The 144,179-nt window shown below is 44.4% G+C and overlaps 1 protein-coding gene across 2 annotated transcripts; it reads right to left on the reverse strand.

Annotated features, from left to right (window-relative positions):
• Positions 1-20,492: 20,492 nt before the first annotated feature.
• Positions 20,493-114,029, reverse strand: LOC147701889 (uncharacterized). Of its 2 annotated transcripts, none has more exons than XM_086930516.1 (7): positions 113,834-114,029; positions 104,399-104,558; positions 103,867-103,993; positions 59,181-59,282; positions 46,952-47,065; positions 28,450-28,569; positions 20,493-22,576 (listed from the first exon to the last, which is right to left on the reverse strand). In XM_086930516.1, exons 2-7 carry the CDS (start codon positions 104,426-104,428, stop codon positions 21,513-21,515), a joined length of 1,557 nt encoding a protein of 518 aa, XP_086786642.1. In that variant the 5' UTR covers positions 104,429-104,558; positions 113,834-114,029; the 3' UTR covers positions 20,493-21,512. The 2 variants fall into 2 exon arrangements, with proteins under 2 accessions (XP_086786642.1, XP_086786641.1); XM_086930515.1 differs by having other exon boundaries at positions 113,877-114,020.
• Between the last annotated feature and the right edge of the window lie 30,150 nt (positions 114,030-144,179).

The raw sequence follows: 144,179 nt of genomic DNA on the forward strand, positions 1-144,179 counted from the left end.
TACAACTGACCGCACAGTGCAAGCATTTCATCCTTACAATAACATTGGGCTTGCCAGGAGCAGAGCGTGTATTTCTATGTTGCTCAACAACAATACTGAGAATTAAAATCACACATACTCTTCGAGAGATGTTCATCAAAGTAAAGTTATTTCAAACATCCAGCAATCTGTGAAAGTCTCACACTTTCTGGCAATAGTTTTGGAAGGTTGCTTTGGCGTTACAAGTGTTAAAAATGATGCATTGATTGATTAAGGATAATTCTAGGAGTTAAGACTTAGCGAGGATTTTTAGGGCACCGAGTACAAATATATGTTTCCCTTTGATCGCTCTGAGCTCAATTTACTTGAGGTTTTATTGTATTTAAAGTCCATTGTCTAGTCTTGAAATGTAAAAACCACAGTTGATGGACAGAATGCAGAACAATGTCATGCATTCACCCCAGTACAGAGATCTGGGCCTAAATCCATTGTTTTTTTGCAATCCACACCACCCCAGTTCAGACATGGCCATATGCAAATCAGTCTGACCCTGTGCCTCATGGGAACAGTCCAGCCCGAACTGCCAAGCCATGCCTTCCCTGGACCGGAAACAAGCTTCCAAGGACCGGTTTCTGGCATTCCAGCCGTCTTCAGCCCGGCTTGCTTGAATCCAGTGGTGTGGAGAGCATGGGACTCACGTCTGAGCATACCCATCCCACTTGGGGTGACAAATGCAAAAACCACAGTCGATGGACAGAATGCAGAACAATGTCATACATTCACCTCAGTACAGAGATCTGGGCCTAAATCCATCGTTTTTTTGCACTCCACACCACCCCAGTTCAGACATGGCCATATGCAAATCAGTCTGACTCTGTGCCTCATGGGAACAGTCCAGCCCGAACTGCCAAGCCATGCCTTCCCTGGACCGGAAACAAGCTTCCGAGGACCGGTTTCTGGCATTCCAGCCGTCTTCAGCCCAGCTTGCTTGAAACCAGTGGTGTGGAGAGCATGGGACTCACGTCTGAGCATACCCATCCCACTCGTAGTGACAAATGCAAAAACCACAGTTTATGGACAGAATGCAGAACAATGTCATACATTCACCCCAGTACAGAGATCTGGTCCTAAATCCATCGTATTTTTGCACTCCACACCACCCCAGTTCAGACATGGCCATATGCAAATCAGTCTGACCCTGTGCCTCATGGGAACAGTCCAGCCCGAACTGCCAAGCCATGCCTTCCCTGGACCGGAAACAAGCTTCCGAGGACCGGTTTCTGGCATTCCAGCCGTCTTCAGCCCAGCTTGCTTGAAACCAGTGGTGTGGAGAGCATGGGGCTCACGTCTGAGCATACCCATCCCACTCGGGGTGACAAATGCAAAAACCACAGTTTATGGACAGAATGCAGAACAATGTCATACATTCACCCCAGTACAGAGATCTGGTCCTAAATCCATCGTATTTTTGCACTCCACACCACCCCAGTTCAGACATGGCAATATGCAAATCAGTCTGACCCTGAGCCTCATGGGAACAGTCCAGCCCGAACTGCCAAGCCATGCCTTCCCTGGACCGGAAACAAGCTTCCGAGGACCGGTTTCTGGCATTTCAGCCGTCTTCAGGCCGGCTTGCTTGAATCCAGTGGTGTGGAGAGCATGGGACTCACGTCTGAGCATACCCATCCCACTCGGGATGACAAATGCAAAAACCACAGTTGATGGACAGAATGCAGAACAATGTCATACATTCACCCCAGTATAGAGATCTGGGCCTAAATCCATCGTTTTTTTGCACTCCACACCACCCCAGTTCAGACATGGCCATATGCAAATCAGTCTGACCCTGTGCCTCATGGGAACAGTCCAGTCCATCACCACCCCCTTTTGTACCACTTTTGGCCGCCATAAGTGTGGCAGGGTATGCTCAGACGTGAGTCCCTTGCTCACTTTGCCACTGGATTCAAGCAAGCCGGGCTGAAGACGGCTGGAATGCCAGAAACCGGTCCTCGGAAGATTGTTTCCGGTCCAGGGAAGACATGGTTTGGCAGTTCGGGCTGGACTGTTCCCATGAGGCACAGGGTCAGACTGATTTGCATATAGACATGTCTGAACTGGGGTGGCAGAGTGGGCTAAAGAACGGTGATGGATTAAACCCGGATCTTTTGACTGGGTGTGAGTGTTTGATTGATTCAGATGCTCCGTCCACCACCACCCCCTTTTGTACCACTAGTCTTTGAATGTGGCGTCGCCTACTGGTGTCTTGTAGTATCACTTCGCCTTGTAGGATGGATGGCTGCCCTGAGGCAGTCATACAGCTTATTGCAGACGTGAAAGACCCACTCGTGAGGAATGTAATTTTGATGTTGGGAGCAGCGCTTTGCTATTTGGCGCTATAGTGATCGTGAGGCGCCTCGTTGGATAATATTGTATCTTAGACTAAAGGCATGGTCCGGCAGCAGGGGGCGCTGTAGGGCTGCCAGCAGCAAGCCTGATATCACAGGAGTGAATCTCAACGACTCGGCAGTGCTGTCCTGAGACCAGCCACACTTCTCAGAGTATGGGGTACAAGCAGCGGGGCCGGGACAGACCCGGCACAGACCGAGGGAGCCGCAGAAGTCTGCTCACAGGAGTCACTGTGCAGAATAATCCGTTTCTGCTCCGATTTTTTAAGTATGCGCCTAATTAGTGGGATTAGTCTTGCAGGGTTGTGGTCAAGCTCGCGTTTACATAGTATTAGAGTATTACGGAGAATTAGTTTATCAGAAAGCATTAAGTGGGTTAAGGGCAGGTCCTCGGATGCCCGCTGCTTGGAGCCTGGGACGCTGAGGCGAGCCCCTTTAGAGCACTGTTTGCTATACCGGGATGTAGCAGTGTTGCATTTAGTGGTGTGTGTATATGTGTGAATATATAAAAGCCAGGAGCGTGTGCATCCCGAAACCGGAGGTTCGGGAGCCTCACGCCTTTCGTAGGGCGGGACTTCAGTCTTCCGCGAAGACAGCACCCACGGAGTGGATGGCCCAGGAGTAGTCGTGACGCACAGCAGAAGTCAGGAGTGGCGGCTGAGGCCGCTGACGCGGTCAGTGGGGCGGGATGGGGGGCGGCGGCGGTATGTGTGTCTGTGTGCGTGTGTGTGTATGCAGTGTGTGCGTATGCCTGCGTGTGTGCTTGCGTGTGTGTGGGTTTGCCTGCGTGTGTGTGTGCGTGTTTGTGTATGTGTGTGTGTGTGCATGCGTGAGTGTGGCTGTGTGTGCGCGCGTGATTGAGAGAGGCGAGAGGCTGACTTGCGGTGAATGTGGGACAGGGAATGTGCAGTGCACGGCGCCGGGCGTGCGTGCCCACAAGGTGAAATCGGTGCGGGAAAGCGCGTGCACATCCCCTGTCCGACATTCCCGGCAAGCCGGCAACATTAGGTCTTTCGTTGACGCGAGACCTAAAAAACGAAAATAAGATCACAGGAGGAAAGGGTATTTAAGAGAAGAATATGTGGACAGGTATTGATTATCCTCAGTATCATCATTTATGTTGGCTGCGAGAGGACGAGAATAAATGGCTATTATAAATAGTCCTGAGAAGAATGAGTTGGTATTAAGTTTTCGCACCAAATTCATAAGGTTATTTTGGAGCAGTCTTTTGGTAAATCCCAGATCTGAAAACTCTGCGGTTTAATTAATAGCCAAAGAACCCCAAAAATGTTAAAGTTCTAGCAATATTGAGTGTTTCCTAAATCAATCAATCAGGGACGTATTAAGTGTGACTACTCACCTGTGAGGGTCTAAAGGTGCGGCAGGCTGGGTCTGTGGTTTAGTCGAAGAGCTATGTCTTCAGGTCCTTCCTGAATTTCGGCAGTGATGGGGATTGCCTGAGGCGCAGGTGCAGGGGGTTCCAGGTCTTGCAGCGAGGTAGGAGAAGGATCTTTTTCCAGCTGTGGTCTGGCGAATCTGTGAGACGGTGGCCAGGGCCAGTTGGGCAGAGCAATGTTATCTGGTGGAGGTGAGATATGCAAGTCCGGCCTTGTGGAGGGCTTGGTAGGCATGCATGAGAATCTTGAAGGTGAATCTCTTGTTGACAGATAGCCAGTGAACTTCTCTCAGGTGGCCGTTGATGTAGTTGTGCTGTGAGATGTTCAGGAGAAGTCTAGCGGAGGCGTTCTGCTGTTTCTTTTGAAGTTTTTGGGATGTGCCAACGTAGTGTGTTGCCGTATTCTAGTCTGCTGCTGACGAGCGCATGGGTGACGTTTTCCTGGACTAGATGGAGGTTAACTGTAAGTTCCTGTAATTTCTTGATTCCTTCGAGCCTCTGGGCGTTGATCTGGATGTAAACATGAGTGTCCAAGGAATACTGTGAAGCAGTGGACAAGAGGTGTGAAAGTCACTTCCAAAGTGTAAGTGCGTCCTTTTTGGCTACAAGAGGCTTAGCCTGTCTCCCAAGGACAAAGTCCACCCTTCAGGGTCAGCTCATAGCTGCGGCGATTGTCCTCCGTTTTAGGATATTCGATGATCATGCCTTTTGAATACTGACTGACACTGACAATCTTTGTTCTGACAGATGCAAGACTTGGGCATCGTTTCAACAATGCCTGCATATAATTGTGTTTTGTTCAGAATGACACAACAGTGTCCTTCTGACATTTTGCATTCAAAATGAATGAATTCATAGCAGTCTTACGTTGTTTCCTCATGAAAATGCACAAGGTTGAAAATAATCAGAGACAGTAGCACACATAGTGACCAAAGAAAAAAACACTGATAAAACCACAGACAAAAAAAAAACCTTTTTCTGTGGGCAAAAAGTGAGCTCAGATGTGAGAAATTTTTAGTGGGGTCACTATGGAGAGAACACTTAAAATAAGGATTTAAAGATGGCCATAATTTGTGTCACTGCACAGTGGTAAAGAAAATGTAAATAGGAGAGTGTTCCCCTGAAATGGCTCCTTTTGACAAAGGAGTCTCTTAGAAAGGATGGTGGTGTGGGGGGGGGGGGGGTCATTGAGCAGGAAAGGTAGGTTCCACCATGCCTCAGCAGCAAGGCAAAGCTATTGCCACTCTTGTTAAAGCAGGATTCTGTTTTGGAGAAAAAAAAGATATCCCTCACTCAATGAGAGCTTTTGCCAGCAGAAAGGAAAAAGTTTTGACTTTTCCTGTCAGGTCTGTTTGAGCCTGCCAAGGTTGACAAGGTAATCCCAGAAAGAATAGATGTCAGCAGGAATGCTGTACACAGTGTTATAAATTTGGCAGGTAATCTTGCAAAAATACAGTTTCTGCTCTACCCTAGATCAGGCTTTTGGTTTATATAGACTGAAGTTTAGGTTCAAATCTACCACCTCTGGACATCGCACCAACTTCTTCATTTTCGCTGCCACCTTTCCTCTTCTCCCCCTCCCTCTCCCACTTTCTCTTAGCCAATTCAAATTTCTCCTTCTCCAAGGCAATCGACTCTAATTGAGCCTGAAGCGGTCACTCTGCAATGGACAGTAGTGGTACATGAGTAAGAGACCCTTCCCCACTCCCACCACCACCTTGATTCACTTGGCTAACACTAGTCACAATGGAAGAGGTCTCATCCTCACCTCCCTCTTGGGTGAAGTTGGGTGGAACACTTCCCACCACATGGGTTCTCCTCAGCTAACCCGGCCCAGGCCTTTAGGGACTCCTTCCTGACAACAGGAAGCCACCTAAGCCTACACTGTTCCCCAAGCTCAGAAAGCTTGAACTGGGACAGTTTAGCCAGGTCCAGCTCCATGGTTCCCTAGTTTTGGGTCACAAAAAACTAGGAACTACAGACTTAGAACAAGTTCGAAAAATAAAAAAATGGATTAAAAACAGTTTAGCCCAAATTCCAAAAATCAAACTCAAAAGTTTTGTTCTAAGGCAATTTTGAGGATTTTTATAATCTTAAATTATTCACTGAAAGGTGTACTTTTTAAACACAAGTCCTCATCCCACCGCTGCCACCAAATGTTGGAAAGTGGGTTATTGGTAGGGGCAAATGTAGGTCTGCCACTGGCAATAAGGCCACTAACACATGATAGGACTCAGCATAGATCTTAGAAATGTATTCCTATGCTCAACCCTAGGTAATGTGGCTGCGAGCAGAGAGGGTGAACGTCAAAGACAGGTATGTAAAGCATTTAAAAACACCATTTCAGTAAATAATCAAGACACAACACAATAAAAATCCAACACCAATTTATAAAAATAGGGAATATTTGCATGTTTAAAATGACACCAAAACGAAAAAAATCCAATGTAGGGAACAGGAAGGTTTCATAAAATATAGCACTTAGAAGATTATAGCACCATATTGTGATACCTGCTCTTGATAGACCGGGGCAAAGTCAAAGTTTCAGACGGGGGGCGATGGAGCCCTGAGCGGCTACAGCTCGCGGCAGGTCATGGTCTCAGTTTCTACCTTCACACTTAGAAACTTTCTGGAGCTTTTCTTCTCAAGGCGCCTCAAAGCTCGCAGCCAGTTCGGATTCGGTGAGGGGTTGCCAGCTTGACTTGTGACGAGGTCCCGGTCAACTTCCCTGGAGCGGACGTAAAATATTTCTCAAGATCACTTCAGCGGGGCAACCCAGGATTCCCGGCCAGCATTCGATGGAAGGCAGGCGGTTTGGCTTTCGTGGTTGCTCCCGGTCACGTTTTCTACAAGCTGACTTAGAAACTTTTCTAGAGCTTTTTTTATCGCAGGGTCGCTCGATGCTCCTCATGTAGTCTGATCAGGTGAGGGTTCGCCGGCTTCAGATTTTCTCTAGTCCCGGTCATTCTCTGGAAGTTGGAGCAATGGAACTTTTAGCAGGACGAACCTGGTTGGCTTGGACGGCTCAGGGTTGAAGGCAGGCAGCCTGGCTGGCCAGGTTGAGTCAGTCCCTCTATGGAGTTTATTTCAAAGTTGGTTCAAAGTTCTTTAAACTTCTTGAACTTCTTCCTGAAGTTCCTCATGGGGTCCCAAAGTGTCTCAAACTCAATCCAATGGTCTGGAAGCTCCAAGATGGTCCTAGAAAGTTGAAGACTTCAGTTCCCACAATACACTGGTACAAAACCCTTACAAATCCACTGACAGTTCTCCACGGTGTAGATTTAGTTGGTGATGTTCCAGATTAGCTCTTTTAACCAGTAGCTTTCAGGGAGTCCACTCTTTAGTCCTTTTTCAGCAAGATAATCCACAGGGCTGTAGTTTCAGATGATGCAGTCTTCAGAGGTTAGGGATTAGAAATCTTTGCACAGCAAAACCTCTCAACAGGGAATTTCTTGCTTCAGTAAGTTTCAAGCTGCAGATCTGAGAGACTCTGCCCCTCTCAGATACTTATTCCAAGTTCTCTGGGTCATGAAGGAGGTCACTTCTGACCAATGGAAGCAGGGTAACTCCTCAAAATTTATGACCACATCCTGTAGTGTGGCATTATTTTGCCACAGAGTGCATCACATCTTCCAAACCCATAACAGCTGTTTTTCCAGCAAGGAGGTAAGAGCTGGCTAAACACACACCTAGGATGGCTAATTCACTTAGACTCTCCCCCCATCATCTGCTCATACCTTCCTTAATCCTACCATCTGCCTAAAGTGGGAAGTTAAGAGCTGTAAATAACAATGGTCTATATTCTCCTCTTTGAAGAACATAGTTTACGACTCCTCCCACTGCCCTGGCATTTCTATGGAACAGCACACCCTGCCAGCAAAGTTGGTTAACCCCAGGGGCTCTTCATCGCCTCTTCAAGGCAGCCTGGCTAATCCACTCAACTCTGACTGTTAGAATTTGGGGTCTCTACTTGGCACAGGTAAGCACCTGTGACAAATAGGGACCCTCTCCTCTAGTCAGGATAAGGGGATTACACTCCTAAAATAAACCCTGCTCAACACCTTGGTAGCTTGTCATGAGCAGCAAGGCTTTATCTCAGAGGCGTTGTAAGTTAAGCATTTGTGACCACACACAGAAGCCCAGTGACAACACTACAAATGGACACCACACAAGGTTTTTATATCAAAAATAAGTATATTTTATATAGAGTTACCACATGACCAATAACACAAATATTTCACAGTACTAGTAGAATTCAAGAGTTCTGGTTGAAAAGGGGTGGAGTATGTCTTGGTTTAATATAATCCATGTCAAGATCGAATTCACCTTCCTTTGATGGCGACCGTTATATTATTTAGTTTTTCCGTACTTAGATAATCTCCAAATCAGTCCGCTTTCTGCACTTCGATGTTACCACTTCAAATACACACAATTCTACCTTCGATATCAGTTTTTATACACTTTAAGATGGCGCCGACGGCGAAAGGTAGAAATACATGATTTTTTAATCAACCGCGGTGTTAGGCACGGATTCACCTCTTTAAGATGATGACCGTCCTAGGACTGGGCAATACTTGAGTAGATAAACTTATATGACCTAAACATTGTCTTGCTAGAAAACCCAATCTTACACTGGTATTTCGTAGTTACTACTTAAATACACATAAATACTGCCTTGAATATCAGTTGCTAGACACTCCAAGATGGCGCAGACGGTGAAACGTACAAACATGAGTTTCAACCAACCGCGGTGCGAGACGCGGAGAGAGGTGGTACCGAGAGACTTGCCGGGATATTTAAACCGGGTAAGAACGATGGCTCGGTTTGTGACTAACTCATTTGCTACAGTTCGAGCTACCCGGTAAGTTTGAAAGAGGGGGAGTGGGGGTACTTCCGGGAACATCGTATGGCTCTCGGTACCAAGTGATACACATTACGTCGTCTGTCACGGGTCCATCGATAGGTAACGTGCACTCTTACCCGACACTCTTGGTTTTTAGTGGGACCATGGGGGGATCTATAACCGTTATGGTTCAATGCTATATTACTCTATCTTGCCTTGATCACTGCTAGTCCTCCGTTTAACAGACTAAGACTTGATTTTCTTATGTACTGAATGTATCATTAAGGTATGTAAGTATTTCTATGGCCATATGGGCTTGAATATACGATTGTCTATGTGTTTCCTGTAGCATTGACTTTATATGCTCACATATACTATTTTAATTATGGTTATTTATTCTGTAGATTAGACCCATTTTTGGCCCGTTGACTTATGTTGCGTCTATCTTTTCCTCCGTTATGACAGAACTGGCGGCCGAGATTTAGGTCAGACCCTCCCAATGTTATCATACCGCGGGGACTTAATCGGCTACTTAATTTAGGTAAGATCCTCCCTTTTCTAGTGTAGGGCACACTATGGATCTTAAGTACCTCTATGTCAATATGGTACTTATATCAGTTTTTGTTTATTCACAGAACGGACGACCACTACTTTGTTTGTCCAGCGGCCAACTATCTTATTGGCCCCTTGCGGAATTATCGTGTGTCACACTTTCATTACATCCTAGCGATGGGTTAAACTCTACGGGATACTTCCTTCGCCTGATAGGTGAGGAGTTTGTTTAAAATAAGGGACGGCTGGGTGGGGATCTGGTGATGATGATATTCTCCCACTCCCATGCTGGACTGGAGATGGAGATGTAATACAATCTTATTACTATTCGGACGCATATTATTAACTAAACTATAAAGGTATTGGGTGTGATTCGTTCTTTTTTCTTTTCTCTTTTTTTCTGTTTTTCTTTTGCATTTCTATTCTGCTTTTTCTTGCATTCTCTTTTTTTCTTAGGCTTGCTTTTTTTCTTTCTGTTTCTTGTTGCCATTGCTCATTATGGATTATTATAGATGTGGAACTAGTTTACATAGACTGGATGAACAGATTGTGATTTAATTTTCGTTGTTGTTAATAATTTGTTTACACATTTGTCTCTAATTATGAATTATGAAACTGACACACTTTATGAGTATATGTGATGTTATGTTACTTTGAGTATATGAAGGAATTGAATAGATCCATTTTTTTTGACATGTGTTGTTCCCTTTCTTTTCCCTTCCAAGCTATAAACTATAAATATACTATACTAATGATGTACATAAGAAACAGTTGTTTTTAACATTGGTATTTATTGTGAGTTGGTGTTTTTTTTGGGCTTTTCATGTTTTGTATTGATTGTGTAATTTTGAATTGTTTCAGCCCTAATGAAGTTCATTGTGAACAAAACGCGTTGGCTGAGGAGTTTTTTTTTTATTGGAATTGAATAAAAGAATTTTGAAATAAGAATTGGTGCTTTCGAGCACTCCCTTTGGTGCATCGTCCTTTTATATATGAACTTTGGGATCTGCTTCGGAGGAGAGTATTGGTGCGGCATACTCTGGACGTATTGTGCACAACATATGGACTTACGTATCATACTCTGAAATACTTTGTGCATAACCTTGGTCAGCCGCTTTTTCCTTTCTAATTAAATCAAGGTTCTAAGCGAGTCGGTAGCCTGGTCTGGCTACAGCGTCGTTGAAATAACACAGAGTCTAACAGATCCAGCGGACCGAGTCAGTACGGGCCCACTCAAATGTCGACAGACTCAGTCACAGTACCTTTTACTTGAGGCAGCCGGCACGGATGTGCGAGCCGTTTCCGGTGTTCATTGTGGTGCAAAAAAGAAAGCGTTGCAAGACGCGTTGTCCCTCGATGCAGTGCAGGCAGCAGCCCGTTGACAGAGTCGGTGGATCCAAGGCGTGCGTTGCAGGGCGAGACGGTGCTTCGATGCGGTGCTTGCAGCTTGCGGTGCAGCTACAGAGCCGGAGTTCAGGAGCTGGCGTCGATCAGTCCAGACAGCGGTACGAGTCAGGCGGTGCGTCGTGAAGCATGCGAGGCGGTGCCCAACTCCGGTGCGTTCACAGGACTCGAAGACAGCAGCAGTGACCGCGTCAGTCAGACCAGTACGAGTCGGTGTAGCGAGGCGTTGAACGTCGCGGTGCAGGCAACGGCTCGGTGACGGCGTCAGGACGGAGTCGGTGAGCTCAGAGCTTGTGTTGTTCGAGGTGGACGTTGCTTGATGCGGTGCCTACAGGACACCAGGTCGGTCTGGAGAGTCAGTCACAGCTCCCTGCCTCTGTAGCCACTGAAACAGCGTTTCCAGCAGCAATTCACAGGTGAGGTATACTGGTCCTGAGACTTCAGTCAGTGGGCAAGCTCTCTTCCATGCCCTTGGAGATCTTGTCACAAGTTGAAAGTAAAATACACAAAGTTCTTTCTCCTTCCTTTGGCAGTCAGGCAACCACTGCAGGCCAATCCCCCAAACAGCACTTCAGCTTGGGAATAGTCTCTCCTCAGTTTCTTCAGGTTCCTCTCCTCAGCAAAGGTTTCTTCTTGTAGTCTAAAAGTGATCTAATTTCTTGGGATCAGAGTCCCAATACTTATACCCCAAAATCCTTTGTTCTCTGAGGGGAGAGGGGCCTCTGCCCAGTCAAAACCAGTTCGGAAGCACTCTGTTTACCAGACTTCTCCTTTCCTTTCACAGCGCAGGGCAGGCACATCAGACGCCCCACAGGAGGTGAAGCCAGCATTGTGGAAGGCAAGTACAGTCCTGGAGCACTTTGTTGACAGTCTTCCTTCTCTTCTTTCAGTGTGCAGGGCAGAAACATAACACGCACCACAGGGGGTGGAGCCGGCATTGTAGAGGGAAGGCCCAGCTCTATTTAGGTCCCAGGTGCAACTCCTCCCTCCCATCTAGATGCAGATCTCCCTATTCACCACCGGGCTGCCCCAGCCTCTCTCTTGGAATCCCCCAGCCCCGTCACCCACAAACCAGACAAAGAAATACACAACTTCGCAGAGGCAGGCTTAAATGGTTAGGAAAGCAAATACCTAATTTCTAAAAGTGGTATTTGGAAACACAGAATATTAAAAAAAACTTCACTAAAAGATATATTTTATTATTCCGAGTCCAGGCATACTAAACTCGAATTTCTACCATGTTCTCTGAGTCTGTTAGGATTATAAACATGTAATAATCTAGCAGCCTATTCTGGCCTATGGAGAACAGGTAGCCTTGCAATAGTGAAAAAACGAAAATGGCTGCAATTCACTCTTAGGACATGCCACACACATCAGTGCTTGTCCTACCTTATACTTACACTGCGCCCTGCCCTTGTGCCTACCATAGGGTTGACTAATATAAAGACAAGGTAAGGTTTAGGGACTGGCAAGTGGGTGCACTAGCCCAGTCAGCATGACCGTACCAGACTGCACACAGGCTCTGCAATGGCAGAACTTAGACACGTTTTACAAGGCAATTCTGTGGGTGGCACAACCAGTGCTGCAAGCCCACTAGCAGCATTTGGATTTACACGCCCAGGGCACACTGTGCACTGTACTAGGATCTGACAAGTAAACCAAATAGTCAATCATGGAATCACTAATCAATACATTCATTTACAGTAGGGAGCACTCACACTGTGGCCCTGGACAGGAGTGGCACAGTGCCCAAAGCCTTTAACACCAGCAAAAACACATGAGGCAACAGCAAAAAATGGAAGGGAAACCCACGCCAATGGTGCCAGGTCTAACACTGACCAATCAGGGCAGACCACTGGAAGGTTGAATTTGGACTTACAAACAAGAAAGTCTTATAACTTCTTATATGTACACTTTAGGAGAAATTCAACAATATGATATTGCTGGATTTCTGAATACCATTCTGAGAAGTCTTTGAATGGCGTTTCTATCCCTCTCCTATCAAGAGTTAGTCATCAATAACTTCCTACCATGTTAACCTATGTAACAGGGGATGTTTTATGGGAAAAATGACTTGGGCAATTTTTACAGGACCATGACTTTATAAGTACATGCCTTATATCTACAGGAACCCCACGTGCAACTAGGGGTTCTGAATTTGTAGAAATATTGCAGATTTTCCCTCCACAGTGCTCCTAGCATCAGTCGAATTTGAGCAGCACTTTACCACAATGTGGAGAGTAAAATGTGAAATTTCACTTTACGCAGGCATATCAAAACTCATTTTATAAGGGTGTACCTTATAAATACCGGACCCCTCCCACCCCTGGGATACCTAGGGGAGACCCTGGGAGTCCCTAATATGCCAAAACATCATAGGTTATCTATTTTAAGTGCCCCAAAAACCAAAGTCGAATTTCAGCACAATTTACTTTTTAAAAGCAGTCCTGGCACCAAGGGCTTTTTTAAAACTGACCTCAGGCTTCAGCAGTCCACAAATGCAAAAGTAGAAATAGGCTGCTGGCATCTAAACTGCCATGCCTCAGAGTACTAGGGGCTTCTAGGTAGTTTCAATCCCCCTGCCCTCTAATATACTAGGGGCCTATAGGGGAGGTCATGCCACTCACAGGGGTTCCCCACCATACCATTGTGTACTCTAGTATATAGGTTTTTTAACTGTATTCTAATGTTTCTCTTTCAGGATAGCAGTGGCCCTGGGCCTGGTTAGGCAGCGCCCAGGGTTAGTCAAAATCAGTTACCACCAGTATCAGTCAGCAAAAAGTTGGGGGGGTGCCGAGGGCACAGGATGATTTCGCACAGATTTTCAGAAAGGTTCCCATCATTGTTCTTTTTATTATGAAAAGAAATTTGGTTTCCGCTCTCAAATGAGTTGCAAGTGGAGCGGGGATGAACCTCTAGGAGCTCAAACCTGCACGGCCATAGTCACGGCCGCCATCTTGCCTTGTGCAGGCTTGAACTCCTGAAGGTTCCTTCACCTGCTCCACTCACTATGATCTGTGGGCAGTTTTGGCCAGGTCAGGTTATCTTGTATTGACCCCAAGGTGAAGTGCTGGCTGAGCGGGCATGCTGTAGATCGCTTGTGGCGCTCCCCGCTTGGTTGTCCTTCGGCTGCTAGCTCTGACGAGACATGCTTCCTGGTGTGCGCGTGCCGCCCCGACTACGGAGCAGACTACAGAGCGTATGGTGCCGGTGAAAAGACGGCTCAATGCGGAATTGAACGCTAACCACAACGGCGTTATAATGCCCCCAAAGACTGGGTGCGGTAGAGTGCGCAACCCCGCCGATATGCCTGACAGCGAGGAGGGCAAGAAACTGACTCCAAACATGGGTTAGGACGCTGCAAGCATAGAGGGCGGTAAGAAGGCTGTCCCTGCATTTTTTCAGACTGTGAAACCAAGAAAAAACATTTCTGCAATGTCAGTCACTCTTGAACCTGAATCTAATACAGAGGTTCGGGCGGGGGATTGCCCGATAGACTCGATGGTTAATGAGGGTGGAGCTATGAGCGGCACCCACCAAAGCTCAGTTGGAAGTGGGGAGAACGGTGATAAAGACACTGGTAAAATTGCAGTAAGGGCCGCAGTGGGGGCACCCCTCGAGGGTCAGTTAAGAAGGTACAGATGGGGGAAAGTAATGTAAAGCCTGGCCTAGGTAGTTCAGATATGGCAATAAGGAAGCTAAGGGACCAACAGGATTTAAGGATAGAGAACGACTCTGGAGACCCCCCCTTTTATTTAATGGCGGATCCCTCGGATACTTCCGGGGAGAAATCCAATTCGGATAAACGCAAGGGTATCGACAGCCCAAAAACAGTACGCCAGCAGGAAGACTTAGGTTGGGCGCAGGCTATCACTCGGCCGGGAGTGTTGATTCCTTTCAATGGGACTATTCGTACATGGCTGAGACTGAGACAGCCAGCGGGATGCAGCCCAACTTTGAAACTGTTGAGAAACCCGAAGATATCTCCCTGGTGGTCATCTACCAGAGCAATATGGCCCACATGGAGGAGACATGGGTAGAGAGCCAGCGCACACAAGGGGCTTGTGGTAAACTTTAGAATGCAGCGAATTGCTAAGTCTTGCTCAGAGTTTGCTGACAGGTTCAATGAGGCTGAGACCCACATATCAAACTTGGATGATGAACTTGCTATACAGAAAACAACTAGAGACATTACGCTCCACTAATGACACTATCTGAAAATTCACTGATTTCGTAAATCGTCTGTGACGGAACAATCTTCGAATATTGGATATTCCTGAGGGGGCCGAGGGGCAAGACCCTCGAAAATTTATCAGTGAACTTTTCTCTGAAGCCTTTCCCGGGTTAACCCAATGGGATTAGAGCCGGGAGATTCAGAGGGCACACAGATTTCCATTTGTGCAACGCATAAGGTCGGGCCTGAGCTCTCCTAGACCATGGGCAATTTTAATTTCAGTCAATAAATCTCTAGCGAGTGAAGCAGTATAGGACCTGGCGTGTCCAGACAGAAAGAAAACTGGAAAGGGGGTTGAGTTCTTTGTGCGCCCTGATTACTGCCCTCTCACAGTTGAGAAAAGATCGCAACTTCGCCAACTCATTACACCATTCCGTGATAAAGGGGCACAAGCCTTTTTGCTGAATCCAGCTAAACCTAAAATCATACACAATGAACATGTGTGGTTTTTTACAGCGGAATCAGCTGCTAAAGAGTATTTACAATCTTTATGAAGGTAGGGGAAAATAAAAGGAAGGGCTAAAGATATTCTCTAATATTAATTGATATTATTTTGAACCCCTTTCGCTACTTAGGCATTGATTATATTATTTTGTTTCAACATATTGGTTCTTTAGCCAGGATGGCAGTATGGATATGAGATAAGATGATGAGTGGTGAATATTTTTTGTAATCAAACATGGACGGGGCAGGGGGATCCGGGGTTTGGGAAGCTCGATCCATCTTGCAGACCATATGTCTCTAAGCCTCTAGTTTGGGGATTGGTGGGGTTGGGACACGACGCCGGCTGGAACCGTGTGTAGTTGAGGTGGGGGGTCGTCGTTGGGGGTTGGTGGGGGGTGGGAGTCAGGGGTGAGGGGGTTCAGCAGTAAAAATAATGGATGATTGTTTGATGAAGAGAAACATGAAATCCAATGGTTTTAATCACACAGTATATGAGCAGAAAGATACAGGTTTATAGATGGGGGATAGTGATATAATGGGTGGTATCCGGTTCTGCTCTCTGAATGTCAGCGGTTTGAACAATTATAATTAAAGGCAACGTGTCGCCAATGAGCTGCGGGTGCTGCAGACTGACCTGATATGTATACAGGAGACCCAAAAGGCCAAAAGGAAACTATTGGAGGAATTAGGCCTGACACTAAGTTTGTACTGAGCAATCCACCACTACACGGGGGTAGTAATTCTGGCGAAGAGTCATATACAAGGGACAGGAAGGGCATTGGCAGACAAACAAGGGAGGTGGGCTATAGTGGAATGTAGGATAGGAGGCCAGATATATACGATATGCTCTATATATGGCTCTAATTTTGATGAGCCCTTATAATTGAAGGGCTAAATGTGGAACTGGCGTTATGGCCCACCCCACTATTTGTATATGGTGATCTAAATATAGATCTTGAGCCTGATGCGTTACAAGATGATAGTAAACCTCACAAAGGAAGGAAACCAAGGGTTGGCAGATCACAGACTGGTGGACGCATGGGCTACGCGGAGAGGTATGGATGCAGGGTATACTTTTTACTCCTATACGCACACGAAATTAGTAAGACTTGATTATGTTTTTGTATCGGGTCTTCAGCTGCCGGGAGCCAAAATAAAAGTGTACCCACGGGCGTCTTCTGACCATGACCCTTAGTGTTGAACCTTTGTATGGCTAGGACTGGAATCAAACCGCAATCTTTTTCATTCGATAGGAAGTTAATACTGGATGAAAGTTACGTTGCACATATGCAGATATGGGATGAGCAATTTTTAGTCAAACCACAATTCAGCAGGGACTGGGTGTGTATGGGATGCTTTTAAAGCGGGTTTTAGAGGGGGTGGGGGGGGGAGAACCTTAGCTTTGGCATTTATAAGCAAAAACAAATTCGAGTGGTATTACAGGAATTATACGCTTGTCTTACGGTAGCAGAAGAGAAACTTATGCAGGGTATACATTTGGGCCAGGAGATTACAGCCCTGCAAACGTTAGTAGCTCGAGGTAAAGCCAAAATTAATCAGTTTTGGAGCAAAGAGATAGCTAAGAAGCATTCTATTAACAGGAATTTAAATTATGAATATGGGGAGGCAACTGGACGCTGCTTGGCCCAGAGATTAGGATCTAAAGAAGTGGCTCAGAGGATTAGCTCAATAGTAGACTCCAGGGGCAATATAGTAAAAACCGATTTGAGGATTTTAAAGGTGTTTCATGATTTGTACGAGGCACTTTATACAGGGGAGGGTTATGATTCACATGTTGGGGAACCTCTGTTACAGAACTGCTGTAATAACCTGGACACGCAAGATGCAGAACTGCTAGAAGCCCCTATCACTATGGAGGAGCTGGAAAGAGCTATTAATAGCTTGGCTTTGGGCAAAGCGACATGGCCCGACAAACTCCCATTGGAATTCTATAAAAAAAAATTGGAGTATTAAAGACCGATATGCTAATCACCTTTCAACAGGCCCAAGCAGGAGCTGCCCCCTTAACTTGGGATGATGCTAGCATTATTGTTTTTAAAAAAAAAAAGATAAACCGGCTGATCAACCTGGCTCATACCGGCCTATATCGCTTTTAAACTCAGATGGTAATATCTATGCAAAGATTCTAGCGACCCGGTTGGCTGAAGTAATAACCCCGTTGGTGTAATTGCGACAACATGGGTTCATCTCAGAGAGGGGGACAACCAATCACAACAACAGGGTTGTAACCCTGCTAGATATAGCTAACACCACGGGAGTGAATTTAGCTTGATACTATTAGACGACAAAAAGGCATTTGATCAAGTTGCCTGGGAATTTTTATGGGATCGATTGCGGCATAGGTTTTAAACAGAACTTTATCACTGCTATACAAGTTTTATATTGTCGTCCGTCAGCTAAAGTCTGCATTATTGGCCTGGAATTAAGCCCAGTGCATATCTTGCGGGGAACAAGGCAGGGATGTCCCTGCTCCCCCTTGTTGTTCTCATTGTATATAGAGCAGTTTTTAAAAAATGCTAGAACAAAGTGCAGGGATAGAGTCGGTAATGTGAAGGCAGGAGCACTTTCAGGTGTTTGCGTATGCAGGTGATGTGGCAGTGGTAACAACGAATCCTATCACTGCTATGCCAGAAATAGCGCAGTTGGTGGTGGAGTTTGGGGCTGCCTCAGGATACAAACTCAATGTGGCAAAGACACAAATCTTATGTTCTAACATTGCTACATTTGATGACCAGAGGTTTTGAACGAGGTAACATATTTGGCGGTCAAGTTGAGGACATGCTTAAAATCATTGGTGGGGTTAGTTGGTGTAATATTTTAAATGAAGTGCGGAAGCAATTGGACCGGTGTGAGTGTTTACATCTTTCACTTGTGGGACGCTGTAATGTCCTCAAACTGTTTACTCTACCAAAAATGTTATACTTTTTTAGATATGTACCATTTAAAATTCCCCGTCCCCAACTTGTAGTATTACAGTCAATTTGTGCTAGGTTCCTATAGGCCCAGGGGAAACCTCGCAGAGCTATACCCTATATGACCCTCCCTCATGAGAGAGGAGGTTGGGCTGTTCCTGATTTTACCTTATATCACTATGCATGTATTTTGCAACACATGAATATTTTATTAACAGGTGGAAAACCAGCTAGCGCTGCCAAAGCCCCCTCGATTTATCAAATGCTATTTGGCAGTGATGTGAAAAATCGACTGTTTATTAATGTGGAGCCAAGTTACTACAAGAAAACCAGGTTTAAGGTTTTAAATACCACCTATAAGGTGTGGAAATCGGTGCGAAAGTATTATGGATTAGAGAGGATATCTCAGTATACCCCTCTCACAGCTACGACACTCCTTCCACCGATATTTTGGGATAGGATCATAGATAGATGGCGGACCAAAGGGATTCATTTAATTGGAGATCTATATGCCAAGGGGGGATTAATGTCTTTTGAAATGCTAACAGACAAATTTCACCTGAATAGGTTCGAATTTTTTTAATATCTACAGGTGCGTGGCTATTTAGGAAAACATTGGTGGAGTATAGCAGGAAACCCTGTTATGGAAGTTGTGAGGAAGAATACACGCTTTGGGACGCTGTACAATTTATTGTTTGATACGAAGGGTGACGATCCAGAGAACCATAATACAAAATGGGACAATAGGCTGGGCTGCGTTGGTACACGGGTAGAAACCTCCATTGATTCGGCAGGGAGATTATTAATATCTGCCAACCTCTGAGCACAACATCATAAGACCGTGTTTAATCTCTACTATACCCCAGCCAAATTGTCTAAATGGGGAGGTATAAATGATGGGAAATGTTTTCGATGTGGAACACAAGAGGCCGATATTGTACATATCTTTTTCACATGTAGGCACCTAATGAACCTGTTTGGGCACATAGAGAAACTCTTAGCGGAAATCTTAGGGGGGCCCAGTTAATTTGTCATCTACTCAGGTACTGTTGGGGGCAGCTGAGAGAAATAGATTGGATCAACTGGCCTATAAATATAGGTCCCTGATTTTTCTTGCTACAGCTGTGGGTAGGCTATGTATTGCCTCAATGTGACTTCAGACAGAGGCGCCAACCTTTGAATTATGGAGGGCTCGATTTCTTTCCATGTTTAACAGAGAATATAGTTTATATGATTTTAAAGTTATTCGGAAAAATAAATTAGGCATGGAGTTTTGGGGGCCGGTGGTGTCTTTTATGGATGAATGAGGTGACTTTTACGGTCCTATGCACTTGCACTTTAATCAACTTTATGTATTTAGTCCTGTAATTATTTGTATCTATTCGAAAATGCTTTTTAAGGCTTCCTACTGCTTTTTTTCCCCTTGTATTTTAAACCATTGTGTTAATGCATTGTAATGTATTGTAACTATCATGGATTAATTAAAAAAAAAAAAAAAGTTGCAAGTGGTTTGTGAACTGAGACCACCATCTGGTAGACTGTCATGGGCAGGTGGTAGTGTCGGTAGGAAAATTAGGATTTATGGGCAGATGGCATGTCAGAGATTTGTGGTGGATATAGACTGAGTTGTACTTTGAAAATCACGGCAACTGGAATGGAAGAACATTAATATAATGGTTCCAGACCTCACCATTTGAGACAGTGCAGACATTAGAGGAGATCATACTAAACATGAAAAGTGTCATATTTAGCTGCAACTGCTGCAATATAATACTCTACATGAATGAAATAAATTAAATTGAGACATCGCTTTGAAATTGATTGGCTCCATCGTAGATCTCCGAATTATATTTCGGTGGTGGTTTTACAGACACCACAGAGCTGCTCAGCAACACAGCACTGGGAAAAATGTGCAATTATGCATCGTGACAACGCAAAAGAAACTACAATACTGCTAATGATCAACAAGAGTAAACTAACACGCCTGTGGTAATAATGGGCTGGGGTAATTTGTCTAATGAGCAGTAAACACACACTAAGTAATAGGAAGGTGATGTGGATCATAAGTTACTGTGCAGCAAGGAGGGGACAAAACGAAGAAAGAAGGCAAATACGGCTACTGAGCACGAAAATGCAAACCAGAAAGAAAAAAAAAATGAGCTCTGGTAATACTGGTACTACAGTATGAGGCAATGGTACCACCAAGAATAGGTACTTGGTGGAGCACAAGGAGGATTTTCTAAAAGGATGAACAGACACAAAAAGTATGATTTTGTAGATCATTGGAGAAGTAATGCAGAAGTAATGATAAGAAACTCTCTTTATTGTTGATTTGAGAGTAGTTCATTCTTGAATATCCACCTTAAGGTGTTTTCCCTAGCTTCCTTTTGCTCTGCAACCTAGATCCCATACACGAAAATACCTCTGTTAAAAAGCAGTGAGAAAGGTATGAAGAACCACAGCTTCCATTTTTTTTTTACAATGTGAATCATTTTCCCAGCAACCCTAAGGATTGACAAAGACACATGCTTAAATCTCCAGCTTCTCTCTTCAATTGAACATAACATTACTAAGTCTAGAAACCGATACATATGACACAAACCCCCAACAGAGTAAGTCAAATTCACCCTTTTGTTAAGGGTATTTGACCTCCGTGTAACACAAATAACAAACCAAGACTCAGTAGGTTTGAGAAGTATTTGTGATCTTCCTGATGCAGGGACCAGATCTACAGGTAAGCACTAAAGTGTTAAGTGCTACGAACATTAAAAAGGACAAACACTGGGACAAACACCTCAATACTGAGAGCAGAGGAGGGATTGGATGCAGTTTAATTCTTGTGGTGTTTGATTCTGCCTGGAAAAACATGGTGTAGTGCCATCTCCATAACCCATTTTCCTGCTACAATCTTACAAGCCTAAAACAAAATTGCCCCATTATCATGAATACCACAATACTCCATGTGTACAGTTTGACGCACACAAGGCCCGAAGAGGTGTTCTGCAGGCTCCTGCCTAATAATGCCAGCCCTCTCTGACACGGATCATGCTTTGATTGGCCATGAGGAAAAACTGTGCTGAAGGTAGTTTAGATGCATTCAAAAATAACTTTGAAAATCTTGCATTTTTTGTCTTCTCAAGACTATCTATATTCCATAGACAGCAGATCACGTTTCCTCTCCCGTAATACCAGTTAAAAAATAGTCCAGTTCTGTTTATCTTCACAGTTTACAATCTTTATCCTGGGATGTCAGAAACCCTCAAGCAATTTAATAATAGTTATCTATGTAAATGCGTATTTGGTGCATGCCTTAGATCAGGCCCTAGGTGACAACAACTTGGATTATGGAACCGGTCATTCCTCGATGGGTCTTCTTGTGCTGGCTCAGGGCTGATGTGTGGTGGTAGCTCTTGTCACACACTGTGCACTTATATGGCCTCTCACCAGTATGGGTCCTAACGTGCTGAGTGAGATCTGAGCTCTGACAGAAGCTCTTTCCACAGGCCAAGCATTTGTAGGGCTTGAGGCCTGTATGGGTTCGCTGGTGTCGAATCAGATTGGAGCTACTGCTGAATCCCTTACCGCACTGCTTGCAACGGTAGGGCCTCTCGCCTGTGTGTGTTCTGTGGTGTAGCTTCAGGCTTGGTTTATCACTGAAACTCTTTTCACATTCTGTGCACTTATAAGGCCTCTCCCCAGTGTGAGTCCGTTGGTGAATCACCAGACGTGAGTTATTGATGAAACTTTTCTGGCAAATTTTACACTGGTACAACCTTTCTACTGTGTGGGTCTTGAGGTGCAGAGTGAGGTGTGTGTAAGTGGTGAAGGTTTTGTTGCAAGCTGTGCACTGGTATGGCCGTTCCCCAGAGTGGTTCCGGAGGTGAATCTTCAGCTTGGAGCTGTTCATAAAGCTCTTCTCACACTCTGTACACTTGAAAGGGCGTGCCAACCTGTGCGTTTTTTGGTGGCGAGTGAGGTTGGCACTGTCACCAAAGCTTCTGTCGCATTCATCGCAGGGGTAGGATTTCTCACCACTGTGTGTCCGCAGATGAATTACCAGCAAGGCACTTTTTGTGAAGCTCTTGTCACAAGCGTTGCATTTAAAACGCCTTTCTATTGGGTGCTGCTTGGATGGTAGAGCAAGGTTCATGGGTCGGCTGAAAAACCGTGCATACTCATGTGATTGCTCTAGTTGTGATTTGTCTAGATGGTATTTTGTCAGATTAATTGGCTGTTGTATTGGTTTGTTATTCTTCTCAGAGATCTTTTCTTCAATGTAACACTTAGGTTTATTTTCTTTGGTTTTCCCAGAGGCTTGCCTCAGGTGCAGTTTCTCAGAGGTTTTCTTTGAGTCTTGGTCTCCATTCTTGCCCAGTCGCCAATCTCCTAATGAACAAAGTGGAGAGACAGTTTGATTATTATATTTATATATTATTTTTTTATAAAAATGGCTATTCTGAATGTATTGAAACAATACTGAGATGGCCAAAGCCCCAATTATATGCAGCAGGTATCCCATCTGACAATTGATTACTTTGTCCCCATATGTTTTGCCACATTTTAAAGTTTTGGTTAGGTATGAGGTACCCGAGACAAAGGACATCCTAAACGTGTCTCCCCACAGTAATGTTTCAAAGTGGTCTCCCCATTTTTTAATTTAAGGTTGGTAGCAGCGTAACTAGTATTGAGGAATAGTAGTTGCATTTGCTCCTTGCGCACTAGAATTAGTGGTCCCTGGTGACAGTGACCCATTTGATTATTGTATACATTTTTAGTGACAGTCACAATATCTGGAATATAACCTCTGCATTGATCATCATCATCATCATCATCATCGAAAGGCAAATATGTGAAAATATTCTCATCTGTAGTATAAGCATATCTGATCATAGACATCTTTGTGTAAACATAGATGCAAGACGGGTGCTGTTCAGCCAAACAATTAAGATCTGACCCTGTACAGTGCTTCATTACCTTTTTGCCTGGGTATGTGCTATACAAATGCCACATACATATACGAAGGGGTTGGTTAGACGAGACAGAGCAATTTCTCTATATGAGGAAACATAGCTAGGAGTGCTGCAGTACATGCTGGGAGCAGATCATTGAAGACTCTCACTTCAACTAACCATGCATGAACCCTAAATGGGTGTTTTTATGAATGCAGGCCTTATGGCTATTTTATAGCTGAATAAAGATAACTTGATTATGATGAATGCAGACTGGGGGATGCCCATTTCCTCTAGGCTAAGACTAAGTCAGACACGTTGCTGAAGGTCTGTTGGACTGCCCGGTTTGCTGTTGTGGAACCTCTTGGCCAGACCAAGTAGTCCAGAAACACTGTGTCCGAGGACCACACTCCCTTGTGCAAAAACAGGCCAGCTTAGTATTTGTGGTCGCCCGCCCTGACACTTTACACTTCCCAGCACCCACTACGTTTCCTCCAACATTGCATTATCTATTGCCCAGTTATCAGCTATACTGGCTTATGTGTCTGAAGAAGTGTCCTCTAACTGATTTTGCAGAAGCGCAGTAACTAGTGGCTTTCCAGATTCGCCAGATCCAGAGCTTCAAGAATGTTCAGACTGATCCTTGTGTGTTCCTTTTCCCTTGTGGGAACACATCTGCCACCACCTTCAGGTCTCAGAGTGGTCCGATCCAACCATCTGAACTTAAGTCTCCCCCACCACCCCAGACTTGCTACTGAGATTACTAGCCAAAACCAATGTTGACTTTGTTACCTTTATAGGTACTGTGGAACTCTAACCTTAACCTGGGAGACAAAAACAGCTTCCTGGACGAAAACTAAGGGTCCTGACATTAACATGCTAATGTCAACTTCAACATCTTTACTGATTGCTTTCACTCTATAGTATCTGGGTCGTAAAGTTACAAGTGATCATGAACAGTTGCAGATAGTGAATAACCTAGAAAGAGGTTTTAATAGGCAGACATTGCATTCAGATCCTTTTGCATCCTTTGAGAAAGGATGGCTATGCACCTATGTAGCACAACATTTAAAGCTCACTCAGTACGCAGTAGAAGCCAGTACAGTGGGAGTCCTAATTTGTGAGAGTAGAAATCAGTACCGTTAGGTCCTATTCAATAGTAGAACATTGTTTTTTGTTTCTTATTTCTTATGACCTTAAATAAGACCCTCACAGTAACACCCCTGGCAAGAGTGATGCGAAGGTATGGCTTCATCCCCGTATCATACGCAGATGATACGCAGCTCCTCTTCCCTTTTAAGACTCTCTCCGCTAATGTTAGAAACTCTTTTTCCTCAGGCATGAAAGCAGTGGCAAACTGGATGTCCTCCAATTGCCTTCAGTGTAACGTCAGCAAAACTGAGGTAATGTTGTTTGGAGAGGCTAAAATGTTATGGACTCCGGAGTGGTGGCCACAAGACCTAGGAGCAGTTCCTGAACCTAAACAGGTCGTGAAGAATCTGGGGATTCGATTCGACCAAGATCTGTCACTCAAACAACACACAAACTACATTTCAGGAATATGCTTCCATACCATCAGCCTATTACGTAAAGTCTTCCCTTTGCTACCTGACTGCTAGGAAAACCCTTGTTCAAGCACTAATCCTAAGTCGGATCGACTACTGTAATGGTCTGTTGCTTTCTGCCAACGAAGGGGTGTTGGCTAATCTGCAGGTCATTCAGAATACGGCAGGGCGCCTTGTTCTCAATGTCCCCCCGAGAACTGCCTCCAAACCTCTCCTTGAGCAGCTGCACTGGCTCTCAATCCGACAAAGAGCCAAATTCAAAATATGCTGTTTGATCCACAAATGTCTAAATGGACAGGGGCCCGCCTATCTCGAGCGGAAATTTGTCCCTTACATTCCAACTCGATCACTCAGGTCCAGTAACAATCTCCTCTTAGTGGTCCCCTGTGCCAAAAAAAACAGACACGGGCGTAAAGCTCTCTCTATTACCGGACCCATTCTATGGAACAAACTCCCTCTGTTTCTGAGACAATGTAAAGAACATCTTACATTCCGGAAACTCCTGAAAACTGCAATGTTCAGAAATGAGATCTAGTTTCCACTCACTCATTCACTATTTCTGTTATTACCGGTTCCAAAAGCGCAGAGATACTCCCAGCTGGAGTTGATTCAAGCGCTATACAAACCAGCAAATAAATAAATAAATAAATAAACTGTGGTCATGGTAATGATCAATAACCCATATTTTGATTTCGATCTGGATTGCATGTGTTGAAACTGTATTTATTTTGTTCGTATTTGTGTTGTGTTTTTACTGTTTGGGTTATGTTATATTGTGCAGGTTTTTCAATTTCCTTTAAAACAAAAGTAGCAACTTGGGTTCGACACTTCATCTTTTCTGATATTCCATCAACATTGGTATACTCTAATTAAACTCAACCTTCACAACACCTCCTTTGAGCATGGCCTTGAATCGTGACCCTCTTCTATTGTAGAGTCAAAGAAGCTATGGTAGGAAAAACTTCCATCTTCCAAGTGCCAAACATCATTGTAAGTAGGGAACTTATTCAATCTCACATTAGACATTGAAAGGTGGTTCCTATCACTTCAAAGATCTGGAAAAAAGCTTGACAACGACTGTTCAGTATTTCAAAATAATTATTCAATGTGAAAACAATAGTAAACTCTTGTAGTAACTGCTCTGCTCTTAGTCCTGGGCAACACCATATACAGGGAAGCTGTAAGTGAGGCTAAATATGCTCTGTTTGCCTTTCAAATTGGTCCTCACTGCTATGTCAGTATCCTTCTCATTGGGGGGGGACCTCTTCCATAAGCTGATTCTATGGTCTAAGGAACTGCACCAAAGACTAAGCGGTCTGCATCGTAATTAAAGTTAGAGGGGCCACTGGGTTTTCTGGCTTTCAACTTCACTCTGAGAGTCCACCTATCACCCAGATATCTGTCAACTTGTTCCATCCAGTTATAAAATAGAGGCAGCTCGTGAAGAAACTAGGAGGAGAGCATTTGTTTCCAGTGAGGGAGGGGTTGTCGTTCCTACAGGGGAATCGTAGAAGAGCTTTAACATCAGGGTTGCGGTCCTCTGGAAGGAAACCACAAGGGGTGCTGGTAGGGAACTGTTCTTGATTGCAAGAAGTGGAACACCAAGGGGTACGCAACCATCCTGAGGACCCAAACAAGGAAATGTGAGAGTCTGGGAATGAATATTAGAAGACAGACTTCTGGTAAAGGCATTGACCACTTAGAGACCAATAGTTGTGTCCTTGCTGGTGAGTGGAGGTGTCCCTTTTCTTTAGGATAGATTCCCTCTACTAGAGCGAAAGCCACTTACCCTTTTTTTGCTGTGAGCAAGAGACACTAAAACCACTTTGCCCATCAAAAGCTCCGCTCTGGAAGTGTGCAAAACACAAATGACAAGATTATTCATGTACTTTTCTAGGAGTGGGTCAGGTGAGAAAGGCAGCACATGGCCTTTATACAGCCTGCTCTGGCAGATAAATAGCGGATCCCTTGAGACAGTATTTGGAAATCCGGAGGACTCTGGATCGGCTCACCGCAAACACATCGCATGGAATTGAACAACCACCCTCACTCCTCCCCGCCCCCTCCTCCCCCCAACACTTGCCTTGAGAAGAACATACAAAGCACTGTGTGTGTCAAGGGTCTGAATCTTTCCTTCAAGTTTACCATCCAAAGCCAACCCAGGACTCTTACGGAGCCTGTATTAACCCCTTCCCCGGTCACAAAGGAGCCTTAAGGTCTTACCTTGACACCCAGAGTGGAGCTTAATTCCCTTTGCTGGAGGTGTTGATCTTAATTTCAGAACCACTGGAATCATCTCCCTGGCCTTTACGGGTAAAGAGACATATCTGTTTGTAATCATGGTTGATGCCTCATCCTAAGGTCCAGTTCCTAGTGGAAAATGGTGAAGCCTTTGGGACTAGTGGGTGCCAGAGTGCTACATGTGCCCTCTCAACTGGAATGTTTCTGAGGAAAGGCCTCAAACATAGGTTTCTCGAAGAGGAATTCATACTAGGTACTCGCCTACCGTTCAACTGGCAGCTTTGCTAACTAAAAACTTGTTGGGCCACTACCTGGGATACCTGAAATGTCTGATGTGAGACACCAATGGCTGGTTCTCTGGTTATCACTGACCGGGTCACCGAGATGCAGAAGCAGCCAAAGCCAATGAAACCGTCGGCAAGGCATACCAGGGCTAAGGTTGATACCTTATTTTAGTCTTGCCCTCCTCCCCAAATGGCTACAGCATCAAAGGGCAGTTTACAAACATAGTAAAAGATTCAATATGTCCAGAGGTTTCCTCGACCAATCCAAGCAGCCACAAAGCAGAACAGTGGCCACAAAGGCCCACCTGAAAGACAACACAAATGCACCATAAAACCGTTGAGCTGCTAGCTCCTTCTGGTTTTCCTGTGGGTCCGATCGTAGCTGCTCCTTCATGTAAGTACAAGAGCTTTATCTATGTATACTTTGGAGCTTGAGCACTATTTTCCGTGCCAGAGTTGTTTCCCCCATCAACTCATACAGTGAACCATCACTGTTTAACTTTCCTACCCTAGGAGACTCTCGTGCCAAGTGAGAATCCCTGGATTAGATCCTATCTATCATCAGTGGTAAATGCACTATCCACACGGTAGACTAAAAAGTATAGTCTCCTCCATATATTACAGCTTCCAAAGGAACGGCCCTTTTTAGAATGACCTTTTTGCCTTTGTTACAACGTGTCTGCCTAAATCAACTTGCACGTTTTCACTCTATTGAGGGTTTTAATCATTAATGAGGGAAGCTTTAGTGACACTTACTATAAACAGCTAATGTTGAAGCTGTAGACCAGTTTTTTTTATTTTTATAATTGACAATCTTATCTGGTCATTTGACCTGTTCTGCGGTCGCTCGCTTTTTGACTGGGTTGGTAAAACTGAGTCAAACTAAAGCCACAAACCTGTAAGTAACATTTTAACAATTCTAAATAAGCGAGTAACATTTTTAAGGTTTAAAAAAATGTGATGCTTTAGATAAAATGGATAGTGATTGCATTCTCGTATACTTTGGTTTTCAACCCATATAAACAAACTTAATTGACAATGACAAGAAGCCCCATTTAGGGAAGCTAAAAAAAAACTCACAGTAGCAACCTTCCTAATATTGACATATAAGAAGATTAAACAAAGACAAATTCATTATCGCACAGTAAGTCAGGAACAACGTTCAGGCTATTTCCCAAATTAACCCACCAATCTATCAAAATCTTAGTATCGCTACTCACTAGCTGTGAAACTGGACATGTGGTCCTTTGTCATAGGGTCATGGCAGCCACTGGAGGAATGCTCAGTTTCTTGCTTGATCCTCAATAAGCTCCCAGGTGCAACAATCTGGTAGGCAGCCCCTAGAGACAAAGTGCAAAATCAAGTCAGTTTAAGGCATGGGTGATTGAAAATATTTTGAGTTGAATATGAAACAAATGCTGCTATTTTCTTTCTTTTACATGCACATGTTTGGGGCAAGGATCCAAGTGTTTTTAGCTCTTTGAAAGCGATCTTAAAATGTAAGTCTAATTAGAAGCCACCTTTAAACACCGGTCAACAGCGCTGTAATTCACCAAACATGACTACTCGGTGGTGATAGCAAGTCTACTTTATGGAAGGAATAGGGAAAGTACAAAACATTTTGAGGAATGAGGCAAGGGTGCGTTCTTGCCCCCTTCCTTTTCTCATTACACACCAATAGAGTCAAATCTGCACTTACACTAAGATCCAAAGATACTCACTATGTAGGAACACGCCCCTCCCGATACTCCTTTATGCGAATGGCAGAGTTAGTTGCAAGAACTCGGAGGGCGCTGCAAGGGCTAATTGAGGATTACATCATCTTCATGAGAAAGCTAGATTTACAGGTTAATGAAAGCAAAACCTTTACTATGTCATGTGGGAGGCACTCCCAAAAAAAGCCAATGAACTACATTAACACATCCGGGTAGGAGAGGCAGTTTCTTTCTCCTATTTGGGAGTTATTGTGATAGCAAATTTTTATGGGAACTGATAGAATTGCCATGATGGAAAAGTCATTACTGTGGCTCTAGAGCAGGGGTCTTCAAACCGGTCCTGGAGGGCCGGATCCATGACAGATTTTTAAAATAACTACATGTATCTCAATGGGGATATCCAAAAAATCTGGCAAGGATCCGGCCCTCCAGGACCGGTTCGGAAACCCCTGCTCTAGAGTTTCTGTAAAAAATTGGGTTCCAAACCAGTAAAAGAGCTTTAGACCATCCATGCAGCAACGTCGGTTGCGACTGCGGCATATGGGGCAGGCATATAAGGCATGGCTGATACCTATAGTATACAACTTGTGGAAAAAGCCTTTTTAAAAAAACTTTTAGCAGTTCCTCGTAGCTGTCCGAATACTATTTGCCATGACGAGCTGGGTACTCCCTATATTGAGGATGAAATAAAATTAGCACAACTCCTGCTGCTACACCCCATCTGGTCCAGGGAAACTGCTCCACTAAATCGACTAGTCATAGAGGATAGCCAGAAACTGCATGCAGCCCTTGACATACCTTGGCTCGCTTATGGGAAAGCAACATTGGAGGAGATTGGGCGTACCGAGTTATATACCTGTCCAAAATCCTGCTCCAGTGAGAAGACCGAGCGGAAAGTTGTTTCTAGCGAAAGCCACGACAAACCGATCCCTGTCTGATTGACACAAAGTTGGAGTGTACTTTATACATTGGTGCGCTTGCAACAGGGGCTTCAAACCTACTTATCCTCAATCCAGGACAAGCAACACCATTATGTTTTAACTAGATTCCGTTTTAATTACTTATCCCTCATGGTAGGCTTTCCAGTGAATTGTTATTCCATGTCCGATTTAGATTCATGTCACAGTGTATCTATTCAATCTAATTTACATACTGTATTCTTCTGTACCTTTTATGGGGGCCCTAGAACAAATTTGATATTGACACTTTCTAAAAAGTATTACATTCCGATCGTGCAGATCAGAGCTGCTTTTTTTGGTATAACAACTGCATTGCACTGTGATCTGTTACTCTATGGTGCAGTTTATGTAACAGTTTTTAAAACTGAGGAGGAGAGTACCATTCTGTTAGGGGGCAGGATAACCCTACTATATTAGTGTATTACTACTGTGTGGCATTTTAATGCAATAATCTCTTGATCAGCGTTTTTGTTTACATACTAATTTTACTCCTCCTTGATCTGTTACCCTACTACGGTCTGATGGGTTTTTAAACCAATGGTAAAGTGCAATAATATGGTAATTATTTTCGGATAAGATTCCACATTTAAGTATTAATTCCAATCCTCTGAGATCTGTTATTTCATTATGTTTCAATATATTTTTTTTATAACGTATGATGATGTGCAATAAGCTGATAGGTGGCATCGGGGCACTATATTGCAAAAAAAATTGTATTGTACTGTATAGCACTGCACTTTAGGGAATGTTATTGATGTTCTTAACTGAAATAGTCTCCCTTTTTATTAGGTCGAGCCTAGCGGCAGCGCAAGTGACCTGCTCACTCTGCGAGGCATGCTGTATTGGGGTATGCACTGGAAGCCCAGCCCACTCTTCGCCCATATTTGTCATTGGCATGTGTCATTGTCCTTCATAAATGGTGCTTCAAATTCGTAAATAGGTTTGTTAGTCCCTCCTTGGTACCGCCTTGTCAGCATTTGTTACCTCCCACAACGACTGGACCTTTTACTTGCCTACTTACACAGTCTGCATTAAAAGTCAGTGAGCACTATTTTGTTTATGGACACTGATGAGGAACCATGGCGGCTACTTTTAATATTTGCTAGGCATACACACAGAACAATGATAAAAGCTTTTCTTATGGAGCGCTATGTCGCTCTAACTGGCCTGCTGACCGAGATGCCCGCTTTAGGGACACCGCGTTCAGTTTCTTTTTTTTCTTTTTTACTTTCATGCTGAGCGTGGCGCCCGCTTCACGGACCCGGGGTTCTGCAATATAATAGGATTCACTTTTACAAAAGTTTGAACTTTTGGTATTGTAAATGACAATGCTTTTAATATTATAAAATGCATTGACATATGCAATGCCAATAGCTCAAAATCTCGCAATTGCGAGACCTATTGCAGTGTAAATACTTATTAACTCATATCGTGGAGTATGAGCACTAGTTTGATTTGTGTTTTTATGCTACAGAAGTGCAGCGCATACATACATTTTCTGATTCTTCTGACTAACTGAAAGGGTTTATCCAATTGAAGAAGGCGATCTCTCATCAAAATGAAAGGATACCAACCTTCAAAAAAAATGTCAAAGTTGCAGGATCTTCTAACTCTCAAGATTCCCATATCATTCGGAAACTACATTTTAGAGATAGAATGGCGCTGTACAAGCCCAAAGTAACTCTTTTAAACATGTATTATCAATTGAGCTTGTTGCTTAGCCTCAGAAAACGAGTGGGAGGCTGAAACCAAATAGAATTACTAAATGACAAGGAATAGCCTCCACTAAGCAAGTGTAATCAATAACCATTTGCAAAACATTTACTTTGCCCATATAGCGCTCCATCACTGAATGCCATATTGTTTTTTTCATAAAGTTGGGTCAACAAAATAATACTTAATACTTTAATAAAATAATGAAAAATACTTTAATGAAATAAAACACACCATAAATCAAGGTTTACATATTGAATTAATATAGAACAATATTAGCTATAAAGTAGTGGAGCCCTGTTCAATGAAAGGTTTCACTAAGAAAGAAGACAAAGGGGAAGCCTCCCATACAGGCAAAATAAAGGTAGAAGTCTCCCCTCAAGGACATCATGAGAAGGGTAAGTATATCTTTATCTACACACTATGAGATTTTGCTTTACAAGCAATGTCTTCATTTGTTTCTAGAAGCAGAGGGTTAATAGCATCTGCCATATTGTGACTGAGATGGCATCTTAATGTCTTTTAACTACAACTTCTGATCCAGACTGCTGATGATTTTCCCGCCCGTCAGTAGTCTGAATTTTTGAAGAGTATCACTGTTAGGACGTTAGAAGCCCTTCCAGCCTTGGATACATTTTAGAAACTCCTTATAAGGAAAGTTACAGCGTTAAGAAAACAATTCACAGCGCACATGTTGGTATTACGCTGTGTTATAGCGCGATCTTGGCCTACGCCATTAGTGTTGTACTATGGAAAGGTATAAGAAACAAGCATTTGCAATGCAATAGGTCTCACATTGGTGAAAGTTCGAGCAATTGGTTTGTAATTGCAAGAGTTTTTTACTTATGTTTTTTGGTTTAGAGTTGGCAGAGCCTTTTTGTATTGATATGACCACAATTTGTCAAGAGGCTGCAGGCTGAGTCTGGAGGGCATGTAATGAGGTGCGGCCACAACAGAAAAGGGCCGGAAGTGGAACTTCTGCTTAATTTGGCTTTAAACCCGGACAAAAGGGCTCCAACTGACAGCATGTGAATGGATAAATGCAGCGCAGGAATGGGAATTTGGGGAATGTTGCCACATAAAATAAAATGTATGTGCTGATTAAATAAAAGGTGCATGTAGTGATTTACTAAATACCGCATTTGCTGGTGTGTGGGCAAGCTACTTAAAAGGTCTAGAAGGGGGAAGTATACTCCTAGCTCCTTCTGCTTGAATGCCAATTAGTTTAAACAGCTGCTAGGAGAGGAAATGGGGGATGGGAGGAGGATGGGCAGGGAGTGCGTAAGAGGCAGGCTGTCTGCAAAGTGTTTGGAGTGACTCTTGGGAGCGTCCTGGCACTGAGAACCATCCGAGCACACACATGGGAACAGTTTATTGTTCTTACCCCCAAAAAATTATGAAACACTTGCAAGTGCATTCTTTTTAAGCCATGTTCATTCCTAATATGCGGCGTGTGCAGCCTCCCCGGGATGATTAGTGTTCTTTGGTTGTGGTGAAAGGCGCAGCAGTTTTGAATCATTTGGTGCTTTAACTTAATCACGCTAGAGGCTGTACAGCCACAAGCATTGCCTGTGCATGGCCAGCAACAACAAGAGTGGACCTGCTCTCCCGTTACTGCGTTGCGCCTGTTTCATGCCGGGCCAGACTTTTTTTCTGCAATAGAACAGCAACGGGCAACAGTGTACCTGCCCTGGGTGTCTAATGCGCAAGCGTACTTATTGGATGGCGCTGATTTGCCAGGAGATAGGCATTTGCGTTAATGCATTTGCTTTGCTGGTGCCTTTATTATCTCCTAGACTTAACAGGCTGCCATCGAAGGTCGCTTCCAAAGTTTTAACATCAGCAACGGTACACGATACAGAAGGCTTTGGGGTTTTACAATATCATGCAGCGTGTGCACCCTGCCCGGGACGCGGGTGTCCTCTTGTTATGGTGAAGGGCACAGCACTTCAGAATTATTTAGTGCTGTGCCTAAACCAAAGCTCACGCTGGACACTGTAGAGCCACAAGCATTCAGTTGGGCAAACTGAGAGCAACAAAAGAAATTATGCAAATACGCCATTGTTAAAGATGAAGCGCAGCATGCCGCGCTGCAATAAAAACAAGCAAATGCCTAGCGCGATTGCCCCCCCCAAAAAAAGCAAGTGGCGCGCACGTCAAGCCTGTGTGGGCACAATCATAGCTCCTTCCACAGCCTATTGGTGTCTATTACGCGCTTGGTGCGCGTAATAGACACCAATAGGCCATGGGAGGAGCTATGCAGGTGCTTCGGGCCAATTGCGTGCAGTCTTTTACAATAAGACGCATGCAAAGGCCAATGGGGGAGCTGAAAAGGAAACGCACATGTACGAGCGTGTGTGATTCCTAGGTCAGCTCACAATCCCCGTTTTTTAACTACTATAGCTCACGCGAATTGCGTGAGCACTGCTACGCAGTACACCGCAGGTCGCGAGACCTAAAAATATCTTGCAAAAGACCAAAATATTATTTTATGTCGGAGCAATGCCAGTGTGTGACATTGATGTGAGACGACAAGCAAAATCTAGCATACATTATTAGTAAAGCATTGAGGAGGGTTAAAGTAAAATAAATACAACTTCAGGTAAAAGCAGTCAGGCAAGAGCAGAGTGGTCAGATCCGACCATTAGTGAGGTAAAGATAAAATTGGCTTGCAAATGGACTAGGGTTTACGGTTTCTTTTTGAATGTCAATAAACAAGACAGGAGGAGGCAAAGTCTTGTTGTGGTTCTAGATAAGTCTTGAGATATTGTTTTCTTCCCAACAGTGGCGGCTAGTGACATTTGAAAGTGGTGAGGCGTAAACTAATAGTTGGACTGTGTTTCGGCGAGCTTGCGTAGCGAGAGAGCCCTAACAACCTTTGGGGGGTTTTCTGGGAAATTTTTGAAAAAACAGTGGACAAATGGTGCTTCTTCAAGCAAATTTGAGAGAGCCGGGAGGTTAATAAAGCAATTGTTAATTGTCTTGCTATTTCCCTGCTAAGCAGCATCACACCCCTGTACATCTCCCTTCTATGTTCATTGACTTGCTATGTCCCTGTCAAACACCTGCACAACCATGTATGTCTCTCTTCTATGTTCAAGGCCTTGCTAGGTCCCTATTAAACAGAAGCAAGGTCCTGTATATCTCTCTCTGTTCTGTTCATTGCCTTGCTATTTCCCTGGCAAGCAGCAGCACAGCCCTGTACATCTCTCTTCTCTTCTATGTTCATCTACATGCCAACTTGTACATCTGTCTTCAATGTTTACTGTCACTGAGTTGTGCGTTCTACACCCTGAGCAGACTATTTGTTTCACAGGCAGAAAACAATCCATCTATGAGTATTAGGAAACACATGGAAGTTGTGTGGTGTCATTTAGTCCTATGGAATTGTACGTCTTTGAGGTCAATCCTGCTTGGAAATGTCTGTTATTGTGAAATGCTGCAGACAACAGAAAAATATTTTCTCTGGCTTCGCAACATGAGCCGCACAAACACATGAGAATGTGAGCACATACAGTTCCTGCAAACTAAAACACCAACATTAATAAAAGTCTAAATCCTAAGGCCCTAGTAGTACAGCATTTGTATTTTTACAGGACCTGTATATAAAACCCTGATTTCTTATCCTATAATACTCCAATCGCAGCACAGTAGGGAACGTTCAGGTCCCAGTCTGGGGCTTTCTTTGCATAAGATGCTTTCTATAAAGCCTTTAAAAACCTCGTAAAGTATTTTTCTGCAGTACATGTCAAAGTTGAACATTAATCAATTTAAGGATAGTAATCCTGATTAAAAATACACTAATGCGCTCTGTGATTTACATTTTACAACATTTTCTTTTACAAATGCCTTTGTACTCGACATCAATTGGAAACAATCTTTTTTTAACCCAGCCCATTTAAATCATCTTAGATAACTTCTAAGCAAGAACACTCACATGGTCAGCTGCTCCCAATCTCTTCCCATCCAAAAAAACACTCAATAATAGGTTCTTGAGAAATTTTACCCCACGCACACATGAGATATGCACTCTGGTAACTGCACTGCACAGAATTAAACTGGAAAATCTGGGCTCAACCCTGGCTACCCTGCTGGACCAAAGTATGTGATCCAAGGCAAACACTTTCTTTCACCGAGCCTCCTTTTTGTTCAATATCCCATATTAGAGCACTTTCGAAATGCATGTGTTTATGATAGGCAGACAGGAAGTGTCGAGGTCTGGAGGTGACAGGCCGAACACCGGCCTCCTGTAATAATTTGACTCGGCACAGGGCGGCAAATCACTTACTCTTTGTGGCCGGGAGGGCTAGAAATGGAGATTTATGAAGTGTGTCAAAGGATGTATACAATGACACTAATTTACATCAAAGAGCGAGGACCATTATGGGACAGAGCTGAGCCACCATGACTGCTCCTGCAGCGGCCTAGGTCCGGTAAGGTCGAATTCACGCCGCATTCTCATGAGGTAGCTACTGCAGGCACGATGATCTCGCGGGGGCAGCGGCATGATCAATGAAGTTTAGTTATATGTTTTACTGGCACCACGGCGCACAACACAAACAGAGTGAGAGCAACAGGACTTACGCTTGCTGCTGCCATAACTGGCGCCAACCCGGCCAGCCATGCTGCTCTGTGCTGACATTAGTGAGGAAATCTCACAAGCAGTACTCTACAGCATGCATGTTTCTATGAAAGTGAAACCTGCGCACTGCATCTCTTTACAGCATGTGACCTGCCGTCCGTGATGACCAGTGCTTAATTTGTAAAATATTAAGTGCAGGTGCTCACATTCTTTAAGGAGGCCACACCCACTTTACCGGCACTGCTCACTTCCTCGAGATGCTCCACACTCTTCCTTTATTGGTTCCACCCACATCCACAAGCCTCAACACACCATTGCCACCTCCTCACATCTTGAGTTTCGCAAGAAGCTGAAGACCTTGCTCTTCACATAAGCACATTGGGGACCTCACACCTACACACCTGCCCAAGTGCCTGGATACCCTCTTGGGTGGTTCGTTTTTCTACAAACAACAACTTGAAAGTGAACTCAAATTGGAGAATGTGTCTAAATCTCAAAATGCAGCTGCATGAACTGTCATTAGAGGACTTGGATGTAGCTTTGCAAATAAAGAGAATGTGCTTGTACTATGCTGTTTAAAAGAAAGGAAGGGGTGAAGGAAGAAATACAATAAAGAAGGCTGCAACAAATGCAGGCAGGAAGTGGAGTACTGGAGTGATAATATATATGAGCAATGGATGAAAGAAGGAGGGAATAACAAAATAATGTGAAAGGAGGAAATGAAGGAATAGAGGGAGAAAGGAAGTGAATGATGTGTGATGGATGAAAAGAAAGAAGAAAGAAAAGGAGCAAGATAAACATAAGGACTGGTTGACGATAAGAAAGAAAGAAAGTAAAGAAGAGGTGAAGGAAGGAGCAGGAATAAAAGTAAGGAAAGAATGGAGGAAGAAGGATTAAATGCACCCAGGGAGGAAATATGGGGAATGAATGAGGGTTTAAGGAAGCAAGAATGGAATAGGGTGTAAGGAAGCAAGAATGGAATGAGGGTGTAAGGAAGCAAGAAGCAAGAGGGGAAAGGAGGCATGGCTGGAGGTGCTGAGGAAGAGAAAATCGAAAAGAAGATAATGGGACCAAGGAAAGAAAGGAGGTCAGGGGAATGAATAAGAGTATGAATGGTACTGGGTCAAGGAGGGACATAGAGAATAATGTCTGTGTAATATTGCATAGAAATTTAAAAACAAAACATTGAAATACATTTGTGTCCTTAATATAGCATGTATGTTTGTAACGCACATATTCGCCTAAGGGGGCCTTAACACTGAATTTAAAATGTTATCAAGCTCACTGGCACACATTTTATCGACCTCAGAAATATGAAAGACTGAGTTGCCGCACCAAGATTTAAATTTAAGACCCTGAGAACAAACACGGATTCCTGGTTTGGATATAAAGAAATGTGCAAGACAGAAAAACATTAAAAGGGAGAGTGGGGAAGGAGTAGAGGTCTTAAGGCTAAGATAGATACGGGAGAAAACAAATTTGAAGAGAAGTGAGGAAAGCAGAGATAAGGAGTGCAAGACTGGAGTGGACCATGATGAGAATTAAAAAAGAAAAAAGGAAGAAGAGCATACAGCGGGGAGTGTGTGAAAAGAAAGTGGAAGGGAAAGATGAGAAGGAGAAAAATAAAAAACTATTAATATGGGGAGGGGGCGATTAAGAGGAAATGTGGACGTAGGGTAGAAAGTGAAAGAAGAATGGAGAGAAGAGAAGGAGTAAGGTGTGAAGGGGAGGAAGAAAAGCAGATACTGGAGAAGAGCAAGAAAAGAGTACACAACTGATTTATTAAATATTGAGTAATTAATTATGTACAGTTGAGTGGTGACAAGGCTGCATCATTCTTGGCCTGTCTCATCAATCTTCATCTGTGCTGTGAAAGACACACAATCGCGATGTAGGACATCATATCACTGAGTGGCAAGCTTGGGATCCTGCCATCGCTTTTACTATACCTCAGCTCTGCTTCACCGATTCCAGCTACAAGAGGATGACTGCTGTTGTAGGTAGAGCAGAGCAGGAGCTGACTTACTGCATTTGGCTTGGTACTGTGACCCTATTTGGGGATACTGGCAAAAGGTCCCGGAGGCCTCCAATTCGAGACACCCCACTCAAGGCGTTGTTGGGATACACAGAAAAGATAGACCCCCTCAGTCAGAAAATATGTCTCATTGGGCTTGTTGTTAGCCAAACGCAGAATAGCCTGTAGATGGGGAAGAGGGCGAGCCTCAAAACTTAAGAAGTGGATGCACGATCTAATATTCTGCCAAGAGCAATTACTCACATATGCGGAGATAATGCCTTTTGCCTCCCGGACACAAGATATATGAAACCCTTTGCGAACATACTTGATAGAACACCCAATTGCATGAATGTCCTATTTTTTTTACAATTATCTTGGTGTCTCCCAAGCTATGCCCCTCAGAAAGATTTACATAATCTCGCTAGATTGAATGCTGGAGGTGTGCCGATTGCCCTTTCCAATGTGTGATGATGGCGATGATTTAGTGATATACAATCGTAGATCCCCGAAACCTAATTCTAAGTCTCGGATGGGAGGAGAGGTAAAAAGGACTGGATGCTTCCTCCCTTTTACATTAATTTCCACAATAAGGAATCCTACACATTTAACTGATCTTTCTGTGGATATTGGACGATGGATCATGTACAATACATGGAGGGAGCTAGCCCCATTATGTTTGGACATAAGACTGTTAGGTAGATGATAATTTAGCGATGTAAAAAGCTACTTCATAAGAAACGTTATGTGTGCAGACTATACCCAATGCACCATTACAGGCAGTGCTGATATAAATGCAGCATGCTACACGCTTTTTTTATTTTCAGAAAGGCAGGGCAGCAAAATAAATCCATGAAGGGTTTCCTTTTCATGGAACGCTGATAAATGCTAGCAAACTGAAACTAAAATAAAGCTCAAGCAAAGTAGCCTCTCGCAACCATTTTCCTCCGGATTTTACAAGGCCCTAACTCTGAAGCACAGGCTCTCAGCACAGAGACAGGAGATTAAAAGAACATAAACAAGGGGAATCCTACTGGCAGTGTTTGAGAGAAGTGTTGCCCACAGTGGTGTGGGAGCACTTAGTGTTTTTTAAAATACCCCTCACACACCAAAAGGCCCCTTGGTGTCATGCTTCATCATGGGGTCTTCGCAACTCTCTAGCGGGATGCGGCGTGCTACGACCTACGACTACGCGGGAACACTTATAGTAATGACTATGTGTGGTGGGTGTGGTGCAAGTGATAGGGATACTTATGTGAGTGGTGGGATTTAGTGAAGAGTTAAAAAGATACCTGGCTCGTGGGTGTAATGGAAAAAACTTTATTCACAACCCCGGGCTGGTACTACTAAAAAAGAAGTGAAGTGCGAGGTTTGCTCGGTCGTGTTAATGGACAGTACCTCATGTGTTCGTCAACATGTTTCGAAGCATGTGCTCCTTCTTCAGGACGGGTGCACAACTTCCCCACCTTACTCACGTTTCACTAGTTTGTAACTAAAAAGTTTTAATGTAAATAACAAAAAAGTGAGAGAATTTTTTATGTGTTTAAAAATATATAGGCTATAATGTGCCTACAGCGGTTTTGCTCAAGTTCAATGCAATTCGGCGGAGCAGCGTGTGGGGTAAGACGGAGGACAACTCATCCCGAGTTTATTGCACAAATAGCAATCACCCCCCAGACGTTCTAGAGTGCTCATGAAGCAAGCAAGCTATACATACTAGGTCATGCGAATTGCAGATGTTGAGAGTTTCTGTTGTTTACTGTCAAATTGAAAGAAGTTATCCATACTTTGAATAATTTTAATGAATGGCGATACCTGTCTATATCCTAAAAATCAATAGTAAGAAGGATATTGCAGCAGAAGAAATTGATGGAAAACAATCTTCGCGCAGTAATAAAAGATAAACTTGTTGGTCGCCCACATGAGTCGGGGTTTTTGTGCATTGTTGATTGTTGAGTGGAGGGCAACCCTGTTTCTTTTCCCTCTTGGATCCTTTTGAAATATATATTTGGAATGTTGAAAGACAGGTAATCAGCTTGGTGCTGTGCTAGGATTTGCAAGCAACGGCCTGCAAAAATGGTGTACTTTCTGTACAGTCTCTCTGTCCAGCCTGTCTCTTTCTGTGCCGTGATTCTTGAGGCTGAAGCAAGGCACATACACTGTCTTTTACAAAGGGAAATCAAATTCTGAGCAGCAATCTTCCAGGTAGGTAATGAAAAGAAGGCAACTGAATTGAACGTGGGTGTTCTTTGATTGTTGTGTCTGGAATGTCAAGCTAAGACTCACATCGAGTCCTGACAAAAGCTTGAAAGATCTACAGTACTAAAACAGAAAGTACAGAAAATATTGTTTTCTGTATACAATGCATGACTGAGATTAAGGAGTAATTCTCATACCTTTTAGAACCATGGACCAATTTTTTTGAACGACAATCGTTCGTGACCCACCTAGCTTTAATGGACATGAGGTGGGTGATTCTTTCAATGTAAATAAAGCATTGTGTGGTGGTGCACAGCCATTTACCAGCAGCTAACTTTCCATTGAAAAGATCAATACATTAACAGGGATACAATTTTACGATTAAAATTATATTGCACACAAATGATAGTGTGTTGAAAATTGTGCTTCAGTGAATATGTATCATTTGCCCACCACCAAGGAAAGTGCCTTGATTGGTTTTTATCCTATTTAATTCATTGCTTCAATCACACTTCATCATTACAAACAATGTGCTTCATGTTTGCTTTCCTGACTGCAGAATATGTACAGTTCATTTACTGGTATTTACATTTTGTTGGGTGTTACAAAAAATCTCAAAAGAAAGGGGGTGGCAAGAGGGTAAAAAGACCGGAGGGCCCTATCCTCCTACATGTATACTTTCAAAAACAAAAGAGCAATCCGTGTTCAGGGTACTAACCCTCTACAGGACAGAGAAAACCCTTGGTTTTCTTATTTAACCATCACACACCATGGTTGCCCCTTTGTGGCATGCTACATCATAGGGTTCCTCCTATTCCACTGCGAAAGGTCGTGATGCGACCTGCGAACGTGGGAGCACTGAGTGGTATATTCCAAATTATAGTAGGAATAGGAGAGCGAGGAGTCATATGTGGGAGGTTAACAATACCTTCCAAGTAGGTAAGTGATATTTTAATCTGTCTTCTGGGAGGTACGGTCAGAAAAAGGGGAGAAAGTTTAAAGTGTAATGAACAATGTACCTGACCTCCTAATGGTCTAAATGTTTCAAGCCAATCCCCATAGCTTTTCTTCAGGACTAAGGATCTAACTTTCTGATTCAGAAAACAGCCGTAACAACGCAGGCAGAACCACATGTGCCGTTCCAACGCAAGCGCAACAATGCTTGCCTGAACCACGCATATGCCTGAACTACGCAGATGCGTGGTTAAGGCAGATAGCGGTCTAGTGTTCAGGATGGGTGGGGAAAAGGAGGGTTATCTAAGAAAACCAAAGGTATCCTGTGGAGAATTAGTATAGGGAACACTGACGGGATCTTTTGCTCCAAAACGACATCCTACAGACTTTCCTTTCACATTGCCTGAACCCCAGCAAGATTGCCAAATAGTTCACTTCTTGGACTGCAAAGGGAGAGGAGTCTGTAAACACCAATCCTCGAGTTAAAAAATAAGCAGCAATCTGTCAGAAGACAGCCTGACATTTGACCCCTATCTCTGAATAGCAGCAAATGCGACAAGATAAATAGACGTTAAAAGGATCTTTTTTCACGAACCATAGTTTGGGAAATAAAGAAATCAAACAATTGAAAGTGTACTCAATGATAATTGATTGTAATCTGAGATCTAAATCTTTCCCTCAAGCATTTAAACACACGCACATCACAGGAGACAAATGATTCACCAATCAGCATGAGGTGAGAAAGAAGCACTTAAAGTCCGTTCCGTGCATGTTTGGGGAATTGGTAACAGTAGGTGCTGCAAACAACTGCGCTGTCACTCTAGACCCCAGAATGTGCAGAATGTAAACACTGCTTATAAATATGGCAAGGCTTTTTCATAAATCTGTGCTCAAACTGTCGGTCATGGCTATTAACAAGGCCATGGATGCCAAGCGAATAAAATAAGTGACACCGAGTTGGCAGTAACACCCCTCCTCAACATTTCGGTCACAGATTTTAATAAAAAGGGAACAGACGACGAACACTTTCATCCTTGTGACAAGCAAGAGCAGAGTATAATTAAGCCAGTAATTAATAGCACTTCTTATTAACCTGTAGGTCAGGCGACTTTTAATGCAGACTAAGCATGCGGTTTCAGGAGATCGCACAAGAAAAACACAATGCTTAAAAATTAAAAAGAGAGAGAATGTCCTTTTAATAGAACACAAAAATAGAAAGAGGCAATGCGCTATCCAGGCTGCACCTCACTTATTTAATCACTCATAGTATAAAGGACCTGTGCATAATTCCTCCGGCACTAGTCGCTCTTAAGTATCACTGTTTGAGAGGTTCCTAAGTTGTTGTGAGCAGAGGTGCACCAGGAAAACAAATTCAGTCCTATACGTTTTGTAAAGAAATCATTTATTAGGTCTCGCCTGTCGATGCGCATGCGCATCGAGCAAGCGAGACTATAGGGGCTTATCCACTCTTTATCCACTGCAAGGAATCGTGGCGATTCTTTGCAGTGCCCGTGACTTTTAAGCTCAATGCGCATGCGCATTGAGCTTAAAAGCGCGTGCACGTCCGTCTTGTTTTACCCGCTCTGCCCCCTCCCCTTCCCGCCGTGTCGCATTTCTCCTCCCCCCTCCCCTCTCTTCCCTCCGTCTTGTTTTTTGTTTATTTTACCCGCTCCGCCCCCTCCCCTGCCCGCCGTGTCGCATTTTTTTTTAAATCCCCACTTCCCCCCTACCCCCCATCAATGCCAACACTGACGCCGTGCTAAAGCCCGCTCTCCCTGCTCCGCCCCCTGCTCCGGCCGAGACGCATTTCTCCTCCCTCCTCCCCCCTCCTGGGTCAGGTTACCCTGCTTTCTCTTTCGCTTTTTTTCAACCACATTCCACCATGGACTGGGACTTGGAGGAAAAAGAACTTCCACTACAGGCACATTCAGAAATATCTTGCCACGTTCTGACGTGTTCCCTATATTCAACAATTTGGAATAACATCTCCACCCAATTCAGAAGAACTCGCCTGAAGTTAAACACCTTTTGGTGGGTGAACTGCAATTGGGTATGCCCCTCCTCAGCAGCGCTTATCCCAAACTTTCTCCTAATCCGGTAAGCATTTTACAAAAGCGAGTGCGCCCGCCAGGCTCTGGAATGTTTTGTGTCCACCGTGCCCATGTTTACAGCCTGCGACCGCCATGATGCTTTTCCCCTTCCCACTGCCTTCTTCGCACTTTAGTGAATGAGCATTTTTCCAATCTCCCTCCTCGCCCCGTCGCTGTATCGCTCGTTACCCACGCTGCGTGGGGAGAAGGGGCAGGAGTTGCTTTTCGGAAACTCCCAGATCTCGCTACTTTTCTGTGGTCTTCGTTTCCGCTTGGGTTGGGAACTTACCTTGCTGGCATACACCTCTTGGGCCACGGATTTCTTTCACCCATACTCTGGGAACGGCCTGCCAGTAGTACTGCTCACCCCCTTCAGCAGGCATTTTCCTCCACGGCACACGCAGAGGTGCTGGCGCCGCTCCAGTCAGCCGCGGGCGGCATGCTTTGACTTTCTGCTCTGACCCCCACTGCAGCAAATTCTTTCAGTTCACTGCTGCGCGGGGTGAGGGTGTGCAGTAGGTGTCGCAGGGCACTGTGCGACGTAGCTTAGCCAGGTGATGAGTACATGGTATCATTGAGCGCCCTATCTACCAGTGAGGTAACCAGGCACCCTTCCCAGAGACACATCTATGAGATCATCATCACACTCACCCTCACTCACCCTCAACCCCTCACCCTCACTCACCCTCACCCACACTCACCCTCATCCTCACTCACCCTCAACCCCATCACCCTCACTCACCCTCAACCCCTCACCCTCACTCACCCTCAACCCCTCACCCTCAACCCTTCACCCTCAACCCCTCACTCACTCTCAATCTCACTCACCCTCACTCACCCTCACCCTCACTCACCCTCACCCACACTCACCCTCAACACCTCACCCTCACCCACACTCACCCTCACTCACCCTCAACACCTCACCGTCACCCACACTCACCCTCACTCACCCTCAACGCCTCACCCTCACTCAACACCTCATCCTCACTCACCCTCAACCCCTCACCCTCACCCACCCTCACCCTCACTCACCCTCAACCCCTCACTCACCCTCAACACCTCACAATGACTCACACTCACCCTCACACACCCTCACCCTCACACACCGTCACACACCCTCTGCATAACAACACCTCTCACACCCTCACTCACCCTCACACACACTCACACTCACGCAACGTCACACACCCGAAGCCTCACACCCCCTCACTCACACTCACCCTCACACCCCCTAACCCGCACACCGCCTAACGCTCACACCCCCTAACGCTCACACCCCCTAACAATCACCCCCTAACCCTCACCCCCTCACTCTCACCCCACACCCTCACCCCTCACCCTCACCCCCTCACCCTCACCCCCTCACCCTCCACCCTCACTCACCCTCAACCCCTCACCCTCACACCCTCAACCCTTCGCCCTCAACCTCTCACTCACCCTCACTCACCCTCAACACCTCAGCCTCACCCTCACTCACCCTCACTCACCCTCAACCCCTCACACTCACTCACCCTCACCCTCACTCACCCTCACCCTCACCCACACTCACCCTCCCTCAACCCCTCACCCTCACTCACCCTCAACCCCTCACCCTCAAACCTTCATCCTCAACCCCTCACTCACCCTCACTCTCACTCACCCTCACTCAGCCTCAACTACTCTCACTCACCCTCACCACCTCACCCTCAACCCCTCACCCTCACTCACCCTCACTCTCACTCACCCTCACTCACCCTCACTCACCCTCACTCACCCTCACCCACCCTCACCCTCAACACCTCACCCTCACCCACACTCACCCTCACTCACCCTCAACACCTCACCGTCACCCACACTCACCCTCACTCACCCTCAACGCCTCACCCTCACTCAACACCTCATCCTCACTCACCCTCAACCCCTCACCCTCACCCACCCTCACCCTCACTCACCCTCAACCCCTCACTCACCCTCAACACCTCACAATGACTCACACTCACCCTCACACACCCTCACCCTCACACACCGTCACACACCCTCTGCATAACAACACCTCTCACACCCTCACTCACCCTCACACACACTCACACTCACGCAACGTCACACACCCGAAGCCTCACACCCCCTCACTCACACTCACCCTCACACCCCCTAACCCGCACACCGCCTAACGCTCACACCCCCTAACGCTCACACCCCCTAACAATCACCCCCTAACCCTCACCCCCTCACCCTCACCCCACACCCTCACCCCTCACCCTCACCCCCTCACCCCCTCACCCTCACCCCCTCACCCTCCACCCTCACTCACCCTCAACCCCTCACCCTCACACCCTCAACCCTTCGCCCTCAACCTCTCACTCACCCTCACTCACCCTCAACACCTCAGCCTCACCCTCACTCACCCTCACTCACCCTCAACCCCTCACACTCACTCACCCTCACCCTCACTCACCCTCACCCTCACCCTCACCCACACTCACCCTCCCTCAACCCCTCACCCTCACTCACCCTCAACCCCTCACCCTCAAACCTTCATCCTCAACCCCTCACTCACCCTCACTCTCACTCACCCTCACTCAGCCTCAACTACTCTCACTCACCCTCACCACCTCACCCTCAACCCCTCACCCTCACTCACCCTCACCCTCACTCACCCTCACTCACCCTCACTCACCCTCAACCCCTCACCCTCAACCCCTCACCCTCAACCCCTCACCCTCCCTCACCCTCAACCCCTCACCCTCAACCCCTCACCCTCACTCACCCTCACCCACCCTCACCCTCACCCTCACCCTCACCCTCACCCTCACCCTCACCCTCACCCTCACCCTCACCCAGTGCAATAGGTCTCAGACCATTTCAGTTAGAGCTTTAAGAAATGTTTATGGCTTTTTTTATTTGTAATTCTTTAGCATTGGCTACAGGAAACAAAAATGCTAAACATTTACAAAAAAAACCCATAAACAATTCTAAAAGCACTAACTCTAATGGTGCGAGACCTATTGCATTTCCAATGCTGGTTTTATCAGTCTTCAAGATTCTTTTTGTAACCAATGCAATCCAGCTGTGTGTTGTTACAAAAAAACACTCCTGGAACTTAGTCAGGGCTTTATAATTAAATAGGCCAATATACTTCTGCGAATGACTGCGGTCTGAGTTTTGAACTAAGACCGCAGTCACACGAGAAGGCTCACTTATCATTGTGGCAATTATGGGGTTTGAGAATGCCCACACAGACTAATATACGTTGCTGGACTATTGGAGATACTAGAGGTGTATTGGCCCTGACGAAGTTCTAGGAGTATTTTTTGGAACAAAACGTGTTGGCTGGATTGCATGTTACAAAAATAATCTTGAAGAGTGAAATAAAGGATTTCTTTACAAAACTTATGGGACTGGATTTGTATTCCTGATGCACCTCCAAGCCTACAACACTAATGCCCTTTTAACATTGCACACTAGCTCTGTATTTGTCTTAACCAATCACAGATATTCTACAGGAGTTTCTAGTCACCTGTAGCCGGCTGCGCCACAGATTCGCTCACATCAGAGGGTTGGCAATCCTGAAATTTGAGGTCTTGCTCTTGCTTGATTCGGCATAGAATGTCCGGGCTGATGAAGGGGAGGCCTGTCAGGAAAGAAGGCAGCAGGTGAGAAATTATCACTGTTAAATTCAGGGGAATGCAGACTGCTTTGAGAGTGGTGTACATTGGAAGCATCAATAAGAAAAAAAATACACAACTATTAAAGTAACTTCACTCACCTCCAAACCAACGCAGTGCTTCTAAGCCTAGAATGCCTCATGTAGTAGAAAGTTGAATAGAAGGGGTCCTTCCATGTGCTTATCATATGATCATTTACTTTTTCGAAGTTAATCTCAAATGATTAATTTATGGATAAATATTTTCAGAGTCTTATATTTGAGCTTGTTGTTCTATCAACATCCGATTAATCAATTACACCCTTTTGGTGTGGTGTTATGGTATTTTGGCCTATTGATGGTAGGGTTGCTTCATCTAAAGGCATCTATTCTGCTTTAATTAAAACTATTCCTTTAATCAGCAGAGCCGTCTGCTAGTGTATTGTTACCAAATCTCTAAAATATACACGGTGGGAATTGACTTTTCCAAGAAGGACAAAATAGAAACTGCCTTGAACCCAAGTAGTTTAAGATTAATCAGCATCAACACTTTTCTAATCAATGAATCAGAGAATTAGTTAAGTAATTTAAGTGCACTACTCACCCTTGAGGGTCTCAAGGCGCTGGGGGAGAGGGGTGTCAGGAGGGGGAGGGGGGGGGAGGGGGTGGGGGGTATTGGTATTGCTCGGATAGCCAGGTCTTGAGGTTAGTAGGTCCTGGGTCTGTCGTAGGAGGATGGGGAGGGTGTTCCAGGTCTTGGCGGCGAGGTGGGAGAATTGTCTGCTGCCTGTGGTTGCTCTTCGGATGCGGGGGGCGGTGGCGAGGGGGAGTTCGGCGGAGCAGAGGTGGCGGTTTGGGGTGTAGAAGGTGAGTCGCCTGTTGAGGTATGCCGGTCCAGTGTTGTGGAGTGCAAAGAAACGATGGATTTGGGCCCAGATCTTTGGACTGGGGTGAGTGTGTGACATTGATCCACATTCGGTCCATCACCTGTTGTGTTTGCATATTCCGCCCTAAGTGCGCTGGGGATGCCCAGAAGTGGGTCCCAGGCACTCCACACCACTGGAGTCAAGCTAGCCGGGCTGCTGAGAGGTGTTACCTCAAAACCGGTCCGGTCCTCGGATGCTTGATTCCGTTCTGGGAAGGACATGGCTTTTGTAGTTTGGACTGGACTGTTCCCATGGGGCACAGGGTCAGAGCTGATTTGCATATCGCCATTGTCTAACCCAGGGTGGTGTGGAGTGCAAAAAAACGATGGATTTGGGCCCAGATCTTTGGACTGGGGCGAGTGTGTGACATTGATCCACATTCGGTCCATCACCTGTTGTGTTTGCATATTCCGCCCTAAGTGCGCTGGGGATGCCCAGACGTGGGTCCCAGGCACTCCACACCACTGGAGTCAAGCTAGCCGGGCTGATGAGGTGTTACCTCGAAACCGGTCCGGTCCTCGGATGCTTGATTCCGTTCTGGGAAGGACATGGCTTTTGTAGTTTGGACTGGACTGTTCCCATGGGGCACAGGGTCAGAGCTGATTTGCATATCGCCTTTGTCTAACCCAGGGTGGTGTGGAGTGCAAAAAAACGATGGATTTGGGCCCAGATCTTTGGACTGGGGTGAGTGTGTGACATTGATCCACATTCGGTCCATCACCTGTTGTGTTTGCATGTCCAGTGTTGTGGAGCGCCTTGTGAGCGTGGGTGAGGAGCTTGAAGGAGATTCTCTTGTTGACGGGAAGCCAGTGCAGGTCGCTCAGGTGGGGTGTGATGTGGCTGTTGCAAGGGATTTCGAGGATCAGGCGTGCAGAGGCGTTCTGTATGCGCTAAAGTAGTTTCTGGAGTTTGGACGAGGCTTCCGCGTAAAGTGCGTTTCCGCAATTCAGCCTGCTGCTGACGAGGGCCTGAGTGACCGTTCTTCTTGTTCCGGTGGGGATCCACCTGTAGATCTTGCGGAGCATGCCCGGGGTGTTGAAGCAGGAGGATGAAACAGCATTGACTTGCTTGGTCATGGAGTGTTGTGTTGAGGATGAACCCCAGATTGTGTGCGTGGTCGATGGGTGTCTGTGATGCTCCCAGTGCAGTCGGCCAACAGGAGTCATCCCAGGCTGAGGGGGTGGAGCCGAGGATGCGGACCTCCGTCTTGTCCGAGTGCCATTGGTCTTCCGACTGTGTTTCTCGTGCTTTTCAACATTGTTAAAGTTTTTAAAATATTCATTTTAAGTATTCCTTGCCAATGGTCTTTTTTCCACCTTTTAAAAAAAAAAAAATTCTATGAAATCAAATAAAAGTATATTTGACTTGACTCTACCAAGAGAAGTAGAACTGTTTCATTGGATGTTATTGCCTGTTTTGTTTATCATTCTGCCTGTCAGGAAGTGCTTCCACTCGAATACACAAGGAACGGATTTGTTGTGATGTCATTCACACTGTGAGCCCGCTCCTCGCGCCACAGTGGAATGTTAGGAATGCGAGTGTTCTATTGTGCGCGCCGCACGCTGTCAGTTCAGTGATCATCTGCTGACTGATGCTGTGTTGATGTTCGGACCTAATAAATGCTGTAACTTAAGCTGTGTCTCCGCCTTATGTTGTCTTTACAACATATTTATGGCGACAAGAGAAACAGATGAGTGAAGAGGAAAGATGAGTGTCATCTCAGAACGAGATAGAAAAAAATTCACACGCGGATGGAATACATAAGTAAGAAAGCGTACCTCTGCTTATTGACGTGGGAGGAGAACGTATGTAATTCTGCTTAGGGCACATAGTGCGTCAGCTGGGAAAGCGCAGAAGCGGAACTTTGGGGAAATGTCGGAGGACAGCTGATTAGAGCTGAAGTGTGGTGATAAGAACCAGATGCCGGTGCGAAGGCAGATCGGTGTGAAAGTTCCTGAACAGAGATGTTGGCGTGATACAGACGCTTGACGTGGGTGACAGGAATGCCAACGGCGTAAAGCGGCTAGTAAATACTTTTGAGGCAGTATTTACTGACGATTACAAATATCTGATGGGAGTTTAAGTTTAAGTTCGAGCATTTATAGAGCGCACTACTCACCCAGAGGGTCTCAAGGCGCTTGGGAATGTGAAAAATTATTTGTCGAATAGCCAGGTTTTAAGTTCTTTTCTGAAAGAGATGTGGTTTTGAGTAAGGCGGAGGTGAGTGGGGAGTGAGTTCCAGGTCTTGGCTGCCAGGAAGGAGAAGGATCTTCCTCCCATCGTGGATTTCCGGATGCGCGGGACTGCGGCGAGGGCTTGATTGGACGATCTAAGTTGGCGGGTGGGTTTGTAGAAGGACAGACGAGTGTTGAGGCATTTGGGTCCTAAATTGTAGAGGGCCTTGTGTGCGTGGGTGAGAAGACGGAATGTAATTCTTTTGTTAACGGGAAGCCAGTGGAGGTCTTTTAGGTGGCAAAGGGATGTCTAATATGAGTCTCGCAGATGCGTTTTGGATGCGTTGGAGTTTTTTCTGTAATTTTGCTGTGATTCCGGCGTATAATGTATTACCATAATCCAGTCGACTTGTGACCAGTGCGTGGGTGACGGTCTTTCTTGTCTCGAGGGGGATCCAGCGGAAGATCTTTTTGAGGATGCGAAGTACGTTGAAGCAGGAGGAAGAGACTGCGTTGAATTGTCTGGACATCGAGAGAGAGGAGTCTAGGATAAGGCCAAGGTTACGTGCATGGTCTGTGGGTGTGGGTGCTGTGCCCAGAGCGGGAGGCCACCAGGAGTCGTCCCAGGCAGAGGGGGAAGATCCTAGGATGAGCACCTCCGTTTTGTCCGAGTTGAGTTTTAGGCGGTTGTGTTTCATCCATTCGGCTACTTCTTTCATGCCTTCGTGCAGATTGGTTTTGGCGGTGTTGGCGTCTTTGGTGAGGGAAAGGATCAGCTGGGTGTCGTCAGCGTAGGAGATGATGTTAAGGTTGTGTTGGCGCGCGATGGATGCGAGTGGGCTCATGTAGACGTTGAAGAGGGTGGGGCTGAGGGAGGATCCTTGTGGGACTCCACAGATGACTTCAGTGGCCTCTGAGTTGAATGGGGGAAGTCGGACTCTCTGAGTTCTCCCAGCTAGGAAAGAGATGGTCCAGTCCAGGGCTTTGCCTTGAATGCCGATGTTGCTGAGGCGTTGTATGAGGGTGCTGTGGCTGACTGTGTCGAAAGCGGCTGAGAGGTCGAGTAGAATGAGGGCCACTGTTTCTCCGTTGTCCAGTAGAGTTTGGATGTCGTCAGTTGCTGCAATGAGGGCGGGTTCGGTGCTGTGTTTGGCCCGAAATCCGGACTGAGAGGGGTCGAGGGAGTTGTTGGATTCAAGGAAGGCAGCGAGCTGGCTGTTGACGGCTTTCTCAATGATTTGGCCGGGAATGGGAGGAGGGATATGGGTCGGTAGTTTTTAAGTTCAGAGGGGTCTGCTGTGGGTTTCTTCAAAAGGGCGCTGAGTTCGGCATGTTTCCAGCTTTCTGGGAAGGTGGCAGAGTTGAACGAGCAGTTGATGACATCACGGAGATGGGGTGCGATGATGGAGTCGGCTTTGTTGAAGATGTGGTGGGGGCAGGGGTCAGTTGGCGAGCCAGAGTGGATTGAGTTCATTAGGCGGATGGTGTCTCCGTGGTGATTGGGTTCCAGGCGCTAAGGATGTTACTTGGTGGAGTAGGATCTGAGGGGGGTGGGTAGTGTTGATCGCTGGAAGTATTCTCAAAGCTGTTGTGGATGTCGGCAATTTTGTTATAGAAGAAGGAGGATAACTCATCGCAGAGGTCTTGGGAGGGAGTGATGTTGTTAGATGCTGCGGTGGGGTTGGTGAATTCTTTGATGATGTTGAAAAGTTCCTTGCTATTGTGAGTGTTGTTGTTGAGACGATCCTTGAATGCTGACTTCTTGGCTGATCAGTTGGTGGTGTTTGCGGATGGCTGCCTTGAGGGTGGCCATGTGGTCATTGGTTGGGTTTTTTCTCCAAGTTTTCTCCAGGGTGCGGCATAACTTCTTGGATTTTTTTAGGTAGTCATTGAACCAGGGAGCCTTTTTGCTGGCTGATTTCATCTGGTGCTTTATCAGGGGTGCTAATTCGTCAGCACTGTGGGTGATCCATTGCTTGAGATTGGTGGCCGCTTGGTTAGGGTCCAATGAGAGGGTGGGAGGGTTTTGGTTGAGTGAAGCGAGGAGTTGGTCGGAGGTGATTTTGTTCCAGTTTCTCCGAGGAATAGGTTGTGGGCGGTTGTGGGTCAGGGTGGATTTGTAGCTTAAGTGCACACAGCTGTGGTCCGTCCAGTGGAGAGCTGTGGTGCGGTCGAAGGAGATGTGCTTGCTGGAGGTGAAGATAGGGTCGAGCGTGTGTCCGGCTATATGGGTGGGGGTATCAACAAGTTGTTTGAGTCCGAGGTTGTTCAGGTTGTCCAGAAGGGTGGTGGTGTTGCTGTCGTGTTTGTTTTCAAGGTGGTAGTTGAGGTCTCCTAAAAGAATGTAGTTCTCGGAGGCGAGGGCATGTGGGGTGATGAATTCTGTGATGTTATCGCTGAATTGAGTGCGGGTGCCTGGAGGTCTGTAAATGAGGGTGCCTCTGAGTGTGTTCCTAGGGTCGGTCTGGATCTGAAAGTGGAGATGTTCGGCGGTTGTAAGATTTTCATCGGAGCTAGTCGTGATTTTGATGGTGTTCCTATGAATGATGGTGATGCCTCCTCCTGTCTGAATGGTGCGGTCTTTACGGATATTCTTGTAAGCGTCCGGTATGGCTATGGCGATGTCGGGTGCTGAGGATGGGTTCATCCATGTTTCTGTGAGGGAGGCGATGTCCGGTGACACAGTGTCGAGTAGGTCCCAGAGTTCAGTTGCGTGTCTGTGGACTGAGCGGGTGTTAAGCAGGATGCATTTCAGGCGGTCAGAGTCGGTGCTTTGTACGGAGGGAGTGGATTTGGTGATGGTCCTGGAGCAATTGAACGTGCAGGAGAGGCAGGCGAAAGGGCAGTGGGTACGTCCAGGGGTGGCAGAGCAGCAATGAGGTGTGCGTCCGGGGTTGAGGGCGAGGAGAGTTGCGGCATCATATGTGACTCTAGTGGGTTGGGTGTGGCGGGGACCAGGGGGTCTGGCGCTGGGCGCGGTCCAGGCGCGGACGGGCGTAGACGGGCTTACCTTTGGCGCACCTTCGGCACGCATGGGGCGCGACCGCTGCGCGAAAAAGCATCTGTCATAAGTGGATAGTGGAGGGGGAGGGGCGAGGGAGGATCAGCAGGGAGGCGGGATCGGTCGGAGAGGACGGTCTCCGAGGCACAACAACAAACAAAATAGCATCCAACACAAATTGCCTAAAGCAAGGGGCACACCGAGTCAATGGCGATATCACACACAACACGGAAAATGAAATAAAACCACTCGACAATGCTTGAGCACACACGCGCAATGATAATTAGCTGCTGGCAGAGACAATAGCTGGGCGTGCGCGTGAGATACCACAGGAAAGTGCTTAAACCGGCAGAGCGCTACTTAATGAATATAATGCACACGCTTGGAAGTCTAAGTTGTAACGCAGTGACAGCCAGTAGGTTAAAAATGCACAAGATTAGCAGGCGGTTTTTTGGGGCAATTTGAGTCTGCGCATCGTGATAGTAACGAGCAAAGCACGAGTGTGACGACGTATATGCCGAGTGTATGAGGAGAATAATCATCAATAACTGCAGGACCTCCTATTTTAGGGTGGTATCACCAATTTGACCTCCATATCAAAATTGACCCACATGCTGTTGAACAGGTTATGGTGGTGGATGACCTCTCAATGGAAGATATCTTGGAGGGAGGTAAAGGTGTTTTCAGAGACCAATTGGGCAATCTAGAGGGGTATGTGCACAAGATAAAGCTCAAGAGTAATGCTGTTCCCATTCAACACAAACTGAGAAAGGTTCCCATCATGGTAAGGGGAGAGGTAAAGAAAATGTTGGAGGAGATGCTATCAAATGGGGTCATAGAACCTATTGAGTGTTCGTCATGGATTTCCCCTGTTGTGATTTCACAGAAAGCTGACGGAAATTTTTGTTTCTGTGTTGATCTCAGGAGTTTGAACCAAAATGTAATACCTGACACTTTTCCCCTATCCAACATAAACGAAATGATGGTATTGTTGAAAGGGGCAAAATACTTTTCAAAACTTGACCTTCGTCATGCTTACCATCAGATACGTTTGCATGAATCTTCAAAACACTTGACAGCTTTCATTACCAATGAAGGGATATTTCAATTTACGAGGATGCCCTTTGGGTTGTGTTCAGCTGCGAGTGTGTTTCAGAGAATGGTCACAGAGGTTTTTTAAAGGTGTAAAGAATGTTATTTATTTCCAGGACGACATTTTGGTATTTGGTGAGAGTGTGAGGGACCATAACACTGCCTTGAAAGATGCCCGTGCGAGAATTTTGGAATCTGGTTTGACATTGCGCAGGGAAAAGTGTTCCTTCTTGGCAACGGAGGTGGAATACCTAGGGCATTCCATCTCGTCTGAGGGTGTTAAACCAAAGAGAGACTTACTGGCATCCATAAAATTGGCTTCTGTTCCCACCAATAGAGACCAAGTATGCTCTTTCATTGGGCTAATTGAGTATTACTCGAAGTTTGTGAAGAACTTTGCGAGCAAAACTGAACCCCTGAAAGCGCTCTTAAGAGAAGGAGTCAAGTTCTGTTGGGCGGATGACTAGGGAAAATGCTTTGATGACATCAAAATGGAAATATGCAATGCAGGCATTTTGGTTCCCTTCGATGTACATGGAAAGACTATTATCACAGTTGATGCAAGTGATACTGGCATAGGAGCTGTTTTATCACAGAGTGATGGAGATAAAGAGAAAACAGTGGCAATTTCATCTCGTACTTTGACTACCACTGAGCGATGTTATTCTGTTATAGAAAAGGAAACATTGGCAGCTGCTTGGGGTGTAAAAGGAAACATTGGCAGCTGCTTGGGGTGTGAAGTATTTCAGGATGTATGTCTGGGGACGTAGGTTCAAACTTCACACTGAACATAAGCCCTTGTTGAAAATACTCTCACCAGGTGGAACAAGAAAGGGGTCAGTCAGACTGGCTAGGCTAGCCTCCAGACTGCAGGAATACAATTTTGATGTGGAGTTCATTTCGGGCTGGCGCAATGTACAGGCCGATTGTATGTCACGCTTATCCTTGAACTGGGAGAATGTAGACAAGACAGGAGTGTCAAAGAAAGAGAGAGAAGGGGCTATCTCTTGTGTTGAGGACGTAATTCAGGGGAGTGGTGGTGCTGTCAGTAGAAAAGAATGGGCAGAAGCTATGTCTCATGATGCGGTTTTGAAGAGTGTTTTGAACCTCATTTCTAAGGGTAGACATAGAGAAAGCACCTTACCTGTCGGTGTTAGACCTTTTAATGCGTGGTGATAAGATAATTCCCCCATTTGAGATTCGTAAAAGACTTTTTTGACTTGGTGCATGAAGGGCATTTGGGCCAAACCATTACAAGAAAACGGTTGAGAAATGAATTTTGGTGGCCCGGAATGGATGGAGATGTGGTTGGTTGGGTGGAGAGGTGCAGTGAGTGCTGTGAAAGCGAAAAGAGACTCAAGGTGGGACCCCAATCCGTCCCTAGTTCCATCCATGACCCTGGCGTAGTGTGGCACAGCATATGCCTCGATTTTATCGGACCTATGCCGGGCGTTCACCCTAGCAAAAGATTTGGTCTAGTAGTTCTGGATGTTCATACTCGTTGGCTCATTGTTGACCTGCTTCCAGAAATAACCACTCGTATTACCATTAAAGTTTTGCGCATGATTTTCAGAGAGGAAGGTTACCCCTCAGTCCTTATTAAAGACAATGGGACCCAGTTGACTTCCAATGAGATGAGAGAATTTATGAGTGAGTGTGGCATTAAACATTCGTTCACCACTTTGTACAACCCACAATCCAATGGGATTGTCGAGAGAGCCAATCGCATGATTAAAGGCGCGATAAGTTTGGCGCTCACCAATGATCTTAACATTGAAGAGACTTTGAGCGAACTGGTATGAGCCTATCGCACGACTGAGAATTCCACTACTGGAATGGTTCCCTTTATCGCCATGCGGGGCAGGAAACCAGCCTCAAAACTGGTGCCTCCTTGGATCAGAGAGTTGCTTGAGGAAAAGAATGGTGGTGGTTGTGATGTGAGCGTTCCTGTACATGCTTCTAGGAGAGTACACGACAAGGAGAAGAACTTGTCTAACATACTTGTAGGTGACTGGGTCAATGTCTGTTCCGGACGATGGGTCAGGGGTCTATGTAAGTTTCGTGGACCCTTCAAGGTAAAGGAAGTGTACCCCTTCTATGTTGTATTGGAAAATGGGGAGAAGTGGAACATGCGTATGATAGCAAAGTATTACTCACGCGACCACATCCTAAAAAACCCATTAGTAATGCAGTCACCAAGAATTCATGTTCAGGTTACATGTTGGCCCAAGATCGTCATTTGCTTGACGGTGTTCGAACACGTACAGATGTGAGGGCACCAGGCCCCGGTGGGGATAACTTGAACACAGGTCATAGGGCAATTAACTCGAACGATGTGTCCCATGATCCTCATAGAACCCAATCTTACCAGAGACCCTTAGGGGCCAGGAGACTTCCTCAACATTTGCATGATTTCATTGTGGGCTGATTTGTTGTTCATATTCCAAGTTTCTGCCTCCTTTTCACCTTACCCTCTTATTGTTTTTCTTCCATTTAATTCCCTACCTGCATGTAGACGAAAGGGGGGTATGTTGTGATGTCATTCACACTGTGAGCCCGCTCCTCGCGCCACAGTGGAATGTTAGGAATACGAGTGTTCTATTGTGCGCGCCGCACGTCAGTTCAGTGATCATCTGCTGACTGAAGGCGGGCGCGCTGATGCTGTGTTGATGTTCGGACCTAATAAATGCTGTAAATTAAGCTGTGTCTCCGCCTTATGTTGTCTTTACAACAGGATTCTTAAATCTGCAACTGGTCACGCTGTTGTCACATTTAATTCTTTATCTTCTATATATATTCTAAACAGAAAGCAATACTACTATGTACTTTTTGGTAGGGTTGTCAAAACCAATAGCAAAGGATTTATTAAGATAAACAGCATGCGTGCACACAACACATATAAAGAGTATTGGTGAAAGTTTGTTTATAAGCGTGGTCATGTTTATTTTTTATTAAAAAATGACCTATTTTCTTTGCCAATGCTTGTTACATCTATATGCGACTCAAAACCATGTATTAAAATTACTAGAGGGAGACCCCTGTACTTCCTATTTTTAGACTATTCCATATTCCCCTTTTCCTTACCAAAACCCCTATTAATTACTGCGCCGTTACCCCCATTTATTATTCCTTTTGCAATATTTTAATCTAGATTTTTTTCTATTTTGCCCTGAGATGTTTGTTTGTTGGTCAGAATGTCCTCACACAGGGTATTGTTAGCAGTTAGATTTACACGTCCTCAGTAAAAGGACAGGCTCACTGCATGGACGGTCACGCGTGTTCAAAGCAGCGCCCTCACATAAGGAAGGGGGAATCTCGAAATTATTCGGAAATGTACGATCACACATAACCATTATCGTCCTATTTCTTTGCTGCCTATTTGAGTAAAGTTCTGGAAACTCATTTAGCTAATTGTCTTAGTTCCTTTTTAGAGTAATCCTACTATTTAGACTCTCATCAGGGTGGTTTTAGACAAGAACACTACTGATTCTGTAATTCTGGCAGTTATGGATGAGTTGAGAAGGGGAGCCGATCAGGGCTCTACCCAGGCTCTGGTACTCCTTTATCTATCGGCTGCTTTCGACACGGTCAATCATCTTCTTTTGATCGACCGTGTCGGCTGTGCTGGAATTCAGGGTATGTCCCTGAAATGGATTACCTCATTTCTTAGCAACCGTTCTCAATCGGTCCGTCTTGCTAGTTTCAGGGCAGAGCAGACGCAATTAACTTGTGGGGTCCCGCAGGGCTCCTCTCTGTCACCTTTACTTTTTAATTTGTATGTCCTCCCCTTAGTTCTGGCTTTGCGCAAAAGAGGTCGTAGTTTTTAATTAGGCTGACGATCTTCAGCTGATTTTTGACATCGACTCTTCTACATCATCTGTGTCTAGCTTCCAATCCACTATGAATTTCATTAGTGACTGGATGAACACTAATCAGCTTAAGTTAAGCACAGACAAAACGGAGCTGATTTTGACGGGTGGCTTGGCCAACCCCTGGAATTCCAACTTTTGGCCTCCATCATTCGGGAGTTCCCCTCTCTCAGCCAGCTCGATAAAAAGTCTGGAAATCATTAGTAATGATTTAACCATGCAGGCTAAGATTAGCTCAGTGGTCTCTGCATGCTTCTTCCACCTCCAAAGAATTCGGAAAATTAGCAGATCTCTCTCCACTGCGGCACTGACTCAAGTAGTGCTCGCTTTAGTCATCTCTCGCGTTGACTACACGAATTCACTGTATGCAGGCATTCCAGCTTACCAGGTTCATATGCTGCAATTGGTTCAGAATCAGGCAGCTAGGCTTACCTTTAGACAACCTAAGTACCATCGTACAAGTCCACTTTTGAAAAGCCTTCATTGGCTTCCTCTATCCCAACGCTGCCTATTTAAACTGGGTTGCACCATTCATAAAGCCCTCGCTGGAGGTGGCCCTGTCTTCATTGCTTCTAAGGTACAGAGGTATACCCCAGCGCGTGATCTACGCTCATCCACAAAAATCTGCTGGGCTATCTCAGTTTCAAACTAAAGAAGCAGGGAGGTCTGAGATTTACAATTCTGGCCCCCCCAGTTCTGGAATACCCTTCCTTCCAATTTGCGTACCGCTGACTCCGACATCGAGTTCAGAAAGCTACTTAAGACCTAACTATTTACTCAAGCGTACAACTAGAGTCATTCACTGTCACATATCTGCAGTCCTGCTTCAGCGCCAAGCAATCGCCAGGTGAAAGTGCACTCTACAAATTACCTTTAACATAACATAACATAATCTCTGCATTTTAGGACTCGACAGAATCACTGCGAAGACCTGGCCCATTTACCAGCCAGGAGAATATACACATGTAGGCCAACAATGGATGAACAGAATGTAAAAGGGGACAGTTACTGCGTCACAGAAAACTCAACCAGAGCTATTACCCAAGCCGTCCTTCACAGCATCCGCACAGCGCCGATCTCTAACACTTGACTTGTCCTCCTCTTTAACTCGAAGCAAAGCGTCGCTGTTGACAATTGTGTAGCCTGAAGGAGCAAAAGGGAGAGTAGTTACAGTTTATACAATGACTCAAGCACGATGCAGATCTTTTTGAACATGTTCGCGGCATGTATGCATTACAATGAAACCTCGACCTCCGTTCCTGTCCAGAGGTACAGTGCCGGTCGGTGCAATAGAGAAAGAGCCCTCGAGTAGCGGGCAAGGTGTGACTTGCACATAAAGTCTAGTCTGATATACCCGCAACCATGATTAAAAGCGCGCCATTGGCTCGACATTGTGGAATGATATTTTTAGAATTTGTATATAACGCACAAGGTGCTGGCGCTCTCCGGTATTTCATGGAAGTACAATAGAGCTTTACTTCCGTGCACATTGTTCTAGGGAGGAGGCCTGTGCAGGCTCCAGGTCGCGAGCTACTGGTATCTCTCTAGATACCTAACAGTAAGTAGCCCTCCTGTGTGAAGCCCATCCTACTAAATTAGATAGATGCCTTTACTTGACTGAATATATTTAAAACGAGCAAATATCTGAATGCTAAATCACGTGATAACCCATGTTGGGTTGGAGACACTTAAAACTATTACCTGCGTGGCATAAGAATTGCAACTGTACTACCTACAGAAAATCATTTCAGATTGACAAAGGCTTTTTTTACACTACTATTTTCAAGCCTGCTTGATGCACAGAGTTGATCACTGCTGGCAATATTTCATAGGGTGGCTACTTAGGTTTTCTAGTCCGATACTGGCAGTATTACAACACTAATAATACTAGTAGCTCGGGATAATTTTCTTTTAACAGAAGTAGCTCTTGTTACAGGAAAGGTTGGAGACCCTTCTCTAGACTGACCCAGAAGGTTCCAGAGGAAGGCAGGAACCGGAAGTTGTAAATTGTGTATTAGAGAAAATTTAAGTGGAAGCAAAAACCCTTTAGGATTAAATTTACAGATTTGTCTGGGGTATGAGAACTTAAGAAATGAGACATTGGAGGAATGTGTCTTTATCAGGCAAGAGTCTATCTGAAATACTGTCTTCTACTTTCAGTTCCTTCCTTTCCAGGTGAACACTACGGAGATGCCTAATGGTTCGAAGGGTCACAGTGACCCTCAAAGCGAAAGATTCTGACATTAGCAAGGTCTAATAAATCTCATTACAGGATTAGTTTAAAGGATTAATATGTCTGATGGAAACAGCAGGATTACAAAACTTCCAATGGGAGCATACACTCTAGGTATAAGACAAGGAACAATATACAATGAACATAAGAATTATTGAAACTGGGACCCAGGTAATGCTTTGAAGTGAATTATGATTTAATGTTCCCATTTGTGGCCACTAGATAAGACCACATTATCCAATTAATTTTCTGTTTATTATTAAGATACATGAAGTTGTTCATGAACCACGCTCTGCCACCACACATCATTTCAAACATGACGCCTACAACCAGTGCTTAATTTGTGCCGGTTCTTTCCGGTGCTCAGCACAGGCACTTATTTTACCGGGCCGGGTCTATACAATCATTCTCCGAGTCCTAGCCCGGTAATTATTCAAAATAAATTCCTGCATTGCTCTCCTTTTGTGGCTGCCTGGTATGTCCTCGGAAGTCCCACCCTGCTCCAGGCATATTGAAGGAGCGTCGTCATCACGTTAGTGATGTCACGTCGCACCTGATTTTCACTGAACATTGGTTTATTTCCAGCCGTTGGAGAATGGCTGAGAGCGGGCTTTGGCTGAGCTGGGGCGGCAAGGCAGGATGGAAGTGTGCTGGACTGTCTGCCGATAAACGTTTTTTATTACTACAAAGTCCAGCAGAAGTGAATATGAACGAGCGCCCACAATCAATACAGGTTTAACTACTTTTCATTCAGAGTTTACTTGCTTAATAAAAATGACAAGAGTGGAGCCTCTCCAAAAATAAATATCCGGCATTGAGGCATGTCCTTTTAATCTCCTGTCTCCCGTGCTGAGAGCCTGCGCTTCAGAGTTAGGGCCTTGTAAAATCCGGAGAGGCTGCTTTGCTTGAGCTTTATTTTACTTTCGGTTTGCTAGCATTTATCAGCGTTCCATGAAAAGGAAAACCTTCATGGATTTATTTTGCTGCCCTGCCTTTCTGAAATTAAAAAAGAGCGCGTAGTATGCTGCATTTATATCAGCACTGACCCGGAGCTGCCTGTAATGGTGCATTGGGTATAGTCTGCACACGGGACGGTTCTTATGAAGTAGCTTTTTACATCGCTAAATTATCATCTACCTAACAACAGTCTTATGTCCAAACATTATGTGGCTAGCTCCCTCCATGTATTGTACATGATCCATCGTCCAATATCCACAGAAAGATCAGTTAAATGTGTAGGATACCTTATTGTGGAAATTAATGTAAAAGGGAAGACGCATCCAGTCCTTTTTACCTCTCCTCCCATCTGAGACTTAGAATTAGGTTTCGGGGATCTACGATCGTATATCACTAAATCATCGCCATCACACATTGGATAGGGCAATCCGCACACCTCCAGCATTCAATCTAGCGAGATTATGTAAATCTTTCTGAGGGGCATAGCTTGGGAGACACCAAGATAAAGGTAAAAGAAATAGAAAAACGGGTTCTTTAACAAAGGAATATGCTACTTACCAGTATGCATCTGTTCTTGGCATGTAGGGCTGCTGACATTCATATCTGTGCATAGATCGCCGCCTAGTGTTGGGTTCGGATGATTGCACATTGTTGTCCTGGAAGAGTCTTCAAAGTATCACGAGATAGGTGGCTCCTCCACTGGACTACAGTGCGCATGGGCATCTTCTCCATCTTCAGATTGTTTTTCGCCATTGTGGCAGAGATCTAGTAGATACAGTAAGTGATGTCCATGCTAACAAAGTAATATTGAATGCTACAGCTGCTACAGGCACCGGGGAGGAGGGTGGACGATATGAATGTCAGCAGCCCGTCATGCCAAGAACAGATGCATACTGGTAAGTAGCATATTCTGTTCGAGGCATGTGGGCTGCTGAATTCATATCTGTGCATAGAATGTATAGCAGTCTCTCCCCTAGCAGTGGTTGCCTATGCCAGCTGCAGCAGTCTGAAAAAGAGTTTTGAGAATAGCCCGTCCTTTAGCTGCTTGGAGTGTACATCTACGCAGTAGTGTTTGGTAAATGTATGTATGGTAGTCCATGTGGCTGCTCTACATATTTCCTCTAGAGGAATGTTTCCTAGGAAAGCCATGGATGCTCCCATTTTGCGTGTGGAATGCGCTCGTGGGGGAACTGTTAAAGTGCGTTTAGCTTTAATGTAACATATTTGGATGCACTTTACTATCCATCTAGCTAAACCATTTTTTGAAATAGTTGCCTTTTCACCACAGCACCAAGGGCAACCCTAACAACTGTTTTGTCTTCCTGAAATCTTTTGTCCTGTCTATGTAATATAGGAGAGCTCTCTTAACATCTAGTGTGTGTAGGGCCCTTTCAGGTACTGACTGTGGACTTGGGAAGAACACTGGCAGTTCTATTGTCTGATTGATGGGGAAGTGGGATACCACTTTGGGCATGAATTTAGGGTTTGTCCTAAGCACGACCCTATTTGCCTGAATTTGAATGAATGGCTCTTGAATAGTTAGGGCTTGCAGCTCGCTAACTCTCCTAAGCGAAGTAATAGCTACGAGAAAAGCCACCTTCCATGTTAAAAATTGTATTTCACACGAGTGTAAAGGCTCAAAAGGTGGTCCCATTAGTCTGGTTAAAATAACGTTTAGGTTCCACACAGGTGAAGGTGGGTGTCTTGGGGGGGGGATCACTCGTTTAAGGGCCTCCATGAATGCCTTAATTGCAGGCACTCTGAATAGTGAAAGGTGCTGCCTGTTTTGAAGGTAAGCCGCTACGGCAGCTAAGTGTATCCGTATGGACGTATAGGCTAGATTGCAGCGGTGTAAGTGCAAAAGATAGCATATGATATTTTGAATGGACGCGTCTAGTGGGTTTATGTCGTTGTTGTTACAATAAATGACAAAACGTTTCCACTTTGACGCATAGCATGCTCTTGTAGTAGGCTTTGTTGCCTCCCTGATAATGTTCATGCAGTCATGAGGTAAGTTGAAGTAGCCGAACTCTAGGACTTCAGGAGCCAGATTGCAAGGTTCAGCTGCTGCAGATCTGGGTGCTGAATGTCTCCATGGCTCTGCGTTAAGAGACTGGGTGTTAGTGGTAGTCTTTGATGAGGCACCAGGGAAAGTTCTAGGAACGTGGTGTACCACAGTTGCCTCGCCCATGTTGTAGCAACTAGGATTAGCGTCATGGAGTGCTGGCGCAATTTGCGTGCCACCAGCGGTATCAACGGTGCTGGTGAAAAAGCATAGGCAAATTTGCCTGACCAGTTCATCCATATCGCATTGCCCTGAGACTGCGGGTGTGGGAACCTTGCGGCGAAGGACCGGCATTTAGTGTTTTCTTTTGTGGCGAACAGTTCTATCTCTGATTGTCCCCACTGTTGGAAGTATGGTTGAAGCACTGTGGGATGAATCTCCCATTTGTGCACTTGCTGGCTGTGTCTCCTGAGCAGATCCGCTATCTGATTTTCCTTGCCTGGGAGGTGTTCCGCCATGAGAAAAATGTTTCTCTGGATGGCCCACTTCCACACTCTCTGAGCCAGATGCGACAGCTGCGGAGAGTGTGTTCCTCCCTGGTTCTGTAGGTAGTGCATTGCAGTCATGTTGTCCGTCCGGATATGTACTTACAAAGCTTTCATTGCCCTAAAAATTGCCATCAGCTCTAGCAGGTTGATGTGCAGTTTCTTTTGCTGCGTGGTCCATAGGCCCTGTACTGTGTGGTGGAGGACATGGGCTCCCCACCCTATCAGGGATGCATCCGTTGTTAGCACAATTTGTGGTACAGGCTCCTGGAACAGTCGTCCTTTGCAAAGGTTTTGTGGTTTCCACCAATGCAGAGAGTTGTATGCAGGACTGGTCACCAACACTAGGTCGTTTAATTGTACCCGAGCCTGGTTCCACTGACATGCTAGGCACTTCTGCAGCGGACGCATGTGAAGTCTTGCGTGAGGGACTATGAAGATGCACAAGGCCATCATGCCTATCAGTTGCATAAACACTCGGGCTGGGAGTGAGTGTTATGGCCTGAACTTTTGGGTGAGCGTTTGAATGCTGTTTATTCTGGCAGAATTTGGTTGTGCTTTTGCTGCCAGAGTGTCTATTGTTGCTCCCAGATACTGCTGTATGTAGGAAGGCTGAAGATGGGACTTGTAGTTCAGCGAGAAACCTAGACTGTGCAGGAGGTGAATAGTGCGTGACATGTGGCTGGCACATTGCTGGGCTGACTGCGCTTGTATCAGCCAGTCGTCCAGATATGGATAGACATGTATATGCTGTCTTCTGAGGTGTGCAGCTACTGTCGTTAGACACTTGGTGAACACCCTTGGGGCTGTTGTTACCCGAAAAGGGAGGACCTTGAATTGGTAGTGCTGATTTAGAATTGTAAACCGGAGATATTTCCTGTGTGCCGGGTGTATTGGTATATGGAAATATGCGTCTTTGAGGTTTAGTGTTGCGAGGAAGTCTCCTTGACGCAACAGTGGCAACACTTGCTGCAGAGTGATCATGTCCAAAATTGGTCTGAGGGACCCGTTCTTGTTGGGGATTAGGAAGTACAGAGAGTACACCCCTGTACCCTGGTGTTGTAAGGGTACTAATTCTATGGCCCCCTTTTGTAGCATGCTGATGACTTCTTGCTGCAATAAGTGTAGGTGTTCTGCGGACATAGGACGTTGTCTTGGGGGTATGTTGGGCGGTGTGGAGATTAACTCTAGGCAATAGCCATGCTGTATAATTTGCCTCACCCACCTGTCTGTAGTTAGGTTTTCCCAGACTGGCAGGAACTGCTGTAATCTTCCCCCGACCGGTGTTACATGGTCTAGGGGCAGTGACAAGAAGTCACTGTTTGGTGTTGGTAGAGGATCTGGTGGTGTTATTTCCTCGTCCTTTACCCTCGGTGTTATTGCCACAGTATCCACCTCTACTGTTCTTGTTGTAGGTGTTTTGTGTGTTGCCTTTATTGTAAGAGGTCTGCTGTGTTGAGGCTCATCTAGCAGCTCCTCTGTTGCCGGAGCGACAAAAAGGAACCGCCTCTATATTGCTGTGACTGCAAGGCACCCATAGACTTGGCTGTCTCGGTGTCCTTCATCTTGTCTAATATTGTGTCCACATCAGGACCAAATAAAAAGTCAGGGTTTACAGGTTGATTGAGTAATGTGGTTTGAACTTCATTTTTAAACCCAGAGATGCGTAGCCACGCATGTCTTCTGAGCATGACACTGGTATTGATAGCCCTGGCTGCTGTGTCTGCTGCATCTAAGGCACATTTGATGGAGGCGTTCGATATGAGCTTTCCCTCTTGTATTAGGAATTCTGCCTGTTCCTTATAAAGGTCTGGTAGATGTTGGAAGATTTGCTCCAGTGTGCCATAGTGCGCCCTGTCATACCTGGCTAACAGGGCTTGCGTGTTTGCAATTCTCCATATGTTAGCTGCTTGAGCAGCTACCCTTTTGCCTGAAGCCTCCAAAATTGTGGACTCTTTGTCTGGAGGTGGAGCTTCGCCAGAGGTTTGTGAATTGGCACGTTTACGTGCATTGGAGACTACCAAAGAGTCTAAAGGTAGTTGTCCCTTAATGTAAGGTTAACCGGTGCTGGTCTGTATTTTCTCTCTATCCTAGGGTTAATGACCCGTGCCCTGGTTGTTTCTTTAAATATGTCCCCTGCATGTTTAAGCACCCCTTTTAGCATTGGCAATGTTTTGACGTTTTTTTCAGAGGTGCTGAAAGTGTCAAAGAGGAAGTCTTCATCAATGGGATCAGCATGCATCTCCACATGGTGATTGTAGGCTGCCCTTTCTATCAGTGCGTTGAAGGCAGCTGTGTCCTCTGTAGGCGATGTTTTAACAGGGTATGCAGTATTGTCTGGAATTGTCTGAGAGTCTCCAGGATCTACAGGGTCAGACCATGGCTGAGTTTGTATGTCCTGGTCATTGTCCGCCGGATAATTGTATTGGTCATTGTCCTCCTACTCCCCATAGTCATTTGTGCGTGTGGGAGAGTACATATAAGTTTCCTGCACATATGGTGTGATAGGCTCAAAGAGAACTGGAGATGTTGAAGTGTCTCTTTTCCTTTTTAGAGGTATTTTGTAGGACTCAGCGTAAGTGTCTGGTCTGACTTTTCTTTTTAACAGGGTAACCTTCCCAGTATCGGGGTCAACATACAGTTTGGACTGTTCTTCAGCTGACGGGTCCTGTTCCTCAGGTGCTTTAGCTTTCCCCCCCCCCCCGATTTTGACTTTTTTGGATGGGTCGGTTCGAATCCGGTACTTTGTTCGACCGTCCTCGGCTTGACGTGTGGAGGTAGTCCGAATTTTATCGGTCCGAGAGACTATGGTTGTTCGACAGTTTTAGTAGACTATGAACTTTTTCTGCGCCGTGGTTATTGATCAGACTGTTTTTGGCTGTTCGATAACCATCCTTTGGCCCGGTGTCGACTTCGGAGCGATGTTTTGTTGCCTTGGTTCGACGGAGCCCCTCGGCTCGATCCTTGATTTTAGCTTGAGTGTCTTTGTGTGCACTTGCCACGGTTGGTCGACCTGTAGTTTCAGATCGACAACTGTTGTCCGTTCGAGTCCTTTGTTTGTGTTGCTTGGCGTCGACGCCGATGTCGTCGGCTCGACGGCCTTCAGCTTAAACGCGGACATGGATGTAGTGGCTCTCGGCTCGACAACCCTTGCATGCGACCTCAACAGGTCGACGACCTGTTTTTGTTTGGTCGGCTTTGACGGATCCGCCCTTTTCAGTCTGGAGAATGGGATTTCTATCAGTTTCGGTTTCTTTTTAGGTTCTATCACTTTCGGTTTCGATTTTCCCAAAGTTTGGTAATGTCGCACCGATGGCTCTTGTATTATATTCTCCGGGTTTAACCGCGGGGCTATAGAATCGACGTTCCGATCTTGGCTAAGGCCTTCCGGCGATGCCTCGACCCGAACCTCTGGAATTGAACCTGCAAATATATTGGGCTCCGTACTCACGGTTGGCCCAGCGTCCTCGCCGGAGTCGTCCTCGACGGCCCCAATGCCTGGATCGTCGGCCCTACCTCGACGAGGTCTTCTTTGTCGTCGGCGTAGTAGTTGGAGTCATGGTCCGACCCCTGGTCCGACTGCTGATCCGAGTCTTCAGGCTCGACGACATCTTCGTCGTCTTCAAAGATGTTCTCTGGCTCAGGCGCTGACTTCTGCATCGTCTGCGTCGCTGCTCGTCGAACCCGAAGTGTCTTTTTTGATCGAAATTGAGCACAAGCTAAGCAGTCGGCTTCATTGTGTTCTGGAGATAAACACTTGTTACAGACTGGGTGTTTATCAATGTGTGGGTATTTAGAGTTACAGTTGGGGCATCTCTTGAATGGACTTTGTTCTATCGACGATTGGCCTTGGTGTCGAAAAGGCCACGCAGCCCGATTCGACGTCCTGAGTAGAAACAACAGGAATAAAGTTGTTGGCACCGATCGAAGAACAATACCGACGCCCCGAAGGCCTTTAGAAAGTTTTTAATCTATTTCCGAACTCTGAGTAACAAAAGTACATCCGAACCCAATGGCGGAAAAAAACCAATCTGAAGATGGAGAGGATGCCCATGCGCACTGTAGTCCAGGGGAGGAGCCACCTATCTCTTGATACTTCGAAAACTCTTCCAGGACAACAAAGTGCAATCATCCGGACCCAACACTAGGCGGTGATCTATGCACAGATATGAATTCCGCAGCCCAAATGCCTCGAACATATATATTCTCCTATTAGGTTTTATAGTTCCGAACAAAGAACAACAAAAAAAGAAAAAATAACATCTCGTTACCATCCTGATGTATTGTACAGTCATATGTAGCATTAAGGCCTCATTCGTTAGGCAGTATTTCAGTCTGGTTGTCATTATGACTCTGTACATCAATAGGGGTCCACATTATTACACTAGGCAGTTTCAGCTATAGAGCTGTTCTCCCCCCCCCACCCCATCATTGCATTATCTTCAGGTTGTACCCTTTGAAGTTCTTGGATCAAGGTGCTCTCTCTCCCAATGGCCTGCTTCTCCCCTTCCCCTCCCCACGGTCTATCCCCTATGTATGGAATCCCCCCATGCTTCCTACACAGTGGTGCCTGATGCAATTGGGTGTTCTATCAAGTATGTTCGCAAAAGGTTTCATATATCTTGTGTCCAAGAGGCAAAAGGCATTATCTCCGCATATGTGAGTAATTGCTCTTGGCAGAATATTAGATCGTGCATCCACTTCTTAAATTTGGAGGCTCGCCCTCATTCCCATCTACAGGCTATTCTGCGTTTGGCTAACAACAAGCCCAAAGAGACATATTTTCTGACTGAGGGGGTCTATCTCTTCTGTGTATCCCAACAACGCCTTGAGTGGGCCTCCGGGACTTTTTGCCAGTATCCCCGAATAGGGTCACAGTACCATGCCAAATGCAGTAAGTCAGCTCCTGCTCTGCCCTACCTACCACAGCAGTCATCCTCTTGTAGCTGGAATCGGTGAAGCAGAGCTGAGGTATAGTATAAGCGATGGCAGGATCCCAAGCTTGCCACTCAGTGATATGATGTCCTACATCGCTATTGTGTGTCTTGGACCGCAGAGCTGAAGATTGATGAGACAGGCCAAGAATGATGCAGCCTTGTCACCTCTCAAATATACATAATTAATTACTCAATATTTAATAAAGCAGTTGTGTACTCTTTTCTAGCTCTTCTCCAGTATCTGCTTTTCTTCCTCCCCTTCACACCTTACTCCTTCCCTTCTCTCCATTCTTCTTTCACTTTCTATCTTACGTCCACATTTCCTCTTAATCGCCACCTCCCCATATTAATCGTTTTTTATGTTTCTCCTTCTCATCTTTCTCTTCCACTTTCTTTTCACACACTCCCGCTGTATGCTCTTCTTCCTCTTTTCTTTTTTAATTCTCATCATGGTCCACTCCAGTCTTGCACTCCTTATCTCTGCTTTCCTCACTTCTCTTCAAATTAGTTTTCTCCCGTATCTATCTTAGCCTTCAGACCTCTACTCCTTCCCCAGTCTCCCTTTTAATGTTTTTCTGTCTTGCGCATTTCTTTATATCCACTCCAGGAATCTGTGTTTGTTCTCAGGGTCTTAAATTTAAATCTTGGTGCGGCAACTCAGTCTTTCATATTTCTGAGGTCGATAAAATGTGTGCCAGTGAGCTTGATAACATTTTAAATTCAGTGTTAAGGCCCCCTTAGGTGAATATGTGTGTTACAAATATACATGCTATGTTAAGGACACAATTGTATTTCAAGGATTTGTTTTTCAATTTCTATGCAATATGACACAGACATTATTCTCTATGTCCCTCCTTGACCCAATACCTTTCATACTCTTATTCATTCCCCGGACCTCCATTCTTTTCTTCGTCCCATCATCTTCTTTTCAATTTTTCTCTTCCTCAGCACCTCCAGCCATGCCTCCTTTCCCCTTTTGCTTCTTTCCTCCTTACACCCTCATTCCATTCTTGCTTCCTTACACCCTATTCCATTCTGGCCTCCTTACACCATCATTCATTCCCCATACTTCCTACCTGGGTGCATTTAATCCTTCTTCCTCCATTCTTACCTTACTTTTATTCCTGCTCCTTTCTTCACCTCTTCTTTACTTTCTTTCTAATCATCACCAGTCTTTGTTTATTTTGCTCCTTTCTTCTTTGTTTTCATCCATCACACATCATTCACTTCCTTTCTCCCTCTATTCCTTCATTTCCTCCTTTCACATTATTTTGTTATTCCCTCCTTCTTTCATCCATTGCTCATATATATTATCACTCCAGTACTCCACTTCCTGCCTGTATTTGTTGCGGCCTTCTTTATTGTATTTCTTCCTTCACCCCTTCCTTTCTTTTAAACAGCATAGTACAAGCACATTCTTTTTATTTGCAAAGCTACATCCAAGTCCTCTAATGACAGTTCATGCAGCTGCATTTTGAGATTTAGACACATTCTCCAATTTGAGTTCACTTTCAAGTTGTTGTCTATATGTTACATTATGTTAAGTTATATTGATTTATAGAAAAACGAACCACCCAAGAGGGTATCCAGGCACTTGGGCAGGTGTGTACGTTGTGACGTCCCCGAGGTGCTTATGTGAAGAGCCAGGTCTTCAGCTTCTTGCGAAACTCAAGATGTGAGGAGGTGGCTATGGTGTGTTGAGGCTTGTGGATGTGGGTGGAACCAATAAAGGAAGTGGGTGGAGAATCTGGAGGAAGTGGGCAGTGCCGAAAAGTGGGTGTGGCATCCTTAATAAATGTGAGCACATGCACTTGATATTTTATAAATTAAGCACTGCCTACAACCGTAAAAGCATGAGTTCTGATGTAGCTGAAGCAGTAACTCCCACTTTAACTCGGGAGGGAGTTACAAATATTAAACAACATACAGAAAGAATATCAAAAAGCACATGTGAAGATTTGCCATTTGTAAAGCTGCAAGGGGAGAAGTGTACCTTTAAACATCTTAAAACTGTCCAATTGAAGAACCTTGCGAAAATGACTACCAGATGATTTGTTACAAAGCAGAATGACAATAGAGCACACCGAGTGATAATTTTGAATTAATAGTTCTATCTATATATCTATCTAGATAGATATATTCATTCAGAATTACCACTTGGTGTGGTCTAGATAGAGATGTATTTTTGTATCTATTATTTTTATTTCCTATTTGCCTTTATGGACCTTTCACTTGTTCACAGATCTTCTACAATGTTCCATAGCTCACTATTTTTCTTACTGTTATGTTGTATCCAACCATATATGTATTATTTTCTATCATAGGCACTTACACAGATTACAGAATCAGTACTATTGCGATCTAATATATCGGTCAGATTATTTTACTTTCACTATACACAATAACATCGATTTCGGATATAAGATGTAATGTTTTTGCAGAAATGCATAGCATATCAAACTTCAACTTGTTAAACCTTTGTGTCACAGAAAACATCCGTATACAGACTGATAGATGCAATCAATAAAAATGCTTGTCAACAAACAATGGCCTACAACCTATTCTGGCTCGAAGAACCCTCTGAACGATCATTTCATTCATTGCAAATATTTATGAATGTAAAGTGCTTAGTGCTTATAAATACAGAAAACGACTCACGCCTTATTATGGCCCTATGGTCCCTCGTCTGTAACTTGATTCTCCATCTAACAACAGTAAAGTGCTTGGTGCTGGTAAGATAAGAACTAGTAATGGCCTATTTAAAGTGCGTAGTGCCAATTCTGAATACTAATAAAGTGCTAAAGTGTAAAGTACTTGTTGCCCATACACCATCTTTTTCGCCTTCACAGACCGTAAAAGGTTTCCATAAGATGCTGAACAAATAATTTTCCCAAAAAAGATGATAACTATCAACATTGTGCATCTGGAAATGGTGTGTGCTATCTCAACAAGATTTTTAGACATTTCTTTTATGCACATGGCATAGGTATAGGCTAAATAATAGATCAGTGTTTACAGTTCAGTTTTAGACAGTGCATAACGGATCTGTGCCTATAGATAACCAGCATTGGCATAGCCAGTAGGTCTTGCATTTGGGACCTTATAAGTGTTTAGCCATGCAACAGTTGGTGGTGTTGCACCAAGGATATTCTGCTGCATAACTAAATACTTATAGGGTCCAAAAAGCGAGACCTATTGGCTATACCAATGCTGGTTTGTTTTTTTGTTGCTTTTTTGTTTAAGTTGCCAGATCTACAATAGCTGGACATGGATTTTGTTAACAGTTCTTTGCATCAAATGAACTTGTTTTCATTGCTCTGAATGTTGTTTCAATTCTGGTTGTAGAAAGCAGTCATTCCCCGGGGGTGTAGGTGCTGCCTAGCTGTGCGCAAGCGCCGAACTTTGCAAACGAGAAAAAGCCTGGTGCAGGCACAATTTCCAAGTGTGGAGTGAGTGAGCCCCTGGCAGCATGACCCACTCACACAGGAGTTCATGCACTGCGCCGGCATACTCAGCATGGTTTGAGGAAACTCTACCCACTCCCTCCCAGGCATCGAACACATATTTACCAAGAAACATTGAGAAGAGCCTGCCTGCGGCACGGTGGTGTGTGTGCCTGGGGAAAGCGTGCACTGACAGCTGCTGGTGTGTGTGCCTGGTGGAAGCATGCAATGACGGCTGGTAGTGTGTGTGCCTGGTGAATGTGTGCACTGACGGCTGGTGGTGTGTGCTTGGTCGAAGCGTTCACTGATGGCCGGTAGTGTGTGATAGCTGGTAGTGTGTGTGCCTGGTGAAAGTGTGCACTGATTGCTGGTGGTGTGTGTGCCTGGTGGAAGCGTGCACTGATGGCTGGTGGTGTGTGTGCCTGGCGGAAGCATGCACTGACGGCTGGTGGTGTGCGCGCCTAGTGGAAGCATGCACTGACAGCTGGTGGTTTTTGTGCCAGGTGGAAGCGTGCACTGATGGCTGGTGGAAGCGTGCACTGACGGCTGGTGGTGTGTGTGCCTTGTGGAAGAGTGCACTGATGGCTGGTGGTGTGTGTGCCTGGTGGAAGCATGCACTGACCGCTGGTGATGTGTGTGCCAGGTTGAAGCGTGCACTGACGCCTGGTGGTGTGTGTGCCTGGTGGAGGCGTGTACTGACGGATGGTGGTGTGCGTCTGGTGGAAGCGTGCACGGAGGGTTGGTGGTGTGTGTGTGTGCCTGGTGAAAGTGTGCACTGACGGCTGGTGGTGTGTGTGCCTGGTGAAAGCGTGCACTGATGGCTGGTGGTGTGTGTGCCTGGCGGAAGCATGCACTGACGGCTGGTGGTGTGCGCACCTAGTGGAAGCATGCACTGACAGCTGGTGGTGTTTGTGCCAGGTGGAAGCGTGCACTAATTGCTGGTGGTGTGTTTGCCTGGTGGAAGCGTGCACTGACGGCTGGTGGTGTGTGTGCCTTGTGGAAGAGTGCACTGATGGCTGGTGGTGTGTGTGCCTGCTGGAAGCATGCACTGACGGCTGGTGGTGTGTGTGCCAGGTGGAAGCGTGCACTGACGGCTGGTGGTGTGTGTGCCTGGTGGAAGAGTGCACTGATTGCTGGTGGTGTGTGTGCCTGGTGGAAGAGTGCACTGATGGCTGGTGGTGTGTTTGCCTGGTGGAATCGTGTACTGGCGGCTGGGGGTGTGTGTGCCTGGTGGAATCATGCACTGATGGCTGGTGGTGTGTATGCCTGGTGGAAGCGTGCACTGACGGCTGGTGGTGTGTATGCCTGGTGGAAGCGTGTACTGACGGATGGTGGTGTGTGCCTGGTGGAAGCGTGCACGGACGGTTGGTGGTGTGTGTGTGTGTGCCTGGTGGACGCGTGCACTGACGGCTGGTGGTTTTGTGTGCCTGGTGGAAGCATGCACTGACGGCTGGTGGTGTGTGTGTGCCTGGTGGAAGAGTGCACTGATGGCTGGTGGTGTGTGGACCTGGTGGAAGCATGCACTGACGGCTGGTGGCGTTTGTGCGAGGTGGAAGCGTGCACTCACGACTGGTGGTGTGTGTACCTGGTGGAAGAGTGCACTGATGGCTGGTGGTGTGTGTGCCTGGTGGAAGCATACACTGACGGCTGGTGGTGTGTGTGCCAGGTGGAAGCATGCACTGTCGGCTGGTGGTGTGTGTGCCAGGTGGAAGCGTGCACTGACGGCTGGTGGTGTGTGTGCCAGGTGGAAGCGTGCACTGACGGCTGGTAGTGTGTGTGCCTGGTGGAAGAGTGCACTGATGGCGGGTGGTGTGTGTGCCTGGTGGAAGAGTGCACTGATGGCGGGTGGTGTGTGTGCCAGGTGGAAGCGTGCACTGACGGTTTGTGGTGTGTGTGCCTGGTGGAATCATGTACTGGCGGCTGGGGGTGTGTGTGCCTGGTGGAATCATGCACTGACGGCTGGTGGTGTGTATGCCTGGTGGAAGCGTGCACTGACGGCTGGTGGTGTGTATGCCTGGTGGAAGCATGACTGACGGCTGGTGGTGTGTGCCTGGTGGAACGTGAACGGATGGTTGGTGGTGTGTGTGTGCCTGGTGGACGCGTGCACTGACGGCTGGTGGAGGTGTGTGCCTGGTGGAAGCATGCACTGACGGGTGGTGGTGTGTGTGCCTGGTGGAAGCGTGCACTGACGGCTGGTGGTGTGTGCGCCTAGTGGAAGCATGCACTTACGGCTGGTGGTGTGTGTGCCTGGTGGAGCGTGCACTGACGGCTGGTGGTGTGTGCGCCTAGTGGAAGCATGCACTTACGGCTGGTGGTGTGTGTGCCAGGTGGAAGCGTGCACTGACGGCTGGAGGTGTGTTTGCCTGATGGAATCGTGTACTGGCGGCTGGGGGGGGGGGGTGTGCCTGGTGGAATCGTGCACTGACGGCTGGTGGTGTGTATGCCTGGTGGAAGCGTGCACTGACGGCTGTTGGTGGTGTGTGCCTGGTGAAAGCATGAACTGACGGCTGGTGGTCTGAGTGCCTGGTGAAAGTGTGCAATGACGGCTGGTGGTGTGCGTGCCTGGTGAAAGCGTGCACTGACAACTGATGGTGTGTGTGTGCCTGGTGGAAGCAGGAGCATTCACAGTGATAGAGGACACAAATGAAACCGACAAAGAGGAGGGGGAGAAGGGAGGGGGAGTCCAAGCAGAGGAGCATGATTCACAGCTAGAAGACACAAATGAAGCTGACCAGGAGGGAGGGGAAAATGGAGGAGGAGGGTAGTGCAAGCAGAGGAGCTGGATTACAGCAATAAAAACTCAGATGGCAGCTGTGCACGAGCTCGTGAACGCAAGTTGTAGGCCAGCAAAAGCCTCTGGTGGCACTTTAAAAAGCCACTTACTAAATGTCTTGAAGAGACAGCGCATGCACTGTCTCAGGCGAGACCTAATAAAAATACTTTGTGCAACTCCTCATATACAAATTAAACATTGCAAATAAATTGGTGGAGCCCTAAACATAAATAAATACATATTCTATCCGCCTTATAAAATCCTATCTGGACAAGATAAACCATCAATTCATGAATATAGACCTTACCGGTTAAAACACACTTTATGGCTTTGAGATTTTTAAGTTCAAGAGACTGTTACGTACATTCATCCCTAGTCCATACTCCGCCTTGGTAATACATTTTTATTTTTCTATTCAAACAGTTTGTATTGCTAATAATAGCAAGACAGATGTTCAAACCTTCTTTAAATGTTTCAGTCTAGAAATGCACATGTAGTTCGGCATCTGTATTTACGCCCCATGGATTTTCAGTACCAATCTCTAAAATCCACCTTGACTCAGATCTTCGTAAATTGAGTTCACTGTCACCTATTCTTGGATTCAATGCAATTTGTTGAATTTAATCAAATAAAACCTGCTTATGTCCCTATTGTGTTTATCCCATGTGTGTTTTGCAAAAACATAGGTCAAATCTTTATTTGAAATCACCCGAATAGGTTCTAAAATCTGAAGCTTTACTACTTCCTATGTATATCTTTCTACATTCAAATGCATAAACCACGCGTTCTCACAATGTACATGATCCTTGCTATTTTTTATCCTTACATTTAATAGTTTAACCATTGTTCTGTTGTACCCCCATCTACAGGCTTGCCATTTTGTACATTTATGGAAGCCGGGTCTTTTGGGGGTAACCAATTAGAGGTTTTATTTTTGGTGGACATAAAACTTTGTACTAGAATATCCCCCAATTATGCCATCTTTCGATATTTTGTCTGGATGATTCTGTATGTGATTTCTTAGGTCTTCATCCTGTTCTAGAATCTTCCAATTACTCTTAATCAATGTTTTTATCTCCTTTTCCGATTAATTGAAATCCATAATAGATCTATTTTTACTGATTTCCATTGAGTCCCCTTTCTTTTTTGGTATTAGAAGTTCATCTCCGTCTTTTTGTTTAGCTCTGTCCAGAGTGTTTATTAGAACAGATGTTGGATACTCATGTCTTGAAAAACTTTGTGTCATCTGTTTAGACTGTTGGTCATAATCTTTTACCTCAGAACAATTCTTTATTCTTAGGAACTGTACAAACTGTATGCTCCAGTTCAGAGCTGTCAGTGTGTACTGTTTGCAAAAAGAAGATTATTCCCGCCGTAGGTTTTCTAAAAAAAAAAATGGACTCAAATTTTGTCTTGATCACTGTAAAGGCCTCTATCTAAAAAAGTTAATCTACTTTTGCTTGTTGAGTAGGTGAAACTCAAATCCTGAGGATTGTCATTAAGGGAACAAAACAAGCATTTGCAGTGCAATAGGTCTCGCATTAGCAAAGTTTAAAGATGTTGGTATTGTAAATGGCATTGTTTTTTATCTATTTGTTTTCAAAAGCGTCCGCAGTGCATTATTTATTCTACTTTTATGTAGCACTATGTTCCAATGTTTTAGACGTCGCAGTGCTAAAAGTAACAGCTGTTACAGAAAACGACATGTTGCTTTAGTAATTAGGTTTTAATAATGTAATGAATAAACGTCTGTATTGTAGAAAAAAAGGCCGCTATTTGAAAAAACAATGCCTTTTATTTTTGTTTTATTTTTAAAAACATAAATAAAAGGCATTGTAATTTACAATGCCAATAAACTATGCCAATAGCTTAAACTCTAGTTACTGCGAGGCTATTGCATTGTAAATGCTTGTTTTTATTGTAGTTCTTAATATTTAAGGGTTTTAGATTGTAATGATTTTAAGTAATTGTGCAATAAATAAATATATATATCTGAGTCTGTAATCACATGCCAAGATACTCTATGTGGGCGTAAAACTAGCAATTTATAAAGATTTTTAAAAAATGGCTCTTTGTCTTTCAGCCGCCTAAGATTGCCTCCACTCCAATGAAAGTCAATGGAGCAAAATAAATTCCCCTGATTTATTTTTCATAACCTGCATCTGTCCCGCTCCCAAATGTTGACAGGTATGGTGCATTACCACGGGCTCTTTGCTTACACTGGGTGCTTTAGAAGGCACAAGCTAATATATTTGAGTGCAAGGTATACAGTGCTATGCAAACACAACGCTACAGTTTGCCAATAATGGCCTGGAACCACTGCTAGAGCGGTGGACTTCAAAGCTGAGGAACTGGGTTTGAGTTGCGGCAGGGACGCTCAACATCCTGTGATTCTGGGCAAATCTCTTAATCTCCCCGTGCCCAACAAAATTAATGTATCAGTCTCAAACGCAACTGGTGACCATATAAAGCACTCCTATACCTTTGGGTTGAGTTTGCACTACATAAACCCCCCCCCCACCCCCCTCCCCTCCCCCCCCCAAAAAAGATGCACAGGAACCCCTATTACCCACCACTCACACCCTGGGCTTTAAGTGGGCTGGGTCTCTCACCAGTGCAGAGCACCGGCAATTTTTTAAAGGGGGTCTTTATCAGGCTCTGTTTTGTGCCCTGGCACAGGCTGACTTCAGTGACAGCAGGCACATTGATGTGCACGTGCATACACTGCTCACTCCTCACTAGTGGAGAAGTTACCGCATGACGTCATGCAGGTGAAGGGAAATCCTTTAAAGAGAGGCATTTTTTCTCTGGATTTCCCTTCTCTTTTTGAAACTCAGGAGCAGCAACATTGTTGTGGCGTCACCAGGGCTTTAAGTGGAAGCTTTTCCAATACTATATACAAGCCATAGTGGCTGCTTATTTATGTTATGCTACTACCAACCATTGACAAAGCCAATAGTCCTGACTTCTTGTAGATATGATGTTACTTGTTGTATCATATCTGGATGTAAGTAAATAAACAGCAAAATACAAGTCGGGTGGCACACTACTCAAAGCACAGATTTTTAGATTAGGTGTTTTTAAGCCATGCCCTTAATTACATCAGCCATGCCCCTTTGACATACCCCCAGCTATTTCACCCACTTAAAGCCCTGCTCACACCTATTCCGTTCTCCCACACTTCGATCCACCAATAGCGCTGCGGAGCTGGCTCTGCTCCAATGCAGACAAGGGCAGGTGCATGAAACGAGGTTCGGGACCGTCCTGGCAAGAGCGGCTACATGCCGAATTAGTAAGGGTAGCGTGCGTAAAGAAAAAACTCCCTTCTTTCTACATGTCAAGGTCAGGAAGGATGAAAAGAAAACAAAGTGTTCCTTGCTTGGCTGGCGCCTTCTGGCGGTTAAACTTCCAAGGTGCCTCTAAATGCAGGAAGAGCCAGCAGGGGGGCACTGGAAGAATGGGGGGTACACGGGGCAGGTCAAACTGCCCTGTTCACCGCACCTCTCACCCACAGTGGCAGACCTCTCGACAGAGCACTCTGCAAACAATTTGGCCATCTTCGGAAATTGTCTGAACTTTTTAAGATCAGTTATTGTTGTAAAATGCTGAATTCTACACTTGAGTGACATTTTGTACCTGAATCAGTCAATGTTGTGTGTCACCTGAGGAGGCAGGCATGAATGAAGGCATGCAAATGAGCCGCGCACTGGGGCGTGACAGAAGCCACGGCTCCCCAGTGCCACTCCGGTACCCTCTGCAGTGCCAGCGGCCACACTTTGCAGATCACCGGGGCCTGTCATGTGACACACGCTCAAGGAAACCCTCTTCCTCCTCCCACCCGGACCTCCATGCACCCCCCCACCAGGCCTCGCGTTCTCACCACTAATAAAATAGCTGTATTACCTGCCCCACCTCACTCAGCACGGCAGCCCCAGTTCCTCAGTGGTCACACTAAGAATGTGGCAGCCAGGAAATTTCCATTGTACGCTCACTGAAGCCATCCGCACAAACAAAAAAAATCAAGCGACCAGGCCGGGAGTTGGGTGTGTGCGCGCGCAAAAAAAAAGCTGTAAGAGGCCGGCGTGAGCTGTGATCAGGGGCTCCCATGCTTGAGGGAGAGCCCCGCGGTGGCGGCCGGATGGAGGAGAGCCCCGGTTTCCAGGAGGGGGCCCGGGTGAATGAAGGAAGGCGGCCAAGGCCGCCAACTGCAGTGCGGGGCTCTCAGGAGTCCAGGGAAGCCCCGCAGGAGAAGTGCTGCAGCCACAGAGGGAGTCCCCGGAGAGCAGCCCGGTAATGTCAGAAGGGCTGGGGGGGCTCCATGGGCGCTTAGTGTACACCGCTGCCCTGTAAGGGTAGCAGTGCAGAGTGGTCCCGCTAGAGCCGGTGAGTGAGAGCTTGGCTGGGTCATTGTGGGCGCTGTGAAATGTGCACGTGTCACGGACATCTCGAGTTGAGCGTGCATGCGCATAAAAACAAAAGTGAAACCAGCTGTACATCTTCAACAATGAAAGTCAATTAACGGTGACGGCTCGTAGAGCATGCTAGCGCGAGTTCACAGTTCCAGTCCGGCCTGCTCGTGCCACTGTCTTGTCTCCCTTCCGAGGCAAGTCAGTAGCAATAGATCTCGCTGGCAACTGCACTGCAGTCGCCAGCCGAGACCTAAAAACAAAGGTTAAAGAAGTGTTACAATTAGAAGGTAGCTTTTAAAACATACCATTTTAACAGAACAAAACCACTGAAATTACCCGGTTAATGTTATTTTAACTAACTATAACTCGTACCTCTGCAATGATGTCATTTCAGATATTGTAGTGATGTTGTGAGAGGTAATTAGCAATGCATAGCGAGAGCACAAACTATAGTTACTTAAGGGCAGGAGCGGGAGCAGCTTTATTCTGAGCTCTCGCCAGGCAGAAGCAAAGTTGTAGTTCCTGTCAGGGAGAGTGCAATCAAGAAACTACAGTTTTATTCCCTACCTGTACTCGCCCGGGCAGGAAACAGCAGTGACTATGGGATAGGGTCTCCAGGGCCTTTTTCCCTGTCACTTGGATATATATTTATTTCCATGTGGCAGTCTCAACAGGGTAGTTATAGTTAGGATCACTTTCCCAGAGGGAATGGATTTTTTGGTTTGCTAAGAACTTTGCTGCTGTTTGACGAATCTTCATGAAACTTTGCAACACAAAATGTCTCATCCACCTCAGCTCCTTCCTGGAAAGTTTCAGGGTGCCAAAGCTCTTTCCTTAAAACAAGGCAAAATATAGCATTTGCATACAATTGGCATACACTGTGGCACCCTTGCAAGTTCCTAGTAAATGGTACTCCTGGTACTTGGGGGAAGGGTACCAGAGAAGGTCCCTAAGGGCTGAAGCATATACTTTGCCACCCTGTTGTGTAGCATTTTAGAATCCAAGCGTAATTTACTGATTCATGCCCTTATATAGACATAGAATTCATACCCATATTTAGACATAAACCATCCAGTCCAAATACATGCATGGCTACTTACACTTGTTCCAGAAAGCCACAACGATTTCTGGGAAAACTCTGCTTCAGCAGTCAGGGACATCCCCTTGCTTGAATATTGATTTGTCCTAGAAAACATGGAGTTTTCAGAGAACTACCATTCCCTTAGGGTTCTTTGATGGCGTTATTATGTCTGACTTTACGTCAAACTAGACACCTTCAAGGTATAAATATGCCTACTCTTGCCCTAGCAAACACACAGTGGTTCGGAGCAGCTCGACTATCTACTTGTCCGACGCCGCTCGGTACAGCAAGAGCCGAAGAAAGCCGACCCTCCAGCTGACACACTGATCGAGAAGCTGTCCTCTCTCTCGCTGAGAATCCAGCTCCAGTGTTTTCAAGCTCCCCAGGCGGGGTGTTGGGGAAATCGAGTCCCAAGACAGAGATACCTGACCTCCTTCATTCTAAAACCAAGGTACGGAGCTGATTAGACCCTAAGAGAAATCTTGGTTAGATTCTTGGCAAAGAAAACTAAACCTATGCTACACCTCACTTCTTCCCTCGTACTAGACCTAGGTTAGGTACATTGGGGTAGGCGTATTTTAAAAGCACCAGTTGAGTACTTTTAGCCTTTGTTATTTATGTATGTATTTATCTATGGCCTAGAAACCATACAATGCTTTTACAGTATTATTTTATAATGCTCTTCTTACTGTACGCATACTACTTTGCAACCAGTAATACGAATGTAGCAGTTCACTTTACTTGCATGAGAAAAAAGACTTTTCAATAAAAACCCATTTATTGAAAACTTCTGTCTCTCTATTTCTCTGCACCTCTGATGAAACAAAGCATGCACGATTGACTGAGTAAAATATCTATCTATTGTTTCCACGACTCTGAAGATCAGTGTTATTCTTGGGGAAACAAAGTTGTCATGTTTATGCGGTTGTCAGAAACTAATCCCTTCTTGTTTATTCGAGAACGTTTCTAGTGACCTCTGAGCTAGCTTGCACTCACAATTAAGTCTAATATATTTGATAGAGATCTAGTCGACCTAAGTCCTACGTCAAATCTATAGGATATATTATTACAATGCGCAGAGCCTATTGGGAATATAGGAACTACACTACATGGCACCCAACTTTTTGTATGGCACTAATTTAAAGCTAGATACTAGAGTAACTCAGTCGTGCTTTTCACAGTGACCCCCTTTTCCCGTAAAATACTCCAATAGACGTCTGGAGTTGGTAAAAGGATAAAATATCCACCATTACTGAGTAGGACGAAAATCCTATGTATTAGTTTTTGGTTTGATTCAACGTTGAAGGATACAGTGTTCCAAAGTATTGTGCACCTTATCTTTGTCTCCTTGAAACTTGCTCTGCGAAACTTTCAGTCAACAAAATGGTCGACTAGGATAATCCCGGGGCCCGTGGAACTGCAGCGTCTACAACCGGACCGGGTTTAGACGTTACAGGTTTCCAAACAAAACGACACGGATGCTATAATCATCCCGGAAAACTTAAGAAAGTCCATCACTATAAAAATTATAACAAATGGCTGTTAGACTTGGCCCTCTTGGCAGGGTCATCACTGAACTTTTTGCCTTCCTCCAATATTCTCTCTGACCGGTTTTTGTTGGTTTAATGACTCTGGGCACTTTACCACTGCTGACCAGTGCTAAAGTGCATATGCTCTCCCTACTGTAAAGTGTATACATTGATTGATTTCCATGATTGGCTTATGGAAGAAGTGGAGAAGTGTGGCTCACTGGTTAGAGCAGGCAGACCCTGAAGCAGAGGTCAGACCCGGGACCAGGGTTCAATTCCCGACGCGGCAGGGTCTTGAGCTCAAATGTCCTTGGCTCGATAATTCTCGCTTCGGTGCCTGACCTAATCATGGGTTCACACTCTGCAACTCTGGGCATTAAGCTTGCTTAATCTCCACAACGGCCCCCCCGCGTCGGGATGCCTGGCTTTCACCTTGGGGATACCCTGTAGGGGCTATCTCACAGGGAAAAGCCAGGACGGGCTCCCAAGACAAGCGCAGAGATACCCCTTCGGGGGTCGATTCAGGCGCTATATAAGAAACATAATAATAATAATAATAATAATAATAATATTTGGTTTACTATCAGTCCCCAGTAAAGTTCACCAGGAGTGCCAGGGCTTGTAAATACCAATGCTGCTATTGGGCCTGCAGCGCTGGTTGCGCCAACCACAGAAGTAGCCTTTTAAAATGTGTCTAAGGTCTGTCACTGCAGAACCTGCATGCAGTCTGGTACTGTCATGCTGGCTGGGTAAGTGTACACACTTGCCAGCCTCTAAACCTTCCCTTTACTTCATGTGAGTCACCCCTATGATAGGCCCAAGGGCAGGGTGCATTGTAAGCATAAGGTAGGACAAGCCCCGATGTGTGTGGCATGTCCTAATAGTGAATTACAGCCATTTTCGTTTTTCACTATTGTAAGGCTACCTGTTCTCATAGGCCAGAATGGGCTGCTGGAGTTATTACACTCTATAATCCCAGCAGGCTCAGGGAACATGGTAGGAAGCCAAGTTTAGTATGCCTGAACTCAGAATAATAAAATACTTCTTTTAGTAAAGTTTGTTTTAATATCCTGTGTTTGCAAATGCTACTTCTAGAAAGTTAGCATTTGCTTGCCTGACCATTTCAGCCCGCCTCTGCTAGGATGTGTATCTGCTGTCTGGATTCTGTGAGTGACAGGGCTGGGGAATTCCAGGGGACAGTCTGGGCTGCCAGGTGGTGAATAGAGGGATTACCCCCAGGATGGGTGGGAGGAGTGTCACTTGACTCTGAATAGGGCTGTGCTCTGCCACCACAATGCTGGCTCCACCTCCTGCGGAGCGTCTGATGTCCCTGCCCTGCACCCTGAAAGAAGGAGGCAGCATCCTGTAAACAGAGTACTCCAAAACTGGGTTGAACCAGGCTCAGGCCCCCTGGCTGGCAAAGACAAAAGAAACTCAGTATAAATGTAGGAGCCTTGCTCCGAAGAAATTAGATCCTGTTTTACCACAACGAACCTCTGCCCAACTAGAAGGACCAAGAAGAAATTGAAGGACTGTCCTGCAGCGATGCCTTGCTGAGGTAGGAGAGGAAAAAAACAGAGAGGACTTTGCTTTATTGTGCTTTAAACTATCTCAAAGGGCTTGATTGAGCTTGCCCCCTGAACTGAACCCCAGGACCAATGGGTTAATCGTGCCTTCGCTCGTCTTCAATTGAGCCGTGTGTTTCCTTCCCCGCCGGAGCAGAGTCCTGTGCACCTTCGTCCCTCCTAGCGCCGTGACACCCAGGAGCCTGGCCGCCCTTGCCCGCTGAGAGCCCTGCTCGTGCAGAGTCGATCTCTCCATGTCGCGCCGGGCCGCCTGCTCCCCTGTCACCTCGCCTGCTATTTGGAGCGTGTTGTGTGCTCCTTCACCCTTCCCACCTGAATCCTGCTGGAGCGCAATCTATGCCCCGGATGGCCGCCCGTACGATTGCATGTACCCGGCCGCCCCGCTTTGCCCTCCATCTCGTGAGACAGGCCGCGCCGCCCTCCTGAAGCGACCCCCAGTACGGACTGTACCGGAGGCCCTGGGCGGCACCTGCCTGCCGGAAGCCGCCCGCTAACTGAAGAACCGAAGGTACGCTTGTTCGTCGAAACGCACTGAAGGAGTACGACGCGTACCCTGACGTGCGCTGCTTCACCCCGTACTCCCCTCCAAGGAGTCCGCGCCGCACCAGTGAAGCCGCGAACACCCAAGAACAGCACCACTGAACTCGACAGGAGTTCGCCACGGACTCTGGATCCGCAACGTTCTGATTTCCCCGCATCATTGTTTTGGCACGAACGAGTCGTACGGCCGCCTTACGACACGTACTCCACCCTAAAGCCGATCGCACCATACGCTCCGCAAGACGCGTGAGCTTCGATCGGCTTGCCTGCCTCGTCCCACACAGAGTACGCTAGCGCGCTGCGCAGCGCCCAGTCATCTACAAACTGTGCCACAAGGTCAGGGCCCGCTTGAGCAAGGGGGGGGGGGGGAAGGGGGGGGATCGTGTTTTTAACCTTGAACTTGACTAAATCAGTACTATTTAAGAACTTTAAAAGAACACTTACCGCTTTCACATCCTGTGGCTTCATTGATCAACGTTAAATGGTCTACTGATAACCCTGCATAAACTAAGTATTTTTATATAAAGCTACGTATTTTTGATACAACTTCTACGCCTGGTGTCCATTTGTGGTGTGTCATTGTATTTACTGTATGTGGTCATAAATGCTTAACTGACTTAGCGCCCTGAAGATTAACATTGACTGCTCGCGCCACGCAACCTAAAGGGTGAGCAGGGGTTATTCTGAAGGGGTAGTTCCCTTGCCCTGAGGAGAGGGTCCCTGCTTGTACCTACCTGTTCCAACCAGAGACCCCCAATTCTAACAATGGCCTATCACCTAGAGGTGGTAGGGTAATTTTTGTCATAGAGGCACACAAATATCGGCAGACAGAGGTATTCTATTCATGGATAGTGGTCCCTGAAGCAAATACAGTATTGCATGCTTTTCACTTCTACAAAGTAGAGGATAATCCAACAAAATACGTTCCTTTCGAGGGCACTGAAATTCCACTAACATAGCAAGAGCACCAGCTCTGGTTTAAAGGCACCCTACAACATCAAAATCACATTACCAGGCTTGGCCCACTAGGTAGACCGGGAGCAACATGGAGGGTAAAAGCCAGCTATACATCACATCCTGACATTGAAGAAATGTCAAGTGAAGAACTATTAGTTCAACTAAAACAACTAATAAAAATACATAGACAATTGGTTCAATATGTCATGCGGACTCTAACAGCCCAACATCCTATAAGGATTCCACAACAAACCCCCCACCAGGGGAACACAAATAAAATTACACCACAGACTATAAAATCAGTCATTGGTAAATTACCTGCAAAAAGGGAACAAATTCCATTCTGGATAGCTCAAAAAATTACTCAAATTGAGGAAGTATTTCCTGACAGTACACCTCATGAGAAACACAGAATTGTAACAATCTGTTTACCAATGGGGATCGCAGTGCAGTCTTTGCTGCAATCTACACAAAAACACATGGTGTTCAGTCTATGGCGGTGATACCAGACGTCCTGAAACAGATTCAAAATTAATACGGGGCAGAACCTGCTTTAAATCTTGGTATGAAGTTACTGAAAGATTTCAAAAAGGTCTCAGCTATAATATTAACTAATAATTAAGGTGAAGCAGCATCTGCCACGATCCGCCAAAAAAATAAGAGAAATTGATATAACTGAGCAACCATATGAACTGGCCAGAATAATTGAAAAATCCTATGAAGAACTAGGTAGAGATAGTTTGGGTGGGAAACCAGTAAAGCACCAACTAACAGAAAGTCCTGAAAAGGTCTTTATTAAAAACACTCACTACTCCTAAAAAGAAGTGGGAAAATACTATACAAACTTCTAATGAGAAGCATTCTCAGTCCGGATGAAGGGCTCCTCAAAAGAGCCATCTGAAAAGAGGTATAACCTCAGGAACAGGGATAATTTGAAAAAACCTGATAGATATCAAGATACTGATACACGTTCCTATCGTACCTTTGAGACTTCCTCACAGAAATCGGAAAGAAGAGGACGATCAGAACACAAAAAAGAACGCGTGAAGTCCAAAGACGATCAACACGTTCCAAAAAATGAGAAAACCCAATTCACCAAAAAGAAGGTAGCAGGTCTAAAAATTAGACATGCCGAGAATCTTGAGGACACAACTCAAGAACGGGGAGTGGGCCCAGATAATGCTGGACAGCGCAGCAGAAGTCACCAAGATCTTGAAGGATCATCTGGAGACAGTGGACTTGAATGAGTACATTCAAGTTGAAACAGCTTACACCAGGGTTAGTATACCCCTTAAGTTATATGAAGTAACGTTCAGTATGGAGGGGGGCATAACTAGGAAAATAAGAGCACTCTTTTGGGAAAAGTTCAATGACCACCATCCTTTGTCAAGGAGTGCCCAGACGGCGAAGGCATCATTATGCCTGCTCAAATCCTATTCCAATTCACTTAAAATACACCTATGCAAGAAAATGGGCTGTAGCCCAGGCTCCAGCATTATATAAAAATCATGTGGGATGGGATGAGGATTCTCCTTACCACAAAATCCAGTTAAAAACTCATCCAACTGCACAGAGGCAGTATCCAGTTAAGCAAGAAGCTAAAAAACAGGTCAAGGAGATCTTAGATCAACTTGAATACCAAGGGGTGATTGAAACATGCACCTCGTCAATGAAAAATCCGTTCTTTCCTGCCTCCAAACCAGACAATACATATTGTCTCGTTTTGGACTACAGACATTTAAACTCTTGTTGCAAAACCTTTGCAGTACAAAATGACAGTGCAGCACTGATGAATAACATTGTGCACAAAAAATATAAAACTACATTAGATATTTCGAATGGTTTCTTCTGCCAAAACATTGCACTTGAAAGCAGGAACTTGACAGCTTTCTCAATTATGGGGACACAGAGTCACTTCTGTCATCTCCCCCAGGGATACAAGAATAGTCCGGTGTTATTTTCAGCCAGAGTAACAGAGTTACTACAAACGTATGATGATGAGGCATTATGATGATGAGGCATTATCTTATGCCGATGATATCTATCTAACAGACGATGACTTGGACATGCACTTGAACAGAGTGAATACCATTTTACTTGGATACGCCTCTGAAGGGTACAAATTCAACTTTAAAAAAAATCAAGAATCGCCCACCTCAACATCCTTTTTCTAGGATAAGAGTTATCAAGCGAAGGCAAAAGCCTGGCAGACAACTTTTTAGAAAAGTGTGCGCTGCTCCAACCTCTAAAAATGCTGAAAAACTTAGTCAATCCTAGGTTTTCTGAATTTCACAAGAACATACACTCTAAACTACACAGAAAGGGTTAAACCTCTCTACGAATTAATCAAACCTGATTTCAAAACTACTAATTGGACTCAAAAACACACAGAAATTTTGCGTTCATTGCAAACAGAGATGTTAGCAACATCACATTTACAGACACCCGTAGACGTTTGCAATCTTGTAATCAGAATTATCCCAGGAAGATGTGGATTTACGTACTTAACCTTTGATGAAGGTGAAAAAGTACCAATTGCTTACAAATCACACTTGTACACACAAGCTGAAATGAAATTCACCTCTACAGAAAGAATTCTGACAGCGGTTCAAACTGCAGTAGCAAAAGAGAGCGCTCACACAGGCTAAACGCATAATGGTCGTTACTCCTGTACCTGCCTTAGAAGCAGTGACAAAAGCAAGCATTCCGAATGCAAAGGCTTTACATCCAAGAAGGATAAAATGGGTTAACTCTCTTGCTGCAACAGACATTGAATACGTTTTTGACCCCTACTTGAAAACTCAAGAACTTCTACAAAATGAACAAGAATGTCCTCTGCCCACTGAGATTCTGCCTCTAGAACAGTACGAATGTATAATTTATACAGACGGATCAGCTCAACCCGCAATTGGGGGTAAACAAGCTAATAGTGCTGCGTGTGCAATTGTTAAGTCGCTGGCGCGATGGTAAATTCCGACCTATGGTCACAAAAACTCAATCTCTCTGAGACTGTACAGCTTAGCGAGCTGAATTACAGGCATTCAAGATGGCGCTTGAAAATACTGATCGCGAATTCCCCAAACTCATTGTGTGCGATTCGTTATACTGCGTCCAATCTTACAATTAATACTTGCAGAACTGGGTTCAAAATGGTTTCAAAGACGCAAAAGGTAGAACAATCAAGCAAGACTTGCTTTGAGAACAAGTAGTTCAATTACAGAAAGAACTACAAAAGACTAACGTGATCCATACACTAAGCCATCAGCGTGATGGCGTTCACGTTGAAGGGAATTCATTGGCTGATGAAGCCACGAAGACAGCTGTGCAAACGGCTTCCCTAGCTGCAATCACTTGTTCGAAAACAAAAATAGACCGCAAAATAATGCAGGCTGTCGCCGCTTCCAATAAAGACAGCGGTAAAACGTTACCAAAAGGCTTTCCACTAGTACTCATATATAACTGATATAAATAATGTTCCTTTTGCTCAAATCCCTGGAGTGGGGGATAGAGTAATTCCAAACATGGAACATAGATTAGGACTAATCTTAGCAGCACATAAAGGGCTCGCCTCTGCACACGCAGGTGTTTCCGCCACAGTGTCATTATTAAAAACAAAGATTGGTGGCCGCGCATGAGGAAACAGACCAGAAACTATGTTTTTTAATGTGAAATCTGCCAGAAAATGAAGGTTTCAACAGTGAAACGCCCAGCGCAGACGCCCCTGTTAATTTCAGATAAACCATTAGCGTGCGTTTACCTGGACCACTGCAGTCCCTTACAGAGGGATGGTAACTATAAATATATCATGGTCGCAGTGGATTCCTGCTCAAGATTCATTTGGATGTGGCCTCAGCACTCGGCTGACGCCCGAACAGTTATAAAAGATTTGCGAGTCTTTATCGGCACATACGCAGTCGGCACGCTACATTCTGACCAGGGTCCTGCGTTTAGCTCCAAAGCTTACAAAGAGGCCATGGCCAATCTGGGCGTTGCATTGCGGTATTTGAGTCCATTCCATCCTGAGGGAAATTCTGTAGTATAAAGAAAAAACCGGGACATAAAACAATCTATAACAGCTAGGGCATTAGGTTCAGGTGACGGTTGGGTCAAACATCTAATAAGTGTCCAACGTAGTTTAAATAATCTGCCAAGAAATTCTCTGGGTGGGATCACTCCATATGAAATCCTTTTTGGGTACTAGAATGCTTGTCCAGGACCTTGATCGTCACACTTTCATATCAAAGACCGTTTGGCTATTTTGCAGGACTTAAACGAGAAAAGAAGAAGTCAAAGCAACATAATAAAAAAGCCAACGACCACTGAAGGAGAACCACCCGTCCCAGCAAGGCCTGTCTGGATTCCGAAGATTGGGGGATCTAGTCAAAGAAAGGATCGCAGATAAGAAGGAATTTGGGCGTTCTTACAAAAAAACAGTACCTGTGCTAGCAATCCACGGATCAAGAACAGTATTACTACAGCCCCTTGCTGGAAGAAAGGAGAACAGGTTTGTATCTATTGACCTGGTCAAACCAAATCATGAGGCAAATAATAAGTAGTAGGCTCAGTGGACTCCAAAGATGTAGCACAAAACTAAATCTTGCTACTATCCAAGAGGTTCAGACTGAGAGACTGATAACATTTGAAAACTCTGCAGCACAGAACAAAGGACTAAGCAATAATGCAATGGAACTTATGCCTCTTGAGACCCAAATAACAGTTTGTCAAGACACTCCTGTCTACAATGATGTAGCATCTGACTATACTAATATGACAAAAGATTCAGTAGCTCCAGCGATTTCAAAAATCCTGTTGCAATTCCAACAATCGACAGATCCGCCTCTGGCTATTTCATTAACTTTGATACGTTTTCGGAGGATTCCAGTGAGCCTGAAACAACACCAGCAAATAAAACTTTTAAAGAACATGTAACAGAACTTTTTCAGCAACTTCAAAAAATGCATCTGGTTTCACCATGGGTTGATTTTGTATTGTGCTAGGCGTACTTTTTCTCCTACTTTGGCTAATCCTGGTATTAACATTGGAAATGCTGATAAATGGAAAATATAGTAAAATGTACACAGCAAGTAAGAACATCAACTTGGAAAATATAGTATAATGGACACGGCAAGTAAGAACATTAACTTGCTCCTGAAGCCACACAAATCATCTCTTCGTGAACAAAGAGATCTGTCATCAGTAAACATCACAGCCATCCCTATACCTGGGGGTATAGCATGGGACAGAACTGATTATGACCCATGAGCTATTAAAGATGCTACATCAATTCAAGGTTTCCTTGAGTGACTTTGTTTCACCCAGCACATTTTCTGATGATTTGGACTTTGAGACTGTTAATAATATGATGTCAGACTTAGAGATGTCTGCTAAATTTACAAAACATGAATACTTAGAAGGTTCATCAGATTATGCACAAATGTATTGTTATAATCATTATGGCCATCCTTACTTGCACAAATCTGCAAACCCTAGAATGTTTATACTTTCAATCAATGGGAACATTGTCCAACGCCACCGAAGGGTAGCTCAAAAACATTTTATGAAAAATTTCCATACTTCTCAGGTTTTAATGTCTCAAATCCAGAAACCTTTCACTTTAAAAATGTTAATAAGACAGGATTGTAAAGTATGTTGACTAATACTAAGCAAATTTATTCTGCAGCCTTTTATGCCCAGCTGTCCTCATTGGGTTTCGTCTTTTGGAGTTGCAACATAAAAACAAAAACTGTCTGGGGCTCAAAAGACTGGCAAGTTTAGGGAACAGAAGCTTTATTTCAAGCCTGCATTATTCCTGAACAAATAATGTTTTTGAACGACACTGTGCAACAGACATCCTGCCTTGGCCTGGCCAAGATAAAAGACTTGAACAAACGGTCTATACCTACACCTTCAACTGATAGCAAAAACACTTCAGAAGGAGGGGTCGACGTACAAACAATTTTTCTTAAAAACAGAACGGATCTGAATTGGAAGAAATGGTTAATCTGGCTCACAACACGAATAACTGTCAAGATGGATTCCTGAACAAGACACAAGGGTTTACAGTAACTAGGCCAGATCCAAGATATGTCCAGAGTCAACATCCAGGGATAGTAACAACATACAGTGTAGGAAAACTGTGCCTTGAGTGGCTACAAACATCTACACTTACAGAGGTTAAACAACACTTATCTTTACTTAAAGATGGCGTTGATTTAAGGGACTTCTAACAAGGTCCTGCGAAACTACGTCAACCGTTTCATATACGCAGGTATATACGCCATTTATAATGAAACTTGGAAAGCGACACAGGCAGAGACTGCAGAACTAATACGAGATATTGATCGTATTAATTTGGAGAAAGCATTCTCTGTAGTTGACAATGGGTTAACGACCCTGTCATCCAGAATTTATTCTTTGGACAGCATAGTATCTTCTGCCATAGACATAATGGAACAGGACTTGCTCATGCTACAGCATGGACAGTCGCAATTACGTTCTATAATGCTTTTAGGCTGGACGTTACACATCTTCGTTCTGGATATGTGCCATGGAGTCTAATCAACACCATGTCATTGTTTTCTGTATTTAACCTTAAAAGATAAACAAATCACTCTGGCACAAGGAGGAGCAGACTATGCGGTGCCGAGCATTGAAAAACTGGAAAGATTACCATTAACTGTTTCAGAAAAACCTGCAACAGAATGGCTAATACACAGGATAATCACTCTGCCTGTCACAATTTTCAATACTGTTTGAAACATACACCAGTTGCTGTGTATGAAAGGTTGGGTAAGGAATACATAAAGTCAACCTGGGAATTACCATACACACACACAGAGGTTGGAGTGGGGGAAAATAAGTTTTTTTTCTTAGTGGTACACAATGTAAAAGTGCACTAAGCGGTACACTTTTAAGTCAGGGTATTAATTTACATTGAGCCTGTGATGGTTCTTCGACCAACTTATCCTGCCACCTGCAAGGTTCTCCAGCAGCAGCGATAGATACAATTTTTAGGCAGCTTCCTAGCATGAGCTATATAATGTTGAATGATCACAGATGTTGTGCCATGTTGCCAGGACAGCCTATCTCGTAACTGTGTCAGCCAGGGTCACTTGTTGTATGCAAGTATTGTTTCCTAAAGCTAAGACAGACGGGGAGTCGCCGTTATGGCCTTCACTGAACATCTCTTCTATTCGAATTGATACTTTAAGCAGAATGAAAGCCATACGTTTACAAAACACTGTGCCACTGACCTCGTCCAAAGAGACGTATGAACTACAAGTTGCAAGGTCCTCTGCAGAGATACATGCCCTTTTATCCACAAACTGCCCCGTACATTTCGTAGAAATGTTATGTCGTATCTTAAACAAGTCTGATACCAGTGGTATTGTACATGTATTTAAGACAGTTTTTTCGGGGCTGTTAGCACCTTTTGAAGCAGTCCTCAGCATTTTTTCAAACTTTGTGCACTCTGTGTTCGGCGGCCTGCCTCTCATTTTGGGACTCGTAGCAGGAATACTATTCTTGTTCCTTCTGCTCAGATATGGCAAGTCCGGTCAGCAGCGACACCCAGATTACCATTGAGAACACTCTCCTGGCAATGAAGTGTCGTGAGCGCATGATACAGATTCTGGGCCTGGCTCGTTTAAGAGACCTGAATACCACGTGGTTCATATCATTCCGACCAATCTGGCAAGATTGCATCTTACCTGTTTTACGATGTATGTTGGACATCAGTCTTACACTTCAATCAGCACTGCCAACGGATGTGGATACCTTGCTTGGTTCAGTACCGGCCCACGCATTGTGTTGCTCCCAGCGGCTACCAATCCTGATGACGGCATTCATTGAGATCTCACAGACGCAATCTGCTGACGGTGAGATACGTGGATCGACAGGCACACAGGTACTATCTCCATCTCCGACGAACGTTGCTACTGCGGCTAACGCTAACGGCGATGCCTCACATTTTTGTGCCATCGGTTTACTTAATGAAGTGGTCCAACTTTCACCTACTATGGTAGAAGATTTCTTTGCCAGCTTAGAGGATTTAATGTTTTCTCCAAACAACGAGAATGACTTCTGAAGTTAGCACACAGTGTTCTATGGGACTCTGTATTCGACCTTCACTTTTCAAAAAAAACCTTCCAACTTTCAGAACTCTATTTTTCTGCGATTTGACTTTTTCCAAAATTGAATTTTTTTGGGCACAAAGTAATCTGCTTAAAGTAGAGCTATTCTTAGAGAACAAGAATTCTTTGAAACACTTCCAAATGACAACATTTGACCTTGTCCACAAACAAACAGTTTATATATTCTGTCATGGAATGGTATCGGCCTTTCTTCTGTATTTAAGAGCCATTTCATTAATGTTATTTCATGACTCGTTCTGATAAGCATTTTCCAATGTCACACTACATGCTTTGAATGAAAATATTGCTTTTTTCAAATGCGTACAGCACAAAAGCTCATCTTTCGTGTACAACCATTTCAAATGCATTTTATGAATTTTGGGAGGGATTTTTACACATCAAGCTTTAGATATGTTTAGAAATGCTTAGAATTTAGTAATATCGAACATAATAAAGTGGAGTGGGTGTTGTGTAGCTTTGTAGAATCCAAGCGTAATTTACAGATTCATGCCCTTATATAGGTATAATTCACATTGCCCTTATGTAGACATAGAAATCATGCCCATATTTAGACATAATCCATCCAGTCCAAATACAGGCATGGCTACTTCCACTTGTTCCAAAAAGCCACAACGATTTTTGGGAAAACTCGGCTTCAGCAGTCGGGGACATCCCCTTGCTTGAATATTGATTTGTCCTAGAAATCATGGAGTTTTTAAAGAACTACCATTCCCTTGGGGTTCTTTGATGACGGTATGTCCGACTTTACGTCAAACTAGGCACCTTCAAGGTATAAATATGCCTACACTTCCCCTAGCAAAGCAAACACACGGTGGTTCGGAGCAGTTAGACTATCTACTTGCCCACCTCAGCTCGCTACAGCAAGTTCCGAACAAAGCCGACCCTCCAGCTAACGCAGTGATCGAGAAGCTGTCCTTTCTCTCGCTGAGAATCCAGCTCCAGTGTTTCCAAGCTCCCCTCACGGGGTGTGGGGAAATCGAGTCCCGAGACAGAGATACCAGACCTCCTTCATTCTAAAACTAAGGTATGGAGCTGATTAGACCCTAAGAGAAATCTTGGTTAGATTCTTAGCAAAGAAAACACAACCTGTGCTACACCTCACTTACTTCTTCCCTCGTACTAGACCTAGGTTAGGTACATTGGGGTAGGCGTATTTTAGAAGCACCAGTTGAGTACTTTTAGCCTTTGTTATTTATGTATTTATCTATGGTCTAGAAACCATACAACGCTTTTACAGTATTTTATAATACTCTTCTTACTGTACGCATACTTTGCAACCAGTATTACGATTGTAGCAGTTCACTTTACTTGCATGAGAAAGAAGACTGTTCAATGAAACCATTTTATTGAAAACGCAAGTCTCTCTATTTCTCTGCAACTCTGATGAAACGAAGCATGCACGATTGACTAAGTAAAATATCTATCTATTGTTTCCACGACTCTGAAGATCAGTTTTATTCTTGGGGAAACAATGTTGTCATGTTTATGCGGTTTTCAGAACCGAATTCCTTCTTGTTTATTCGAGAAAGTTTCCAGTGACCTCTGAGCTAGCTGGCACTCACAATTAAGTCTAGTATATTCGATAGAGACCTAGTCGGCCTAAGTCCTACGTCAAATCTATAGGATATATTATTCCAATGCGCAGAGCCTATTGGGAATATAGGAACTACACTACAAACCTAAGGGACCTCCATACAAAGTGCATACAGACTGCCATTTCAAGTGTGACATGGTGCAAACCATAGTGAAAATCCAACATGGCACACATCCCTGTGTGCCATGCCCAAATCACTGCACATGGTAAACGTAAGTCACCCCAACAGCAGGCCTTACAGCCCTAAGACAGGGTGCTTTATGTCCTACGTGAGGACATATCTGCATGAGCAGATATGGTCCTATAATGTCTAGTTTAGTTGCTATATATTGCAAGTAAACATGGAAGCCATCTTAAGGTATGTACTGGGCACTAGTCAAACAAGTTACCTAGCCACATAATGGCTTCACGGAAATCTTTGGTGTTTGGTATCAAACACCTTGGTTTAATAACTCTATACTAATTCAAGTATAAGATTTATTATACCGTGCACCCAGAGGGCACATTAGAGGTGCCCCTTGAAACCTACCAGCCTCTAGTGTGCTGGATGATTGGTGTAGTCCAACCTGTCACGACCAGCAGGTTTATGACTCCCTGCTGGTGAAAGCCCACGCTTTTTGAGGTCAAAAACAATGCCTGCTCTGGAGGAAGTTGTTCACACCTCCTCCAGCAGGATGGCTAGGGATTTAGCATATCATGGCCCAGTACATGAAAGTCCCTGCCATCTCTGATATATGACCCCAGCTTCCCTTAAACTTGGGAGATGCCACCCCCTGCCCTGAGGCCCATTTGGCACCAGGACAGTCTGGAAAGTAGCTATGCAGTAGGCATGTTGCCCTAAGGTGGACTACTTGATGTGCTCCACAAAGGAAGGGTTCCACCATTTGTTTTTGGTGAAACTAGGAACTCTGGGACAGTGTTCTGCTGACTCCACACAGGGAGTGGTGATATAGGACGTGTAGTGACCCCAAGGTAAGTAGCCCATTGGCTACTACCCTTCACTTACCTTCAAGTCGCAAAATCTAATATTTAAGGGAGCCCCTGGAACCAGAAAATCAGAATTGACTGACTCAAGAAGTATACTAAAGAGCCACAAGAGCTGAGGATCAGCAACTGACTTGGTGCCAACCCTGCCGGCCTGCTTGCTGTCCCCTACAATTGCGACAAAGATGACTCGTCCTGCAGCTGTTCAGCCTCCAAAGGCCTAGGAGGGCTGCCAGATCTTCGCAAAACAGCCAGTATATCCAGTGGAGTAGCAGAGCTACTTCCGTGCATTCTGCAGGCACCAGAATGCAAGCTCCGGTTTACCGAACTACCCCTGGCTCACCGACACAGCAGCCACCTAGGATGAGGTATTCTGTGCTCCCAAAGACCAGCCCGGTCTCCCCAGTGAAAAAAACGAGACTTAGACCCCAGGAACCCTACGGCAGCCACGACTTGTTGGTGGTACTTCCGGACACCGACCAGCCAACGACGGATGCCAGCACCACAGAAACCATCATGCAGAGTGGCGCAGCTGTCCTGTTGCGTCCCCTTCTCCAGGTCCTCACCTGAAGTAACTGTCTCTGACCGCTGTGACCCAACACCTCAAACCACCTCTGCGCCCGAGCATCACAGCGCAAGTCCAAGTGAACCGACTGTGTCCGTAGTACCTAGAGACCTACAAGACCTAAACTCACCTTTGAGTTTAGACAGACTGGTCCTCCTTGTCCCTGCCGGCAACCTCTTTTTGCAGGCTCACCTAAACCGAGAGCCTCTTATCGCCGCGCCTCACCGGACTAAAAGACCACTGTACTCGAGACCCAGATCATCCAACAGTGCATCCCGGCTCCAAGGACCCTAAAGACCTGAACCCTCCTTTAGGTTCAAATCAACTGTCCCCCCCCCCACCCCCCCCCCAGTCTCCGCTTGCAGCTTCTTTTTGAAGGACCCATTTTACATTTACTTAAATACACTGCACCAGAGTGCCCAGGAGCCGACCAATGTGACCGGTTGGTGCTGCCTTGTACCTTGGCCCCTACTTGGCTTAAGTCCTGAAGAACAGTCCTGTAAGTCGTTGACAAGTGTTCATATGTAATGTATGTTTTCCTCATACATTAACAGTAGAGTATACAGTATTGTCTATTTTAATGCTGAAAACCTATCTTGAAAAGTACCTACCTGATCAAGAAATCTTGGTGCCTAAAATAATATAAAATGTGTTTCTTTTTAATTTTATTGACTGTGTGTGTATAACAAATGCTCAAAACTCCCCCTTCATTAGCCTAAGCTGCCCGAACACACTACCAGGATAGGGCACTTAGGATTTGTTAAAGAAAGCTCTGTAAACCAATAAAGGTTGCCTGAACTCTCTACTCAGTATCCTTAGTTTTGGGACACCTTCCAACAACTCTCTTCACCTTCATTAAGTCATTCATGTATTGTGGCCCTATTGTTCCTGCTCCGCGTTTATTCACAATCACAACTCACAATACTACTACCCATATGGTATAACTCTACCATCAAATTTGCAATATCAATTGCTTACTACTATGAGACAGAATATCCAAGATCCTTCCTTGGTATTCTATGAAGATGTTATGGCTTCATCACAATTGCATGGTGTTAAAGCTTGTTAATCTATCTAAAAAAACATCAGACTCCAAAACAGTTAAGCATAAAAATATCATGAGAAAAAAGTACTTCGTATGATCTTTTCAATTTTCTTATGGAATAAAATTTTGCTTAAAATGAATTCTACTTTTTGGTCCGCCAGAATCACCCAGACATTATTCTTTAATTGTAATAGTTTACTTTTAACCCAATGTTCTTTATATAAACTGAAAAAGTCTCCAAATATACCAAGTTATGATCTTGTAATGCCAACAATAGTGTTCTTTCTTTTATTATCCTCATGTTAATTTGCTTTGGAAAGAAGTGTGGCATAATGAGTTAGATTTGTTAAATTGCCACACCATTTGACTTTTTACATTTTCTTCTCTGTGATTCTTCAGATATTTGGTTTACAAATATATTAATGGGCAAGTTTGTTGATCTTCTCATTGATAGTGTCCTGCAACTGGAAGTCCTTTAATAACCTTTTTATTTGCCATTAACATAGATTAGACACGGTTAATCTACCTTCTGTTCATTTAGCCATTAAAAAGATATCTGTTGTGGTGGCCTTGGACTTCCCTTTTATCAATACTAATACTACAAAGACTAATGTGTTTTAACCTCCTTGATAAATTAGATACAGGTATAAAACTTTAATTTTTTTTGTCATGTCTTTAGTGTGCGCATTATAGTTAATTTATGTTACTGTATATTAGACTGATATGGTGCGCCATTAATTATATGAAGGAAGTTTATTTTCTTTTTCTTGCTAGCATTTCGAAAAAATGCTCATTAATTTATCCATTCCTTTTTATATATTTTGAATAGGGATGTTTTGTTATTTCATGGATTAGATTTTGCTGATTTAAATGACACTCATGTATAATTGTAATGTAGTAGGTACATCTCTCTAATAGCAGTTTATGTTATCACTATTGCCAATATTGTTATCTGAACAGTTTTGATTCAATAAAGCACTTTTAGACTACAAAAAGAATGAAGAGTAAAAAAGCTGAAAGAAATATGCACCTGCTCACAGTTTTCCACGTCGGACCACCTTAACTGTTGTTAGCTGCTACAGATGTGTTATTTAAGCAATTAAGCAACATAAAACAAAAAGGTGCCACTGATGATAATTGTGGGGCTAATGGCGTGCTGTATCATGCATTCACTCCCTGTCCGGACTCCAGCTGAAGATGCTGCTCTCTCGCACTTCCATTCCAATGTAAATTAAAAAAAAAAAACAACAAGCATTTACAATGCAATAGGTCTCGCAATGACATTGTTTTGAGCTATTGGCATTGAAAATGTTTTTGTTTGTTTTTTCCTTCGTGAAGCATTAATCAATTAATGGTGTTGTAATGGACAATGTCTTTTACCCCCTGTTGACCCCCGCCAAGCTCATCAGCATGTGCCCGGCATCACTGAGCAGTGTGAGGAACCCACCATGGAGGTAATGCAAGGAGGACACACTGGTGGGCACTGAGAGACCTGCCCCTAATGGGCACAGTGATAGCATGTGTGAGCATCAACTGGCTTGTAGTAGTTGCACCGTAAGAAAATAATACTCCTAGCAGATTTAGAAGCTGCCTCCGGGGTACTGTGAGAAGCGGTCACTTGGTCCAAGGGTGCCCCACGTGAAGCTGAAAAAAGGGTTCAGGATAAAATGGTGGATTCTGTGGGCAGCGTGAAGAGTCTTTCAAGGGTAGTTTGAGAAATTGAAATTGGGGCGGGGCTGTGGAGGGCAGCTCCATCTTCATAGGACCTTATGAGGAGATGAAACTTGTGTGCAGTGAGGGAGGGCAGGCCTCTTGTGGTAAATGCAGTGTATTTGTCGAGTGAAGATGGTACAACAGGGTTTCAGAGTGTACTGGAGAGGTGGGGGGGTTCTAGGGTGGGGGGAACCATTAAAGGCTGGACATTTGGTTTCTATCTAAATTACCCTGTGATAAGTAGAATATGGAGTTCTACAAAGCTGGGCAACAGAGCTGGAAAATAGCATTGATTCCTAAAGGACACAGGTTTCGGGGTTGGGGTAAGGGTGGCCTAAGTTGAAACAGAGCAACACTCAGGTTGGTTACATGCATATTCCATGGTCAGAATCGGACTGTGACAGAAAATAGGTCCAGGCACCAAAAATAAAAGGAGGCCCCATCTGCGAATCACATATCTAAAACAGAGGCCCATGTTTGCAAATTGGGGCGGTTTTGAACTTCTGCAAATACGGTGTAGGTGTTCTGGAAAGTACAGGAGTCTTCCTGCATTTGTGCTTGCTGCGGGCAATGTTTGTGGTAATCTCGGGGAAATCAGCACGAAAAACGGCCCACCAAACAATAAAACAGGTTGGCAAACAGCCAGAAGCCAGCCCATGCACACCAACCTGTCACACCAGCCATTTTGACGCCGCCAGATTGCCCTTTCCATGATTGCACCACTGGGTGAGTTCTGGGTTGTGCATTATGGAGTATTCAGTGGGATGATGTGTGTACTCGTGCATGAGTGTTCATGTGTGTACTACTGCATGGGTGTTCGGGTTCCACAGATCGCTACAGAGACTCGGGCAGTGGGTTCAATAACAGGCCGTGGCACTACGGTGCTGAACTCTCAGGACACCTCCACGGGCCTCTGTTTAACCAAAAGTAGGGCTTCGCATCGGGGAGACACCAGGACACCCACATGAAACCATCTCAACCACCAGGTCGGGGGTCCTGTTGCTTGTATCTGCACTATCCCCCTCCACACGGGCCTCCCACCTGGTCCCTCCCCCCATTCGGGATCTGACAGATGAGCACTGCAATCCCTCACACCCAGCGGCTTCACACGACACAGCTGTGAGAGAACAATAAACACTGCACATGTATACAGCACTCTACCTCTCTTCCCAAAAGGCGCCGTTGTTTTTGTATTCTCTTCCTCTCTCCCCTCCGAGGGTTATTACAATAAACTTACTCACAGTAATCAGAACTAAATATGTTTCCCATGATGCCATAAGCTGGTTAAAGGAATGGGTGCGAAACAGGCCCGGCTCCAGGAATATTTAGTTGGATGGGCCAAAGGTACTTTCGGGTGGGCCACTGCTGGCCCTTTTTATCGTTTATATATCTAGCCAGGCCTGCTTCTGGGCCCTCCTTTCTCTCCTTAGTCTTACAAGACACAGTAAAACGCACTCTTTTCCAAGTCTCTTTCTAAATGTTATCACTTTCAAAAAATGCTATTCTTCCATGTAATGTCCCTTTGATGGGAAGTGGAGGTTTCTTAGGTATGAGTATCAAGCAATAGACACTACTCGGAGAAACCCTCTTCATTACTACCTCCACCTTACCCCTGACTCTGCAGCGCACTCCCTTACAGGCTTGAGTATCCACTTTTCTATCATCCCCCTCCATTACACCTTATCTCACAGCTGACCTTGGGCCCCAGCCCCATATCAGCCACCATACAGTTCCACTTTCATTATTCCCAGTAAAAAATAATAGCAAAATCACCTTCAAACTTGAAACATTAAATATAGCAGTAAATGTAATTAGCATGTATGTTAAAGTATGCTCCACAGCTGTCCTAATCGGTAGACTTTAGTGCTGGTGCAAAAGTCTTTCTGACCTCTTTTTGTACCTCTTTGTCTGTAGATAACTCAACTTCCACCCTCCAAAAGTGCCTTTCATCTCTCCGTAGCCAACCCCCCTCATGGCCTCCTCCTCAGACTCCCTAACATTCACCCTTCACCGGTGCCCCTCATCTCTCTACAGCTCCCTCACACCCCAAGACCTCTCCCTCAGATTCCCTTACTGCCACCCTCCACCAGCTCCCCTCAACGCTCTGTAGTTCTCCACACCCCGTGACCTCCTCCTTGGATTACTTCACTGCCACCCTCCACCTGTGCCCCTCATCTCTCTGTAGTTCCCCCACCCCATGACCTCCTCCTCAAATTCCCTCACTGCTCCCACCACTAGTGCCCCTCAACTCTCTGTAGTTCTCCATCACCCAGTGACCTCCTCCTCTGCTTCCCTCACTGCTACCCTCCACCAGTGCCCCACATCTCTGCGTAGCCCCCCACCCCATGACCTCCTCCTCGGATTCACTCACTACCATCCTCCACCAGTACCCCTCATCTCTCCATCGCTCCATCACACCCCAAGACCTCCTCCTCAGATTCCCTTACTGCCACCCTCCACCAGCTCCCCTCATCGCTCTGTAGTTCTCCCCTCCCTGTGACCTTCTCCTCGGATTCCCTCACTGCCACCCTCCACAAGTGCCCCTCAACTCTCTGTAGTTCTCCTCCCCCGTGACCTCCTCCTCTGCTTTCCTCACTGCTACCCTTTACCAGTGCCCCACATCTCTCGGTAGCCCCCCACCCCATGACCTCCTCCTCGGATTCCCTCACTACCACCCTCCCCCAGTGCTCCTCATCTTGCCGTTGCCCTTCTCTCATATCCATTCCATTTGTTGTGCAGCGCTACTCATATCAGTGTAGGGTGTCACAGTTCTTTACATAACACACTTTAAACAGAGACAATAAATCAGCCAACGGGGAATGTCACATAAGCCAATGAGGATTACAAGGTGTAGAAATCACGTCATCCACACTGGTGGGCAGTATATTTTACGAGGGTTTGGTCTGGAGAAGCACACACTCAGGATTTAAAGAGTACTCCGGTGGTTGGGGGTTGGCTTTACTGATAAAAAGGTATAACTGCTCAAACAAACTCTTTTTAGTAACATTAGAATGTTGAAAGAATGGAGAAGTTCTAACTATATCACAATACAAAAAAGTTTGTATGCACCTCTTTGATGACAGTTCATAGATCACTGTCCTATGTTAGGATAGTAACTTCTGAACTGCAAGTAACACAAGGATATCTGTGACAGAGGTAGTAACCCACTGATCTATTCCCATAAAATGCAGTTTATCTGCATTTAAAAACTGCCAACAGACAAATGGTTGCTCTGCAGCAGGATCGTAAATCACCAGTTATCTGAACAGTTTTTATTGATGTTGTAGATCAGTGGCAGATTTACTGCTCGGGCCAAGGATCATGTTTGGGTGGGCCAGGCTCATGTTTGGGTGGGCCTGGCCCACCCGGCCCACCCTCTAGAACCGGGCCTGGTGCGAAAGGGGCGCTTCTTTATTCAATCTCCTCCAGGGGGAGACACAGATCCGCGCAGGAACGCTCGCTCGCATGGGCCTCAGTGTGCAGGTTAATGCCTGCAGACTTTCATATCTAGAGGGGGGGGGGGGGGTCAGTGGTAATTAGCATGGCCGTGCTAAGGCTTCTTTTGGACTGCTAAATGTGTATGCTTGGCTTAGACCGTTCATACTTGTGTTATTTGGTCCTTGCATACAATTTCTGTTGGAAGTCAAAGACAGTAAATGTACTGAGGAAAAACATGCATCAATGTAAAGCAATGTGTGCTAAAGGGTGACACGAAATGTAAAACCCACAAGCGCCTGTGCACTGGGGCATATTTCTGTTTAGTTCACATAGTCTTTGCTAAAGGCTACTTTTGGACTGTAATTTTATGCTTGGCTTAGACACTTCTTACTTGTGTTATTGGTCTTTGCATACACTTTCTACTAGAAACACAAGACAGTAAATGTACTGCTGAAAAACATGCATCAATGTAAAGTAATATGTGCTAAAGGATGATGTGAAAAGTAAAACCCACAAGCAGCTGTGCACTGTGGCATATTCCTGTATAGAGCCCCCACTCTATGTAAATGGCTACTTTAGGGCTATCCTTTTATGCTTGGATTGGACATCAGGCCCTGCTGTTTTGCTCTGCCCCAAGGTTCACCAAGAATGTTTGTGCTGACAAGGCTACATTCATCTGTTAAAACTGCAGCCATGTCCACTGTTTCCCAGAAGAGAAGATTAAGGCACACTTGTAAAACTGCTCAGGGTAGCAGGCATATAAACCTGAACAGGTTAGTTCGGAGTCATAGGTCTGAATAAACAGATCAACATGAAATGCCAATTTCAGATTCCCTTTTTAGAACATAAGACACATGCATGACAAGCCCAGGCCTTTTAGATTGTTATTAAGGCTGCATGGCTCGTTATTCTGCAGGTACTCCTTAATGAAGTTCAAAGAGGACTTTCATTTGCAGGTAATTGCTTTTCACATGAAGAATATTGTAAATAGCAGAGAGGGTTTTCTTTGTATTTTGTCTTACGTGGTTATTATATTGCAGTAGCCATGTTTTGTTTGAATCATTCAATCATTAAATATGTGCTTTACATTTAGATAGAACCTCTGAAGACAGGAAGGCAACAACGAAATAATGCAGTTTTGAGATCCAGAGGGCTGAGCTGGAATAACCCTCTTTCTTAATGAAAGGTCGAAACATGACAGAGAGAACAGATTATGAGTGAAGGAGAAAAGAAAGCTTACCTAGGGAAATCAGGGCTGAGTGGACGTCTTGCATCACATTCTTGTATAAGTCCTTCTGCCAGTCTCCCATAAGCCGCCACTCCTTTTCAGAGAAATAGGCAACCACATCACTGAATGTCACAGAGGCCTTAAAACAGAAGAACCTTGGAGTAAACCCAGTGCAATTCTACTGCATGTCCGTTTTTCCTACTCTCATTTTATTTCCCTCCATTTATCTCTATTTTCGTTTGAACTGTGTGCAAGAGGATGGCGGTAAGGGTTTTTAGGCATGGGGGCATGTTTACTAGGGACAAGGGGTTGAACTTTCAGGTCAGCATGCAGAGCTGAAACGTCTAGCAAATACAGCTGCATTCTTTTCAGACACTTTGTGAGGATGGGAGTTATCAAAACGTCCCTATCGATGACTTGTAATATCTAAAATCCCTTGGTGAGGTGTCATGAAATAAATTCAATGAACCCTTTCCAAACTCCCTCCCAAAAACGCTGCTCAACAGTGTGGCGCAAGTCAAACGGGTTACAGCTCATAACTTACCCTGATGGAGAAATATTCAGTCACGTTCATGGCTATCGAAGTGGGAGGCTACAAAACCTAGAGCTACAAATCCAGAGACAAATATGCAGAGCTCTCCTGATGAAGAGGCCTTAACCAACAAGGAAATAACAGCCATCCAGTTGAATCGATTAGAGGAAACCTGCAAAAACAAAAAACATTAAAATCCTTAAATTAAAAACAAAAAATACCTGCCAACATTCCTTTGATGTAATGGTCTGATCGCTTCCAGGTAAATAGATTTTACATCCTAAAACAACTCTTTCTTCAATGTTCTGGGGAACAAATATACATTAACTATATATGATTTCTTTCAAACCTTAGTTTTAAAATCCAGCTTGCATTGGCAACGTGTTAGTTGTGCATAAAGAACACTGCAAATGTGGAAAGACGGAGAGTTATTTCCCTAGTCTTTTTTGCCACATTAAAAAATTAAAAGTGATGGCCCAATAATAACAACAAGCATTGGCATAGCCAATAGGTCTTGCCTTTGGGACCTTATAAGTATTTCATTTTTCATTTCATTTATTCTTTATTTCGGTTAAAATAACCATAAAGGATTGCACAAATAATACAATTATTCGACAATACATCCATAAGACTTAGAACACGATGCACAGAAGTCATTATAAAGTGAACCTAAATCAACCCAACCAATATAGCGATGTTCATGCGGTATTACACATTTCATAAATATTAAATAATTAAAAGTATTAATAAAAGACAGTTAGAGGAACAACTCTTTGAGGACATTCTAAAAAAGAAGTACATATACAAACAAATGATAATGATAAAATATTTTTTTTATTTTTAAAACAGACACTCATGCACAGGCTTTTTACATGATATATAAATAAATACATATTTCATTTTGTTCCAGTAAAGTGCACGAGCCATGTTAATAAAGTCTTCCCACTCATTTTCTCAACCTAGAGTTTCAGACCTTCCCTTTTCCTTATCAAGCTCACACAAAACAAATATCAGCTAACACTAAAAACCACAGTCTGCCTGGTATCAGAACGTAATAGTCCTTCTGCTTCAAGGCAGGATCTAATGCCAAGCAAACGACAAATGGGTTTTATCCATTTATTCCTACAGTGCGCGTAGGCCGGACAAAAGAATAGCAGATGTGCCTCGCTCTCCATTACGCCTAGATCACACGAGACATCTATCCTCCCGGTCCTTGCCCAGCGCCCATTTCTCTGCATTTGTCATTATTTGTAGGATACCATAGCGATATTTGAGATATAAAGACTTGGCCAATTGTGGATATATTTCACCTAGTAAAGGTTCAAAATTCCAATCTGATTTCAATTGAAGGAATCGTGTAGTCTGAGACCCAACCCTAGAAGAATTGGACCTGGAATCATGTATAAAAGACCAGTAATTTTCCTTTAAAAGCTTTTTTGAGGCCAATGTCAGATTGGACGGCTCATCCCAGTAGTGCCTTAATCCCAATTTAAAAAACTAATCATGAATGTGTTTTAACCAAGGTAGCCCCAAATCTTCATTTAATTCCAGAATGCCTTCTAGACCTTCCCTATAGCGGATAAGCTCTTCTGTGCTCCATAGGTGAATCCAAAACAGCAATGGTCTCAGGTTAGCCTGGTCGTCCACCCGGTTAAAATTTAAATCCATCAATACAGGAGTTAATGGTGTCCTTGTGGGCAGACTCAATATTTTCCTAAGAAACTTGTTTTCGCCCACCTTGAATGTTTAGTTTACAGCGGAACCCCACAGCTCTGCCCCATACAGTGCAGCCAACTGTGCTTTATATTTGTAAACTTCAAGAGCGGGTGAAATTGCTTTGGATGTACTATGTTCGACTTACTTTATTAATGGAAATGTGTTCTGGAGGAGTATAGTTTTGCTTTTTTCTACCCGATGCCTCCAGGTCAGTTTTGAATCCAAGGTAATACCCAAGTAATTAAAAACATGCACAAGCTCAATTATCTGATTATCCACAGTTAAATTTTTCCTGAAGGTTTTGTGAGGGTTAATTGGCATGTATTTTGTTTTACTGGGGTTTAATTCTAGCCCCTTGGCTTTACAGTATTCCCCGAAGGAATTTATTAAGTTTTGCAACCCTTTCGATGTTTGGGAAATTAAAAGCGTATCATTGGCAAAAACGAGTGCCGGAACATGCAGCCCTCCTAACATAGGAGAGTCATGGTCACATCCCAAGAGGTGATCAGGGATGTCGTTAACATATAAAGAAAATAAAGTTGGAGCTAAAACGCACCCCTGCCTTACACCCCTCCTAACCTCAATTGGTTCAGTTAATTCGCCTTGTGGACCCCATCAGACCTTTGCCCAATTATCTTCATGTAATCTTATAATTTGTAGAAGAATTCCCCCCGTGACTCCTTGGTCCTTTAAGGACTTCTACAGGAGATTTCTAGGGACAAGGTTGAATGCTGCTTTTAGATCCACAAAGGCGATATACAGATGCCCCTTCCTGAATATTATATATTTCCAGGCTACACAAAGGAATCCAACTGTCCCTTCTTAAAGATAGTCGTGATCTCTGCCCGATTTCCAACTGTGTTTTTTGCAATTTTCACCCCGAGTGGGCTGGGTATGCTCAGACGTGAGTCCCAGGCTCTCCACACCACTGGAGTCAAGCTATCCAGGCTGATGAAGGCTGATAGCCAGAAACCGGTCCTTGGATGCTGGATTCCGGTCTGGGATAGACATGGCTTGGTAGTTCAGACTGGACTGTTCCCATGGGGCACAGGGTCAGAGCTGATTTGCATATAGCCAGCGTCTAACCCAGGGTGGTGTGGAGTGCAAAAAAAACTATGGATTTAGGCCCTGATCCTTGTACTGGGGTGAATGTATGACATTGTTCTACATTCTGTCCATCAACTGTGTTTTTTGCCTTTTTCTTTATTATCACATAAGAGAGCACCTTCAAATTTGCAAGTTCACTAGTTCTGCTGTACAAAAAAACTCTTTATTTACTAAACTAAATGTTAGCTCTATGTAAAAGTAAAATTGAGCCCATATATAGGGTACACATGATTCCTGGCTTGCCTCTAGTTCATTAATAGCATTGTCATCTGGGCAGGAGCAGTTATAATTCCCAGTTCATTTTTAAAAACTAACTTTTCATAAATATATAACCAAAGCATGATGTGGTAGTGCATTGTCATTTACAGATAGGATATTTTCTATTGAAATGGCAACTAAACTTTGCCACTAACATGTAGCTTTACTGATAACAGCGCTTTAACTATTTTTAGAAATTGGGTTTTGGCAAGAATATTTAAAAATTGCCCATCACCAAGTAAAGCGTTCTTGTTTGTTTTGATCCTATAAAAACATATTTTTTACCACAGAATTACATAAATTGGTCCTCATAACTAATTAAATATATTTGAAAGGTTGTAACTGTTCACTTAGCTGTTTCTGTGTTGTGTTAGAAAATGGCCTGACATCTTACAGCCTTTCATTTAACATGCTTTGTACAGTTAATTTGTCACACAGTTCACTTTACAAAATCCTAAAACTTAAATCACAGAAAGAAAAATAGATGTAATAAGAGAAGCAGACTTTTGACCTGTCTCTGAAAGCCATGACAAAATAACAAGACGTAATGGCATTTTTGGTGTTCTTTCACTTTGTGAGCAATGAAGATGCCTTTAAATCCGGTCACATTTGCTCTGCTTTCAGAGACAGAGGTCAAAAGTCAGTTTGTCTTCCTTGCAGTTAGAGGATTTTCAACTTGCCTTAGTAGTCCCTAAAAATATCTTAACCTAAAAAAAATCTTGCTCGACAGTGTGAGTGGGGGAGTGGATTTTTCAAACCTGATATCTGAAATGCTAGCTCTTGTAAGAGATGTAAAAATGTTCACTACAACAGATTTATCTGCAGTCTATCATCAGGTCGTCCTATGTAGATCATACACCACATTTGTAACACCTATGGTCTGTTATCGGTATAAAAGAATGCAGTTTGGGGTCACTTCTGCAGCAGCAATTTTTCAGGGTATGATGCACTCATTTTCTAAAGTTCCAAATGTTGAATACTTCCAAGATGATATACTAATAAATGGTAAACCCAAAGGGGAGCATGAAGATATTTTGGAGAAATTTTGGGGAATTGTTGTTGATTGTTGAATGTACTAAGTGCAAATTTGCTTTGGAATCTGTTACCTATTTGGGCTATGTGCTAAGTAAGGATAAAGATTAGCCCAAACCTGACTTTGTAGAGGCAATTCAACTAGCATCAGAACCAGTGAGTAAGGATGATGTAAGATTTTCCCTAGGACTCACAGAATTCTATTCAAAGTACGTGAACAATTTTTCCACAAGAACTTTTAATATTTGCCCATTACTCAATAATAATTGAAAACTTGAGTGGAGCGATGATTGTTTTAGAGAATTTGCTGATGTAAAAACATCCATTGCTGATGCCACAGCTTTGAGTGGATTTGATCTCGACCTGCTGAGGGTCATTACTGCCGATGTAAGTTGCAAAGGAATAGGCACTGTATTATCACAAGTAAAGGACAAAGGTGAAGTTGAAATTGCATATGCCTCTAGAGCTCCAACACCATCGGAAATTAAATACTCAGTTATTGAGAGAGAGAGCTTCAGCATGTGTATGGGCACTGGAGCATTTTAGATCAATTGTGAGGAGGTAAGCAATGTTTGTTACAGAGCGATCATATGCCCTTGGTCAGATTACTTACCACTGAGGGTATTATAAAAGTGTCTGCGTGCATAGCAAGAATGTCTATGAAATTGAAAGATTACTTGTACAGAATTTTTTGTGTGCCAGGTAAAGAAAATATAACTGCAGACTTCTGGTCTAGAATGTCTTTGCAGATTAAAGAAGACTAGAGTGCAAAATGGGGTGAGTATCACAAAGCATGGGTACATGACCATGGTGCTTCGGCTACAGAGAAGGAGGTCTGGATGAAAGAGTATGCTGAACAGGACGTACTACAAAAGGTGTTGGAGTACATGGTAAATGGATGACTTACAAAGGGAGCATTAAGTCTGCAATATGAAGCTTTGGGGAAATTAGGAATGAATGGACTTGGGAGGACGGTATAATATTGAGACGAGATAGAGTAGTCCCACCATCTATGTTGAGAAATAAGATTAGCATGCAGGGTCATGAAGGTCACAGAGGTATTGTCAAAACTAAGCAAAGAATTATAAAAGTACTTTGGTGGCCAGGTATGGACTTATTTAAAGAACAGATAGTTCGAAATTGTACAAGTTGTACTAATTCTGATGTCTCTCAAAACTTTGAGACCTAATCTTTGTGACCCTTGTATCCTAAAGAACCATTGAATGCTGTAGCTGTGGATATTATGGGACCTTTTGGAGATCACCCAAAGTATATTTTTGCTGTTATTGATATATTGTAAAGATGGCCCTAGGTGCAGGTGGTGGAGAAAGTAGATACAGACACGATTTTGTGTGTGTTTTTGGACAAGGTGTTCACTTGGGAAGAATAACCCGTCACCATCATCACTGATAATTGTGTACAATTTGTGTCCAATAAAGCCAAGGATTATTTTAAGAGGGTGCGAGTCAAACATTGAACCACATCTCTTTTTAATGGTATGATTGAAAGATTTTATAGGGTACTTAAGGGGGCTATTCAGATGGCAGAGAGTGATAAAAACGAAGGAAAAAAAACGTTTTTGTAGTTTCTTTTCCTATGTGTTTGTAATCATTTTAACTTAGTTGTATGTTACAATATTTATTATGGTGTTATTGTTTTATGCAATTGTGTTATTGTCATTATTTACAGCACTACATGTTTATTGTCCTTCAAACTGTAATAGGAGGAGATGTGTTGTGAATAGCTTTAAGTTTCTAGCGTTGTCACTGCATGAGTTTAGAATTCCCAACAGAGTTCTGTGGAGCTGAGCGAGAGTTGCAGGAAGCTTCAGGACGAAGGAGGAGTGCACTGTTGGTGGTGTTCATTTCCTCATTTCTATGAATAAATACTCACTCAGTTGTAGCTCAGAGTTTCTATTTGCCAATCTTTGGGTGTTCGGTTCATTAGTAATGTTTGTTGTGGGGATTATTTTGTCAGTTGAGAGTTGAGGTTGGCGAGGGGGAAGTACCGCCATGGCAGTCTGAATAAAGCTTCTACTAGAAATGACATGAACGGTCTGGGCGATCTTTACTTACAATATTTGAAGACGATTGGCTAGCCCATATTAAGCCTGCCGGGTGACAGAGCGTGAGGAAGGAGTAACCTAATGGTACCCAGCGTGCAAGCAACAAGGAGCGACAAATGTCATGCTTTGTGCGGCATATCCCAGCGTGTATTGCAGTGAGTTGGCAAGTGATTTAGTGTGTTTTAGAGCAGACTCCCACACAAGGTACTGTCATTCTCTGTCGCGAGGCTCCAACTACTGTTTAGGTGGAGAGAGAGCAGGTTCTGAAAAGTTTTGCGGGTTTATTGAGACACTGCTGTAACCTTGGACAATTATATTGCTAATCAATCAATCAGGGTTTTGTAAAGCGCGCTACTGAGACCCTTGACGGTCTCAAGGCGCTGGCGGGGGGTTGGGGAGTTAGAGTCCAGTTCATTCGAAGAGCCGGGTCTTGCGGTTCTTCCTGAAGGTGTGCAGGGTCGGGGAGTGTCTGATAACAGGGAGCTCGTTCCAGGCTTTGGCTGCGACGTAGGAGAAGGCTCTTCCGCCAGCTGTTTCTGCGGATGCGGCGGGTTTCTGCTAGGGCGAGGTCCCTGGAGGAGAAGTTCCTTTTGGGTGCGTGGAAGCAGACCGATTGAGTTATTAGGGTCCGATGTTATGGAGGTAATTGTAGGCGTGGGTGACCAGTTTGAAGGTTACTCTCTTCTCGACGGGGAGCCAGTGGAGGTCTCTTAGGTTGTGGGTCATGTGTTCATGTCACCGGGTACTGAGGACGAGTCTGGCTGTGGAGTTCTGGATGGTCTGGAGCTTGTGTAGAAGAGTTCTGTTGATTCTGGGGTAGAGTGCATTGCCGTAGTCCAGTCTGCTGGTTATGAGTGCGTGGGTGACTGTCTTTATGCATTTGGGGTGTATCCACTTGCTAATCAGTGCCTGGTGCGGACTAAAACAGTTTCCAGCGGTCCTGTCCCTATGGTGTGATGCTAACTCGCTCAAGTGCATACCTGCTAGCGCAAGGCATCAGGGGAGTCTGGAAGGCCCACTCTATGGATGTATGTTTTAACAACTACTGCCTAAAAGACGAATACCTTAACCACGAAGGCTTAACAACTACCAATGCCAAATCACTACTTTCTTTTCAACGAGTTCCTAAACCACAAATTAATCCACCTCGTGACTGGCCAATAGATGGCACTATTGTAATAACAATACTTCTGTGTGTGATTCAAAATTGTATTATTTGATGTGTTTTGTGCTAAGAGTTCTTTTTCACTTTTCTCAGAACTGCATTTAAATGTTTAGACAGATATAGGAATAATGCCCTAATGATGTGATTTGTTCTGCAAAACGTATGTTTTCATAATATATGATACAATCATTTAAAATATATTTTTAAAAAATGTAAACATTAAAATCAAAATTTATGAGGGTTGTTTTGAAGATGACAACGTTTTATTATTTGAATATTTATTGAAATGTTACTTTGTAGTGTGTGCTAAAGAATTCAGTTAAAATTGCTTTTTTACTCGTGTTATGGCACTGACCAGGGATGTTTTGAAATATAAACTAGCTCTACCAATCATCTTCTGCCAAAAGCATACTTTTAATGCCTTGTTTTTCTGAAGAGCCTGGGATGAAATCTTATCTCAAACAACAATAATAAACTGACGCACGTCCTTCTTTTGGCCCCCCTCAGACCATTCATCACCGATTATTTTCTTTATACGAATTGCGCCTTCCTCCTGTAAACACAGAAAATATACTTTGCCTCAATACATATGACTGACATCTTAAGTGTAAATACAATTCCTTCACAGCTTGTTCCCCGACGTCTTTGCCCACGCATAGCCTCTACATAACCCCGAAGCCCAAAGTTCATGGGATGATTTATTGGCAATGCCTCTGCAGATACTTGCCACGTACTACCAAGCAGGCAGGATCGTGTGGCAGAATGAGCGGAGGGGAGAGACTCGTGGTTTAGGGAAGTCGTTTTAAGAAAAGTCGTGCTTTAGGAAAGTCGTACTTTAGGAAAGTCGTGCTTTAGGAAAGTCGTGCTTTAGGATTCGTTGTTCAGGTAAGTAGTGATAAACTCTTCGTTGTTAGGGATGTTTCCCAAAATAACAGATGTGCGAAATTTGTGTAATTTGATTTTGCAATTACACAAAATGACAGCAAACTGATGCATAATTACACAAAATGCAAATCACTCAATTGCAAATTTTCATTTTTACTAAAAACTAAGTTGGGGCAGCTAGTTACGCATGGCTCTGGAAAAGTTGGAAATGCTGACGCAATTTATTGTTACACTGAGCAGTACTACCTACCACTGTTCACTACATATCGTTCCCTTCAGTGACAGCTGCATGGGGTACCAATCCACTCAGTACTATCCATCCTCCCCATTAACTATACATAAAGGTCAGAATAACGCCTTCAAAAGGAGCAGGAGGCCAGAGAGCACATAGCCGCGGTGTCTGGCGTGCTCTAATTTGGAATAGTGCACTACAACTAAATGACCAGCAGTAGGGTTGAACATTATGAACTCATTCAAACAGATACCAGGGTGGATTGGCAAAAGTTAAGCGGGCCCCTATTAACCTAAAACAAAGAACAGTTTAGCATTTTGCTAGGAAGGACCAAGGACCGGGAAACGCATTCGTTTGGCTGAATCTAGAAATTGACAGCGTTGCCATGTTTGTTCTACAAAACATCTAAAAAACTACAGCAGGTGGGATACACATTTCACACAAACTAGAACATGTAAATTCTACCATTATGATCATGTTTCTAAGGCGGGACTCCACACGAGAAATTTGTACTTACTACCATTCCTATGAGATTTTAGAGTTTATTTATTTGTTTGTATCTCTTCCTTGATGGATTCTACAACTTGTAAATTTGCAATTTTCTCCTTCCTTCGCTCCACTTGTACATTTGCAAAAAAACACATTTCTGTTTATATCTCTAATGTAAGTCATGTGATCCAAAAGTCCTTCTGTAACGCAACTGGTTCTTTTGTAAAGCGCTCTGACACCTTCGGGTAATGTTCGCGCTATATAAAATCGCATTAAATAAAAAAATAAAAGAAACGAGCACCTCAACCATAGATATCGCATAGGTCTCACAACAAACGTCCCCTCCCGTGTTGGAGCACCTCGACACTTAAAATCTGCGGCTTTCCGCACAGTTCTCAACGGGAGCCTAAAAGAGAAGCATCAGAGGATGTGCAGCAGCGGTTACAGAGGAGGCGAACTAACCCGCTCCCCAGCGGGTGCGCAGCCGGGCGGTTTCACCTTGCAGAGGCTGGTCGTGCGCAGCCCAGCGCCGCCTACTCACCGTCCTCGGAACGGTGCCACCTGCGGCGCAGGGCCGATGCAGGTAGTAGGACAAGTCGGCTTCAGACAGCAGGTGAAACGACTGGAAAAAGAGCCCCGGTCCCAGAGAGGCAGCGACTGACCGGCTGGGGCCGCAGGAGATGACGCGCTCCATGATGTAACTACAGGCCGGGTGGCTATCGGCCACGAACGGCAGGCACCTTGAAAGTAGGTGCACTGTACAAGTAGTGTTAGACAGGGAGTATTGTAGAACACAATGTTTACCAGCTATGGGAAAGGCAGCAATTTATAGGAAGATTGGAGAACCGAACCAAGGTTCTGGTTAGCTTTAAGAGCAAAAATAGGAGCAGAGCCATGAACATATTTGGCTTGTAAATCTCCAAACAATCATTTATGAAAAATGTGAGAAAAATACAATTCTTTAGTGGGAACTCGAAAGTATCAGAGCGTTTTACATGAGCACCAGTTGCATTACATATACACAGTCGTGTTTTTAGGCACTGGGAAATTAAGTGATTTGCCCAGACCCACGGGATGTTTGAGCCACTGCCAGATTCGATCGAACCAGCTTCATAGACGGCCGTTCTTGCCCTTAATCCACACCCTCAAAGTGAATGAATAGTGTTTCTTTCCCTAGCGCAAGCGTTTTTCTTTAGTACAAAAGACTGCATCACTGCATTGAGTTCCATTTATTAAATATTGTGCATGATTTACATAATTATCCATGAATATTACCGATTGAGACATTCAGCCAGATTCAAGAAGCTAATTTGCGATCGCAATAGCTGCAAATTCGCAATTGCGAACGCAAATTGAGTAAAAGCTATTCATGAAAGTGAAAATCGCAAAAGTGCGTAATCGCTAAATAAAAATAGCGATTTCGCAAATAAATCGCAGAATCCTGAAACCTGCCAATTTGCAAATCGGAAATAGCGAGAAACCAAGGATTCTGCGAATTCATTTGCGAAGTCGCTAAACAATTGCTATTGCCATTCATGAAAAATCGCAGATTGCGAAAAACACGAAAATCGCTATTAGCGACGCGCAATTTAAGGAGAACTCAAACCAGGTGGTAAGCAGCAAAAAAAAAATGTTTTTAAATTTGTTTAAAGTTAACTGCATACAGGTGCTGGCCTGAGCAAACACACTAAAGGACATGCAGCTGGAGACTGAGGACTCTCACAATGCCAGGACTCTACATGGTGGTCAGGCGGCGTAGGCTGCAGCGAGCAGCACAGAAGAGGCGTAGGATCCAGGAGCGGATATTCCGGCAGCGGGTCACCCTTCTGGGCCAAACCAGGGAGCAAATCTATGCCAAGTACCGGCTAAGTAGCCCAATGATTATTAAGCTGATCCAGGACCTAGACCCCCTGCTGCAGCATCCAACAAGGAGAACCAATTCCGTCCCCACCCATGTACAGGTATTGTGCAGCCTGCACCTACTGGCCTCCGGAAGCTTCCCGGGGATAGTTGCTGTCGCTGGGGGCATATCCCAGCCCACCATGTCCTGCTGCCTCAGTAGTTTTCTGGATGCAATGCTGACCCGGCTACACCACTACATTTCATTCCCAACCACCCAACAGGACTTAAATGACACCAAGCTGAAATTCTACAACATTGTACATTTTCCGCATGTAATTGGATGCATTGACTGTACCCATATCCACATCTTCCCACCAGCACAAACGGAATACATCTACCGCAACCACAAGTCCTACCACTCCCTCAATATCCAGATGGTGTGCAATGCCAAGAATATCATCACGGACATAGTGGCACAATATCCGGGAAGCACATCTGACTCCTTCATCTTCCGGCACAGCGGCATTCACACACGACTGGCAAGGGGAGACTTTGCCGAAGGACACCTACTGGGTAAGTACACATGTCCCCAAATACTACACTTTGATCATGTATCTGCGCAGAATAGGCACTCACCCTGTGCTCATTACCCGCAGGTGACAGCGCCTACGGTCTACGTGAGTACCTCCTCACCCCATACCTCAACCCAGCCACACCACAGCAACGGCGTTACAATGCTGCACACATACGGACAAGAAATTGCATAGAGAGGACATTTGGCCTATTGAAGAGCCGTTTCCGCATACTGCACAAGACTGGTGGGGCCATCAAATACACACCTGAGGTCTGCTGCCGCATCGTGGCCGTGTGTGCAATACTCCACAACATTGCTACCAAGCGCAGGATACCAGTGGAGATATCTGGCAGTGAGTCTGAAGGTGACAACCGGCCACCTCCACATGTACTTCATGCACGCGGAGAAGATCCTGCTGAAGGACACAGGCGCCGCAACCACATCACTACGAACTGTTTGTAGTGCACACATTCCCCTATCACAACACTGCACCCATGCATGAAAAATGTAATAATGACATGAGTGTGTATCAAGTTTGACCATTCATCTTTATTGTTAAATCACAATAAATTGGCCTTTAAGTATTCAATTGTCTGATGGAGAGAGTATTGCTTCATACCTCCCCATGCTGGGGTAGGGGATTTGCAGTGGTTGACTGCATGGCCTCCCTCTGAGTGTCAGAGAACTCACGGACGGTGATGACGAGACGCCCCAAGTCGTCTCTCTGCATCCTGAGGGACGGTGTTGGCCCTACTTGCTGATGTTGGCCTGCTGCTGCGGCGACGTGCAGGCAATGGTGGCAAGGAGGCGCTGCTGTTGGTCGACACAGCCTCACTTGCGTCGTCAGCCCCCTCTGCTTCTTCATGGGCAGTGGCCTGTCTGCCGAGCACTGCTGCGGTGAGTAGGTCTAGTGACCTGGCCACATCCTGGCAACACTGCACCATCTGGGCCTGCATGGCGAGTGACCTTCGTGCCAGGTGAGATGTAGCATTACCAACTACATGATTTGACCTAGTGTAGGCCGATAGGCGGGCCAGTAGTTGGCGGTGGCGTCGACGGGTCATGTCCTGCTGGGATACAAGCAGCTGATTGTTTTCTCGCACTGCAGCGGTCATCTGGGCTATGTGTTGGCCGTTTGCCTGCATCTGTGTGAGCATTGCTGCCATGTGGCGCGCCTGTGTGCGATGCACCGCCAGCATGCGGCGTTCGATGGCCAGGCCTGGATCTGGTGTTTCAAGTGCCCTGGCGGTGCCTGCTGGGCCCTGGCGCAGCTGGCGCCTCAGTGCGCTGGTGTGTGACCTGGTGTGCGCCTCGTCTGCCTCCGAGGCTCTGGTGGTGGAGCCTGTACCACTGCTGTGGCTGTTTGCTGGGGGGTTGGCTGCACGGCTGTGGCTGCAGGGGTGGCCCTGTCCGCACGGGGTGCGGGTGGTGTTGGAGGTGGTGGGTGCACTGCTGGTGGCTGTGATGGGCCGGGTCGTTGGGAGGACTGGCCCTCACCCTAAGTGTCCTCCTGGCTCTCAGCGATGTGCAGCGCCTCACTGTCCGTGCTGGCTTGCTCACCTGCACCTGTAATGTGAAAGGGTGCATGATTAAAGTTATGTATCTTGCGCATGTTGATACATGCATGCAGCCTTGCTTTCCCCTACTGGCTTTTGGATTGACTTTGCATTGAGTGCTCTGGCAGTGTTGGGCTCTCTGATAGATGTTACGGCAAATGTTTTGGGACGTGTTATTTTAAATCGTCTGCAATCCTGGGCAGAGGACCATCATATTTTAACTGATGTACAGTACGGATTCAGAGAAGGGAGATCCACAACAGACCAATGCTTAAACCTATATCTCCTTACCGCTAAATACACCATCGCAGCCAAGGGGACTATTTATATGGGTTTTATGGATCTCTCAGCGGCCTTTGATCGCGTCAACAGACAGAAATTATGGGCCCTGATGATCTCCATGGGGGTGGATCATGAAGTAGTAGACATCTTAAAGGCTCTACACTGGGAGACTACGGCTACAGTCCGTTACAATAACGATGGGATGAAGACTGAACCGTTTCCCTGCACAAGTGGAGTGCGGCAGGGCTGCATTTTAGCGCCTTTTTTATTCTCTTTGTACATAAATAACCTGGACAAAGAACTCACGGAATTGGAATTGGATTGCCCTAAGATCGGCCAGCGTCCTGTACCCGTCCTCCTTTATGCGGACGACGCTGTGCTGCTAGCCCGTACGCCACTGGGACTACAAAAATTAATTGATGGGGTTGTAAATTTTATGAATTCCTTGGACCTTTCAGCAAACCTGGAAAAATCTTTTGTTATGACCACAGGCCGGAATCCAAAAAACAACTTCTCGTACAGCATAGGTAGCCACAAGCTGGGAACAGTTAAGACATTTTCCTACCTTGGTGTCCTCTTTGACGAGAAATTAGAATTCAAAAATCTGGCGGAAAAACATGCATCCAAATTGGTGGCCTCAACGGGTGCTATAATGGCATTCGGAAGGAGGCTAGGCAGGTGGTCACCGGAACAGATATTAAACCTATACAAAGCTGTATCCTGCGCTAAAGCGGCATATGGAGCTGAAGTGTGGGGCTGCAAAATTAACCACATACAGCAGATACAAGCTGAGGAAAATAAATTCTTTAAAAGATTACTCAAGGTCCCTCAGAGCACCCCCGCACACATAACCCACTTGGAACTGGGAGAACCCTATATCGAGGACAAAATTAAGATTCAACCACTTATGGCCTGGATCAGGATATGGACAAACCCAGAGGCCTGCTTTAGCAGACAGATTATTACGGATTGCCTGAGCCGGGACAAATGGGAACAAATCACATGGCTAAAATACGTAAAGGACACCTTGGATTGTATTGGCTGTAAAGATCTGTTCACTGACCCAGAGCAGATGACCGCACAGAATAAAACACTGCTTAAAAACTCATTCAATGCATGGTCAACAGCAAGGAGGGCGATCACTGAAAACAAAAAACCCTCGGTGGTGGCACATGGGTCAGTGGTATCTACAAACTTCAAAATGGAACCACACCTAGCGGTACTGTATAATGCGCAGGAAAGATTTTATATGACCAGGTTCCGCTTGAATTTACTACACCATCTATTGGCAGTTCCTGCAGGTTTCACATCTACTGTAGAGGCGAAGGGTTCCTGCGGCTGCGACTCTAGGTCTCCGCAGGGCACCCTTCACTTTGTTTTATTATGCCCTCTCTACTCAGAGCCAAGAAAGAAGTTTTTAGTTAGGATCCTGAAAAACCAAAAACTGAAGCACGCCAAAGCAGCCCTTCTATTTCTGCAAAAAGCATCAGATCCACATACTCTGCTAAGCGTTATAAGCTTCATTAAAGTTGCTATGAGATTGAGGAACACCAGGGAAACAACCGTATACTCCACTTGAACGCAGTCTAAAACCCCCACTGACTTATGATGACGTACTGTTTTTTATATATGAATCTCTTTTTTTAACTAAAAATGTTCTTGAATTTTTATTTTTTTGTTTTTATTTTTATTTTTTTTTATTTTTTTTATTTTTTATTTTTTATTATTTTTTAAAAATGTTTTTTAACTGTGCTTTTTAAAACTGTATGTATGTATTCTCTATGCACTTTAATGGTATCTTTGTAAGTACCGAATAAAAAATTTTGACTGACTGACTGAGTGCTCTGGCAGTGTTGGGCTAACTGCGGGTACATGATTACACTACAACTTCCACAATGCAATGGGGCTTTTTTGGGGAGCATGGGTTGCATTGTTGGGGATGTCATGTTGCTAGCTCAGGACTTAAGGGCATTGTTAGGGGACTGGGTCTCAGTCGCATGGCACTTACCTTCAGGTTGTTGGCTGGGTCGAGATGAGTCCAGCTGAAGGACCCCCACGCAGGCTTCTGGCACAATGGTGTCCTCAATCAGGTCCTCCAATGGGGTGTTCGTGTGGCTACAGGTTCCCCTCCACCGGTGGCCAGTCGCTCCCCAAGCCTCTCAGCAATCCGCTCCTTGGAACGTCCTCTCAGGTCGTACCAGCGCTTTTTTATGTCGTCAATGGAGCGCTGGGTCACACCAACAGAATTGACCTTTGCACGGATGCGCTGCCAGATCCTGCGCTTCTCTGCCTCTGGCACCCTCCGGGAGTCTTTTCCAAAGAGCCTGGCATGGTCCTTGCAGACCCCCTGAATTAGGTGCTCCAATTCGGATTCTGAAAACTTTATTTTCCTCTTCCTCTCCTGCCCACTGCTCCCTGCTGCATCCTGGGACATCTTTGGATACTTTTTTTCAGACTGGGGTGCTGCAGAGTGTTGGTTTTGGTGCTCCTCAGTTTCCTGCTGCCACTCCCTGGCTCTGTGTTCTGTTCGTGGGTGTGGTGAGCCTACTTCCTGGTTGTGATGTCATCAGTGGGCTCGAAATGCGACTTCCCGTTTTTGCGATCTCGCAGTTAGCGAGATCGCTATTTGCGATATCGCAATTTCGGCTTAGGAAATTGCCGATTCTATGATTATTTTGCGATTGCGGCAAGATCGCAATCGCCAATTGCGATCTATTGCGAATCGCATTTTTTCATTGCATTTGTACATGAATTCCATTATGCGATTCTCAAATTGCTATTCGCAAATTTTCGCAATTTGCTAATCGCAGAATGGTAGATTCATGAATCTGGCTGACAGTCTGTTATAATACATTTTCCAGACAGGGCATGTCGATTCACTAAGGTCCTCAGATTTCATTGTCTGGCAGTAAACTGCCTTTGTGGAAAGTGAAGGTACTCACAGCAGGTAGTCATGATGCTGACTCTGAGCAATAGTATCCAAAACAATGAAATAAGAAGATTCTGCAACTGCCTGACATTACCCTTCCTGAAGTAGCAATATGGGAGAAACAAAAGGGCTGTCCTTGCAAAGAAACACCCCTTTCTTTAAAGAATCTGTTGGTGGAAAGAGTGCTGAAACTTTTCAGACACTCCCTCCCAGTCCCAGATCTGGGTTGAATCCATCATTGTCCCCCCATCATCATTCTTTAGCTCACCTCGCTACCCCAGTTCAGACACAGCTATATGCAAATCAGATTTGACCCTGTGCCTCATGGGAACAGTCCACCGAACTGCCAAGGCATATCTTCCCTGGACCGGAAACAGGCATCCTGGGACCAGTTTCGGGCTTACAGGCCTCATCAGCCAGAGAAGCTTGAATCCTGTGGCAAAGCGAGCAAGGGCCCTATGTCTGGGTATACCCTGCCAACTTAGGGCGAACAAAGCAAATACAAGGAGATGAAAGGTGTCACCCAGAAACCAGTCCCAGGTTGCTTGTTTCAGATTCAGGGAAGATCTGGCTTGGCAGTTTGGGCTGGACAGTTCTCATAAGGCACAGTGTCAAGACTGATTTGCATATAGCTGGGTCTGAACTGAGGTGTCGAAGTGAGCTAAACAATGATGATGGGGGGGGGGGGGCGTGGCTAGCAGCCATCAGGTATGGCCGCACTCTGAAGCGGCTCTGCTGCCCTCGCCGTTTCTCCTGAAATATCAGGCATCTAAATTGAAGGTATCCCCCACATAACCGGGGGTCCAAGTCAAGTCCAAGAAAGCAGATCTGTGCAGCCCACTGTGGAAAGTTCAGCTGAACCGGAGCACCATCGGAGTACTCGGAGCCCAAGAAGGACGAAAATGGCAGCCCCTCCTCGCTCTGTCAGCTGGAAAAGGTGAGCGTGAGGGAATGCCATGACTATAGTGCCGGTTTGGAGGTCCTGGAGCAGAAGACTCCCAGCCCTGCAGCCCGAAAACAAAAGCGGCGCAACCAGAGCGGTCAGCGACCTGGGAAATCGCGAAGCCCCGGTGGTGGGAGGGGCTTTAACACCATCAATGCTGATGGTATTCCCCTCCTCTGCTGAACATTATTTATTCCCATTGTTCATGACGAGCTGAGGTCGTCATGAGCCTCGAAGGTGTTAATGCCATTTGCAATTAGGGTGGCAGACCGATGAAGGAAATCGAGGCCCCTGCTTAGCGGCCAAGTGTATCACGTTGCAAGAAGGAGAAGTCACTCTCCGCTGACTTGATAGAGGGGCAGGAGAACCCACAGGAGGTGCGATTGCCGCAACGCGCTGAAACAAAGCTCATAAAAAGCGAAAAAGGCTAAGGAACTGGGAACCTCAGAAAATGCAAGGCCATGGAGCCGGCCGAAAAGGGTGATTGCACCATAGTCAGTGTCTCCAGATCACGACAGACACGACAAGACCCACGAATGCCGGGGGCGAAACAACATGCACGGAAGCAACCTACCCAGTCAGAGGGGGCTTAAGGAGGCTGGAAACTGCAGGTGCAACGAGGCCCATCAGCCCTCCAGTGTCACCTAGTCATTGTCCGGGCTAAAATACACCGAATGGGAAGTGAGGACTGAGGGATATTGAGGAGTAGTGCGGGCTCCTTCTGACTCCATGCCACCCCGTGCCCCTCACCTGAAGCGCCCTGAACCTGGGCGGTGCCCCATTGTGACACCTTCCCCAGAGAGCAGTCCACTTGCCTACCTGGGAAGCCCGACAGGCCGGCAGAGGTGGGATTCTCTCCTGCACAGGCGGCGGTAAGTACTGGTGCGAGACCCTCAGTAGCTAGAGGGACACTGCTCAACACTGCACATCAATGGCCAGCAGAAACGGACCAAATATGCAGGCTCAAAGCAAGTTAGCCAACTATGCCTGGGGCAAAACAGGTGAAGAGGACAAAACCACCCCCAATGGGGGAACAGAAGGCCCTCAATGTCAAACTCCCCACCCAGATGTAACCCTTCAAGATGTCATGGAGGCCATTGCCGGAGTGTGGACCTCACTAGAGACTCGCATTGACGCTGTTAATATTGAGGTTTCCCTCACCAGAGCTGACCTGCGTAAAATAGACTCCAGAGTGAAGGAAGTGGAGGAGGCTACCGAAACGCTAGCCTCAGACACGGCCCTTCTTAAGCAACAAGTGATCCAACTCCATGACCAACAGATGAAAATGGAGGGGCTACTAGATAAGTTATAAGGAAGAGCACACAGGAATAACATTCATATTCTGGGAGTTCCGGAACGGGCAGAGGGGCTGGCGGCGGACCTCTTCGTCGAGGACTTAGTGCTGACAAAACTCCAGCCGAGGCGTCTATCCAGTTACTTTTCTAATGAATGAGCTCATCGATTCCCTGTGGCTAGACCAAAGCCTGGAGCCCTCCAAGACCGATTATCGCAAGAGTGTTCTACTTTCGTGACTGGGACGTTATACTCCAGACAGCACAAGCCAACTCGCCATTGAAACTGGAAGACAGTGGAGTCATCTTCTTCCCGGACTTTACCACCAAAGTCCAAGCCCACAGATGAAGTTTCATAACGGTCAATAAGGCACTGCGGGATAAAGAAATAAAATACTCAATGCTCTTCCCGGCAAGACTCCGGGTTGAATCCAAGGGTAAAACTTATTTTTTTTCGTCCCCAGAAGAGACATGGGAACGGTTAGAGGGCTGGCGAAGAGCAGGGAAGCCGAATGGAAAACTAAATGACGGAACCAGTAGCAATAGACTGAACAACATGGACAAAGTACGATACGACCCGACCCTGGGTGAGCCGATCTTAACAATGAAAGGCTAAAGAAACACAGTGTTTTGGACTCCGGGGTGTGAAGACTGCGGAGCGACTGATGCCCTTGGGTATAGGGTAAGACACCTGGGAAAAGCATTGGGGTACTCACCACCAATCCGTTGCTGACAGGGTATGCTCCACTAGCACTGATCTTGACGAATAGCCAATACTGAGCTGCTTTAGAAGTGAAGACATAAGAAGGGACTTGGACATGTTTGTATTACATAATGTGTAACATGCTTTTATCCTAAAATTACGGCAGGGGGAGGGTTGTAACAGGGCATCTCATGAATGGGGGGCGGGGGTGACAGGCACTCTGCCTTGTTGGTGTGTGGGTAATTGGAAATCTTGGGTGAGACACAACGTGGCTCTTCGAGGGCTAAAATGCGAGGAAGATAATATACTTAGCATCCCATATGCCTCAATACATAGATTACTAAATATATTCACACATTTCTGAAAATATTCAGGGTTTGCTATTAATTGGACTAAGTCAGTGCTATTTGTTCTGCATGGCCCCACACCTAGATTTCCCCGGGGTTGTGAACTTGCAGTGGTCTCTGAAGGATTCAGGTATTTGGAGATCTTCATTACACCCAACCCCCAAACTTTTCATGACAAGAACCTAGCAGGCCCCTTAAAAATACTTAGTGAAGATGTAAAACAATGGAGGTCGCTATCGTTGTTGTTACTAGGTCGAGCGGCCCTATTTAAAATGCTAGCTCTACTGCGGTTCCTTTATCTGCTTCAGAATTGCCCATACCGGATCCCGACACATACTTTAATAGCGTGGAGGCGAAAGGTCCGAACATTATTGTGGGATGGAGGTGCACCGCAGATAGCCCTAGGGAAATAGACAAAGGGGTAGTACTACGGGGGAAATCACACTCCCAGATATACGGCTCTATTACTGGGCATCACAACTGGTGGCAATTAACCAATGGCTGTATGGCCATCCTATGAACCCAGCTTACAGATTAGAAAGATATCAGATGGGACGAGAGGGTTATCTTGGGGCCCTATACACCAAGGTCAGTAAAGGAAGATATTTAGGCCGTATGGCTCAAACGATCCCCATCTGGCATCAGACAACTAAGTGTCTGGGCAGGACGGAAGTATTGACGAAAGCTACACCCTGATGGTATTCTCAACAGCTAGGGTTGCTCTGTCACCATAAGGGTTTTGACAAATGGGACACCATTGGACTATCTACCATAGGATATCTCATACATAAGGATAAGATACTCTCATTCAAAGAATTGCAAGTGAAACATGAACTAGCACAAGCGGAGATATTTAGATATCTACAGATCCGCCATGCTCTTAAGACTGCACTCCCTGACTTAACAACACTACCAGAATAGTTTCCCTTGGTGGACCTGATATTGTCAGAACCTATCCCAGACAAAGCCATTTCACTCACATATCGTAAATTGTACAACAATTTGCCAGACCCCTTCCACACTCTCAGAAACTGCTGGCAAGCAGATCTAGGACCAATTGAAGATGATGACTGGCAGGCGGCATTGACGTCTCCAAGAGAGGCAGCCATAAACCATTGCTTTAGATTGATTGAACTGAAAGTTATGCACTGAACATACCTCACTGGAGTAACCCTAGGTAAAATAGGAACAAAGCAAGACACACTATGCCTGCGTGGGTGTAACCAAGAGGTTTATTTTATCATATTCTTTGGGACTGCCCCAGATAAGACCCCTGTGGGAGAAGGCCACAGAGAAGTTGCAAGATGCTCTGGGGTAACAGATTACTTTAACGCCACCAACGGGGATCCTACATATTTGGGAGGCCACGGATTTAAAAGACAGAGCAGCAATTAGCCACCCTAGGCTACACATTGGTGAAGAGAGCAATCGCTATCAAGTGGGGGGCAGCAGATCGACCATCGAAAATAGGCTGGGTAGCGGAAATGGACAGATGTATGATTTCTGAAAAAGAGGTCAATAAATCCAGAGGCTGTCCTAAAAAATGGGACAAAAATTGGGAAGTGGAATGCATGTAGAGGAGAAATGTGTATTTCACCAACGGTAGAAATGAAAATGTCAGAAAGGGGAAATAACGAACATGAATAGATGATATAACACAATGATAAATATTGATATGTAACTGCCTTATGTAAAACGGAAAATATGCATCTGTAAGTCTGAATGTTATTATTTATATATATATATATATATTCAATGAAAAAACCATTGGTTATAGAACATATATAGTTAGGAATTTGCATTTACAAAACCTTGAAAATTCAATGAAAAAACCATTGGTTATAGAACATATATAGTTAGGAATTTTCATTTACAAAACCTTATTTTACTCGCATAAAACCATTGAAATTCCATATATAGTTAGATGCGCTAACTATATATCGCGCACCCGCAATCCACTGCTGATGATGTCACATATTACATCATTCATGACATGGTCAGTGACATCACTGATGACATCACTGATGACATCTCAAATGACATCACTGATGACATCACTGATGACAACATCCAGTGACTGTATGTTTCTGTAAAGTTAAAATATGTCTTACATATTGAAGAATGAGTAGATGTATAAATGTCTGATGAAGGATTTAGTAGGTGCATGACTGATTGTATGAGGGAGTGATTAAATGTGTCTCACTGAGTGCATGGGTTAGTGATTAAAGTGTCTTAATTTGGCAATCATTATTTATGTTCTTCTGTAAAGTGCTGCATGTTTAAATCAGTAGCTATATCAGTAACTATATGGGTTTTTGAATGGTTGCCCCAGTATTTGTATGGGAGACTGAGTATGTGTGTGGGTGGCTGGGAGGTGTATAACTCTGTGCATAGATGTGTGAGCAGTTAATTCCCTAGGTGTATGAGTTCAAAAGTGCATGTAGAAACAGCTGTATGGACAGTTGACTGTGTGCATGAGTATATTGGTGAGTGAATGGATATCTCAGTTCTACATGTCAAAGTAAGTACATGTGTAAAACACACTCCATGTGAGAGTTGACATATATAAATAACTGTACATAAGAGCCAGTGAATGTGAGAGTGGCTGTATGAATCATTGTGAACTTGTATCAATGATTGTATAAGAGAGTAAATATGTGTTAGTAGATGTTTGAATAAGTAAGGTGTGTATAACTGTATAGTTGAGGAAATGGAGGTGTGATTGATTCTTTGCATGACTGACTAGGTGTGTGGGTAACTCCATGGATGTGTTACAGTCTGTGAGTGCCTGTTTACACTGAGTGTATCTAAGGTTATATTAGAGTCTGAAGATGTATTATCACATAAATGATATCATCAGTGATGTAATCAGTAATGTAAAATGAGATGTCAGTGATGTCATCAGTGATGTCATTTGAGATGTCATCAGTGATGTCATCAGTGATGTCACTGACCATGTCATGAATGATGTAATATGTGACATCATCAGCAGTGGATTGCGGGTGCGCGATATATAGTTAGCGCATCTAACTATATATGGAATTTCAATGGTTTTATGCGAGTAAAATAAGGTTTTGTAAATGAAAATTCCTAACTATATATGTTCTATAACCAATGGTTTTTTCATTGAATTTTCAAGGTTTTGTAAATGCAAATTCCTAACTATATATGTTCTATAACCAATGGTTTTTTCATTGAATTTTCAAGGTTTTATAAATGCAAATTCCTAACTATATATGGACTATAACCTATGGTTTTTTCTGTGAATTTCATTGGTTTTTTAAAAGCTAACATCTGTAGCTGTAAAATGTATTCTACTTTAAAAACCAAAATATATTTTAGATGTTTATTGATAATTTTAATTGAAATATTTTTTTTCTTCGCTTCCGGTAAGCGAACCGGGAAGCTTTCCGTTAGCTCATCTTGATGCCGCGATCTAGTACGCGAACCGGTAAACGTTACGTTAGCGGGACTGTGACGCGTCGCGGAAGCGCGACGTATAATTGTCACGAATGCGTCTTATGACGCGCTGCTTTAGCGCTCCCGAAAGTGCTCGGGACCGCGAACCGGAAACGATGCGGGACGCGGCGCGCACCGCGTAACGTGAGCGGAACAAGTCATGTGACTTGTTTATCGAAGTTTTCATTGGTTCATTTCACTTTTGGTTTCCAAATGATGTATGACTAGGTCATGTGACCTAAAAATAACACTTTTCATTGGTTCCGAACTTTTGCTTTTCCAAAATCACGAAAACCCCTTCTTCTTTCCTCACTCTGACTTTCATCTTGGTGAGAGAAAGACCATTTTCCATTTTGATTACAATGGCTTCTATCTTTGCTTCAGCTGGTGGACCCCCACCACCACCTCAACCTCCTCATGACAAGAGAGGACCACCATCTCAATTCATCTCAAACAGAGAGGAAGAAGAAGACGACTTAGAAGAAGAGGACACTGATGAACCTGAATTTATTCCGGAGTTGCCCCGTGTTTCCAGAAGGAAAACAAGTTTCATTTGGCAATTTTTCTCAATTCCTCGAGGGGAGAAGAAAGTTTATGCCAAATATGCCACCTGCCTAATTTGCAAAAAAAGATTATCTCGAGGCACAGAGAAAAAGTATAGTATGGGCAACTATACTATGCATCGCCATATGGTCAGGTGGCATCCATTAAATTACAGCCGGGCAGAGTTAAGGGATCTGCAAGATAATCCCCCGACAACTCCTGTGGCCAAATCAACTTCTAATATAAATTTGACTGTAAGAGAGGCACAGGAAACTGTGCCAAACATACAGCCAAACTTCAAGCACATGAAGTTTACGTGCATACATTGTGGTGCTATGCTCTCATGTGGCAACATGAGCGTAAACTTAATAAACTTGGTGTATGATAACCATAACTGCCCTAACCCACCCAAGCAGTAATTTTTTCTTTGCTCCTGTTGAGCCCTTTTCGATGCCTGTTTTTTTGTTGTTTCCCCTCCATGAAAAACACAAAAAAAACATAAAACTGTTCTAAAAATACAAAAAAAACAAAAAATGTTCAGAAAATAAAAACAAATTAAAAAAAACAACAAAAACATTAAAAAAAAGTTCTTTTCAGAACTACCTCCCCTTTCAAATATAATTGCTAGAATGTTTAACACTCTAGCAAGCTCTATTTCTTTTGGTTCGCTTCAAGTTCGCTGACCGGTTCGCGAACTTGAAGCGAACCAAAAAAATATTTTTTTAAAAAAAAGAAGAGTTAGTATAAGGGAAGTAAACAAAGAGTAATGTAAAAAGAAAGACAGCTATAGAGAGTAAATCAGAGATAGTGACATCATCAGCAGTGCATTGCGGGTAAAAAGAGTAGAAAACATTTACCTTATAATTCTTGTTACCTTTTTAAAATATTTTTTCATACTTTGAATCTGTAAAAGAGAAAACATACATTTCCAAAAATATTACTACATGTATTTAAAAATTACAAAAGAAAAGGGAAAAGGTTCAAGAAGAAACACTTTTTCAACAATTTTGACATTTACAGAAGCCTCTGCTTCTCTACGTCCCCTACACAATCCTAAAGATATATATTTTAAATAAACAGTATCTTCATGCTGATGAACTGAGACCTATTTTTGAACATGGTACTTCTTTTGCACTGCTGATGTCTCACAATAGTGATGCAATAGCAGCGCAAAAAAGATGTAAAGCCATCATAAAATTGTCTCTAATATTTTAAATGATAGTTTCAGGATGCAAATAAGATGTGTGCTTTGAAGAGCTTTCTTTGAGGTGAGGCCTATTCCTTTTTTTAAAAAAAACAGTACCCGGAAATACAGCACTATAAGCATTAAAATTGACACTTACAGAAGACTCAGTTTTTCCATATCTACCTCACATTTCTAAATGTATATCATAAGTACAAACAGAAGAACATTAATTATACATGTTTTATGGTTTATTTTTGCTGTTCTCAGAATGTATCAAATTTCACTTAAATCAGTGACTTGAATGTATTCATCATGTAACAGCGGGGAAAAAAAACACAATCAAAATGACTGTGTTTAAAAAACCCATACAACCTAAGAAATCTGATTTCAAAACTCCTTAAAATTAACTTACTTTCAATGACGTCGAAGGATCTCCTATGAACAGCATTCACTCTGTTGTGCTATAAATATTTTCAGCCCGCCACTTTCTGAAAGAAAACCTCCATCGATACGAAAAATATGTTACATAGAACAAAACACTTCTCTCAGTCTATCACATGTTTCCACTAGGCCAAATCATGTTGCCGCGATTCGCTACTCTTGTAATTCTTCCAATCAAATCCCGACATTTTCTATTTTCGCAACTTTCTAAAAAAAAACATTTGAGATTATTTTCACAATCCTGGACTACTAATATCTTACCCTTCTTTGTCACTCATGTTCTCCTTTTCCTATGACACTGATACTGCTTTCTATGAAGCAGACTTACTTGCATCAGGTTTATATAGTTGGATTTTTAAATTGACATTATAATTAAAAGTTTTGGACCAATAATCTAGACAGCATTGCAGACTTACATTCCCTCTACTTCATGAACCTTTTGCAATTCTTCACAGGAAATCCCGAGATTCTTTCATTAAAATTTTGGTTTTAAAAACACCAGGTAAGAATTTTTAAGGTCAAACGGCAATTTTTTTTTGAAAGTTACAACGGAATCATTGCAGAATGACCAGCCGTTTCGAGACTTTAAATAAGCAGTATAATGTCCTGATGTTGTTGAAGGACCATCGTGATAGATAATTGCTACAGTTACAAAAGTCCTTCCTGATATTGAAAGCTGAGAAGCCACAATTTTTTTTATTAAAGTTGACAATTTTGATCCATCAGGCCTACATCGTTGAATCATTAAAATGACATACTGTCCATATCTACGTATAAATAATGTTGACATCATTTCAGATTTACATTGGCTACACTCCATGTTGTGATCCGCTGCATTTACTAGCTTATTAAAGGAGACTGATTTACTGTCTGGCAAAGTTAAATATATAAATCTTTCTGAGTCTACACTAGTAGTACTTGATACCCTACAATTCTCGCAGTCATGCTGCCATTGATAAGAAAGCCCAAACAGGTGATCTACATCTACACCCTCATCTTGCAATACATCAAGCATATACATTAAAAACTCCTGACAATCTTGCTGATTATTTTCAGAGAAGTCTGTTTGCCCTGAACATTCATCTAACAGATAACGAACTTCAGACACACTTTCTACTTTTGTTCGATCACTGCTACATTTCTCGAAAACAGAATTCAATAAACAGCATAAAATTTGTTTTGAATTCAACAGAATCTGTTCTTTTAAACTCTCTAGTGAAAAGAGAACATTAACCACTACATTTGCATAGCAGTTGACACCAGAACTGTTTTCAAATTGAAAACCGACAACATCTTCAACAGAATCCACTTTCTTTCTGCTAACAATTTTCGGTTCATTAACTTTTAGTCTTTTTGCAACAACCTCCCTACTATTACTGATATTTCTACGTTTGCGGCCTACCACACGTTTCTCAAACAAAGGATATTGAGGCAAATGTGGCGCATACTCTCTTCTTAACCTATTGTATTCCTTAACACAATCTAGATCCGCACAAATGTTTGTGACATCACAGTCAATCAAGTACAATCCTGATAAAGTTCTTACTCGTGACAATGCCACATATGCCATACCCTCCTTGAACACAGAACTGCCAATATTCACCAATGCACTGTCTACACTTAAACCTTGCGATTTATGAATTGTTACCGCATATGCCAAGCAAACAGGAAACTGTTTACGGCGAACATATAAGTCTTTAACAAGCAAAAACCTAGCAGAACAACGACCAATTAGCTGTACTTCCTCAATGCCATCAAATTTAATTTTTAAAAATTCTATTCCATCTCTATTTCTGTACTTCTGAAAATCAACAACATTACCCATTGATCCATTTACCAGACCTCTTTCAACATGTAAATTTCTTCTCAAAATGATTCGGCAATTTAAACACACATTCAAAGTCTTTTCAAAACCCGCTGTTTTAGATATAGTCTTCTCTAATGAATCCAATTTTGATTTCAAATTTTCTGACAAAATAATTGTTGATCCCATGTGCTCTATTTTGTCAATAGCTTCAAGTTTCACAATCTCTTGCTTTTCTAAATTCAACATTTTGTTGTTGAAGATGGCACATTCTGCAAGAGTTGGCATCAAACATATTCCGGATTTCTTCTCAGTAATTTTCTGAAAAATATTCTCAGCCACAATCTCTTGTTCGGGATATAAATTTGAAAGTAATCGTGCATTCAAAGCTTCTTTTCCATGCTCGGTCACTTTTCCAATTCTAATATCTTGTAGAATATTCTTGTAATCTTCATCTTTTGCCTGACGCATATTTTCATGCAGTTCAGCATAATTGAAGTTTAACCATATATTGACGTTGCCAATGCTCCCTAGGCACTTCCTGGTATCTTCATGCGTGAGTATTTTGAACACAGGTTCTCCTTTTACTGGTGTCAGCTGCAGAAGATCTCCGAAAACAATGATGTGTTTGCCACCAAATAACACATCATATTCAGTTTTAAGTACTTCTTGCATTCTCAAATGCACAAAGGCAAGCATGATATTGGAAACCATGCTTACTTCGTCAATGATAAGTAGTTTCATTTTCCTCAAGACTCTTGAAACTTCAAAGCAAGCATCCCCAGATAACTTGTGATATTGTAATTTGTTGTCATGCTCCACCGGCAGCATCAGTAGACGATGCAAAGTAATACCTTTAATGTTATGTGCTGCAAGTCCAGTAGGAGCGGTGACAACACAAGACAGCGATGACTCAGTCCTTTCCTGCAAATAGCATGAAATTGCTTTAATAAGGAAACTTTTTCCAGTTCCCGCTTCTCCACTCACATACAGTCGGACAGGCTTCAACGATGTACATGAGCACTCTTTCTTCTCATGACTTAATCCATGCTCAATTTGCTTGGTAACTTCTTCATATATTTTCCTCTGCTCAACATTGAGTTGTTTTTCCAAGTCTTCTAAGTTAACTGAATCCTCCTGAGCATGTGCCATGGCTCTTTCCACTTCATTCATAGCAGTGGCAGCTTCATTTTCGATAATAGGTCCTCCAAGTGGATCTTGACTCAATGAAACAGAACTCTGACTGTCCTGAGAACTGTCTCTGGCAATCTCGGCTGCAATCGTTGCTTCCTGCTCAATTTCCAAAGTTAGCATTTCTTGATATTTAGGAAAAGCAGGACATTCTATGGACTCCTTGGCTGCATTGAAAGAGTCTTCGTAACAGAGGAAATCTCCAAGCAGTTCCTCTTCTGCACGCCAAGGCTTGAAAAGTTGCAAAAGTGCTAAATAGAAAAACTCCTTTGTTTCTGAAGATTCGCCACTCAATTTTCGATGGTTTACTAATTGGCATTTTCTTTGCTTGACCAGGCATCCCTCACTTCCAATTACAGCATACACTCCTTTCTCAATATCTTCTTTGATGTTCCTCTTGAATATATAATTTTGAAGAACCTCATATAGACAAACATTCTCAAGGTGACTGCTTCGATTTGGATAATATGTATCCAACATGTTGGTCTTCAAAATGTCGGTACTGTTTGGTTCCTTTTCTGCCAAATATTCAATTTCCCGGACAGGTTTTAGAACCCGATTTTGCGTTGCAGCAAGACCAAGACTCGCCCAAACAATACTCCTGGATTTGGCATAGAGACTTGCTGAAGACAATCGATCTGAACATTCGTAAGCTCCGATTTCTCGATGCGACAACATCTTCAGACTGAAACTGTACAACTTCTTGCTGAGGCTCTTTTCATGGGAAATGTCCTCCCACATATCCTTCAGTTCTGTCTTTTCTTTTTTGGTGATGTAAGATGTCACATACCGAGCCACACCCATACAGTTGTCACCCACAAACTGTATATCCATGTTAGCATTCCACATGGACAAAATCACTGGGTTGTAGTCGTTGATGTACTTGGACTCTTCGTTCCTTTTCAAATTGTATGTATTTTTGGGTGATTTCCTCGTCACATTATGTCGCAGTGAAGACATCAAACTGTTCACTTTTCCTTTAGAAATCACCGGTCGTGGAAAGTTGAAACGACATTTGGTGTAGAACTTGTCCTTGTTTCTGAATTTACGACGACAGTACTTTCCACAACGATGGCTTTGGAAACGTAAAACTTGTTCTCTTAGGCTTTTCTTCTCCGTTGCGTTTGGAACAGCACACGTAGAATACTGTTCTATGAAATTCATCACTAAGTCATCCGGATCTGTTCCAAATTTAGGTGCATCCTTGATCCACAACAACATATGTATATGAGGAGCACCTCTTGCTTGGTACTCCTTTCTCCAGAAGAAATCCAACACCTCTCCAAGAGGTGGATTCTTCTTATTTGTGATGAAAGACATCATAGCTTCAAATCTATGATTGAAGTACCTGCATACATTCACAGGATCCAAAGAACACAGTTCTCCAGGTGTCTTGAATTCAATGTTTTCAATATTTCCATTTGCCTCTCGTAGAAATTCAAGTAAGTCTTCCCAGCCATACTCGGCACAGCTCAGAGTGAGGAACCATGTTGGAGTTCCTAAGTTCCTCAGCATACATTTTAAATCACCATGACGACGGTACCAGTACTCATTAGTACCACGCTGACACGCCATGAGATTAATTAAGTGAGAATCCAAAATACTGTCTTGGACATTGACTTTATGCATAAAGTCCCTTGCCGAGATATTTCGCATCTGTATACCACTTTTTAAGATGTGGTTAACTGCATATGACAGTCCAGACAGATCGCTTTCAAACAGGAGATGAAACAAATATGGAATGCATTGACGAAACCTAGGATCGTCTGCATACAATCGTAAAGTCCGGTATTCAGACGCAGGAATTTGATGAGGTCGCTCATCATATCTTCCTCCTCGACCTGTGGGAAATAGCTGTGGGAAACACCGAGCTTCCAAACTTTCCTCCCAAACACTAATGGGACTCCCTTTAGCTTGTTTCATTTGAAACAACTCAATAGCATTCCCCATGACTTCCTTGGAATGCAAAGGATGAACACTATAATGTTCATATATTTCTTCACTTTTAGAGGCTTCTACTTTCTCAATTTGGCCAGCACACAAATCGCTATCCTTTTCATCACTTACTTCCTCTTCTGCAACATATACATTCTTATAGTACTTATTATTTGTCTTCAAATACACTGTTGCTTTTTTGACTTTCCTAACATCCACTAAATCTTGCCATATTTTCTTATTCTTTGTCGGAACCCCATTAACTAAGATAACCAGAGGTTCCTCTTCCACTTTTTCTATTCCAATTGTGTTAATGTTTTTGTTCAAATCTAGAGGCAAATAAACAACTCTTCCCTTTAATCCTCGCTGTAAATCTGCTGGAGGCAACTTCCCTGTCTTTGGCTCCATTCTTACAATAGCCTGAAAGGGATGGATACTTTGAATCAAAATACATTCATAAGTATTTAAATCCTTCAATTCAGAAGGAACCTCAACCAATTCCAGATTATTATGTACTGCCCTAGCAGGCATCTGGTTTTGGTTTAATTTATTACAACAATAAGTACACACTCGTTGATCCGATCCTAAATCAAAATAATTTTCTACCATCAAGTATGTGGCAAAATCCTTCCATTCACTATTATTTTCCCTTTCACTTTTTGCATATAAATCCACTACTTTAGTCTGATTCTTATAATAAGTGCGTCGACAACATACACAAGTGAAATTAGGCCTCTCACTTGATTTCATCTGAAAAGTGGCAATTTCCTTCTGAAAATTATCTGTACTGGAAACCTGTACATTATCTTCAACATTACCCTCTACTTCAGGGTCAATTTGAACATTCTCATCTTTACTACTAAAGTAACAAAACTCAATTTCTTCACAAATATTCTTCACATCTATTTCTGAACCATGCAAAAGAGCAGCACATAATTGTTTAAGCATAATTGCTGGACTCTTAGCATAATACAACATTCTCACTAATTTTCTCACTTTATTATGATGCACTGCTACCATCCTGAAATGATGAAAAACACTCTGGCATACTCTCCTGGAAAGACAAGCCAGTGAATGACCACGCAAACCTGTCATTTGTCTCACTCTGCAAGGATCTAAATTTTGCAACAACTTCATTTTCTGCTTCAAACTTTTCTTATTAAATGTCCGTATAAAATCACAAAGCAAATTGATGGAAACCTGTCGCACACTGCAAATAGAACTACACTTCCAAATGTACACAGGACCCTTAGGACGTCTTCCTAAAACCTCATCACTTAGCACCTCTTCTGTCTCTGTTGTCACAAGTTTTTCCTTTTCAACTGGACAACCATCCTTCACTTCATAAGCTCGACCACTGGTGTCAACTGCAAACATCAAATCATTATCCTGAAAATAACTCTCCTCATTAAAAAATGCCTCAGAACTTGAACTATGCATCCATTCTCCGGAAAAAACTTCACAAAAGTTACTACGATTTACTACTCTCTTCCATCTACTGTTTGTTTTGAAATCAGAAATTACCTTGCTTAGTTTCCTAATTCTATTGATTACCAAAATAAACAACTTCCGCTTAATTTCAAAAGCATGATCAATAATTTTCTCTACATTTTTCTTCTTCTTATAAAATGCCGCTTTCTGTTGGCCTTTTTTAATATTTCTTAATAAATTAACTATTATCCTGTTGCGGAACATTCGATGTCGAATGTCCCTAAACTGTTGTTTCCTTCTACTATCATGCACAGAGTTATCTCTTCCTCTACCAATAACATTTTTGATGGGTCTTTCCTTTCCATTTAAATTACTCTTCTTTTTCTGAACTGAAACATTTTGGCGAAAAATACTTTTTTTACTAAAAATACTTTTTAAGAATGATTTTGTGCTCTTACCCGGAGCTTTCTTGGTGTTTTGATAAGTATTTGGGGAAGAGGACTGCTGCAATAAAACATCATCCTGCTGTCTTTGACGTTTTCTAGCTTTTCTTATTCTATTTTTTGTAGGCATTTTTCAATTTAAAAAAGATCTGCAGTTGAATCTGTGGAAAAATATAATAAAAAATGTTATTAAGCACTATTACCAAACAGTAAATGAATAACAGTCATCAAAAACTTAACGTCCTACTTATTATTTAACATAGAAAATCTTTTGCACCAGCACTGCATCACAAGGACATTTTCAGTCATTTCCTCTTGAATGCAGATATACAATTGATTTATGTGCCGTGTTTATAAACGATTTTTTGAAATCAATTACATTTCTGGATATGTACTGCTAGAGCTTTATAGGTTGCTTTGGGTCATATTTATAAGGCATATGAATTTGAATTTTGAATTTTAACATATTTGTAGAGCGCTCTTATACCGGGACGGTTTCATGGCGCTAGGTAGCGGTGATTCAGTGGACAAAGACAGAGACTAGACTGCAAGGGATCTGGAGAACAAGAAGGTCTTGAGATGTTTGCGAAATTCCGCATAAGAGGTAGAGGCTCTGAGGGCAGAAGGGAGAGAGTTCCAGAAGGACGGAGCTAGGACTGCAAATCTTGTCCCTCCGGACCTCTTCTTCCTGAAGCGGGGAATTGTCAGAAGGGCCTGGTGAGATGAGCGGAGCTCTCTGGCCGGAAGGTAGGGGGATATGACATCACAGAGGAAGGCAGGGGCAGTCCCTGACCTAGCCTGATAAGTCATGCAGCCCAACTTAAAGAGAGCCCTCTCCTTCACCGGTAACCAATGCAAAGATTGTAGCAACGGGGTAGCATGGTGAAATTTAGGGAGTCCATAAATCAGGCGGGCAGCCTGATTTTGAATCTGTTGAAGGCGACGGATCAGGTAGTCTGGGGCGCCATTGTAGACCACATTCCCATAGTCAAGGCGCGATAGCACCATGGCCATGAGGATAAGCTTGAGGGCGGGAACAGAAAAAAAGCGGGACACCTTGCGAATAGTGCGGAGCGAAAAGAAACAGGAGGACACCACTGAGTGAACCTGCGTGTGAAGGGAGAGCTGGGAATTGATGAAGATGCCCAGGGTTTTGACCTTTGGAACTGGGAGGGGAGGGGGACCAAGTGAGTCGGGCCAAAAAGACGGGGACCAGAGACTGCAACCACTCCCGGTCAAAACCAGTTCGGTTTTGTCGGGATTTAGTTTAAGGTGGTTGCAGTTCATCCAATCTTGGATGAAGAGCATCACCCTCTGGAAGTTCTGGGCAGAGGAGGGAGAATGGGAAAGGTTAAAGATAAGTTGGAGGTCGTCGGCGTAATTGAACACCGAGACCTCCATCTGCTGTAAAGAAAAAATAAGGGGTGAGATGTATAAATTAAATAGCAGGGGGGACAAAGAGGAGCCCTGGGGAACGCCGCATGTCACTCTACGAGGAGGGGCAGCAAAATCGGCCAGATGGACAGCCTGCTCCCTGTCCGTTAGGAAGGACCGGAGCCAGGCGTGAGCCGTGCCCCCAATGCCCGCCGCCTCGACACGGGTCAGCAGGATGTCATGGTCCACCGTGTCGAACGCGGCGGACAGATCTAAGAGGACCAGGGCCTGGGGGAGGCAGATGTCAATGCCCTCCCTCAGTTTGTCCATCACCGAAACTACCACCTTCTCAGTAGAGTGCAGCGGGCGAAAACCTGCCTGACAGGAGGAGAGGCGGCCAGTGGACTCCACAAAGGAGCTCAGGGTCGCGGTAATATGAGCCTCTGAGACCTTTGCTAAGTAAGGGAGAAGGGAAATGGGACGGTAGTTAGCGGGCAGAGATGGATCGGCACCTGCCTTTTTCAGAATCGGAATGATGACTGCTGATTTATGGGCGTTTGGGACAGTGCCAGTTGTGAGGGAGTGATTAATTAATATGAGTGGAGGGGAGTAACAGCTGGAGAAGATTTCTTTCAGGGCAAAAGCCGGGCCGATGTCCTGGGGTGAGCCCGATTTTACCCGGGCCAGTAAGGGGAGAAGGGTTTCTCGTGTCAAAAGGGGAAGCTGGGTGAGGAGTGGAGCAGCGGGAGGCGGGGGAGCAGTGGACGGTGCCGGGAGTGAGGGAGGGATGTTGGCTTTAATGAGAGCTACCTTCTCGATAAAGAAGGAGTTGAGGGAATTGCAGAGTGATTGAGACGGAGGAATTTTAGAAATCACCCTGTCGGAGGCAGCGAGCTCGTGTACCGTGGCAAAAATTTCCTTAGATTGGTTTTCCGCTGCCAAAATTCTACCAGAAAAGTACTCAGTTTTAGCTTTTAGTATGTCCCTTTTATATTCATTGAGTACCAGGCAGTACTTTGCTCTAAGAAGGGGGCAATAGGTGCGTCGCCATGCTCGTTCTGCTCTGCGCGCCGCCAGCTTCTTGTCCCTGAGGAGGGGAGTGAACCACCTGTTGGCAGCGTGGGCGCGTTTAATAGCCACTCTCTTAAGGGGAACAAGGCTGTTGCATGCCTTAAGCAGCCAGTTGTTGATGGCTGAGAGCTGAGTAGGGAGAGATAGATCATTAAGCTCAGGGCTAGATGCCGCAAGGGAGGAGCAGACATCGGGAAGATCAGCCTTGTCCCACTTTCTAACCCAGATGTTTTTGGGCAAAGGAAGTTTAGGCGGCTGTCCGAGGTTAAGAGCAAAGGAAATAAGGGAGTGGTCTGACCAGGGACAGGGCGAGATGGTAGGAGAGTTGGTGGGGATATTGAGGGTCCATATTTGGTCAAGTTGATGACCTTGGATGTGGGTTGGTGTAGCAAGCTGGGGGAGGAAGTTAAGACTAACAAGCAGGGCTGTGAACTCCTTAGATCTGGCGTCCTCTGCCGGGTCATTAGGCCAATAGTTTAGATCTCCGAGAACCAGGACTGCAGAATTGTTCACTACTAAAGTGGCCAACAGGTCCTCAATGGAAGTGAGAAATTGGGGAGTGGACTGAGGGGGACGATAAATCAGCACACAGGTCAGGGGAACCCCAAATGAGGCAGAACGAACTACTAGACAGTCTGCAGCGGGGATAGGGGAGGAGGGTAGTGTCTGGAAATGAAAGTCAGTGCGGGTTATCAGGGCGACACCTCCTCCTATCTTTCCCCCAGAGCGATCCATTCTAATGGCCGAATAGGTCGGGGGCAGCATGGCTAGAAGGCTCGGGAGGGAATCATCCCTGAACCAAGTTTCCGTGAGAAACAATAGGTCGGGATGACGAGAGTCGAGCAGGTGGAATAGCTCAAGCTGATGCCCGACCGCAGACCTGGTGTTGAGAAGGATCGCGGTGGTGGCATGCTGGGGGCTACCTGGGGTGCACGGAGGGGTGTAATCGGGAGTAGGTGCCTGATGAGCAAGGGGTGGTGGGGCAGGAGGGCGCTGGTGTATTAACAGATCAGGACGTGAGTGTGCAGAGGGAAAGCTGCATAGCCCAAGAGAGGCGATGCGCTCTAGCACTAGTGAGGATGGAGGACACAAGTGCCAGAGGGAGAGCATGGCCGCCGGGGGGTAGCTAATGAGAGGTGGAGCAGAGTGGCGGGCCCCTAGCCCCGGCCGGCCGCGGACGGGCGCAGACGGGCTTAACTCAGGCGCAACTCCGGCGCGCCTTCGTCGCGCCCGCTGCGCTCGTCCGCTGCGCTGACACATACTGCCCGTATAAGTAGGGAGTAGCGTGGGGGGAGTGGCTACCAGGTCAACTCGGCTTTCAACCCAAGCCAAGATGGCGCCCGCGCTCGAGGGAGCCCCTCGCCCAGCCCACAGCAAGCTCCAGAGCCCCTGAAAAAGTAAGTACGGGTTAGATACAACCTGTTAACTTTGAGCACAGGGGTTAGATGAATAAAGTACAAATAACAGTTAAAAGCAATGCAGCAACTCGAAATCGGTAGCGCATGAAGTTTAAAATACGGAAACTGTGTCCACAGCTCCTTGGCAGTGCTAGGTAAGACCCTCTGCCACTGGGTCAGTTGCTATCCATAGAGTGTCTATAATGTTATTTTTCCTTTTTAAATGGAAAGCGTTGTTCATGGTGCAAGTTTCTTATAAATACGCTCCCACCTGCGAAACGGAACTTTGCGCGCAGAAAGCTGATTGGCTCTCCGGTGTCTGTCAACATTCTAAACAGACCGGAGCGGCCGCCATCTTATCTCTCGGTAGGATCGAGAGAGAAGAAGAGGTGAAAAACGAAGGGGGAATTTAATGAAAGGGGGCAAGGTATACCCCTCTTGACCCCCTAGGAATGATGTTGGGGTTTTTAAAGGGTCCCGTGGGGAAAATAAAAAAAATATATTTTTCACGGTAGAAGCGCTTTCCGAACACCGAACTGGGCCGCAAACTGCTGGCAAAACGGGAATAGGTATAAGGGGGTGCGGGAGACCATTTTGTGCTTCGTTTTAATTAAATTACTAAGTATAAGGGGGTGCGGGAGACGTATCCTAATCCCTTATATTTTCTGAGGGTGGCTGAGAAGGCTCATATATGTTGATACATGTGTTCCAGCGGCTCTGCGTGAACTTTTTTTTTTCTTTGCTGCGTCACGTCTGTTAACGTTCGATTGGAAGGAAATCGGGAAGTGTTGACAACCAATTTGTCAGTGCGATAAAATATTTCGTTATAAATGAATCCTTATTGATAAACATTGTCTGCGCAATCTTGTCTTTTTTACAATGCCACAATTTTGTCGTACACACGAGCCATTTTGGATGCCAGGCCGGTCCCAGGCTATCACCTAGCCCCAGCTGTAGAGAATCCACACATACCAACCCTCCCGATTCAGGCGTCAGACTACTGATTTCAGTGCTACTCTCCCGCCTCCCGATTCCTGCAACCAAAAACGCGGGGGTATATTACCAACCACTAGCGATAACTTCTTTAGAGACAAAAATTATCGCCGCACATCGACGATTTTTATCGCAGATAAACCTTGCTATTAGCAAGGTTTATCGCAAATGCGATAAAAAACGGCCGCAATGCATGAATATCGCTGAAAAGTCAGCAATATTCATGCATTATCCAGCAAATGCTCTTAGCCATGTTATCCACCTCTCATTAGATAACATGGCTAAGAACTGCTCGCAAATGCGATAAGAAGCGGCCGCAATGCATCAATATTGCTGAAAAGTCAGCGATATTCATGCATTATCCAGCATATGCTTTTAGCCATGTTATCCACCTCCCATTGGATAACATGGCTAAGAACTGCTCATGGTCCCATGAGGAACGCTTTCCATTTAAAAAGGAAAAAATAACATTATAGAAAAGAATCGTTTTTAAACACAACATATAAATCAATTGTATACCTTCATTCAAGAGGAAATGACTGAAAATATCCTTGAGACACATGAAAGCGTTTTCTGGAATGCCCTAGCACCATTTTTTGGACATTATTAACATGGCTATGTAACTCCCATAATCAAAATCTAAATTTGCCAAGCGCAGGTGGCAACGTATTTACAAGACACTTGCCCCATGAGGAATGCTTTCCATTTAAAAAGGAAAAAAATAACATCAATTACACTCAAATGCCTTATAAATATGACCCAAAGCTCTAGCAGTACATATCCAGAAATGTAATTGATTTCAAAAATGGATTTTAAAAACAACATATCTGTTTCAGCTTACATAAGAGACCATGGAATGGGCTTCATATACAACAATAACTTGTATTACTGCATGCCAGAATGCTACACCGAATATGCAATTACAATTTCTCAAAGTAACAAAATCTATTTCTATATCACTACAGACAAAGCCACAGTTTAAAAACACATCTTTCTTCATCATTTTCTCCTTAGCAAGGTTTATCGCAAATGCGAAAAAAACGGCCGCAATGCATAAATATCGCTGAAAAGTGAACGATATTCATGCATTATCCAACAGATGCTCTTAGCCATGTTATCCACCTCCCATTGGATAACATGGCGAAGAACTGCTCGCAAATGCGAAAAAAAACGGCCGCAATGCATGAATATCGTTGAAAAGTCAGCGATATTCATGCATTGTCCAGCAAATGCTCTGAGCCATGTTATCCACTTCCCATTAAATAACATGGCTAAGAACTGCTCAGGGCCCCATGAGGAACGCTTTCCATTTAAAAAGGAAAAATAACATCAAAGACACTCAAATGCCTTATAAATATGACCCAAAACAACCTATGAAGCTCTAGCAGTACATATGCAGAAATGTAATTGATTTCAAAAACTATTTTTATAAACAACATATCTGTTTCAGCTTACATAAGAGACCATGGACTGGGCTTCATATACAACAATAACTTGTATAACTGCATTCCAGAATGCTACACCGAATATGCAATTACAATTTCTCTAAGTAACAAAATCTATTTCTATATCACTACAGACAAAGCCACAGTTTAAAAACACTGCTTTCTTCATTATTTTCTCCTTAATTCATACTATTCTCTATCTAAAATAAATAAATCTTTTCTCACCTTAGCAAATACTTTTTGAGTTTTGAAAACAGTCTCAGAAATACACCAAATTGTCTTCAGCAGAAGAAAAACGATGCACTCCAGAAGCTGCAGCTATTGAAAGCACAGAAATACAGATATTCATTTCACATATCTCTCATATTAGCCAATCATAACTCTTCCCTCACTTTTTTCAAATCAAAACCCTTCCCCCCTCTGCCCTCTCTGCCTTTTTTCCATAGCAACCACCTCCTGGAAGACCTCTCATGTTTGCAAATTCACACAACAATGTTTCAATTGAACTCTGAACTCTCAATGCACCTGCGTATCCAGTGCAATCTTTCATTAAAAGTTTCTTCCTTGACCATTCAAATTACATCTTTCAAAGAACACATCCATGCACCCTAACTTTATGTTTTCAGAAATGGAAATACACCAATCACTGCTAATGAATCATTAGCATTGGAAATCCACAGTTTTTTTTCTTTACAAACTCCTACTGTTTCAACTGCCCTTTCATTACCACACTTCATCTGACTGCAGCACAACCTTCTCCCCCCATGTTTAACGTCTGGATTGTTGGACATAGTTACATCCACTGGGCTCAAAGGTATGCCGAGAACAGAAATTTACACAACCTCAATTTACAAGATGTGGAAATTAAGTGGTTGGGCCAAAGAGGATTAAAATGTCACCAATTGATACCATTGGTGAAAACCTTTATGCATTTGCCAAAACCTGACCTGTTAATTGTGCACTGTGGAGGTAATGATTTGGGCACTTTGACAGGAGTAGGTCTGGAAATGCTATTAAAGGACACCTTTGAGCAATTAATGGCACTTTTTCCTCAAACTGCCTTGGTATATTCCAATATATGCCAAAGACAGAAATGGAGGTGGTCCAACCAATTTTGTCCACAAATTGAGAAATCGAGGAAGCATGTAAACAAATCTGTTTCAGCTTTCATGAGAGACCATGGAATGGGCTCCCTGTACAACAATAACTTGCGTTACTACATGCAAGATATCTACAGAGGAGATGGAGTTCACTTCTCAGATGAGGGCAACAGAATTTTCATTCTGAATTTAAGAATGTGCATTGGTACCTACTTATAAGTACCTAAATGTACCATAAACCCAAAAGCTCTTCTCAGAGCTACCCTTCATCTAATCACTCACAATTATTATTTTTTTCTAACTTTTTTCGCTAATTTTCCACAAAATACGCTCCCCGGTTCGCTAACCGAAAGCTAACCTCGCGGAATTTTTAAAAAAAATGTTTTTTTCCCGCACATTTAAACCTCCTCAGCCACCCTCAGAAAACCTAGGGGGTCAAGATAAGTCTACTGTGCCCCCTTCTACACATTCTGAACATTATTTGCCCTCCACCTTGTATCTTAATGCGACCGAAACACAAAATGGTGGACTCCCGTGACGCTTAAGGTTCGCTAACCGGGCCG

The sequence above is a fragment of the Lissotriton vulgaris genome, chromosome 7, assembly GCF_964263255.1.
Source record: "Lissotriton vulgaris chromosome 7, aLisVul1.2, whole genome shotgun sequence".
Taxonomy (NCBI): domain Eukaryota; kingdom Metazoa; phylum Chordata; class Amphibia; order Caudata; family Salamandridae; genus Lissotriton; species Lissotriton vulgaris.

Excerpts from the sequence above, each read along its gene's own strand:
- LOC147701889 (XM_086930516.1), bottom strand. The coding sequence starts at position 104,428 with ATGAACGTGACTGAATATTTCTCCATCAGG. Across the intron at positions 103,994-104,398 it reads CTGAATATTTCTCCATCAGG|GCCTCTGTGACATTCAGTGA; the intron begins GTAAGTTATGAG and ends TTCTGTTTTAAG. Across the intron at positions 22,577-28,449 it reads CATGTCCAGTTTCACAGCTA|GAGATTGGCGACTGGGCAAG; the intron begins GTGAGTAGCGAT and ends TTTGTTCATTAG.